The 120,618-nt window shown below is 41.8% G+C and overlaps 1 protein-coding gene across 4 annotated transcripts; it reads right to left on the reverse strand.

The window, feature by feature from the left end:
- Positions 1 to 13,813: 13,813 nt before the first annotated feature.
- On the reverse strand, positions 13,814 to 93,350 carry KLHL13 (kelch like family member 13). 4 transcript variants are annotated; one of them, XM_058032526.1, is made up of 9 exons: positions 93,281 to 93,331; positions 83,126 to 83,190; positions 75,797 to 75,855; positions 37,102 to 37,243; positions 36,105 to 36,237; positions 35,632 to 35,828; positions 28,944 to 29,739; positions 21,766 to 21,879; positions 13,814 to 20,176 (listed from the first exon to the last, which is right to left on the reverse strand). In XM_058032526.1, the coding sequence occupies exons 3-9, from the start codon at positions 75,814 to 75,816 to the stop codon at positions 19,689 to 19,691; spliced, it is 1,890 nt and encodes a 629-aa protein (XP_057888509.1). In that variant the 5' UTR covers positions 75,817 to 75,855; positions 83,126 to 83,190; positions 93,281 to 93,331; the 3' UTR covers positions 13,814 to 19,688. The 4 variants fall into 4 exon arrangements, with proteins under 4 accessions (XP_057888509.1, XP_057888510.1, XP_057888506.1 ...); XM_058032527.1 differs by lacking the exon at positions 83,126 to 83,190 and having other exon boundaries at positions 93,281 to 93,350; XM_058032523.1 differs by lacking the exons at positions 75,797 to 75,855; positions 83,126 to 83,190; positions 93,281 to 93,331 and adding exons at positions 50,471 to 50,583; positions 51,063 to 51,154.
- Positions 93,351 to 120,618: the final 27,268 nt, after the last annotated feature.

Below are 120,618 nucleotides of genomic sequence, written 5' to 3' on the forward strand. Positions count from 1 at the left end.
CCCAACCCCACAGCTCTTTCTCTCCTATTTGTGAAATGCTTTATATTTAAGAGTATTTATAGTGCTTCAAAACCACGTTCAGAAAAGACATATTGTGGTGAGTCTGTCTTAATCACTTTGTAATTAGATGTACATTTAGTAACTTCAAAGTAAGAGGAAATATTGGTCTATTTCTGTACTATTCTTACTCTATGTCATGCTTGTAAAAACTTCAAAGTGTCTGAAGAACCAGTCTGATTTCATGCATAATTAGGTGTGGAACTGATACTTCCAAACAGCAGCCTAAGACAATGGCAGCCCACATTCCAGCCCTTGGCAAGAAACAAATTGAGACAGAGGCAACAGCAAGAAGGGCTGATACCTGAAATCACCTCCCTGCTTTCTGGAGTGAGAAAAGCTTGGGATCAGACAAGCCATGTGGTCTGTGGATCATCAAACTTCTCACTTGTGCCAGGAAGTTATCTAGGAAATCTTACAGAGTGAAATGCATGAATTGGTCAGAGAGGAGTGGCTAGATCCAGAAACATGCTTGAAACAGGGAGCTGCAGAAAAGTAACAGGCACTAAGGGAAGGTGCCCAAAGATTCCTGACACAGGATCACATGAAGCAGCCAGTCACAAGGCAAAATGGCAATTTTGTGAAATTCCTGTGAAATTCCCCTATGCTCAGGTACAGCTGTTAGCTTTATCCTGGGGGAAGTTTAATCCAGACTTCTTGTAATCCTTTTCCTGTTGCTGACCAACACCCCCTCCCCAAACAGCCCAAACCACTCCTCATGGGCAGCAGTGCCTGCACAGCACAGCCTGCCATCCCCCCAGCAGCTCTCTGGTGCAGGAATCAATGCAAACTCCTATCAAGGCATAACTTTTTCTGTTGTTCCTCTGCCACGGTGCAGAGAACCAAAAAATACCCTTGCAGAGATGCACATATGAGATGAGATGACTTACAGCCAACATGAACAGCAGATGTATGTGGGTATTGACTACCTTTCTTGCTGCAAGTAATTACTGCAGGCTGCAGTGATGAAGCTGCAATCTCCCAAACACCTTCAGTCACATCTCATTGGTCTCCAGCCAGATCATCCCACAAGAATCTTTTCAATCACACAATCCTATAAAAACCAATTTGGTTTCATGACGGTGATGAATCTGTCCCCTGACTAACCTTATTATTTGCTTGCTTGCTTTGTGAAGAGCCAGATCAGACAGCTTCAGATAGATCCATACATTTTCAGTGTTTTGTTAATCATCCTATTGCTTTATTGATGTTCCCATATTGGACAATCCCCTTCATTTGAAGAACACTTGCTAATTGTCAATACTGGGGAGGCTGGACATTTGTGATAAGTCTGGTTAGCAGAACAGCATTTCTACTGTTCTGTCAGAATGTAATGATCAGCTGTAAAACAATAGGATAAAAACAAGTGGGAAACAAAATAAAATGCTATTTGTTTTCAACCATGGGAAATCATGCCTGACCAATAGCACATAATTCCTTATAAGAGAGCTTCATTGTTGGAGTGGGGAAACACACTTGTGCTCACCTGTCCAGAGAGTGGCACTTACTGAAATCCCCTTAAGTGAGTTATTGCTTGAAGATGGAGCAGCTGGGAATTAAGAGCAGGAACCAGCTCCATTGGGATTACCAGCAGGCTGTGCTGAAATGAGGCATCTCAGAGCAAGGGCATTATCAGTGCTGACAATCCAGCCCATGGTTGCCATCAGGGATCCTGGCCCATGAAGCAGCTCAAGGAACATGCCAGGCTCATGTTCGAGGCAGGAGCTGCCTTACAGAGGGAGACAGAACATCACACTCTGTAAAACTGCCCTGTATTACCAGGCTTTTCTTTTCCTAAAACCTTGAAATGGTCAGAGGCTGAGAGTCAGAGAAAAGGTGACATCAGAGGGACTGGTACAGATGAAACAGAGAATGCCTTGCAAAGAGGCACAGCTTGACTCGGCTCTGCTCTACACCGAGCAGGTGATCACTGACACAGGCCCATGGGAAGGAAGAATAAAAAAATGTACTTCAGTTCCTGAAGGCTCAAGATCTGGGGAAAAAGAAAAGCAATCAACAGCGCAATTTGTTTCTAATTCCCAAACATTTGAAGTCTGCTGCAGCGAAATAGTTCATAATGAAGCAATTTCTGCCACCACGCTGAAGAGGAGAGATGGATGGGCCAGGAACAAATCAAAAGCCACTCTACCAGAACCATCACTCTTGAAGAGCCATCAGAATTGCTGCTGAAGTGTCTCAGTGCATGTGGCAGCATTCAGTCCCTGCCCAGTCTGATGTGGGTCTGTAACCAGCTCTGTACAGGTCAGTGTTGCTGCTGTTGGGGCCCAGGTGACTTTTGAGCTTCCCTGTGCAGGACAAGGAGTATGAGATACTCTCATTTGCCTCCCAGAAGCACTTCACCTCTAAATTATCAAGCAGTGGAGGAAAAGGGGGTTTTATAATGCCAGATGCTGCAGCTTGTGTCTTCAAGGCTGTCTCTCACAGGGTGCACCAAAAAGGCTCAGATGGTACAAAGGGTTTGATCCACACAGGGTTGACAAGCCAGGATGTCCTGCAGGGACCTGCCTGTGGTCACCAAACCCTTGGAAGTTTGCAGGATCTCCTCAGCTCAGCTGGGACAGGGTGAGCAGGAGCAGCAGCGCAGCCAGGACAGGCAGCTGGGACTGAGGCAGCTCCTGCCCCAGGGCCAGGGGAGCTCAGCCAGGGCAGCTTCTGGATCAGAGCACCACAGCCAGACAAGCTCAGCACTCACCCCAATGAGCTACAGGAACAAACCCTGTTAATTTTAATGCTGTCCCGTTTATGCTGGAGTCACTGTGCTCCCACACCCCCTTCCCCTGGCAGTGCCCACTGGGACAAGGAGCAGCTCATTCCTGAAGCAGCAGCACCTCTGTACCCTGAGCCTGGGCTGGGGACCAAAGCTCAGACATGAGCTCCCAGATGCAGTGTGGGGCATGCAGACACCCTGCTCACTGCCACTGCAGGACTGCCCCAGAGCAGGATTAGTGCCTGGCTGAGGGGAGGTGATGGTTTTGCCTCCAAAACCATCTCAATCCCTCTGCAACTCCGAGGTGAGCTGGGGGACTTCAGCAGGATCCCAAACTGCAGCAATCCGGGACACAGAGACTCCTGAGCTCAAAAAAATTACAAGACAGGGCATAAACAGAAATTAATGTAAGTATTTCCACAGGAATTTTTAAGCATGAAAACCTTTTTATAAGTATCTATGGAAAGATTACTGCTATTTTGGATCAGCTGTGGAGTCAGCATCGAGCGACAGATTTTGCTGAGCATCCGCTCCTCTGGAAACATTTCCCAGGATAGAAACCAAAACACCCAGAACTTCTCAGCACACTCAATTTGCTAATTTTGTCCAAGGAAATCTACCCTCCAAACTGATCCCTTCATTAGACAGAGCAGTCCCAAGGAAGAGCAGCAGCACTGCAGACACTTTGGTCACCATCAGCCCTTTGTACAACACACTGCACACACAACCCAGAGCCTTTCCCTTGCCAAATACACATTTTTATCCATTTTAATGCTGATCCTCCCTGCAGTAATGAGTGGCTGAAACCCAGGCAGGGAGGCAGCAACAAAGCCACTCTTAAGGTGTTGGGGAGGAACCTCCCTGAGGCACTGGTGGGACTGAAATCCTCCCTGGAACAAGAGTGGAGAAAAATTCAGGGAACTTTTCCCTCTGCCCAGGTGTGCTCAGCATAGCAGGCAGCTGTGCTGAACCGGGGATAGCCTGAAAGAAAATCCATCAGACAGCATGGAGAACAAGACCCTGGAGAGAGGGTGGAAGAAAATATATAGCCATGGATGCTGACTAATTAACACAGATTAATTATCTTACTAATGTCCAACAGTGTTAAAGCACAGAGTGATACTCTGGTATCACCTAAAAACTCAATTGATTAAGGCTTATACAAGCATCTTTTTATTTTTTGTATTTTTGCCAAAATTAACTCTATAAACTGTCAATGCTACACCAAAGCTCTGTAAATCAGGGTATTTGTAAGGCTGTTTTAAAGATTTTAAAAACTGGGAAAGTGAGTTTAAAAAGAGAGCTTCAGATGAAAATTTGAAAGCCAGTTTGCCAGCTAAATAGTACAAAGAGAAAAAGAAAAATTAAAAATAAAGTTATCAGTCTTCTAATACTACATTTACCAGACAAGCTAAATATAGCAGCGTTAGACTAAAGCATAGTCTTTTGCAGGCTTAAGTTTCAACAATTCCTTTGCTGATTAGCATCAACATGAATCACTCAGCACCTTGATTTTTGGGAAAAAAAAAAGACAAATAGTGAATTTTTACCTGTTTAAAGAAACCCAAACCACAGTGGGCTAAACATAGCAAAGGAGAGCGATAACGGAGAATGATGTAAAACCTAATTAAAGACCTCTGGCTGCCGCAGAATTGAAAACCAATTAAAAACCTCTTTTTGCCCAGGAAGGTCCCAGAAGAAATTCCTAAATCTTAATTTGCTGCTGTCCTTATCTGCTCTGTGTCAGGTCTCTGAGGGCTCCCAGGCAGACAAAGGACAGAGCAGAGGCACCGGGGCTCTGCCTCCCCCTCCCCAGCACAGCCATTGGGACTGAGATCTGTAATTACCGAGCACATCGGGGGCTCCTGTACAGAAAGGGCTTTTAAAGCCCCGTTTGGAACTTTACAGCCAGCCTCAACACCTCACAGCCCTGGAGGAGGGTGGAGGATGATGCTCAGCCCAGGCCATGCTGTGAGAACCCAGGAAATTCCTCTGGCTGCCCTGGAGGGCTGGTGATCCTGCCCAGGGGGCTCAGAGACCTTGGCACAGAGCCCAGGACCCCTGGGCCTTTGATTTGGCCCTTGGAATAAACAATTACCAACCTTGTATGAAGAATTACAAGCCACGAAAGTTTAAGTAGAATGACAAGGAATTTATCACAGGGTGAAAAATAGAGGTTTTGGGGGTTTTTAGCATGGGGGTTCAGGGGGCAAGATGAAGGAATCTGGGCACGTCCAGCCTTTCTCCTTCTTCTTCTTGGCCTCCATCTTCTGCTGTGATGTTGGCACTTTTAGACTGGTTTAGAGTAGAAGCTCACTGTCTGACATAGGTGATAGGTATTGGAAAGTAATTGTAAATATTGTACATGTAGGTTTTAGTATAAAAAGATAACACCGCCTCCGAGGCGGGCAGAGTGCTTCTGTCCAACCTGCTGAACAGACCTCAACAGGTCAGGAGAAAGAATTTTATAGATAAAATACAATAAACAACCTTGAGATTGGGAATTGAAGAGTTCTGACTCTTTCTCTGACCCCTGGGCTGGGAAAAGAGACTTTCTGATGTATCTCGGGGTCACTGTGACCAGCAGAGACCCCCAGACCATTCCTTGAGCCCTCCCACTCCTGCCAGCACTCCCAGTGCTCCCAGCTTGGGCTGTCTCCTGTCCTGCTGCATGGGGACAGTGCCTTGACACTTTGGCAGACACTTGATACCCTTTTGTTTAATTGCTGTAGGGAATTATCAATGACAGAAGCTGGGAACACTCAGAAAGACTTTTTACCGATTTATACTTAATTTAAAAATCTAATTTAAATCCCTAGTAGCCTTTCCTTTTTATAAAATTAACACTTAATTCCTTCCTTGCTACTTTAATGAATTCACATCTGTGGTCAGCCAGAGCAGATGAAATTGGCAATTACAATTCTGGGGTGTCATACTGCATATGAGTAATTAGAACCATGGGTTTTGACATTGATTTATTTTCTTTACTACCACTTTCTGTTGCCTATGTCAATATTCCTGTGACCTGGGGTTTGAGGTTCACACCCAAGGCAAGTGCAGAGACCAGAGGGAAGCAGAGGGAGCCAGAGGGAGCCAGAGGGAAGCAGAGGGATCAGCTCTGCTCCCAGTCCCAGCACTGGGAAGGTGCAGTCTGCCCACTGAGTGCCCACAGTGAATATCCTCCCTAGAGGAGAACACAACACAGATCAGCAATCCCAGACACTGAGGCTCAGCAAAGCATGATTTGGGAGCTGGTCCATGCCAGAGGGCATGCTGCCTGGTGCGTCCATCACCTGAGACATTCTTGGAAAGATATCAAAGAACCTTTTCTCCTGCACATCTTTCCCTTTTGTTGGATGCTCCCTTTATCCTGTTACTGCTCTACTTTTCCCTTCACTTTTTTAGATTTCTAACATATTTTTTCCTTCCCCCCAAGGCAGACTCAGTCTTGCCTCCCCCTGCAGGGCTGGGAGTGACCCTGCTCACACCATCCCTCTCACAAGCTCTGCTCTTCTCACCTGAAGAAGGAGAATTAGAATTATCATAGCAAAACCCTGCACAGTGATGGATGACTGATCGTGGCTTTTTCCCCCCAGAGCTCCCACAGGCATTGCTTGAGCTGGCAGCTTGCTGGGGTTTTCGTGATTTAATGTTTACCCATGAGCTACCTGAAGAGCAGCTTGGGCAGTGCAGGCCCTTTCATCATTTTTCCTGCTGAACTCCCAGGCTCCATCCAAGCCATCATCTGCAGAGGAGCAGCCTATGCCTGTGCAGACACAAAAAATATCATAGTACTGATATTTACCAATTAATTAGCAAGGACAAGTGCATCCACCTTAAACAAAAGGACCACTGAGCCCCAGAGCAATTACATAAAGCAAACTCTCACCTTGAGAACATGTTGACATTATTTGAAACTCATGCTCCCAGTGAGTTTGCTCCCTTTGTGTCCCTCTTGATGGCAGCAGTGGTGGATTGCTGCCTTGAGGCTGCCATGCCTGTGATCCTCACATTCCACTGTCTGCCAGGGCTGGGGCTTGCTCTCCATGGACAGGATGGGTGCTTTAATTGCAGCCTCTGCCCCCAGGACTGCTGGGATCCTGAGGCCTCACCCTCTGGAATGCCAGGCCATGGAGCCCCAGGGCTCTGTGGTGCTGCTGCTGCAGGCTGATGCTCCCACCACTGCTGAGCACTTGCAGCCAGCCCCCAAGGATCATTCCCATGACCAAGGGCCATTGATCACCAGATCAGCTTGCTCACCACACCAGCCAGTTCTGCTGCTGCATTCCCTACATAAAAAAAGGCAGCTTCAATTTGGGGGAGGCAGCTTTAATCCTGCTGGAGGAGAAAAGCCAAGGGAAGTTCATTGGGGGCAGTTTGGTGGGAGCTCTGTGTGTTTCCTCTCACGCCATCAGACATTGAGTGAAAAGCAACTCCAATTGGGAATTAACCCATTTTGCAGTCACTGCTAAACCTCTGGGTTTAATTATTTTTAAGAAAGTATTTTAATCCCCATTCCTAGGGTTTTTCCCCAGAGATCTCTATACCTTAAAGCAGGTTCATTTGTACAATGGCAGCTTCAGAACCTTGTCTGAGACAGGCTGGATCCTGGCTCAGGGGGCTCCAGGCCATCAGACACATCCAGGTATTCCAAAACCATCAGCTCAAGGGCTCTTCTACACACAAAAATAGCCTTTAAATCTGCCCCTCCCTCCTGCACTGGTACAGCTAAATTTTATTTTCCTTTATCCTGCACAACAGACTGCCCAGAGGAGGATCAAGAGGAGCTGTCCAGAGGTTTGTGCATTGTAAGGTCACAGCAGGCCCTTCCTGACGTCAGCCACTAATAGCATGGCTAGACACATTAAATGGCATAAGAGTCAAGAGTGGACAATTAAATATAATTTCAAAGTGATAGTTATCCTACTTGGGAAGGCCACTGGATTTACAATGTCTAATCCTTTGCAAAATGTCTGTATATTAAATGGAAATAGTTAATTCAACCATGTATCCTCTCTGTGACCTCATTAGTCTATCCTCTTGCTAAAAATACTCTTGGTTTGTCCCTGGGAATACAGTGATTCTCATTAGCAAATCATGGTTTCTCTTACTCAGTACAACAGCACAGACTGCTATACATGAAAAATACATCAAAGAAACTAAACAATGTCTTTCTGCCTTTCTGAGGGGTAAAACCAGTCAGAACAATCAGTTATTTTCTTGTGAGAATACAAAAGAACCACCAGACCACTGCATGCAGAACCCAGCAATAACCTTGTGCAGGTATAAATCAGCCCCTACCCCTCCCTGTGCTCAGGCCATGCATTGTACCCACAGCTCCACTCTTTTATTCCCTTTGTGGCACATCCTGGAGTCCTTGGCAGGAGCTGCCCTGGCCTGTCAGGGCTGTGCCACCTGCACACCTGCCACCTGTGCCAGCTCAGCTCTTGTGTAAGTCACAGCTTCCCAAAAGATGCTGGCCCTGAGTTACAGGCAGTGCCTTGTTGAATTTTTCCATGCTGTCACATCACTCCTGCCTGTGAGATGCAGCACGAGCCCTGCATTGCCCTTGCAGACAAAAGTTAAATTTGCTAAAAAAATGTTTACAGAAGTGTTAAAGCAAACAACTGGAAATTCTTAAGACTGTACAAGCATTTCCTGTGAGCATGCTGGTCTCAGGGCTGGTCAGGATCTCCCTTTCTCCCTCTGTGTCCATCACCCAACCCAAAAGCAGAGCCCGGTGAGGTAACACCAGAGGCAACCCCAAACTGGTGAATCCAGCCCTGCCACAGCTGGAAGCAGAGCCTGCAGGTGAAGATGCTCCCCTGCCTGGGGAGCTGTGCCTAGAGGGAGATGCAGCTCTCAGGTACCAGAGCTTTGCCAAAGGGCATTTAAAGACCTGAGAGCTTTCCTGGCCTTCACCATCCTTAAGCAGCAAAACCCTAAGATACTTCCAAACAGTATTTTTCCTAATACTTCTTCAAAAATCACTGTGGCTTTCATAGAACTCATTTTACCTGTAATTTTATCAAATTGTTTTGGTGAAAATTGTTCACTCCCTACTTGGTGATGGCCACAACCAAAACTTGTTCATATGCCTATAGTAATACTGGGAACATGCTCCAGATTTGCTTTCTAAGCCTAAAATTATTCGAAATAACTTTACATCAAGACCTATAAATCAGATCTGTGACCCATACACAAAACGTTTCACTCAGTTCCATATCATTCACTGGACCTTAACTGAACATAAACCATAGCATCAGAGTATTTACCACCGCATCTTCAAAACAGCTCCTCTGTTACATCCTTCCCGTTCATCACTTTTTTCAGCTGAGAACACACAATGATTGGTGATATAAATTCTAAGAAGTAAATAAAATTAGGTCTAATTAGTAACCAAAGTACTTTTACTGAATAAACAAACTGTAAATATTTCCTCTATGCCTACAGGACATATTCTCTCTTAAATTATCTGAGATCATATTACCAGAGTCCTGCTACTGGGCAAACCTGGTGAATGAAGCACAGAAGTATCAGACATTCTGCAAGGTGTGAGCAGGGCAAATGCTGATGGTGGTGATTGGTGGGGTTGTACTGTTTGCAAGAAAAAGTTGCTGCAAAACTGCTGCAGCCATTTCCAGTGTCTTAATGGTGGAAAAATGGTAAAGCACCTGCTACAGGCCATGAGAGGGAGAAGGGATGAAACTGCTTTAGATTTGCCACTGTGGTGCAAATCTTTACAACCAAATATTCATGTATAAACCATCATCCATTAGCTATGATAAAACATGCACTAAAAATGATTTTAAAAGGAACATTCAGCAGCTATTTACCCATTATTTTTTTGCTATTCAAGATGGTTTGAGTTTTTTGTCCCTTTTTGAAAACAATTCATCCCACTCCACCTTGACATCTTGTTTACAATTTGTTTCTAGGCACAGAGAGCTGACAGATGTGATGTGATTAGCAAGACAAGACAGCCTAAATACAGAGCAGACAGCAGAGCAGACAACACGCGAGGGGCCTGCAGCTCCTCTGCAGCTCCATCATCCCCACCAGCCCTGGGAGCTTCCATCTCACACTGGGGTGGGCATTAACCCCTGCAGGCCCACACAAGGCTGCACTTAGGAGCAAACATAGTTTCTGTTGAATTATAGAGAAAAAAGTGTCTTTCTGCAGCCCAGCCCTTTCAGACAGGAACATTTCCAGCTCAGTTCCACTGTCACTAGCAGAGTTACTAAAATTATTTCTGAAGATCAGCTTGTGTGCTGTGACCTTGTCCTTGGAGCCACCTCAGCAGTGCTGAGGGAGCAGGAGCAGAGCCCCACAGCTGCTCTGGGCTGCAGGAGCAGAGCTGCCTGTGGGGAACCCCCCCTCAGTATTCAGTGCTGTCACACATGGAGTCATCTGGGTGTTTTCCAAAAGGGTCAGGGCAAAGAGAAACTGAGGAAGTGTCTAACAAACCCAAATGAGCATTTCTGGTGTTGGCAGATTCAGATACTTGGAGTCTTTCTTGCCAGGGTCTTTACATTACAATGCTTTGGCTTCTCAAACTCCACCCAGCTCAAGCAACAGGTAACACATCCAGACAAGAAGCTTTGATAGGGGCTTTCCAAAATATCACTGCCCTGTTTTGAAAGGCACCTGAGGCCATCCAATACCACCCCTCAGTACCACACATCTGGGAATGTGCTGCCCAGGATCTGCAGACCATGGGGTCACAAGCCTCAGCACATGGCTTTACTTACTGCTCTGCTGAAGTTTTCACTGCAGGCTGTCAAATCACATGGATAAGGTCCACAGTAAGAGAGTAGAAATGAGAAGCTGAACAAGGGGCATGGCATCCCACCTTCAGCAAGAACTTCACACATTGGTTCAGGGGCTGATGGTTCCCATCCCAGCAGCCATGCACAGCATTTTGCAGAGGCATTAACCAAGAGTTCTCTCTGTATTAGATACTTGATCAGCAGACTTTCAATCACTTACTCAGTTACTTGTGGCAATTTGAGAGCTGTTTTCATAAAGTAACCAGTGGTCATGAGGTTCTCCTGCGCCTTCTGTGGGTGGCCAATACAGATATGTGACAGCACAGCCTTTGCTGTTGGCATCAAAAATGTCACCTGACCCCCCCACACCCCATCCTCCTTCAGGTAGATCACACAATGTTACAGTTTTTGAGAAAAAACAAAAAGTAACACCAATAAATAGTTGGAGAAAACAAGTCTTTCAAAGCTTAGCTGATAACCAGCTTCAGAAGAGTGTAATAAATTATTTGTTCCTATTTTATGAGTAAGGGAATACTGGCTTCCCAGGTGGCTTAGAAAAGAACCAGGAAAGAGCAAGGTCTTCCTCCATCAAATGGAACTAGGAAAATAAGGGTGGATAACACCCTCTGACCAAGACCCAGCCCCAGGGCAGGCCAGGCCAAGGGTTTCCCTCTCAGATCCAGGCCCTGCTCTCCCCTCATCCCCATCCACAGCCTGGACAAATGGCAGTGCTGGGAAGTTACTGGAAGTTCCTGGGAAGCAGAGGAGCCACCCTGCTGGACATGAGCTCTCCCTGGAGGTTCATGGCACTCCTCTCCCAGGGCTCTGGTTTTGCCCAGCACCTGCAACCTCCAGGCCTTCCTCAGCAGGGCCCACCCTCCACTCCAGCACTGAGCCCATCAGATTTGGCAACACAGAGGTTTCACTTGCCTCTTAGCCTTCACATTTGCATCACACACACTGAGATTCTTCTGCTTAATCCTGCCCCATTTCCAGTGGCCAAGCAGTGGCAATGAGCACAGGGTGCAATGGTTTGATGCTGCACAGTCAGCTCCATATGGGGTGTAGGGAGAGGGCTCAGAGCAGAGGCTTCTGTAAAAAGAAACTCCAGTAATTTTTAGTTTGTTTGCTAATTGACAAGCTGATTTTAGACTGCATGAAAGACTAATTGCTATTCCTTTCAGCCAGTGAACTGTTAATGAAGCTGGAATTTGTCCTAAAGACCATATGGCACATGTCATCTCTATCAAGTTATCTAAATTTCAGAAAGTCCACATTTATAAGTGTATAAATATGGAAGAGGAAAATTAAATGTGATTCTGTAAGAAGCATAGTTTCTGCTGTAACCCTGAGTTCCAAGCTGCAGCTGTTTACTGAATGGCATTGGTCCCTCATGCCACATGATGTCAAGATAAAAAAATTAATCTTAATTTCTAAAATACAGCAAAAATGAAGAGTGAGATGAAGAATGTGAGGCATTTTTTAAAATCCCCAATCTGATGTTTGGTCTGATGAAAATGCTGGTTTACAATGGGGATGGGCTCTCTTTGGGGAGGAAGTAAGGACAGGGAGAGCAAACAAGGTCACAGCTTTTTTCCTATCAGCATCCCTAAGTACAGGACACATGCTTGGTGACATGAAGAGGTTTCAGTCATGTCCCTAATACTTAAACCTCTGCATGGCCCAGCCTGCCTGGAATTAGACCTGCAAAATGTCTGAGTAATATTTAGGGCTTTGGCAGAAAACTGGGCATGGGAGAAATCCCCACTCTATTTCCAAAATCAGTGGCTGATGAGTGTAAAAACCAGATGAGATCATTCAGACATGCTCTTAGTGACCTCCATGTGCAATGACTGCAGCTCAGATTTGTCCTGTGCTTTGGAGAGCCAAGATTCAAAGCATTCTGATGAACAATCAAAGATAAAATCCTTCCTCCATGCATGGATGAAGGTATTTTCCTGGCTCTGCTGCCCACAGTGGAGCCCTGCTGGTCCCTGCTCAGAGGCCACAGCAGCCCTTGCCTTCCCAAAGCCTCTCTCCATCCCTTCAGCCTCCAGGGCCATGGCATGGAGCCCAGCTGGGGCAGGGGCTGCCACTGATGTCCCCTGGCTCTGGCACAGCAGGGACTGTGTGATCCCAGCCCTGACAGGAGCAGGGATGGGATCTGGGGCTGCAGTGCCTCGGTGCAGGTGAGTTCCCATTGTTACTCCATGGGGTAAGACACAAGGCACAGAGCAGGGAATAATGCAAAGATGTTTGGTTTTTCATTTCCCAGCACTGCAGGCCAAATGGAAACCTCCTGGGTTATTACACAAGATAAATTTGACAGAACTGTAAATCATAAAATTGTCCCAAATGGCAGAGCTGCTGACAGCAGACACTCTCATTCAGTTGCACCTTATGTTTCCTTTTCTTTGTTTCTTCTTGCCATTCCCTCCTTAAAACTATAAAGTGAAAAGGAGAAGCAGAATCTCCAAAAAGACCTGAATTAACCAAAACCTGACATTTCATGTTTCCTGGGTTTGAATAAATGCAGTAATGCTGAAATAATGAGATACATTAAATCTCTTTTTAAAAGGCTTAGGAAATAAAACCAGAAAAGTGTATCCTCTAATATTCTATGTAATTTTAAAACATTATTCAGAATTGACTAGATAGAAAACACTGACTAATGGGAACTAGGGCATCACTTATGTGATATGAGCACTTGAGACATCCCATATACACACAAAGTCAAATATTAATAGTGTGGTATATCAACAGAAGCAATCTCTCTGTTTTGGGGACAGATGTAGGGATTTATTTTATTGTCTTCATTTACAGCAAAAATCCTTTCATTGCTAATATCCTCAACTCCTGACAACACATGCCTAAGGGACAGCAGCTCTCTCTCCCCTTTGTGGAAACTTGGGCTGTGCTTTAACTGCAATTAGGAAACATTCTATAGACAGTGCCCTGTAAGCACCCGATGCAATTACTCATCTGAAAGAGACAAATATTCAAAACTAAAGTTAACAAGCACAGGCCGAAACAATCTGCATTTAAACAGGGCAGGCCTGTTCTTCAAAGCAATTTTTTCCCCAGAAATGATTAAGAAAAGAGATGACCCCTCTTTATCCCAATTAACAATGCAGCACCCATCAACAGGAATTTTATGGCTCTGTGATGGTATTTACTGACAGCTGTCACACATTTGGGTAAAAATGTGGAAAGATAAACTGGCAGGCACTGAGTAAGAAACATGGGGAGGGGACTCAGGTGATCAGTGGTGTGTTTATTTTGGTGCATAAAACATGTAAGGAAAATTATTTTCACATTTCTAAGAAAAGGTTACAAGCAATGAAAAACAAATGGAAAAGAAACCAAGCAATTTTTTACAGTAACGTTGAACAAGGGAGGTAAAGGCAAAGTTGTTAAATCAACAGAAGCCAAGTATTTTGGAACAATCCTGGTTATGAGGAACACAGGTTAAAACAGACTAATTTTTCCTTTATTAATGAATACTGTTCTGTGAAACAATGTTTAAAATCTGAAATGTTCCTACAGTTCTTTTTCCTGCAGTGTTGTGCAGACAGAGGAGAATAAACAAACTTGCTCTCTCCTGAGAGCTGGAAGTGTGACCAACCCTGACCTGCCCTCCCATCCCATCATCTCCACCTGAGCACACAAGAAAGAGCAGAATCCAAGGCCAATAAAAAGTTTGGTTACCCAAGGAGCTCCTGTGCCTGCCCCTCCCAGAGCCCTCAGCAGCTCAAGTGCAAACTCTCCTTGCTGAGGGGACAAGGACACTCTGGTGCTCTTTAGGCACCCAGGTTACTGAAATTTTCAGCCTGAGATATTTGCCTTGTGCACACAGATTTTAGCTGGGTTTGAGACCTTGCAAAGCAGTGAGGGGCTGGTGGGGAATTCAATGTCAAAGCCATGGTCCTCAATCCACAGCTCCACATGGTCTTTAGCTCCACAGGTGCTTTGGATGTAAGAACCCAAGCTCAGATTGATTTTGGAACTCAATCAAAGGCAGCAGGGAGGACAGGAGGTGCTCCTACACAGGGAAACAGATGCCAGACAGCACAGAATGCTGAGGGAGAATACAGCAACAGGGCAGCCAGGAGTGCAAACAGGTACAAATAACTGAGTTTGACTCACTTAAACCAACTATAAGTTATTTAAAAAAAAAAAAAAAAAAAAGAAAAAAAAAATATATCTATATCACTCCCCATTCAGTCTGTGAGAGCTGAAAGTCCAAACTAACCTCTAAACCATGACAAAAAAAATCTAAAATAATCTGCATTTATGTTCCAGTCCCAAACATGTTTTCATCTGAGATCTTTTCACATTGCAAAATGATTTCTCCTAAACACTTAGGAAGCAGAGCTCCAAATAGGAAAGGTTTAATAACCATGTGGACAGCCTGACAGCATGCAGCTCTGAAAGAGCCACCTGAACCTTTTGCTCCCGCTGCAGACTCACAGAGGCATTACTCACTTCATGAATAAAAAGTTAAAAACTCAAAGAGCAGCAATAAATACTCCCAAAGATGGGGAAAAAACCAGCACTCGAGCCAAAGTAATACTTATAGTAGGAGAGCATCCCCTCAGGAATGTCAGCCACTTGTGGCTCCTGCTGTAGCACCACTCCCAGGTTCCCTGGGCTGCATTTCTACACAAATTACCAGGTCATTAAAGAGCAAACACATCCAGGTCCAACAGAGCTGGACACCAAATTTGGAACCTTCTGACAGAGAAAAGAACTTCACTTAATGACCTGTGAAAGACTGGCAACGAGAACCAGGTGTGACCTGGTGAAAGGCAGGAAAGCCCTCGGGATTTCCCAGCTGCCTCTCAAACTGCAATCATCCTCTCACAGCTGAACGGGTCCAGCAATACTCATGAGACTAAAATCTTTATTAATTAAGGAAAGTATAACTCTGCCCTTTAAGACTTTTTTTCTGACCACACTTGCACACAAAGAATCATTATTCACATTTAAAATATAAAAGAAATAATACCTGATAAGCTACATATGGTGTGCAAGGAAAGAACACTTTCACAGAGCATGGAGAGCATAAAGTGCCACATGAGAGCTTGAGTCCTTCCAGATCTCTGGGTCACCACTCCACACCACAAAGGGTGCAAGCCAGGAGGAAAGGGGCACATGTTACTCCTGCACCATGCACATACCTTTCACTAGCTTAAACCTGCTTTTATATTTCCAAGATGCACAAGCTGAATTACAAATTCATTTATCAACAGTGGGCTATTTTCTCTCTTGATGTAAGTGCCACTAAAAAAGCTTCTGCTTGATCTGTTCTGATCAGCAGCAGAGGAAGTAAACAGAGATGTCAGCTACAAAACCAAGGATTATAAAAACAGTGACCAGCAGCGTCAGACACCAGTGTAAAGGTGAGGCAATCACCAGCTGGAGGGCAAATTAACAAGGAACAACAATTCTGGTAGGCAGAATGAACTTTGCAAAGAAAAGTGCTGTGATCTTTTCTGATCAGATCATCCTCAACTTCATCCTCAACTCTTTGGTTAGAAACTTCTCCAGATATTTGTACTGCACTTGCTGCTGTGGTATGAAATTATTTTTTGATGTCCAACCAGCCCATCAGATTAAGAGTGTAAGCCTTTAGGTAGAACTTTATTTATCTGCATGCAAACTGCTCTAAATCCATGTTTGCCATTATTCCACTAAAGGACCAGACTACTGGTTTGAGCTTCTGTCACTAAAATGCTGCTCCTTAGAGATCCCACAGAAACAGAATGGGCAATTTAAAAATAGCATTGTTTATAAGAAAGCAGCTCACTTTTGTCCTGAGAGCAGGTAAAGTGATTCTTCCACCCAAGGGGCCTGTAGAGCCACAGCCAGGCTGTCAGCCACGCTCATCCCTTCAGCACAACTCCTTTATCCCAAGAAGCCACAAGACTGGCTGGATCCTTGCAGGAATTGCTTTCCCTGGACGAGGTTCTTGGACTTTACAACTTTCTAAGGGGAGGGGAATCACAGAAAAATGGGTATCTGCAGATGATGAACTCTCTGATGTTAACAAGGCAAAGAAATTTTATATAACCTGGATTTTCCCAGGTCATCTTCCCCATTGTTCTTGTCCTATCTCAACACAGAACAAGGGAAATGTTATCTCAGATGTCTGGAGTCAGAGTGCTGGGGTCTGCAGGGACATCAGATGGGCCTTTGGGCAGACTCTGTATGGAAGTGAGCCCTTTTGGCATTTGCTGCTAATTGGGCACCACAAAGCAAAGTCTGAATGAATTTTGCAGAGTATGTCTGCAGCACTGGGAGAGGGCAGACAGCTCCTGTGGCTCTCCCAGCTGGCAAACCATGCCACCTTAATTTCATTCAAATCAAATAGCTATAATTGCTTTTTATCCAGATGCTTTTCTGATTCAGGTACTACAACTGCAACATGAGAGAAGCCAAGATTGATGAAGAGGCAGCCTGACTGGAAATGGAAATTTAGTGTATCCATGTGTGTTCCTACAGCTGTGGGTTCAGAGATGGAAAGGGGCTCTTATGCTATGGTTAAGAAAGACTCAATGAGCATCAAATCATTCTATACTACATTACAGAAGAAAAGAGTTTGCAGTTTTGGGCAAGTCTTTGATGTTTGCTTTTCAATCCTAGTGAGTAAATGTTAACTAATGTAATTATAAACACTTTAATCCAGAGGGAGATTTTAAAAAGGCAAACAAACAAAAAACCCCAAAGATTAATTTGATTGAAGCACTACATTTAATCCACTGATGACAAAACGTTCAAAAAATAATTCTTCCATTTTACGAATAACAAATAATGAATCAAAAAAAATCAAAACAAAAAATAAAACAAACACAAAACAAAATAAACCCCACAAACAAAAAAATCTCAACATTGTGGCCATATACCAGCTCCTGGCTATACAAGGCTCAGACACAAAACTGACATCCTGGCTTTAAACCACCTCAGAATGATCAGAACCCATGTTAAGCTTCTTCCAACAGAGAACACCAGTGAAGATACCCACTTTTAAACACTGTGTCCCTCATCCCCAGCATACAAAGAGCAGGACATATTTACATTATCCTAAAGGAATTGCCACTCCTTCAAGTACTTTTCAGTTTAATTAATAAAAGAGCCACTGAATATGGATTTCAGGGGATTTAAACTCAAGCAGGATCTAAAATCTGGTCTTTGAGCTGGAAAAAAAAATTAGTAGCATGTGACACTTAAATGATTGAAAAATCCTTAAACAACAGAGCAACATCTTTCTATCCAGTGCTTTGCACAGCATAAGAAGAGTATTCTTAGGGTGATGAATCAATTTTTCTTCACTGGCCAGTTTCCAGGAGTATCCACTGGTGCCACTATTCCACCTGCAACAACCTTACACAGACACATGGAATTGAGACTTCAGTGTTTTTAAAGAGGAAGAATTGATTTTGACCAAAACAATGATGAAACCTAAAGCTTACATGTAGATTTTGGTAGTGACCATTACTAGTAAACTGCACAAAGAATAAATATCAGTACTTCCAAATCTGACACCACAGTAATCCTGCTGCTTGATTGCATCAAGCAGGGACAAAACACAAATAGCAAAATCCCAACAAAAGTCGATTAAGCTTTACTTGGTTATTATTAATAGGTAACACAATAAGTTGGTTTAAACAGTTTTCCCCAGAGGATGCCCCTGTGACTGTGTTCATTAGCAAAATGACTTGTAACATGATGGGAAGTTCAGAAGAATCACAATGGCATAATCAGAGCTGCAGTTTGTCAGCAGGGCACTGCATTTTGGAGCAGGTAAAGATGCCTGTGAATTTGCAGGGCTACACACATAAGCAGCTCTCCAAGGAAAAAACATTAAGACTGGTTTTTCATCAGTCCCTAACAATAAAATGAACACATCAGACCAAAATAGTTTCTTAAAAGTAGGTCAAAAAATACCCATTCATGATCACTTGTGCATTGGTTTCCTGCAGGTTCACCTACCCACGTGGATATACGTCACACGTATCCTGGAGACAGTGAGGCAGAGGAAAAAACCAAATACATTAATGAGGTAGCTTAGACTGGGTAACTGCAGTTAAAAGTTTTATTGAACAAAAGAAGGTAAAATGTGGTAGTCCAGGTTCACTGAGCAAAAGCAGCTCTCTCACTGAAGCTGCACTTTGTGCTAAATAACCTTATTAACTGAGACTATACAGAGGACACATTATGCAAGTTATCTCAACAGCAAAGGAGAAAAGGTAGATTAAATTTGATCTGATGGAACCATTTGGTCAAATTCAGTGGCTTAAGTTACTGATTCTAGCCCTTAACTACCCATTTTCAGTACAGCCATAGCAAAGGATACACAACTGCACTGAATTCCCATTTGTTAATAGTGTGTGCTCCCATGCAAGAGGAAGCCAATTCCTGAAAAAAAACAAATTAAAAAACACAAATATATTTAGGATATTTTGTTTGAAGCATCATTCAACTGACTCAGGAAAAACACTCGATATATGTTATAAAAAACTCCCGGCCTCTACAAGGTCCACTCCTGTACAGTGCTAATATTTTAAAATTATTTTATTTCTTCCCTCTGCCTAAGAAACTTCATATGCTCTGAAAGCACCCACAAAGTCAGGTGGGTAAACAGATATGTCAAAAATACTCTGTGTAAAGAGGGAGGTAGCTCAGGCCCCTTGGCAACCTTCAGAGAGTTCACATTGATGTGGTCTACCTACCCTTGTGATCTGCAGTCAAAAATGAAAGGAAAAAGGATTTCAACATGAAATTCAGTGACATGTTCAATACAAATTTGACTCACTGGGCTCCCAAATGCAAGCTACAAGGTACCTCACACCCAACATACAACATTAATAACGTACCTAGTTCATACATTTTATAGACAATACCCTCTCATTTGTTAAACATTTGGCTCGGGCGAGTACAACTTTTTTCGTCAACCACTTCAGAGACATTCTAGGCCAAACAAACAGCACAAATAATGTCAAAGTCCTTATTTTTTTATTCCAGTAATTGTATGAAATGCTGTAGGCTAAGCCTAACAGAAACTACTGAAGGAAAATGACAGACCCATGATGCAGTGCAAAGGTGTTACTACAACGGCGAGCCAAGGGATGGGTCTAAGGTGCTGACAGAGGAGACTCCCTGGACGGTGACCCTGTGTTGTCCTCTGGAGGGAAAACTGTCAGAGTGCAGGCTCGAATGCCACCAAGGGATTCTGGAAGGTCAAACACTTTATGCCACTCATCTTTTTCTGGATCATACTTCTGAACTATTTCCACCATGCACCGGTTATTCCAAGAATATCCTCCAACAACATAGATTTTATTTTCAAAGACAGCAACCCCGACATCGCTTTGCCCACGTAACATGGCGGCAATTGGAGTCCACTGGTCTAGAGTTGGTGAGTAATATTCACAGCTTAGAACATCATCATAATCACTTGTTCCTCTAAAGTGATTGCCACCAATAACATACAGCTTGTCTCCTACAGTACACATGCAATGCAGACCTCTGACCGTCGTCATGGGAGCTTTCTGAGTCCATTTGTCTGTGTCAGGGTCAAAGCACATGAGTTCCTTTTGGAAAGTATCGTGGGTGATTCCCCCTAAAGAAACAAGACACGTGTTAGAGGAGTGCTCACCCTAATAAGCATTGAATAACAAAAAATACATTTAACTGAAAGAATTCCATCTTCCTTAAAAGTTCTTCACTCTAGCTTAGATTACTATCACAGAAGTACTCAATTTCAAATGAAATTTGTTCCTTTAAATGGGAATATGGACAGAAGCCATGTCTCACACTGCGCCTCATTACACAATTGATACTAGCAGATTAAAAGAACAAAAAATTGTTACCTATGCTTCTACTCTGCAAATTTATTTCTTTGCTTGTGTTCATTCAGTTTGCTGGTCATGTTTATCACCATCAAGAATCCATTTCCCTTTCAAATTTTGATACTATGCCACTGTGTTTTAAGTATCACATAGTAGAATTTTCATCAAAACACTTTTTTCATCAACTTCAAGTGAATAGAGAGAGGACACACATTTCAAATATTCTTCAGTTAATAGTTACCTAGGGTTCCTCTACATTTACCTCTATATTTACCTTCTCCATAGCTCCCTGTAAAAGCATTTGGAGAGGCTCCAGGACAAAAGGAAAAGAAAAATCTGTGGGATCTACATGAAAAAACCACAGCAGACAGCATATGTATGTGCCACCTGCATCAAAACAAGCAAAATGGGCAAAACACAACTGACAGGAGCACAGCAATTAGGAGCTCAATGGACTTGCTCACATCAAAATAAGCACCTGTACCTCACAGTAAATTCTAAAGCAAATTCCTCCTAGCCTACTGGCACAAGAGCCCCTAAATGAAGCTGCTCCAGCACATCCCCCACCAGTTCTTGTCAGATAAGCAACATTGTCCCACCTCCTGCCCTGAATTTCAGCTTAGTTCTCAAGAGGACATCTTTTAAAATTTCAGCATGAGGATACAGGGCTGTGATCCCTGTAATGACCACTGACAGACAGATTGAATCTTCTTAAAAAATTAAGCTAATAGCAGATTTTCAGACAACCCATTTGGAAAAAAAAAGTAATGAAACTACAACCTCAGTGACACACAGAACAAGCATATTTCAAATAAAAACCAGTGAAAGTACAGACATCACTTATATGCTTTGATTAACATGAGGACTTAGCCCTTTCCATTACCTCAATGAAGGCAAACGTTGTTCAAAGTTATAAAATTTCCAATGCAGTCCAAAGTTTATAGGGAGGTTGTGTTTAATTGCTATATTATATCATAATACATGTTATAATTATTTAATACTGTTATACACAATTATAATTATATATTATAACAATATTTTGTTTAATTATATTGCTATATAATATATATAAATTATATATTATAATTTTTATATGTGGCTACAGAAAACTTTATTCTGATTAGACTGCTTTGGAATTCAGAGCTATTCAATTACTGAGCACAATATTATCTACAATAATTTTGTCAGAGCCAGAAGTGCATGTGCTGTTTGACTGGCTTCAAAGGAAACTGCATCATTACTGATACTATGGCAATCCTACTGCAACCACAGCCTAATCTGTACTGTCTGCTGGTGAAACAGAGAAAGTTAGAGAAGGAATTGTTTCACAGAGATGATGTCACAGGCATGATTTATTTACCTGAAATGTACATTAACCCCCCATAGACGGTTCCAGCGTGACCATAGTGGGGCTCGTTCATTTTCGCCACGTAGCTCCACTCGTTCATTCTGGGGTTGTAACATTCCACAGTGGCTGTGGGAGACAAAGAGAGCACAGAAGTGGTGAAAGCAGCAGGGCAGTTTGGTGCTGCTGAAACACCCACAGAGGAAGTGCCAACAAGTAACACTGTTCAGCTGAGGGAGTCTCAAGGGAATTATTGAAATTATTATCACAGAAACACAGAGCAGATGGGATTGGAAAGGGCCTCTGGAAATCATCTACTCCACCTCATCCAACTCTTCTGCTAAAGCAGGGTCACCAAGAACAGGCTGCATAGGATTGTGTCCAGGTGGGTTGTACCATCAGCAAACTTGCTCAGAGAACATTCTGTGTTCTTATTTTCTGTGTGCTAATTTTCTATTGTATTGCAGTGTTTTATCAAGGATTTGCACAGCAACATAGAGCACAGCATATGCAAGTTGCTACATCAATTTACAGAAGCCAAGCTTAAAAGAAAAAAGATGAAACATCCCTGAATTTGACAAGGAGATAAGCAGTGCCTGTGTTGATGCACAACTCCATTTGTGCAGGTTTCTCTGAGTTGGAATGTTGGAATGATCAAGGGTTTTATCAATCAGAAATCACAGAGGACAGCACCCAGCAGCACCCAGGAGTGCAGAATGGATTCCTGAGAGGATCCTGGATCCTCTCTCCAGTGTAAGATGGGAGAGAGGCAGGCTGCAGGAAAAGGGCTGCAACAAGCACAGGGAATACAAATAGAAGGCAAATTCAATAATGGAGCAAGTTCTAGGTCTGGCACCTTGATACTACAGGAGATCAGAGGGGCACAAGGACTCAAAACCCCCATGTGACTTTATGATGCACAGAGAAATTGTCAATAATTAAGTTATCTTAAAGACAAATTAAATCTCATTTTGAGTAATTCAAGGCTGCTTAATCTTTGTTGGATGTTTACGAACTACACAAAGAAAAATTGAATCTGTCTTTAAAAGTGACATTTTACTTGCTCTAGAACAAGGTTTTTATTGAATCAAGAGTAGAAAATCTGAGTCAGCTCTATGGAATCAGTGATGGTGACTTAACAGTGCAGGGTTACACAGCAACCAAGAGAGAAAATACCCTTAGAATCTGAGAAACTTGTTATTATAAGGCATAATTCAGTTTTAGTTTAAGCCTAATTACAGAATTACAAAGCAGGCCAGTAAAGAACATCAGACAGTAACACATAGTGAATATAAAGCACCTCATCCCAACTCCAAAGCTGTTTTAAAAAAATCCTCGGGGTCATTATAAAAGAGTTTAGCTATGGTCTCAGACTACAAAAAAAAAACCCTAGTCATGAAAAAATTAGTATAGAGCACATTAGAGTGACCTTCTGAATTCTCTTTTAGTTGCTGCCTAACCTCTTTATTGTTGCAAAACGGGATGATCATACATAATTCCATGCAATTAGTGTCTCAACTACATGCACTGAAAATAGAAGCCTCTAGTTCCAATGTCAGAAATACTGTTTGACAGCCAGTTCAGCATCATCTAAGGCTAGAAGTGTAAAAATAAAAAAATCTATATTGCACATAAGAATTGTTAAATTGTTACAGCACACTGGATTTGCTTCAGCTTTTCCCCACCCAGGAGTTGAACTTTAAATTTATGAAATGCAGAAAAGTGCCAGTCCAGAACATCAAGTTCATGATACAAGGCAAACACACTAAATTTCTGCTTTTTTTCTAAACAAATTATATATGTTGATTTGCATATATAAAATTATTAATTTCATATTCTTGAAACTGTTTCAAAATAGTAATGAAATCTTGAAATGCATCTGGTTCTGTGCGAGTGGCTTGCACAAGGACTCCCAGTTCTGCCAGCTCAGGGATGTGTAAGATGGATAAAAAAATAACAAACCAATACAAAGGAGCTGAAGTCAGGTGTGCCTGCAGTACTGCTGATGTACCAAATTTTTTATTTAAAAAATCTGCCCAATATATGGGCAGGTTCCCAAATTTCATCTAAGAGATCTGCCTTGGTTGTTTGGGTTTTCTTAATAAAGACAGAGATTTCCTTTTAAAAAAAAATTGTATTATTTTCCACTTGATATGCTGCAGGCCTTCTGTATCCCATCACGGACTTAGCCACAAATCCAAGGAATGCTGGAGACACTCTCTTGCCCAAAGAAAGGTACAGGCACAAAGAACTGATTCCACAAATGACACCTAAAATTAAATCTGTGAGTTGTGTTTCTCTGCAGTGCCACCTTAACATGACCTGCAGTTTTTGCCCAATCCCCAAATAAACCCAACGCTCTTGTAAACATCTTCATCCATTCAATTATTCTTTTTTTAAAAGGAAAGCTCCTTTCCACTCTGCTTTATTTAGCAATCAGAAGCAAAGATGTGCAGAAATTTCAAAACCAGAGGGAAACAGATTTGATGTGCAAGTAATTACAGCTGCCCCAGTTCCACCCCCAGGGCAGCCCCTTCCAACCCTTATTTGTGCTCCTCTGTGCTGAAACATCGCCCTGCTGCTTCCACACTAACTGCATCCCTCCCCAGAGTGCTCCCACTCTGCACCAAGGTGAGGAACTCGTGTTTCTAACACACTCCAAGGACAGGGAGAGCAGAGGATGTGCAAAGCAAGAGCAGAGGATGTGCAAAGGAGGAGCAGAGGATGTGCAAAGGAAGAGCAGAGGAGCAGCACACAGATGAATGTGACAGTTCTATCTCACTCTGCACTACAAACTGCATTTAAGAGAGAAGCTATAGCCAAAATATCCCTTTAGCTAGAGAAGACAAAACACGCAGAATTGGTACCCATTACCACAATCACTATCACCATGTTGTAAAGACATTATTTATCTGAGAAAGGATGCTGCTGAGTCCAAGGCCCATCACTTTCTGATGTGGCTTCAAAATTGTCTCTACCATTCCTAGCACAGCCAAAATACTGTCTGCCACTATTTCAGACAAACTATTCCTACCCAAATCTCACATCCACTGTGCTCTAAAACAAAGCTGATCACTTTCCAGCTGAAAACCCTACTCTTCTGTTTGATCTGTGTAATTGTATCCCTGTTACCTTGCAAGGTCATTCAACTTCTCTCTTTTAGCAAGATATTCCTCTGCACTGAAAAGAAAAAAATATTCAAAATTCCAGCTATCAAAGATGCCCATAATTTAAGAGAGACAAATTCTTCTTTAGAAAATCTCCAGACAGAGCAGAGTTCACAAAACACTCTAAAACTGCTACTTTAATGCACCTAAGTGAGAGTGATGGATTCATTCTTCCAACACCATGAATGATTCAGACCAGGCTCTATTTATGTTTAACAGTAGAACTTCTGATGTGCTCATTACCATAATCCAGGGAAGACAGGCCTCATTTTAAGAGAATTAAGCAATCCCAAAAAGACAAAGTTTTGGCAGTCCCAAGGGATGTTCAGCCTGCATTCATTTTATAGTCCCATCTGTGATGCTATTTGAGGAGGATACAGATATTTAACACTTCTCTGTCAGTAGCTTCTAAAGTGTCTTGAGGTCTGTTACAGCAGCACTTAGCAACTCTGTCATGTCCCAAAACCCAGGCTCTTAATTTTGTTATACTATTTCTGTAATACAGCTTATTAATGTACAATTCTAAACTGACTTGGTTAAATAGTCCTGACTAATTTTGTCCTAGCATAGCAAGGAGCCACTCCAAAATAAGCCTCTATATGAGAGGTCCTCTAGTTCACACTCTGGTCTGATATTCACAATACTACTCTGACAGTGAAGAGCCCAGCTGGGTACTAGTGCATATCAATCAATAACATTTAAAATATATTAGCTGTATCTTGACATACATATATATGTACACACAAACACACACAGGGGAAGTTTTTACATAAACAAGGAGGGTTCAACATCATAGAGGGCATCTGGAAAATAAATATCTTCCAACTTGATGGGCAGAGGGTCAAAAGAACTGGCCTGGCAGTTTTCTCTTTCTGTCTTTATTGCAGCATGATGAATGAATCTGTGGTTTAGTCACAACCCAACTTCCCACAAAGTGTGAGGAAAAGCCCATATATAAAAACTCAAAACTCTACTCAAGGCTTTCAACAGCAGAGCCTGAAGTATCTGGGCAATACCTAATGCACAAGTTTTCTAGAACTTACACACACAGCTTCTGCCATCATCCAGCACAACTGAACTCTTACAATGAGCTACAAAAATCTTCTTGTCAGAAGAGAAAACAGTCTCCAGTGTTCAGCTGGAATCTGCCAGTGTACTGTTCTTCACAAGTATCTTTGTGGGCCACACCTGCTTTTCCCTTTGTCTCTTTTTATGAAAACTCTTTTTTTGCCCACCTGCCCTCTCCAGGCTGGGCTCCTCCATGCCCAAGGGCTGCTCTCCTGCCTTCTGGGAATACTTCTGGCAGGTGCCTGCCTTGACATTTAAAGGGAACTAACCAGAATTATCTACAATCCTTCCAGGTGTGGTGCTTAATTCTGTACAGCCCTAAGCTGTCACAGGGTTGAAAAAAATCTCAATTTTAATGTCATAATTCAGGACATTTAAAGGATACATTCACCGCATTCCAACACGTGTACCATATACATGGAAATTCACTCATTCTGTCCAGTGAACATAACTTTTTCAGTAGCATGCACTGGTAAAACAGCAGCTGATTATTCCACTAAAGCAAGTATTACAAATGTAGAAAGTGGCATTTACAAAGTTCTCAGAAGAAGAAACATCTGAAAACAGTTTTCAGAATGTTTGATAGAAAGCCTAAAAAAGTATAATTTTTATTCCCATGAATGTCAGGGGAAAAAAAAATTAGTAACTTTAATCCTTTGGCCCTTTTCCATAAGAGCCCATTTTCCAGAAAGCTCAATTCAGGTTTTGGGAATTTTTCCTCTGTAACAACAGACTGAAATTAGTTTGAACCCAAGGGCAACTTCTTTAATATCTGTCCAACACAGATTTGACCTTCTCTCTTTGAAAAGCCTTAGAGCTTTTCTCTTCTGAACAGAATGGGAAGTTTAAGCTGGATTGCATCTTCCAGTTGTCAAGGTTTATGAAAGAAATATGAAAAGTGACTCACCTCACAATTAACAAGGAAAGAACCTGAAGCCCCAAATCAAAGCATCAGACAGCTACAGTATTTAGCATTTAGAGTGCTCTTCCCACAGAATGATCTGGTGGCATTTTTCAGGTCTATGTGGAAATTGCTACAGCATTTTAATGATATCTTTACAAAAGAATTTTAGATAGGTGATAAATTTTGTATTTTAATTAAAGAAAGCAGAAGAGTTGAGGTCAGCAGAATGATACCGCTGGTTTAATTTAAGGTAACTCCTTCACACACAGGTTGCACTGGCTTAGTGGCAATATTATTTCACATTGATTTTGTCAGACTTGCAACTTTTTCACTGACATTTTTATAACCCTCCTCTATTCAGATTGTACAGTGCACAAGGTCAGCAATCTGATTATCTGCTATTAATTCATACTGTTAAAAATAGCTCACTGAAGCTATATATCAGTTTTCTGATGCTTAAAGATCAATACATGTTCTTTTGTACATTTAGTCTTCCAGAGGATATTGAGATTGTTTAGGATGTATTTTCAGGTAAATAGTGACAATAGTAAAAAATTCTGAAATCCTCAGGATCTGCATCAGAAAATGGCTGTCTAGGGAAAACAGGTTATTGCTAAGCAGTTTCCCATCTTTTTGGAACAGGAGGCATTTTTGCACGTCCCATTTCATCAAACATTGGAATGGAATTAAAATTTCTAGCAAAGCCAGGCCACTTTTTTTTCTGGTGGAAGTAGTGTACTGTATGTTTCCTATGAAAATTTGCAACATGACAATGAATTAAACCTGTGTATGTGAATAACCAAGATGCAATAATTTTAAGAAGCCACAGATCCTGCAGTAGAAATCAAGTTTTGCATGGTTCCAATTAAATATGTTTCTCACTGCACTTACAGATATCTGCGCATTTCTGAAAAGTAAATCTTGGTACCAAGAGGTAGAAGCCACAAAGGGACATGGGACAGTTGAGTATTGGGCTGAAAGCAGAAAACTAAATAATGAGCTGTTAGATCTGGTTTAGATATAATATTATGCTAAACTTCCAAGCTGAATCTCTCTAACATTTCAATTTTAAAGCACAGACAAATTTACAGTTGTCTCCTATCCCAGACTTGACTAAATGTTAACCACTATGGCTTTGCACAATGCACTGGATTAATAGGGGTCATCCTCTGCATATTTTTGTTAAATTTAAACTTACCATGTATTTATTATTTGTTTCTATCTTGTTCTCTGGAAACTGATATGGGCTTTTTCCTTCTGTTTTTGTTTGTTTCCTTCTTTTTTGGAGTTTTTATTTTTGTTTTGTGCATTTGGGTTGGGGTTGTTTGTGGGTTTTTTTGGTCAAGCCAAATTAAATATCATTTGCAAGGGGGAAAAGAAGAGAGACCAGGATCAAGTCATTCAGTCATTTGTACAGATAAGATCATAGGTGAAATATAACATTTTTAACAATTAAAAAGTCCAGAACATCAGAATACCTGAATCTCACTAATCTGTGAGTGAAACAAATCAGTCGTAAGTCTAAAACAAAAAAAACACCAAACAGACAAAAAAACCCACCAAAAAAAAAAAAAGAAACAAAAAATCAAAAAAACCCTTGGCATTTCAAATACTATTCCAGAAAAGTTTTTGTCTTTTAAAACATAATGTTCATTCAAGAGTGAGTTTCAGCTAGAGCCATGGATCCTTTAGGAATGGATTTTGTTTCTCAGCTGAAGAAATGATGATTTTTTTTCTTTTTAAGACTGCATTTATATTCCCTACACTCACACAGGCAGACACAGATGCTCACTTCATGTTTCCTGGTAAAGGCCAAGACACTGGATAATACACATCAGTACACATGACATTGGAATGGTTTTCTATTGTTTGGTATTGTTTTGTGGGATTCCTTCTAAAATTAACTTCTAAGAGTATCCAGAAAAAATTCTGCATTTGCAGTACTCCCAGAAAGCAGCAGCTCTCCAACGACCTCAGCTTGTTTCTCTCCACCCACTCCCTGGGCAGAGGGCATTTCCATGCCCAGCACAAGGCAAGGCCCCAGTAGGACTCACCTAGCTCGCCTGCCGCGTTCCGACCTCCGACTGCATACAAATGTCCTTTGAGGGCACTTAGGTGGAAGAAGGTCCGTTTCTCGTTTAGAGATGCCACTTGCATCCACTTGTTGTAGCGCGGATCAAACCTGAAGACCGTGTCCACCGCCGTCTTGCCCTTGGTGTCGTAGTTGCTCTGGCCGCCCACCACGTAGAGGAAGTTGCCGATGACGGCGATGCCGTGCTGGTAGCGCGGCGCGTCCATGGGCGCCAGGGACTTCCACTCGTGGGCCTTCTCGTCGTACATGCGCAGCTCCTTGCTGACCACCAGCTGCTGCCTCAGCACCCCGCCCAGCGTCACCAGGTGCGTGCTGTCCGAGCGGATCGCCGTCCGCTCCGACTGCATCACCGGCTGCATGTACGGCATCATCTGGTAGTTGCTGGCCTCCAGCAGCAAGTTGACGCAGGTGTTGTCAGTCCTCATGAAGTCCACTGTCTGAACGTAGTTGATAAGATCCTGGGGTGTCATCAGGGGAAACCTGATGTTCTTCATGAGCTTGGCGGCGTACTCCATGCGAGGCTCCTCGTAGCGCAGCCAGCGACACGCCGCCTTGAAGAGCTCCAGTTCAGTGCAGTGCTTAAGGCTATTACTTGAAAGCACGAAGGCAAGACGTTCAAAGGGGAGTTTCACAAATTCACCAGTACTTAATAACGCAGGGAAGTTCTTCAGGATGAAATTATTAACATATTTATCCACTTCTGTGAGGTTGTATGTGTTGGCAATTCGCCCAACCTCAACACAGTTTTCCAATGAAACCTATTAAGTAAACAGAAAAAGGGATCAAAATGCTTTCTTAATTTGGTGTGTAAATGATAACATAAAATTTATGAATAATGTAGAATCAGCAATATTTCAGCATTTTGCAGCGCTCAAGGTGATTTACACATGAGCAAATATTCAATGCAGTGTATATATTCCTGACTGCAAAGGGAGACCCAATTTATTCCTTCTTTTGAAGAAAGAACTGAGACAAGTAACAGCAGATGGCATATATTATGTCAAACACCTTATACAATGATGAGGCATAGCAGTTATATAGCACTTCATCTTTGAAAAGCTCTGAAAACATCTTTGTAAGAAAGACACGGGAAAAATAAAGTGAAGGGACAGGTGATCAGCCCAAGGTTATAGAGAGCAAAACAAGTCTCACCATTAGACATTTTCTGACACTATTAAAATTGTATTGGCATAATAAAACCACAGAGAACGGCACAGCTAACCCCTGCATGCCACATATTTTGGACAACTAATATTTACAGTGTTCAATCTCATGAATACATTCTTTCAAAACAAAAATGGATCTTTAATAAATCAAGGCAGTGTTATTACAGACTCTGTTCAAAACTAAATATATGTGTCTTAAAAATAAGACAAAGGTGGTGATTTTAGATCAAACATACATTTTTAAAAAGAATGAACCTAGAAGGATTTCCCATAAAAATACCCAGCTCATTAAATGCTTTAGCAGTATGGATCACACCCTAATTTAACTCAGTACTTGAGCAACTTGGTAATCATCTGTTTTACATTGTAGCTGCATCTATCTTTTTATATCTTTGGCTCCTGAATTTCTAAGGTCACTTGGGATCCAAGGCACAGGAAGGAAGAAACATGCCAGGAACGGGGCAAACTTGTAGTGGGTTTTCAGTGAACCCAGCCAGTTCCTTTTCAGGAAGCTCTCTGGTACATGTGCCCAGCAAGTCAATCAAATGCTTCTTGCTAAGAATTGCAGCTTTTTTGCATTCAAACCTTATTCCAGACCAAGCTTCATTTACACATGTTCTAGTCTCTGTGCATGTCAGTCCTACTCAGTGTCAACCATTTCCACAAGTTTGTGATTCTCATTACATTCCTAATGCCAGAAGAATTTAAGCTTACAAATCTCACAGTTATTTTAAAAAAAGATTGTAAAGATTGAGGACTGGACCTGACTGGAGCCTAAGAATTCAAAAACCTTCAAATGACTTCTGGTCATGACAGAGATTAGAAGATTTTAATGCTGTATAACTCAATCTGATCATTGTCCTTTAATACCAGACAATTCAAATGTCTAAGAGTACAGGAATAGGAGATTTTCTTAATTCACTAGAAACTGATCTAACTTGCCCTAGAGTTAAGATCTACAGTCATCCAAAGTCTTCATTCACGCATCTTGAAACATCTACTAATCCTCTAATCAGGTCCTATCTCTAAAATGAATGTGCAGGAGACTGTCAGGAGTTCTAGTACGAAAATATTTGTATTTATATACATGGAAATAATTTTTGTATTACATGACAGACCACATAGATTATATGAAAATATAATCACACCAACTAGCAACAGCCTGTAAAATATTCTCTGACTGGTTTTGAGGATCAGCATTGATTGCCCAGAGAAGCTGTGGCTGCTCCATTGCTGAAGTGTCCAAGGCCAGGCTGGATGGAGTTCTGAGCGGCCTGGTCTGGTGGAATTTCTCCCAAAATTTCTTCCAAGTTGTATTACAAAATAAAGCAATGAAAAAAAATCACCCCTTAACAAACAGCTGACTTGCAGCATGCCACAAAATCTTAACTCTTGCTATACAGTTACTCTATTTTAAAATCGCTTTGGAATACATTGTCTGGCACCAAACTAGAGAGATGCAGCACTTCCTTCACATCAAAGTAGGCAGGCAGAAATTATTGCATACAGGAAAGGCACACTTGAATTTAAAAGATCAAAGCAAAACCTGCACAGGTTCTGTACCACTGGCACATGCCCAGGATGCAATGAAGAATTTGGAGCTATTGCTGGCTGCCACTTATCCAGTGCCCAGAGTGCACTGAGTTCTGTATTACCATAATTATGTTACACTCCAGGTAGCTGAGCATATTCCTGGACTTCTTACATTTGGAAAATTTATTGACACATTACACACTGTTAATGACTGATGAACATGACATCAGCAGCTTCCAGTCAAGCCCTGATTCTCGGAAAATTTACTTTATACTGCCTTTATTAATCCACTGGGACTGTACTGAACTCAGGGTTGTTTTTTTCATATATGATTGTAAGTACTTCCCATTATGCTTTTGAAATTGTGCAGTATGTTTGACTCACCAAAATTACTGTTACCCTCTTTTCTGTACTCTGACAATCAATGTACCAGCCTAAATTATATTGTAAAGACTTAAAAGTTATAAAAATATATATTCTAGGTTCTTAAATCCTGAGCCAAAAAATAATCCTTAAACAGAAAGAAATGCTATAGCTACTTCTACTTGAATATTCAAAACAGGATGGAGTTCAGCACAATAATGTTATTTAAATAAATATTTCAGTTACATAAACATTGGGGGTTTCTGTTTTTTTAGAAGTTTGACTTATGCTATGGTTCTGTGTGGAAATCAGTCAACCAGGAACTCTTCAATGAAGAGAAGGAATGCCTACTCTGGAAATCCCACTGAAGTGAACAGGAGGAATGGAAATATCAGGTAAAAATACATACACTGTACAGTCTATCCAATAACAAGTAAAAATACTCACAAGGAAAGAGTTAAAAGCCATAGACATTCAAACAGCTAAGCAGCTGCACAAGGAGTTGAGAATTTCAGTTAAATAAATCCTATTTTATATGGACTTTGACTACTGAGCAGAGCTGCTCACTCACATTACTCATTGTAATTGCTCATTACAAAACAGAAGTTGTAGAAAATACTAAAAAGCTTTTCAAAAAAGAAAGGTCAAGCACAGCACCATGTTACAAAAGCCAAAGTACTTTCTTGAGAAAGCAGTTCACTTAATTCTTTGAAATTTTGGTAGCAACCACTTCCCAAGCTCTCATAAAAACTTAACTGACTATAAAATACTACAAAACTGGACACAGCCAAATGATTGCAAGTATGAGAGCCTTGGAGAACAGCTCAGGAAAAGCAGCATGCACAAAAAAATCCAGCCCTCAAACCCAGCAGCACAAAACAATCAGGTGCCTGACTTTGTTTTGTGTCAGTGGCTGTCAGACACTGAAGCACTTAATGCAGTGCTTCAAAGGGTCAAAGTTTAAAAGAGCAAACAAACCCCTGAAACCCTCAATTTTCCTATGAGCTCCCATTGACAGAAGCCCAGAAAAAACAGCACAGAAATTTGACCAGCTCAGAAAACAGAATCCATTTTACCCCTACAGTACAAAGTCAAATTTCTGGTGGCTGTCAGAGCTGGTCCCAGGGTTAAATCCCACACTCCCAACAAAACAGATTAACTTGCTCCATCCTCAGATAACGAATTTTTTTTGACAAGACACAACTTCCAAGTATTAAGCCTTCAATATTTGATTTTTTCCTAGTAGTTACAAAAGTGTAAAGCACCAAATTATAGATAGAATAAAATTTTTTTGCAGGTACATCCAAGACATTAATTTTCAATGTTTGGGAATGTTTTCTTTAATTACAGTGTAACAACCCTTTCCCCATTACCCTGTAATTTTCCTAAGTGCTGTAATTCACTTGGGCAAGTTTCTCATCTTCCTCCATTTTGTACATTGCTGCTACTTTTGCAAAATCAGTGTTGTGTCTAGAACTCACTATCCTGAAAACATTTCCACAGCATTTTAATGAATTTTATTTACATTACAGCTCAGTTAGATGTGAATGTGAGAGTAGTTGTCTATTGCACAGCTATAATTATTGAAAACCAATAGTAACAGTAAAACTGAAAACATCCTGGGAAGTATTCCACTGTTTTCTCTGAGAGTTTGTCTGGTTGCAGAGCAAAGATAATCAGCGCAATGGGATACTTGACAGGAGGGGTGTAAATGCAGAGCAAATAAAAAAAAAAACCACATTCAAGTCAGCTACAACAGATATTGTTCTTTGAAGGTCTCATTATTTTTGTTACATAAATTAAGCTCTTACCTTAGGCTTTGGTTTTTCTTTGTAAATATTTCCAATACCCTCTTAGAAAGTACACAATTACATTATGCCTTACATAAACTGACTTCTATAATCTCTTTAATAATGGACTCCCCTGATAATTGAAAGACAATTAAGCATTTGTCTGGGAATGGTTACCTCAGCTCTCAAGCCAGCTAACTTCAGTAGAAATAAGCTCAATACTTGCTCAGAATATTCATTTAAATTACAGAAATGCTCCTTCAAAAAGAAGCTCATTTGCTCAACAACTCTTGTTTCAACAATTTTAGAAGTAAGGTCATTCAAAAATTCTTTACATAAAGATGCTAAGAACATAACTAGGCTAACAGAACAACCTCAGTTTTGTACTTCCTCTACAGCTATACCATGAATGAGATTATGTTCCCTCAGACATCAGTCTAAATGAAAGTATTCCCAAAAAAATCCCAATAAAATTAAGAGAATTAACAAAGTCTTCCTCATTCTTTGGAAATGAAATGCAGTATCAAACAAGATATTTCTTATTTGAACAAAAACAGTGACTGAGTCAACATCACAAGTGAACATACTTTCAGAGAATGAGCATTTTAAACAATAACATGATTCAATATAAAAAAAAGCTCTTTCCTTCACACAGCAAAATAAACAAGGAGCTGCTCTACCCAGAAAGGGGAAAGGCCACCACAGGGTCCCCAGGGCTCAGCTCCCATCAGAAGGAGCCCTTTTCAAATACCTGATTCAAAACACCACCAAGACCTTTTCCCAAGCTGGTATTTATAGTAATGTCAAAACTGGAGAGGCATCATTTTGGAGGGAAAAAAACCACTGAGCAAGATATAATAGATGGGGTAGGATTGAAGAGTATTAAGCTTAATGGAATATTATCACAACATTATCAGACAGGTCACTTATAAAATGTCTCCAAATTAAAAGCAAGATGGCATTATCAAGCCTGAATATCTCTAACACATCATAGGAAACAAATTGCTGTTATTACCAGCTTAGAATCCTCTGGTTTGCATAAATCCTGGTACATATTTTCAGTTAGGGAGGCCACATTTCTGAGCCTGTACTCTGCAGAGCAACAGGAATACCTGATTCTTTATTTCTCATTACAGAATCGAAAAGCTGATTTCCAAATAATTCTGTAATTTGTGCAGAACACACCTGTTAAAGTCAGAGTTCTAGTGAGATATATAAGCATTTAACATCAACACTAGAAAACCTCCAGTGAGCATTAAAAATAACAGCAGAATGTCTCTCCAGGCAGAACTGCTCTTGCAGCACTGCTGTTCTACAGCCCCACAGAGCAGGAGCTCCTCACTGCTGGCAGGGCAGGGGAGGTACTGAGGGATCCTCTCTGGATATTGCTTTCATCCTTGTTAGAGTCAGAAAACAGCTAACTGCACCCCATGGAGATGGAGGGGCTGTAAATACAGGAATAAAGTGACAGTAACTGAAGCACACCTAATGAATGCAGCAAGCAGATAATACCAGAGTGACTGCACTCATGCAGGGAGACCCTGAAACATCTCAAATCAGACATGTAAGGGAAGAATTTCAATGTGGTAAAATATTTGTATCAAACTCATGCTGAATGTAATACTCAGAAGAAAACCAAGTTTTTCAAGGAAACTATAAAGCAAATTTCTTCTCTGTGAATAATGGCAAGTTTTAGACATAACTTTGATTTTTACATAAGTCAGTGGCGTTATAGAAGAAAAAACAAAACTACATATCAAGGTCTTAAACATTGTAAATGGGAAGCAAATAGTCTTACCCCAGAGATAAGAAATACTTTACAGAAGTCCAAAACAGGTAAAATCTGCAAAAAACTGGCAGCTTCCAGTGTGTCCTGAAGGTTGTCCATATTAAGGGAAAGTTTTGCAGTATAGATGAAATCAATGATCTTCTTTAGGCCTATTTTGTTCACACCATGAAGCTTAATGCACATTAAATCTTGTTCCTTCATTCCTCCTGAAACAGACATGCAGGTAAATGTTAATGACCATTTTGATGGGGTTGAAACTATTTCATAAATTTAGAGATAACTAAAATATAATTTTAAAATTTAATTTAAAACCCCATATGCAATAGTAGAGAGAGATGTTTAGTCCACAGTGTTGTTTGCAGTCCTGGACTGATTCACAAAAAAATCGGTGAACTCAACACTGAACTTGTGTCTGAGTGTCTGAATTAGAGCAATTTGGAGCAGCAAATTGGAGACAGACATGGCTTTAATAAAAACACCACCTGTGAACATGGCCTTGAAGTAATCACTTGCAGAAGCCATCATTGCTCTGTGCACAGGGAACACCTCATCACCATCTCCAGGAACGAGCGTCACGTCACAGAGCAAACCTTCCACCCGCAGCTGGTCAAAGCCCTGCAGGAAAAGCACAATGCAAAGCATCCCTTGGATTTGGGAGGACAGCAGGAATCTCTTATTTCCCTTATGTAAATATTTATTTAATTTCATGTACATGTGAGGTATAGGTCCAAAAAAGTGACAAAGAAATAATTTGTCATCTTAAAACCATTATCTGTAATATGTTCAATGATTTGTATTCATTGAAGACAAGCAGAATCATCATTATTTTCCAGATACAGCTGATGAATGCCAAGTACACCAGGCCCTGGAAAGTAGGTTTATTCAAATAATTAAGTTATTTTCAGGAAGGAGTTTATTTTGTAAGCTTTCAGCATACAGTTGTTTCAGGGAGGGACTGCTACCTGTTTTGGACCTACCCCTTCTGGTCACATATGCATTCTAGATATAATTCTGTTCCACAGCAATTTAAGGGGTTTATTGTCTCTTTGGATGTTCTACCACACAGTAGTGCCATAGTCAGACCCAGCACAGGGCATTACACCAAACCTGGCAGGGTTCTGCCTCTTAGCGACATGCTTAATGTAATTAAATAATGATATTTAAGTGAGCTTCTTTCATACAGCTGTCACATCAGAGTTTAAATGTTGTTACCTTTACGAACTTGAGAGTGGACTGGGATGTGACCCCAGGAGAAGGCCAGGTTTGTTTTGCAAGCTGCTGCTGAAAGTTGAGCCTCAATCTCACAGGACAGCAAGTCCCAAGCCATGTTTGCTTGTGGGCATTGACAGCCCAAGAACATGAGAGTTTTTGAGGCTCTACAGGAATTACTAGACTAATGAAATCTATTGAGGGGACACATTGTTTAGAGCAGCCAAAAATCTCAGTACAGCTCAATACAGGATGAGAATATTTCCTTACCTGTAACACCACAGAACTGTGAGTATTGCTGGTGAAAAACCTGGTGGTTCCTGTCTTCGAAGACTGCAGGTGGGCAGAGACGCCCATATCGCTGCTGCCAAGAGACACTTTCATATGAGGATCCTCCTCTTCCACCAGGGATCTAGGGGAATTGGAACAGAGAAACCTCAACACCAAAGCCAGTTTCATTCAGTGATCTTTTGTTTTAAACCCACAGTCTTCTGGAATGAAATGTAACAGCACGGGGGCTACAGGAAAAAAAATCAGCAGGCAACAGAAGCAGTCCTTAGTGGTTCCCTTCAGCTAATTCAAGAAAGTGAAGGGTTAACAATCTCTAACAGTCCCTAAAAAGGCATAACTGCTTTTTTGATTGTAAGTTTTTCCTTTTCCTTCCATCCCCAGCTCCCTGATTTAGACACTTGAACACTGTTATTTCTACAATCCAGTGTTGTAGAATGTTTATAGAGGTTTCATCTGGTTTCCAAAATTAAGCATCTTAGCTTTTCCTTGCCAAACTGGTGAAACATTGAAACTCTTAAGTATAATATTAAAAAAAAAGTATTTTCATTCTTGCAGCTTGCATTACCTCATCCATGCATGGCTATTCATAATAGAAAATATACATCATGGAGTTTCAAGCTGCAGTTGGAGTTTTTGACCTGCTTTTAGAAACACACAATTAGAACTCCTTCAGGATATGATATCCAGTATTCTGCTACTGTCCAGGCAAACACGTCATAATTTTAATTTAAGATGTGATTCCAAGCAATTACTGTCCAAATCTAGACAGGACAAGCTAATTTTAGGTAGAATTGTTAAAGAATTACTGCAGTGTTATTAGCCTACTATTTTAGTCTTCAGATATAAATTAGGTTACATCTGAGAGCCTAACTAGGCTAACCTGTAATTATTATACAATGTTAATAAAATTCTTCTACAGAAATATTAACAACTAGTTTCTGTAATTTCTGTGATTTAATGTTCTACCTATGAGCCTGTATAGAGGTCTAATGAATATGTACACAATTTTAATTAGCAAACAAAAGCTATAAATCTACAGAAGAGGGCATCTCCATTTTTAATCAAGTATTTCCATATCTCAAAAAAGATTTATAGCTCTTTGACATAATTACTGCAAATTTCAGATACAGAAAGTTTTCCAAAATTTAAACATGCAGGTTAAAACATTGGCCTTCAAACCAGTTTCAGAAATTACTTAAAGTAACAAGAATATGCTTAAATCCCCCTCCTTGTCCCCAGTTTGGTTATGATCACATAGTCAAAAGGAAAAATCTGGAATTTGTGGAAGAAAAATATTTTTCATAATTTCCTTTTTTTAAAAAAACATTTACCCCCATATTCTTTGGGTGCAAAGACCACGTAGAGCACTTTCTGAAACTCACATATTACCCTCATAGCATTGAAGTGCCTTGTTCAAAGCCATGAGTACAAAAGGTCAGCTACAAAAACATATTCAAAACAAATTCCCCATTCAACAGAGTACATGGGTTTGAAACAGCGAGATTTTATGCACACAGACATAACATTGTAGGAACAAGGGTACATCTGAGCAGCCGTGACTTCTAATGTACTCAGCTGAATAAACTAATGTGGATGAACTGCAGCATGCAAGATTTGTGCTATTTTTGAAACACAATTATCTCTATTTTATAAAACAAATCCAGAGTCATTTAATAAAGTTTACAGGGTATACCTTCAAAAGAGCTCTCCAAACTATCTCTGCATCCAACAAACACAACTATGCAACAGAGCAGCAAGCAGTTGCTGGCTCACAACCCAAAATATTTTTGTTCACTCAGTTCTAGGGTGTTTTGGGTTTGGTGATTTCTGTTTATTTCAGTTTTCATACAATCGCATGGAGGCAAGAGTCTCACATAATTTCAAAGGACATCCACTCTCTAAATTTGTACTTGTCTTCCTGAGAAGAAATACAAAATAATGTGGGGAGACTTGCAAGCATGGGCGTGAAGAACAACAGATTCAACAAGCATGAATCTGACTCTTTGCTCTTGAAGCATCTTCCCAAAATGTCAGATCAGATAAAAGTTACATGAAGGATTATTTAAAATACTTTCTCTGAACTCAGAAGAAAATAGAAAGTGAACACATCGTTTAAAATCATTATGAAAAGAAACAGACAAGTAAACCAACCTCCTTGGCTGTTTGGAGTGGGCTTTTTACCATGTTTGCCACATCACTGCTTGACTTCCTGACAGACAGCATAATTCATAAGTTTTACAAATGAAGGCAAAGACCTTGAGCATGATTCATTTATTCCAAGGACAGCTGGAATAATGGAAGCATTTTTCTGAACATGACACACAACTTCCCATAGCTCAGTTCTCTACAGGTTAAAACTGCACAGTCAACACAGAGGATATAATAAATATTAAAATACTTGCAATACCTAAAAGTAGACATTTGACATGCCTTGTGTGGCCATAAGCAGTTCTCTACCTGATTTTCAATATATAATGAGCAGTTCTCTATCACACACAAGCTCAGCAGTTCACCACCTGAAGCTCTTCTGCAGAAAAGATTTTCACTAGTTCTCTTCTACATTTGCTGTTATGTATGGACAGAAACTTGCACACGTGAATGAAGCATTAAAAACTGCAAATTCCACCCTGTAAAAATTCACCAGAGTATAACCTTTATAATTCCAGTCCTAAAAATTAACTTGGCTGATTCCGTATGAATAAAGACAAGTAGATTATATTAATCCTAATAGAGTTTGGCTTGTATCTAAACATCTATGACCAAAAAAAAAATTGTGAGGTGGGGTTTTTGCTTTCTTGTGGGATCTTGAGGATTTTTGTTTGATTTGCTGTTGTTAAATACACCACTACAGCTTAACAGTTCTGGAGGGCTGAGCACCCTCTCCTTTCTGCAGAAAAGTGACATTCAGGAGCTGGGTTTGGCAGAAGTTCCAAAGCAAGTCAGCAATAACACCTGGCAATAAGGCACTGATCCCCTGAATTCCAGCCCTGTGACATTCACCAAGAGGGAAAGATCACTCCCAGAGCAACCACAAATTCTGCCTTTGTCACTGGCTTGGTAGCAGCTCAGCATTTATCTCCACGCACCACCAAGAACCTGGCTTTGTTAGACAAGGTGAAACTACAACAGTGCTTTAGCTCTGTGTAAACTGCAATACACAAAAAGCAAAACCCAAGCATTGCATCACATACCCTGCAACAAAATCTTGAAGTATTCAGAATGTAGCTTCTGTTGCAGGGGCTGTAACATTAAGATTCAGAAATAACTCTGCCATTCACACCCAGAACAGATGGGAAGTGAGCTGAATGTCCAACTGACTTCCCAACAAAACCACAGTAAGTACATCTGTCTTGTTTGGACACTCACCAAAGGCATTATTTACATTTATCAACATAGGTCTACTAAGCACTATCATTAACTCAATAGTAATGAAGATAAACATATTGATTTTTTTTTACTTTAAGTACAGTATATCACAATTAAGCATACTACCAAAGGAGAAAGTTAATTCACTTTCTAATTAATTCTATTGTTTTGATCAATAGAAATCATTAAACAAGAAGTACAGCAGTACTGTTTTTAACCAGAGTTTTAAAGAGTTAGGAAACAAAAGCTAAAAGTAGTTAAAACTACAGTCGCATGTAGTGAGAATTCACCACAAGCTGCTCTAAATGTAGATGTTAAAATCACCTTCAACACACTTGGTCTGGAGAGGGTTGAACATTACAATAGTTAGCCAAGAGAATGTTGGAGTTGAATGTGAAATGAATATTAACACTGCCAGAGGAAGGCACAGGAGCTGCCTGACTCTCTGCAACCTCTGGGAAGCAGTGGCTTGCAGCTCAGAGAGAGGTGCCAGAGGTTAATTAGTTGCTATCACAAGCTAGGTTGAATCAGAATTTTCTTTCTAACCACATGTTGATACTTTCAAGTACAGCACAGTTTTTTCCTAGAGGCTACAACCAAATGTGCTTTTCTCATGACTCCAAGTTAATCCTCCAAGTACTTCCAACAGATATTTTTGGAGTGATGAAATACAGAGTGTTCATTATATGGATATTAACATGCTTTAACTTTCCAGCAAATACTGACAGATTTCACTGGCTGGAGTTACAATATGATTCACAGAGGCAAATTGCTTTCTAAACCACTTAGCAAGTATTAACCTGTTAAAATAGTTCAGAGGCATCCAGGTGATGATAAGCAAAGATCCTTGAAAATTGCAATAGATTTTATTCTCAAATAGAATATTCAAATCATGCAGTTCCATTTTGTAGAGCTTAGTGGGACAAATGAAATAAACCAATATTCTGACATTTTCTTCAGAAGTAGTTGAGTTTATTCTGATGCAGCAGGAACAAGGCAACTAAGAATATTATTGGGATTTTTTCATTTCCATCAGTAATCCATTCATCTATTTCTCAGACTATTGTAGAAACTCTTTGAAAACAAAGTAAGGAGATCAGCCTACAGCTACAGATATTTTAGAGTGCATGTTCTCCAATTTATTTAAAACCCAGTCTTTACATAACTCAGTAAAAGCTTTGCCAAAGCCAGATCAGCCAGAGAGCGAGCTCTTAATTTGGTGAAGCTTAATAGCTCATTTTTGAAAGGACTATAACCTTATTTTCTCTGTCAAATTACTGTTCAATGAACCATGACCACAAGTGTTCTGGTCACTGGTAAAATGGCTTCTGCTGCAATCACCCCTGGCATGTGCCAGGACTCTGGTATTTATCAGGAAACAAGGACAGATTTCAATTTCATATTAGGTTATTCTTATTGCAGGCCAAATCTTTATGATTTTATGACCTATCAAAACAAAAAAAAACCAAAAAATAAAACCCTGGTACATCCCAGGGCTATCCTACACATGCACATATGCATGTAATTCATTAATGAGCCTATTAATTCAAAGGCCAGAAAAATACAAGTAATTTTTTACTTTGTATGCATAATCTGCTAAAGAGTATTTAAGTAAGCTTAGTCTCCAAAAAACCCAAAAATTATTGTCTATATTGCTGTCTTCTCATTATGAACAGGTGTTCCAACTTCCTGAGTAATGAATTTAGGAATTCCTTAACAATGTACCTGGCCACTTTGGAGCTCAGTAAGCAGAACTGACAGGGAAGCATTGTATTAAAGAAAATCTCATCATATTTTTTAAGAAATTCAAATGTTAGCATAATGTAGATGAAAAAATTATGCAATCATGGTATTTCACATTTCCATTCCATATCTTCTACTCATACAATTTCAAAAAACCCTTTATTCAGGCAAAGAAGTTACTTTTATCCTTGTCCTCACCTAAAATAACATCATTTCCTTTTATTACTACTTTTTAATCAAGAATTTCTAATTTAATTCTTTTATGGTATCAGGAACCCAGTAAAACTAACCAGCTTTTATCAACTGCTAATGGTTTCTTATTACAAAAAAGTTTCTATAGGAAATGCAAGTTCACATTTTAAAACAGATACACGACTCCAGCTGGGAGAGAAAAGGAAGAGAAAAAGGTCATTTTTGTGCCAGTGGGTTGACATAGCAAGTTAACTCCTGTCCACAGACCAAGGAGCAGGTTCAGACTCCAGCTCTGGCTTTGGGGCACACAGGAGCTGCCACTGCTGCTGCTCAAGAGCCAAATGGAGCATGAACACAAGAACAACACTGGAAGGCAGGACCTAAATTGCTCTGCATGGATCACCTCTGTGACACACACACTGCATTAGGAGTGGGAATCATGCCTTTCTTTCCTTTATCACTTTCACCAGTTGTCCTACACTACCAGATTCAGATGTCACTGTTTTTACTGGACAGTTTAAAGACCAAATTTTTATTAGATGAACTTGAGGCTGCTGCTGAAACTAAAAACACCCTGTATTTGTCAGGCTACTACTTTCTTTGAAATGCTATTTAATTAGGTTCACTTGAAAGGAGCCACCACAATCAGAAGTTTACAGATCTTTTGCCTCAAGTGAATTATCATTGCACTGTAACTGCTGCGAATGCAATCTCCTAAAACAGTTAATTGCAGCTAGTGCCAAATACTGTTCACTTTGGACAATGCTCTGATGTTTATATTTTAATATTTCACTTTTTACACCTCATCTTTTTCATACATTACATGGGCAGCAGTAACAGCTGAACATTTAAAAATATTTGCTTAGTAACTTCATACTGAGCTCTTTTAAATCTCCACTCCAGGAGAAAGCCACCAAGTAAAACATACTATTTCTTAAATTAAAAAGCAAATAGATGTCCCATTTTCCACCTTTCCTCTAAAGTGAGGGTGCTCTGTAAAAGAGAACATAAAAACAGGCTCTATACAATAGACCAAAGCAGTGAGAAGTGGGGTTTTTACTTTGACAAGGCTCTGGCCAAGGGAAGCAGGAGATGAGGACACAGCTCTTGCAAACTCCCCAAATCCAGCAGAAAGGAAGAAGGTCATTTGTGGGCACACAGTGATGGGCAGAGGCAGGCAGGGCTCCAGCCTCACCTGCTGCTCTGACACTCTCACAGCACAGGATGCTCACTGCAGCGACCAGCTGAAGAAGGTGAAGGCAAAGTCAGCACAGGAGCAGCAGAGCCTGAGCAGCTCTGCCAGCACCATCAGCAGAGGCAGCAAGGCTGCACAGGGAACAACAGCCACAACCTCACCTGAGGGACAGGGACAATGACATGTAAATGTCAAGTCTTAACCTTTCCTTCCTTTTTTTTTTTTTTTTTTAGTACAGTCAAGCCTCTTAGGACTTCAACATAAAATCACCGTATTGTGTCCAAGCCCACAAGCCCACATCAACAGAAATTATGAGAGCTACCACAAACACTCAGGTGATTGAAGACAGGCTCATTGTTTCCAGCACCAGTGGATCTCAATGGCAAGTAGGAGAACACAGAAACAAAGAAACTCCCAACATCACTTAAACCTTTTTGCATCATTTTCCAGTAAGGCCACACTGTGACCACGGCCAGCAGAAAATCAGCTGCCACAAAGCCAGCAGAAGAGGACTGAGCAACATCAACTGTTTAGGTATGATTTCCCAAGAATTTGCACACAGAAAATATTCTCTTCAAAACTCCTTCTTAAACAACCAAACAATCACAGGTCTCAAGCTGTTTGCAGCATAATTACAGCCCGCTGGTTAATTCAAATTTGTTTTCCACAGAAACAAAGCAATATTTGGCTCAGTCACTGCTATAAAGCTTTTGTTCCTAACAGCATTTAATCACTCTGGGAGCCTTAGCATCACATCCACATTTATCTGTTTGACAAAGGGTTTGCATTCATTGAGCCATTCGTAGCTTAAATCTGCAGACTTGCATTGTTTAATGATGCTAAATTAGAAACAGTTCACTAATGACTTTTTGCCAAAGTTGGAGTTTGTCTGTTGATTCCTGCTATTAGAAACAGAAAAAGCAAGGAAATACACATTTTGTGGCTTTTCTACATAAGGAGAACTATTTTATTCCCTTATGTTAAAAAAGGTAAAATAGAAGAGTCAGAGGTTTCCCAGTTCAGGCTGGACTAACACTGCATGTATTATCTGCTCTTTATGTTTGGTCTTAAGTACACAACAGTTAAATAAGAAGTTTGACCAGGCAGCTTAATACATCCTGTGTATTACAAAACACAAAACCCATTCTGCATGCACCAGCAGATTACAGTTGTACCTCGTGTGTCCTTATTTTCCACACACAGAAATTAGTAAATTAACACAACGGCTCCTTAGAGACAAATTTAAGGCTAAGGAGGCACCTGCACATTCAATATTTGGTCAAAGACCACATATGCCACTGTATTCCTGTAACCAAATTAGGAACTACTCCTCTCAAGAGTGTTAGAGGTTTTTTCCCTATATACTGGTCAGAATAATTCTGAAACCTTAAAAGTCAGTAAGATTCTGATTTAGGGTTTGGGTCCTTATCTACCATTCCTCTTGCTCTGTCACTTCTCACAGATGTTTCAGCATTCCTTTATTGCAGTCTGTCTGTAGAGGGGCATTAATTACTTTCAATTGTAAAATATTTTTCCCCTATGTGATAAAGCATTTAGATCTATGCATGCCAGATAAGAGGGGCATGTGACTTGTTCATCCCATGAAAAACCACAATTGCAATTTAGACATTGATACAATCTTTGTCACCACTGGACAACAGCAATATAGATGCACACTTCCACTTTAGTGTGATAGCTACACATTATTACACTACAATTCCCATTATTACCATTTAGAACAAGCAACTACTATTTTAAAACCCAAATATTCACCAATCATTTTTTTTAAATCCACAGGTAGCCCCATCCAAATGTCAACAGAAAATACCACTTAACACTAGAAAACTCAATGAGTAGAATGTGACTGGACAACAAGATTTTTTGCCTTGACAAAGAAATAATGGCAAAAATAACAAAACTGGAAGAACTGACATGCTGGCAGAACAGGCTAAGTAACATATTCTAGGTAATTCAATAAAGATGCTTTACCATGTCACAACACAATGTCAATATTGCAACATCCTGCTGTATAAGGAGAAGTGTGTAATTTTGGGGACCTGTAGGCCACATCATCCCCTATAAAGTCTCCCCAGAAAAAAACAGTAGCCCCGGGAGACTTCATGATAAATAAGTTGGAGATTTTTTCTCATTTTTCTCAGTTTATTACAGCAATGAAATTTCACATTTCAAACTTAGAATAATCTATTGAAATACCTATTATATAAAGAGCAGAAGAAATACCCACAGGCACAAAGGAGAACTCCACATACAAAATTTGTGGGATTAAAAGCAGTCTCCTACTAGCATGATGCAAGACCCTTCTACTCCCCACTCATCCAATTCATCTTTTTGCATGTATTGTCAGATCAGTTTAAAACATATTTGAGGTGAGCTGCGTATTGACTTCCAACATGTTGAAATTTGAAATGTCTAGGAAGCAATGTCATAAAATGGAAATGTTGCCAAAGACAGGAGCATGTGAATATTGTGTAGCCTGTCAAATGCTCAGGAGCCCAACAAAAGGGTTCATTTCCTAAAAATGACCACTGAAGGCAGAAGACATATATAAGGTGGTCCCACCAAAGAGAACTAATACAAGTGGTCAGATGAATTACACACACACACCTTTTCCCATTTAAGTATATATCACTGTATAGGATAAATTCAAAGAGCTCATTGTAGAGCAAAGCAGATTGGTGCAAGAAGACACAAAGGCATTAACCTGTATAACCAATATAAGCAGCTAACACTAATGCTGCATACTCCAGAGTATTAAGAATTTATTCTACCTTTCTGCAAAGCAACTGATTTCCATTAGAGCAAAGCATTTCCCATTAGACAAATTTCATAACCACACGACTCAGGATTGACTGTGTAGCAAACCCTTTGATAACAATACATTTGGAATACCACATCTGTTTATTTCTAATATTAGTCAGTAATTTATGAAAACACATGCAAAGGATAGTCTCCATTTAATACTATTCCATGTGAAAGGATAGAAGGCACTAAGATTAAAGTGGATTATTCTGAAATAAGAATGCTTTTACTTTACTTATCTTTAAAACTGGCATGCAGGTGACTAAAATCACTTAATTGAACATTTAAATTTCAAAAAGCCAGCTAAGAATATTCTTGCATGACATAACCTTAGCAGAACAATCCTCTGTAAAGTATTTTTGCATTATTGAATTCTTTATAGATGTTCATCATAGCACTTTAATCTCTTGAGTTTCCAAAAACATCTCTTCCATTTGTATTAATGGAAGATGTGCACAATTAAAAAAAAAAAAAAATACATTACCGGCGTGAATAAGAAAGAATTCTCTTAGTTCTTAATGCATGAGATACCGGGCACCATGAACAAGAAGTGGGACCCAAGTTCCTTCATGCCTCAAAGCTGTTAAATATAATTCAGGACTACTCCTCACCTCACTGTAGTAGTGCTTTAATTCTTAACCTCTGCTTATGTCAGTCACTGTTGCTTTTTGTTTTTAAACATTTGGCAGTCGTGTTAAATAACAGCCATGATGCCATGGGACATCACTTTTTCAAGTGTTATTCACTCTCTGTGCTATTCACTTTCTCCTTTCCTCTTATTCCCTTGCTGAAACTGTCCACCTAATATATGAAGTCACGTAGGTCTCTCTCCACACAGTCAACACAACCACAAATATGAATATGATTTGACTAGTGGTGCATAAACTTGCTGTAACAGCTTTCACAATGTTTGACAAACAGCATCTATATTCTAAACCCCAGCAAAATAAGTGCCACAAAAGAAAATGCAGCCTGACAAAGGCGTGTGCACGTACCCACAGCTGCATTCCTAACTCATGCACTCAGCCAGCTGCACTACACCTACAGATATTGGCACATGCCAGTCTTCCAAGTCTAATAGTGCTTGATTTTCCCTAAGCAATGTCACTGGATCTCTCCAGCTTGGGGAAAGTTCAAGCTACTCTGAATCAGTTTCAGCAGCAGTAAGGGAAGGTATGCCTTCCTTATCCCTTCACCCTCTGTATAATGTGGAGAGTTACCTCTTTGCAGTCAGGATGTCCTGAAAATATCCCTAATAAATAACTGGTGGTATAGAAATCCCCCAGCCAAGAGGCAGCAAGCCCCTGCTGCTCCTCCCCATTGCCAGGAAAGGGGCACCAGCTCCTGCAAACCAAGCAGAATTCCCAGTGACAGAAGCACATCCTCATCTACAAACTGATCCCACCTCAGCTTCTGCAGGTCCTTCATGTCAGCTTCTGCCCAGCCACAAGTTCCCCAAAGCACAGAACTCTGTGAGACAATCTCTTCACACTCATCTTCCCCCATCAGCAGCTACCACCAACTTCCCAAGCAGACACTGATTAGCACAGCTGCAGGACAGCTAACACTTTGCAGTGGCACTTTGTACACTGGTGCTTCAGCCAAGAAGCCAAACCTGCTCACAACCACCAGTCTCAGCATTTTGAGACAGGGAAACTGAGGCAGACTTCAGCTATTGGGCACACAGACCAAAAAAACTCTAATAAAATCCATACATCCTGATCATCAGTTTAATCTCTAGATATGTCGCCTGTAAATCATAAGCAGGATGAAGTTTTTAAAGCTAAGGTCAACTTCATTAGAAGAACCTGAAAAACTGGAATTTCATTTTAAATACAAGGGAAAAAAAGCCAAACAAAACGCTTTTAAGACCTTCCTACTTTGCATTCCAAACTACACTAAACCCCTTATTTTGTAAGATTTAGATGTCAAGTATCAAAGGGATTAAAAGCTCAATCATACCTTTGTATACCCTAGATCCAAAATATGAACAAAGTGTTCATCTGTGAATTATAGAGCTTTATGGCCATTTATTTTACATCAATACATGTTCCATTTCACACACCACTTATTCCTCAACCCTTTACTCAAAACATAAGCTCTTTGCCAGTGTGCAGAGTACTATTTACAACAGAAGTTATAAATATGAATATGAAAAGCATCAGATTATATAAAACTGTATCAAATTTACAGTTATCACTACAATGAAAGTAATTAATCTGATCACCTACTTTACTGGCCAACCCAAGATTTTTTAATTAGTTGATTATATTGCCTAATAAAGTCGGTGCCATTTTGTAATGTTTCTCATTCTTTATAATAAAATATATGAATAATTTTAGTGTTAGATACACAAATCCTCCTAATACCAGGTCTGTGTGCCAATAAAGAAATGTCTCCATAAACATTGAGATACATTGACTCATTATTAAGAGATGATTAAGGCTGCTGATCACATATTTCTCATGCTCCACATAAGCTCAGCATCATATAGTTTAAACATGATCACTAAACCTGCTCGTACTTTCAACACACTGAGATAATCAGCCACACGATCCCCATCACAAAGGCTGGAGCATTCTCAGGGCTAAGATTAGCACTTTAAAGGCAACGCACAAAAGAAATGCTCCCTCTCAGCAGCAGAGACATCAGACTGGGCTAGTTCTGATTTTTCTTGCATTTAAGACCACTACAGTTTAAAAACAACAGCATAAGATAAAACACTGATGACACTGTATCCCTGAAATAGGTTCAAATGTCTCACAACTCTTATCATCTTGATACTTTCCTTATATTTAAATCATATTTTTTAACAACTCAGAATAGGTAGCAATTTATAGGAAACAGCTTCCCTTTTGGTGGCCTTAAGGATATTTGATGCTTCCCATAAAAACCCTGAAGCACAGCCACACCTTGCCATAGATAAATTAATCTCAAAAGCAGAGGTTTTGTACAGGCAGGTTTGTTCCCTACCTTTCTGTTCCTGCACATGGCGCTGCATCCTTTCAGCCCCACCATAACAATGCCACGCTCAGCAACAATTAAAAATACATTTAGAGGACCTGTGCACCTCTCTCTTACAGCTTGTACCTACTGTAGCTGTAGCAAAAGCCTATCTGTAAGCAGACAATACAAGCTTAAAAGTACTAATATCATAGGTATTAGGCTGGAATTCTATTGGAAAGTAGTAGCCTTTACAGCAATTTCCAGATAGAAGTCACCTACACTGCTACCTGGGCATTTTAAAGCAACTCTTCCTCCTTTTGGAAGAGCTGCTTCCTTAAATAAAGGCAGAAGGAATTCAGTACCCTGAGCTTAGTTTCATTTCAGAGAAAGAAAAAAAAAGCCACCTGTATATGCTAACACAGAACTCACAGCAACAAAAGGTGAACAAAAGCTGCATCAGGATTTGGCAAGACAAAGGCACATTGTGAAGCTACTTTATACTGACAACCTGTATAACTACATAAGCATTCAGATATGAATGATTCAAATTTATTTTATAAGCTTTTATTGTAACTTTTTATGAAGACATTCAATTTGTATTAAGGCTAAGACTTTAAAGAATAAAACAAGACCAAAGCAGGATGATTTCACCTCTACAAGAACTCACACGAACAAAAGTGCAATACAATACAGCAGGTGATTTCAAGCTCAATTTCCAAATGAAATAGTCAGGAGAAGAAAATGTTCACATATACACTATATAGAAAGCCTGCCAGCCTCAAAGCTTGTAATTTCAAGATCAGCTCTACAAATTAACACCACCACAAACTTTTCAAATGAACATACACAGTATCATTATGAATAGAGCTTAATCTGCACAATTTCTCTACGTTTCAACAAAAAGGGAAAGACTTGACACGACATCCATCATGAAACATCCAGGATAAAATCGGGAGGGGGGGTCTACATAGCAAACAAGATAAAATTCTGAGTGCCAATGTCATTTAATATGTATCAGGGTATTTTGCCACAGGGTAGTCTCACAAAAAGAATTCCCACCTTATTATCCTCATTTCTCTCACTTACATGTATGCTGGAGAAAGTGGCGATGACCTGGATGTTTTAAGCACAGGAACTGGGAATTTCCAGATAGCAGGAGAGCTCGTTTTCCATTTCAATGGCATGTTGTCACCACGGTACTACAATAACAGTAAACAGCGTTTCCATAACAGACTACCAACTAGGACTTCCATTCCACACACTACTGACACAGCAGTAGCTGCTGCTAAGAACAAGGAAATGATTCTGCCAATGCCCTTAAACCGATGCTTCCAATCTGTAAAACAGGGCTGTAAGGCATCTCCTTTTAAATCCTGCTGTCCCCTAAAGCAATATGATGATTCTATCCTTCTAACTCAACAATAGTGCCACCTCGTTAGGGAAGCACTGACTGCAGTATATGTTAAGAAAAAAAAGAAAAGACTGCACTCTGCACACCAGCATAATGCAGCTTTATTTAATAAAAGCAGCTAATTTTTAAAGTACTGTTTCTGATGCTATTGTTCTACCTTAACAGGGACACTGCAGCACTGTACTATATTCTCTTCCTATTAACCTCATTTCTGACCAATGGAAGCAGAAAAAAAAATGGGTTTCATATGAAAATGAAACAACATACCTACTCAGAATACACTTGTCATCCTCTGAACATTCTTCTTTTGAGCTGCAACAATACAAATGGGATATAAATCTCAGCATAGCCTTAGGCCACGGCTAATAGAGATCAGTGACTAAATTCAGCAGCCTGTTTTCCTCCTGTGCAATCTCTGACCAAACAATACAAGAATGCCATTATGGAAAAAGCCCATTGCAAAAATCAGTCCTTCTAATCCATAGCTAGGAAGACAAAATAAAGCAGAAATCGCTGCAGGTTTCTGCATGCTCTTCTAATAGCTTCTGCTTCAGGATGCTCTCATTTTCCTATTCTCATTTCCAAGGAGGAAGAGCAAAATCTCATGCATTTTACAACATGATATGGGAACACAAATATCGCTCTGTCTTCTGCAGTAGAGAAGCAGAGACTAGCAGGCTGTTAATAGCAGTCTTTGTAGGAACGCTATCAACAATCTAATTCTCAACGCCCCCCAGCAGCTCCCAAATTGCCTCCAGAGCTGACGAAGCAGATGGGGCCACGCCGGTCCCCAGCAGGGACAGCTCCGCAGCCCAGGGCTCTGCCTGGTGACCTCCCGGGGCTGACGACAGCGGGCAGCAGGGAAGGAAAGCTATTAAAAAGGGACTGGGGAATCTAACAGCATCTTATGCAGAAGCAGAGCATGTTTCTAGGGAAGAGAAGGCAGAGATTCTGCTATACTGATTACCTTACAGGGAAAAAATACATCACCTCGAATGTAATCGCCTGAGCAGACCAAATCAACACTAAGATATTTAGTCTGCAGATTTCAGAATAGTCTCTGTGCAGCATGACAATTTTTCTATTCATCAGGACAGCTTAATCCTCTCATTAAAAAGCCAACACCCTGTCACGCTACTTAGCAATAAAGAATTGAACCAGGAGCTATTTCTATAAATGTCTATAAATTTATTCATTCTAGTGACATTTAACAACACTCTGATAGGGTTCTGTAATGGTGAAACATTTTAAGTTTCACTGTTACAAAGTGTTTTTCACAATGTAAATTCAATTTGGGGATGAAATCACCAGGGAATAATTGCTGCTCCTGATCATCATTATTGAAAATAGTTTTGGGCAAGCTGTTACCAAATCCAAAGGCAAGGAATTAAAACAACACAGGACAACCTCACTTAAAACCAGATGCACCCTTTGGACAAACAATTGAGGGCCTCTTACCCACTTCTCTGAAGTTCTAAATTACAAATGAGCAGCATTAACCCAGGCAACAAATTTCACAGGAACTGGGATCCTGAAGAGACACCACTGGCTATGACAATAGTGTTTATATGGTGTGACTATTAAGAAAGAAAGTCCTGCAAAAACATCAATGCAGTTTTATCACAGTCATTTTTTAGCAAAAGAATTCAAGTATTTACATGCCAACAGGCAGGCCTGGCTACACACTTGGTCAATACTGTGTCCAGTCTCACAAACACACACAACACCAGACAACTACATCATGCCAGCTCTGCACTCAAAGTCTAGAAATCAGGTTGAAAGATATTAGATAGCAGCTTTTATAATCACAAAGTAAAATAAAAATCGTTAATTTGCATTCACACACTCAGCTTTGCTTTTGCATTCACCATTATACAGAAAGTGTTTTAAAATACAGAAAGCAAACACAGTTACTCCCTTCCTCCCACTGAGTGCAGCCAACTGGTAACTGCTTGTAAAGCCTCTGCCTCCACTGCTCCACCACCCTCAAGGAGATCTTCACATGTTTTATTTATTAAGAGCAGCATGACTAATTTAAAAAAAAGAATGAGGTTAAAGACAATCAATGGACCCCTTTTTCAGAAGTAACTCCTGAAATACTCTTTTGATCAGTAAAATAAAATCCAACTCAAGCCATAAAGTCATTCCCAAGCATTGACTGACATTGAAGTCAATCCAGACAGGCACAGAAATCAGAGTTACTTGTCACTTTTGACCCCAACAAGATCATTCACCCTAGAGGGCAACATGAGTCCTCAAATAACTGCTCTCCTTTGTGTCCCACTTACTTTTCCACTTACTCTACAAACAACATAAATAAAATCTTAGCAGAATAAACAAATAAACAATTTTTTTAAAGTACAGGAAATCCAAGCACTACCAACCAAATCCCCTCCCAAAGTCCAGCATAAACTACACCATCTAAGAGCCCATGTACAAAATCCAGAATTTAAGAAAGCAGCAGTTGCAGGTACTCTAAAAATAGGGAAATACTTGTCACTTGCTTAAGAACAACCATGTGAGAAATGAATCACCTATCCACACATAAGGGGGAAAAAAATAAATCAAATCCCATTTTATTCCTGACAGTCACAGATCGGTTGCATATTCACAAGGAAAATACTATTATTATGTATTTTATGCTTTGCATCAACTATTCCTAAGTCAACAGAACATCTCAGTATATAATTCTGATATTTTAATTAAGACTTCAAAATAACATTTTAGCTGCACATTTAAATATATGGGAAAAGTAATCTGATCTCCTGGAGTGTGTTATACCACTGAATACACATTTTTCTGTTCTCATATTACATAAATTTGCCACTCATCCTCAAATGAAGGATTCTGAGGGCCAAAAGCAGCATTACACCTCTGTGCAGAATACTCCTTGCTGAGAAAATATTTCCCAGTGAAGTGCTCTGAAAACATATCAACTTGGCACACAAATTGAAGATGTGCTTTAAATTTAAAACTCCTAAGAGCTGAAAATCCCATGATAACTGCACAGATTAAATGTAATTTTGGGACCATTCGAAGTGCCTTTCTGTAATTTTCCACAAGCATGTTCACATTCAAAATTAAAAGCATCTACTATTTATAACTTGCTTGAAGTTATATTCTACTTATTATCCAAGTCTGCCACACATCCTTAATTCTGTGTACAAAAGATGAGAAAGTGTTTGGGGTTTAAGCAACTATTTCCATTTTCATTTTTCCAAAGCTGCACTGAGCACAGACAAGTAACTGAGAGAGTATCACGAATTTCTGCACAAAACTCAGCCATAAAGGAAAGGAACAGGTGGCATAAGAAGAATAAAAGTAAATAATGGCACCAAAGGCAAGATCCCAAGGTGCCACTTTACAGAGCTGAGACATTAGGAGAGGCCAGAAGCTCCTGGCTGGGGCTGAACAGCAGTGCAGCTCTGATCCCACGGGGAGAAGACTGAAAAGTGCTTGTGATTAGAGAGGAAAGCATTTCCTCACCCTCTCCCTCCATCCCTGCACCTTCATCCTGCTTCACTATTGACCAACAAGCAAAATTGGGCCCCAAATGAGAAGAGCAGGCACAGAGCATCACTCAGCAAGCACATGACCAAATCACACACAGAGTTCCCCTGCCAGGGCACTGATCACAGCATCTTTTCTTCTGAAAGCTCTCCCTGGTTTTCAGAGCAGGAACACAGCTAAAACCACATCCCTTGTGACTCTCCTCCTTTTCTGGGGATATCCTCTTCCTTCCTTTTAATGCTAAGCTGCTGCCTCATTGTGTCACACACAGCAACTGTCAACACATTGTCCTCTTACAGCCCACTGTGTTCACAGTTTTGGGGCATCTGTGCATCCAACAAAACTTTTAAACCATCTCTGCATTTCCCATAAGACTTCCCTTCACAGTTGTTCAAAAAGAAGAAAAAAGCACAGGCAGAAATCTGTAGCAGAGCCCAGGCAATAGAAAACTGTCCTAGTCTGAAAGTATTTATTCCGAGCCTTTGAATGTCACCTGAATTTTTGTATGAAAACCAAGCAGAATAAAAGTCAAATTCTAGAGATGTTGCTGGATTTTCATAAGTTTGCACAAATAATGAGTTTAGCCTTTTTTCCTCAGTTCTCTAACTGTTAAAAACAAAACTGAAAAAAATACTTGCTCAGTCAAGTGATTTGCTGTGGTTAAAAAATTGCTGTTCCACTTTAACAGGCTATTTACCTGTCTCCTTTTATTCATCTCTTAGGTGTCAGAGGAGCTGAAAGCACTAGGTGAAAAGTAGGGTTATGCTACATCACAACTTTCTCAAGTCTTCCAAACCCTTCCTAGCATGACCTGAAAAGTCTTCTCACTTCCAGAACCTCAGGCTTCTTAAGCTTTCCAGAAAGAAAACCAGCCAAAGCTACAGTGACAGTGTGATGTACATCTCCCATTTTCAGCTAGAAATGTAGACAACAGAAAAGTCTTAATATTTGTGTCATAAACTATTTCCTACTGATAGAGTGTTTATGTAAGAGAAGATGCCACACTCAGCAACAAGAAAAATACTTTAAAATGGTACTGGTTAGACCAGTAAACATATTCCAACTTCTGAGATTCTTTTCCCCCATACCTGTGTTCTAAAAATTCATCAATACAAAAGCATGTTTCCATTTTGAAATGCATATTTGTTATGTGATAAAATCCCTGGTTTATAATATTAGCAGCAGCAGAGCTCACTCCAAACTGAAGGCAGAAAATCAGTTTCACATAGCGAAAAGTTGTTCTCATTTTTTCTATATCTTCAGACCACCAGCCTGCTGAGCTGATGCATCCTACACCACACAAGAGTATTTTGATGCAGAAAAAAACAAAGCAGAACCCCCAAAATCCAGCAAAATATTCCCAAAGGCATGGAGCTCAAATGCAGTAATCATTTCAATATCCAAATCATTTCAGCAATATAAATATGGCTGCAAAGGCACGATCTAGAAACTGAAGAGGAACAAATAAGGATGTGTAACATTTCTCTACAGGTTCCCAAAAATCTGTGTGATAATTTAATGGGCTTCCTTACTCAGCTCTTTCCACTTCACATGGGTGCTTCTCATGCCTCTGCCTCTGGCTTTTCAGTCTATTAAACTGCAGCTGTTCCAATTACTGGAAGAGAATAATTAAAAGATGGTGTTGACAGTACTGCCCTATACATGAGTCAGTTAATTAATACAATTTCTTTCACCAGATATCTCAAAACATTCATACCAAAATTGATAGGAAGGGAAAACAAATCTTTGCCTAAGGAGGAATCCAAAGGAAACCACTGCAGTCACATCTGCAGTCCTCTCACAGCAGCACTGAAACATCTCCCAAATATTGAAGTACAGAAGATTGGCAATATGCACCTGGCAATGCGTTTACTGAAATGGCAACATTTCTAGAAACATCAAAAGTCTTACAAAGAAATCTTACTAAACCTTACAAAGAAACAGTCTTTGAATTTATTTTTAATTTCATTTAAAAATTAGCTTTAAAACTGCTAAAGAAAGTTCTGACAATAACACCTGTACTTTGACTTGCTACCTGCTATACTGTCTCAATTTTTTTTCCACAATTGGGATAAAAAGGCCCTCAGACATCAGATATAAATTACAGCAGCTTTTAGAAGCAGTTGTACTGTAGACATCAAGGTGCATGTGATGGATAATAAATGGATCCATCCATAATCTCATCTCATAAATGGATCAGAGATGCTTACAAAGTAGTTACTACCAAATAAATTTAATTCTTTTAAACTGGGATGACTGCTCATGGAACAAGGAGCAATCATAAAGAAGTGAGATAAACTGGGTTTGCAGCCAACCCCTCCTGCTGTCAAAATGCTGTAAGTAGTGCAGGTTCCTGTCTCTATGGCAATATGTGGGGCCCTTTCTCAAATAGAAAAAAAAAAATCCCCAAATCTTTAAATATTAAGTTAAGCAGTCAGGGCATCTCCTATGTCTTTAACAAGAAGTCCTACAGTTTTCTATCCCCTCACTCAGCATTTTTTCCTGTATAAATGAAGAAATTGCTGCAGTAATATTTTAGGATGCATCAATTCAGTGAAAATTATACATAAATATACATATGCATACTATATATATGGGATTGTTCATATAGCATGTGTGTGCATATATATATATATATACATGCAGACACAGACATGATATATAGACATATATTATTTATATACATATTTGACAAATACACATTACCCTGCATCTGACACAGCCACTTCCCCTTCCCTTCCACACTCCTCAGATAGGAGAGATTCAAATTCTCATTTTATTTTCAGACTATCAAAGTTCTTCAGCAAGCCCAAGATGCTGAGAAGGAATCATGTGGAGAAATTAGTTTCTCCATTTCACACATTCTTCAAATGCCCATAACCCCAGTCTTTGCATCATTCATAAATGAAAAAAAAAAATCTTATAGTCCAAGTTCGAAATGTCTGAAATTATTCAGCAACAGCAAACATTCAAAAAAACTCATGCCATTTCCTATAAGGTCACAATCCACTATTTTTAAAACTATTTAAGTAAAATAATTTTGCTCAAATCTTAAGTCAGGTGCCCAAAAACTTGCAGGAAAAGGAAGACAAGAAATGCAGAAATTCAGTCCCTGTAGTATTCACATTTTAAGTATTTGGAAGCATTCAGTTATTAAAATATTAAAGCCTATCTCAGGTATATTTGGTAACTATACAAAGTTTCAGAAATATTTCTAATATTCTGAAATGTGTTTCTTACAATGAAAGTGGGTTTTATTTTATGCCACTTATAGATGTCTTGCATTTTCTTGTGTGTATTCTTGAAGAGAGATTTTTCTAAAATTGAGGTAAGATTTGTCAAGATGCACTGTTAACTTAATTACAAGACACAGGTTATAATATTAAAAAAAAAAACATCTTTACTTGGGTAAATTACTGTTATGTAAAATTTATTAGGTAAAATAAGGTCTTGAAAACACTTAGTAGGAGGCAAAACCAAAGTGAGCTAATGAAGGTTTCCAATTTTTGATCTAAGTCCTTGTACTCTACTGACAGCACACCACTAAGAAGAAATGCTTTTGAATTAGCACCAATTTATTCAGAGAAGTTGCCTCATCTTCCCCAGGTGATTATATTTGATAAACCAACACAGAAAACTGAATGCACAGTCACAGCACCAGACTGACCCTGCTGAAGATAATTGTCTGAAGCAACAGTTATTTTTATTGGGTCAAACTGTGAACTACAAAGAATTTATTTCTAAACAACTTCTCCACAGCTGTTATAGTCTGCTGGCTGCTCAATTTATTTCAGTAAAGTATGCCTAAACACATTTACACATCAGACTCAAATGCTGCAAATATATTAAACAATTTAGTAATCAAACAGAAGCCAGGACTGAGCACCAGCCATGAACAACTTCAGTATTTCCTGCACCAGACAGCGAACTGCAAACTGCAGGTGGCATGTGTTGGGTAATGTTTTTTGGAAATATTCTTAGAGTGGAAGTTTGTGGGTTTTTTCTTTCATTCTTGCATTATTTATGTGGAATCTGTTAGTCTTCTTGCATTCTCTAAATCCTACCATCTTTATCCACTGGAGTGTGTTTTTGTGGTCCTGCACATCCACAGAAAGTATCCCTGAGGAAAAGAGAAGAACAGGTGTGGGTAGGCAAGAACAGAGTCTTGATCACTGCTCTTTGTGTGCTTCTGTAAGGACTCAGTTTCATTAAAAGCCAAAAATTCAAACTTTTCCTGAACAGAGGAATTCCCACTGCACTGTCACCTCTGATGTCCCCACTGTGGACGCTCTATCCCAAGGACAGAATCGCTCAGGAAGACTGACAGAGAATTGAAGAGGTTTCAAGAAAGATGCTGATGCTTCAAGAGCAGGTTGTCAGAAATCATTGTGTGCAGCCTGGGAGCCATAAAAACTGCAGCATGCATCTTGCAGGATGCCATGGCCACTGCACTGCAGCTGGCTGGATCCCTTCAAGGAGCCACAAAAGGTGCAATCAGGTCAATTACCTGCCTTCAGATACTCTGAAGAACATTAGATACAAATTTTTACTGAATAGCAGTTTGGTCTTGAAGTTCAGCTTGCCTTCACACAGGAACATGTGAAAGCCTTAGCAGCAAAAAGTTCAATTTCAAATTTGTCACCAATGTTAATTGTTTATGGCTGGTGTTAATTTCTCACATTCAGTGAGAGAAAATATAGTGTAACTTCTCTACACTAGAAAAGGAGTTTCAGAACCACAGATAATTTCAAATAAATGCCATGTGAACAGGTGAAATTAGTACCAAATCCAGAACAGCTCACAGGCAGTGTGGGAAAAAGAGAGTTTTGTACTAAATTTTCATTGTACAATCAATGAGTGTATTTATGACACAGCATTAGCCCCATCCTAGGGGTCATCAACATTTAAAAAACACTTGCAACTTTCAAAATGCATACCTTGCTTACATTTAGATTTTTCCAGAAGACAAAAAAACATACAAAAACAATTCTTCATATGAACTTGTTCCATTTCTCTGAAATGCACCACTATGTTCTACTTCTAAATCACTAAATGTCAAAACTCCTGTGTAATAATTAAATTATAGACAGAAAATTACAAACTGCTTTCATCTTTAGCAGCTCTGAGAACATACATTTCAGGAAAATTCCATCTTTCCTAGGCAAAGTTTTGAAAAATGCCAGTTACTTGTTTCAAATATATTATGGTGGGCAAACATACAAGCTATTAATTCATTTCCAAAAACAGATTTAAAGTTTTAAAATATTCATTTAGCAGACTGGAAGAACTCTGCAATTGCAATACCCCTATTTAGTGGCAATCTGGATAATTTAGGATCAAATGAGGACACACTGCTTTGCATAAAATAATTGTACATAGCAAGAAAAGTACAAGCTGATTTTAGAAAGGCCCGTGGAAGAATGGCAATCTTACTTGTATTTTTAAAAGCTATGAACTATTTAAATTAAATACTTCAAAGTCTTATGATTATAAACCTTTTTTTTCATAAAACTTCAGACATCTGACTCCTATTCAAAAGTGCAGTGCAGTGCTTTCACCAATGTCCATGTAGCAGTTTCCACAGGTCATTTTACCAGCACTTCACACATTCCTGACAGTTTCCTACATCTTTATTGAGAAATGTGGCCGCATCCCTGTACTTAGCAAAGCCTCCTTCAGAAACACAGAACAGAAAATAAATCAGTGAAGCTCAGAGGAGGAGAAGACTGCAGAGAGGTGGGTGGGAGGCTCAGCCCAGTGAAAGCCACCACCAGCACAGCTGCACCACTTCATCCCACCCACATCATATGGTCAGGAAAAAAAGGGTCTAAATTCTGCAAATAACTCCAGGCTCCTATGCAAAACAGTCACATCCTTCTCATCTGTGCTGCTCTAGTGAATCACAGCAGGCTCAGGAGAGATCACATTGGAGAAAAAAAAAAAAATCAATAATAGAAGTGCATGGTGTAGAGGTCCTTGGGGTGAAATAGCATTGCACAGCTGTGATGCATGAAGACACAGTGCAAGAGTCAGCTAAACCAAGAAATGTCTGTATTTCAGCACCTTCTGCAGCTGCAGTAGTGTACTTTTCTACAGCTGAAGATATCTTTTTGAAGCATACATAGAGAACACCAAGCAACCACGATAACTTTGAGCTGGGACAAGCCCTTCACTGAAATAGTTTTAAGTAAGGCAGTTGTAATTCGGGCCTTTGTCTGCCAGAGGGAGCTGCAGGAAAGTGAAAATCCCGTGCATCTCATTCCTTCAAAAGTTTCAGGGTTGTCCTAGATTAAGGGTTGTCCTACAATTAAGGATTCTGACAAAAAGGGGGCTTATTGTAAAATCCACCCCAGCTGTGTCTGCACAGGGCACCCCTGCACTGACCCCACTACCGAAACCCTGCCCAGTGCCCTCACTCTGGGAGTGAGTCTCTCTACAACTCTGAATGGAAACAATATCTCCATTTAAAGTTTACTTAATTACTTTTTAATTAACACTATAGTGGAGATGACTGCTCCAGAGACAGACAAACAAGGAAAGCATCAAATGAGATGGAATCTAACACCATCTTACACCAGCTTGTCAATAAATGCAGGGCAGCACTGCACAAAGACCAAGCTTCCAGTTAGAACAAGACACATTATCTTAAAATAGATTATCATTAAAAGGCTCATTGTTTTGGGTTTTTTTTGCACTCTTCACATACTGCTTCTAACACCTAATGGTGGTACACCTAAAAATCTGCCTGTGGTTAGAGGTGTTACCACACAAAACTATAATTTATATGTTACCATACCAATAACTTTTTTTTATAGCACTTGCTTAAAAGCTTAAAAGAAACAGGAATTGGTCTCATTTCACAAATTGATAAAGCAAGCTATTCAAACAATGTGCTCATGGAAACTGGGATTCTGTAAAACAGTTCAGGGAAGAATTTCACTACACACATACTGGATAGCACCTTTCTTCCCCCCTGCATTTTCAGGTAAACTACTTCCACCTTCAAAAACTTGACCAATAAAAACCTGCACACAAGGGTTTCCCAATTTGAAAAATAAAATAAAAAAAAAAGCAGATGGGTATACCTTTAAATAAATCTTTTAAATGCTAAGGTCTAAGCTAATGCAGCTATCCTTAGACCAAAATTTCATCAACTTTAAAATCAGTGCAATAGCACTGTATGCTTTTCTTGCAATCAGAATGCTTTTAGGAAAACCAGTCGTGCCACCTTCTGGAATTCATAAGAACTACACACCAAATATTTTAATACATTCCCATTTTAAATGGGAAAAAAAACCCCAGTACAAACAGAAAACTCACTTTATCTATGAAAACAATGAAAAATACTACTTTTTTATGTTTTGGTTGAGCTGTGCAACATCATAGCTAGGACTAGCTAGATTGGACTAGTTTGTACCCAGCCTTGAAGTCCTAAGGCTGTACTACCCAGGAGATGGATTTGATGGTCCTTAGGGGTCACTTCCAAATGAGGACATTCTGTGACACCTGATGACAAACACAGCACCCTTCCCACATTTCACCTGGTCTGAGACATCAGCTATTCTGCTCTTTGTCCCATCTTACCAGCTGCAGCAAAGAACTGGGAAAGGCAGAGAGTAAAAAGGATGAGAAAACCTGTGGAATGCCTTCTGTACAAGCAAGCAGAGAGGAAAGAAGAAATACATTCAGAGTATATAGTGTCACAAAAAGCATGGGAAATGTGGGGTCCTGATTCACCTGCTCTCCAACACAATAAAGAAAAAGCTTTACATGAAACTAGCAGATGTTTGCTATGGAAAAAAAAATGTAACAGAGGAAATGTCTTCAAGAAACATGCTGCAGCTATCCCACCAGCAGCAGCTCTTCAATAACTGTTTATTACAACACAGATTCACTGAGGCAAAGTGAGAAAAACAGTTCAAAACAGAAGTGGTTGTACCTAGTGCCCCATAGGTGACTCCAGCATTCACATACAAGGCCAGCAATCAAACTTCTCCACCTTACCTCCCACTACAAAAGCATCCCTAATTCTGCAGGGGAACACACACATGGTTATGTAAAAAAACAACTGTAAATCCCCTTCCTCCTATATTACACCTGGATCTATGCAATTAACTCTGTAGTGGTAAAAAACACAAGGGAAGATGAGTTTAAGCTATGACTTCAAGACATTTTTGATCATTTCCAATCTATGCCTTCAATGCAAAACTGTTTCTAGATGTCAAATTCCCTCCAACAGGTTCTGGAGCAGAAAAGGCTTCAGTGAAGGAAGAATGAAGGCACAGAATTAGGTATGAAATAACATTAACAAATTAAGTGAACAACTGACTCCAAAGTGTGTCAACTGCTACCTCACAACCCCTCCAAGACAAACATTTAGTGATTCTCCCATCTTAGACAATCTCTGACACAGCAAGTAGGTACTTCTGACTGCAATTTTCTGCTGTAACTGGGAACTACAAAATTTAACTATATGAATTTAAAATAGAATTTGGAAGTTTAGTGTAGGAACCAAACCCAAGACCATGCTAAGTCACTGTACCAACAGCAGAAACAAGGTAAGACAGCTGAAACACAAGGACATCTATTTGCATGCTGACAAACTTCTGTAAACCTCTGCATATTCTTTCAGCCATGTTTACTCAGCTCTCTGCAGTATGTGTCCCATGGTATAATCATTTTCTGGATCTCTAAACAAAGCAAAACTTATATTAATCAAAGCTTTGCTTTGACATGTTCTTCCTAGTGCAGGATATTTTACTCCTTCTGAAGTTTGGCATTTTCATTTTCTGGAGATGCTGAAATTACAATTTTGCCCACACAAGACAGAATGATAATACACAGGAGGGTATACAATACCATGAGAAATACAAAACATTATTTTCATCATAAGCAACACCATAAATCATGCTGCAAATAATATCTTACTTGCCTGAAAGATTTTACAAGAACCTCTGAGATAACTAATATAAGAGCAGAGTTGCCCAATAATACTTCAGGAGAATCATGAGAGACACTCAGACCAGGCAGGATGTGACTGCAACCCCCTGAACAAAGTCTTGCTGCATATTGCACAAAGTGTTGCCAGGAAAATGCAATGCCATAATCCCACATAACTAACTGTTAAAATACTTTTTTTAAAAAAACATGCACTAACCTCAGCCATGTATGAGTTTCTCCTGTCTCTCTGTGTATCTACAGATATTTAGAACTGGAACTGAGTAGATTCCTGCAATTTACTAAAGTACTTCTTCACTCACTTGGAACAATGATTCTAAATTTCAAACCCTGAATATACTGAATATTGAAAGCAGCATTGGTGTCTAGAGATCCAAAGGCAATCTCAGAGGAGCTCAGTACTTTCATAACAGTAAAATCCTTGAGAGCTGAAGCTTTGAAGGCCTTTGAACAGCCTATACTGAAAACATGAAAAGAAGGGAAGATTAATTCTGGGGACACGTGGGAAATCTCTGCTGAGACAAACATACATTACTGCAAAAGCACAGGATACAGTGGTCAGATTAGGAAGGGAGGAAGGCAGGAAGGGAGGGTAGTAAACCAGATATTTATTCAGTAGGGTCAGTACTGAATTCAAAGCAAAATGCAGTTGGTAGCTTAAGATAAGATGAACATTTGCCACAAGAGTTTCTGTAAACACTGAAATCAAAACTGTTCAGTGAATAATAAACCTCTGCAGGGAAACCAAGAGTTACAGCAACTATGAACCCAGGAGTTTTACATAAACACTGCTACAGAAGACAGTTCTTTCTTTAGTGCTTCTCATCAGATTTCTGTGAACTTGTGTTCTGGCTCATATCCTGAATCAAGCAACAACATGCACAAACATACCTTCTTCTGTTTGAGTCTTTCACTAAAGTAGAAACATAAGCAAACTACTGACACCTTGCTGTCCAAAAAGCAGCTGCTGGGGAGAAGTTTCTAAAACATGACAAAGTTTTGCTGGATCTTGAAATAAATGTCCATTCAAGGACATTTTTTTTTTGCTGTGGGAAAGGGGATGTGCAGATGGCACTAATCGAAGACCGATTTATTTAAAGGAAAAGGCCTATTTGAAAACTACCAAGTATTTTAAATAATTACATTCAATAAATAGTTAAGAAGATTTTCAGTCATTCTATCAGGCACCTGTGTGTAAATAACTAAATACAAGATTTGTAGATAAGCAGCCTATTTATAATTGTCTTTTATCAACACCCTAGAACAACTCACAAGGCCCAGTGTGACTAAGCTTTTACTTCAGGGCTCTAATCTGATGAAAGTCTACAAAATCCAAAGGGCAAAACTAAAATTAACTAAAATTATTGAGCCTTAGCCTTCTGCTGTTGAATGTACAAATTCTTTTTCACAGCAAATTCCAGCAATGTGATTCAGTTCATTTACCCTGCTCCTGAGTTCTGCATCAGTGTGTAACCCAGTTCACTGGCTGGAGAACAAGGCCATTGCTGTTCTCCAGAGCTGCTCGTTACTCCTGCAGCAGGAGCAGCAGAGGGATGGCTGCTCCCACTGCACAGCCAGCCAGCAGCATCACATAATTACTCCTCATAGCCCAAGCCTCTGCCACGCCCCAGTGCAGAGCAGCAATGAAAAGGATTTCCTGCTGCCAATGACAGACCAGGGATGTCCTGGCCAGGGCCCTGAGCAAAGCCCAACACAGACAACTTGTACTTTGCTGGATGGGCCAAGCTCTAATTATCTGAAAACAGAACTGAGCAGAGTCACATTGGTGCTCTAATTACCGGGAGACAGAACAAGAGAGGAGAAAACCTGGCTGTGGGAGCACAGAGGAACCCAGACAAAGGCAAAGATGCTGCTCCAGCCAGGAGAGAGCAGCTTGACAAAGCCTGCAAACTCCTCTGCTGCAGCTCTGGTGTTCTGCTGCACTCCCACATTGCTCTGACTCACTCCAGGCACAACAATTTCAGCAACAGCAAAAGGGCTTTGCTCCTTGTCCAGCTGGGCTTCCAGGGACTTGCTGACTTGTTGATACATGACCTCTGTGCTCTTTGGGACAACAGAAGCAAAATGAGATTTAACACATTCTCCTTAAATTAAGTTCCCTCCTGGATCCTTTGTTGATCCACCTCCACCTACCTGGCTGTCAGCTTAGATTCAGCCATGCTGTAACAGGTGAGCTGGAGCAGAAAAATGAAAGCAGAATTCAGGAATTTGGAACAGGGTGGCTGCATGCTGGAAATGTTTGGAATCCAGCATGATGGAGCTGGATGTGAAAACATAGCTTGGGAAAATGGAAGGAGATTAGCAAGATGCTCAAGTTTCAGCAATGCCATAGGAAGGTCAGGCATAAATACACACAGAATATTGTGACAAGGCAGAAGAGCAGTAGTTATAGCTGGAGGTTTTCTGAGACAGACATGGACATTGAAACAGTGCACTGTTATGTTCCATTGTTAAATTTGCCATTATCTGCAGGAATCATACTGATGTCTGGATTTCAGAGTGTTTATTTATGGGATGGAAGTCACCAGGCTGTAGAACATACCGTTTTAAAAACTGAGCTGTTTCCCTGAACAGCCTTCACTGGTCCTGCAGGATACCTGTATAATACCTCTGAAGATCATAAAAAAACTTAGTAGTTGCTTCAACTTTCATTCTCCAGGACTGAACATTAATACAAATATAACCCAACACTTCTCATTATTACAAGATGTCCTTAACAACATTAGCAAGCTTAAGGTGCAGCTCATTAAAACAGATCAGTTTCAGATGCAAAACTGATCTCCCCATACAACGAGCACAAGCAAGACTGTTTTTCCAGCAGAGTCTCCACCACTGTGTGATTATTTTCCAAGATATGACTGATTTTGCATCCAAGTGACCTGCAACCTGAATCAGAGACATCCCAGATGTCCAATGACAATGGAATAATGGGAAATGTATTACCAAGCTGCACACAGGAATATACACAGGCAGAACATCTCTAGCATAAAAAAAGAGTGGAAAGACTAATTTTTGAAACAACAGGAGTAATTTTTGAATGTTTTGTACATTATCAATTTCAGAACTATGCCAGTCTGTACCCAAAAGTGATACACACAGTTTAAATATAAGGTCACAATCAATAAATTACATGCAAACAAACAAATACCATAGTCTCTCTCAAAGGGACAATGCCATACACACTATGGGAGTAGATTATTTTAGATTTAGGACTTTAAATCACCTTATCATAAGCACAAAGTTGCTTTGGTTAAAGCCCTTCTTTTTAACTTGATGCATTCAAATAAACAGCAAACAGAGCAGGGAAACAATTACTCATAACTTACAACCACCACTCATCAGGAGAACAACTAAAACCAGCAGACACCCACCCACCCAAGAGACAGAAGACAGAGAGAGGAAACAAAAGGGAAAGTGACATTCAGCATGAGATTACACCACACTGCTAACAGGTGCCATCAGATGGAGAACTTTCCAAAGTCAGCTTTCCAGAAAAAACCTGCTTACAGTATGCTGAACATCCTACAAGCCAGCCAGACCTTCCAAGCAGTCAGGGCAGCTTGCAAGCTCACCTGTCCCAGGAAAAGCAGCAGCTGACCTCCTTTGAATGAAATATGAACTATTTTAGATCCACACCTCTCTGCCTCCCACATGAAGTTCAAGTTGCAAACAGTTCCTGTGCAAAAGGCACTGGCTCGCAAACCACACACTAAAGCTGCCCTTGGACAGATGGCAGGACCCACAGAATGTCTGGAGGAAACTGAACTGCATTTAACTCAGAAACATACCCAAACCAAAACCCAGCTTCTAAATATGAAAGAGAAGGTTTCTGCTTTGAACCACTGTTCTTTCTTCATGAAAAAAAGAAAAAAACAGGAATACACTTATGTCATGTTTCAATAAATTCATTAAGCCTGGATGTTAATTTCTAGTCACAGAAGAGGAACTTGGGCGTATTTATCAAATATTCCATCACAAAGAAAACATTACTTTTACCTAGCCAATCTTGAAAACAATTACAGATACTTTCTTTTAATGCAAGTTAACACTAAAGCTGCAAGTATTCACCCTACCAATTCCTAGGTCATTTTAGTGGTTGGTTGAAAATAAAGATTATTTGGAGAGCTAAAAGCATTTACAGGAGAAAAACTTTTTACTGAAGGGGTTGATTCTTCCACTGAGATTAAGAAACCTTTACCCTTTAACAAGCATAAGCACTGTCATACACACCATAGTGAGACCAGATGTAACAAATCCAGTGTTACCAATAAATATGGTAAGAAGTTTGTCATTGCCTTAAAAAAATATCCGCTGAATTTTTTTCTAGTTCTTTATCTTCTAATTTTAATTCTTACACAAATATATTAAAAAAGGCTTCACATCACAATGCCAACATTCACATTTTGAATGGCAGTGGACTTCTAAAGTATTCAAGTGCATATGCCTGAGAACAAAGGACAAAATCATGAACCTAGTGAGGACTGAAAGCACTTAAAACATCACTGCTATGAACACAGAGGTGTGTTCATCTGCTAAATAAAATGAAGTACAAAAGAGTAACTTGAAGGAAATAGGACTGAGTAGGTACTGGCTGGGATTACTAGACTGGAAGTTTGCAGAGATGGAGAGAACACATACATAAGAACTCTGGTCTAAGGAAAGCTTTTATAACTTTTTTCCTTTGGAGTTTCACAGAATTATTCATTAAAGAGCCATTTTCCACACTAAGCAGAAACGTGACTGACCAAAACACTGCTAAGGGGTTGTGTGCACTCAGAGTGCAAGTCTGAAAAGTGAAACTTGAGACTGAATATGCTCAAATCACCATAAATGCATCCAGCAGACAAAAGGCACTTGTGTGCCTCTTTTGGGGGAGAAAAAAAAAGCCAGAAAATATATTGGTTCTAATCCAAGATCAAACCTATAAGGAAAATCCCCCCGGAAGCAGCGAGCAGCATACCAATGAGTTTGGTCATTCTTCAAGGCTGATTCAGCTGCTGCCAAAACATAACTTTAGTAATTTCAACTCTTGTCCTATGAATTATCTATTTAGACTGAGACAAAAGTACACTAAATCAGTCAATGAAACTACAGAAGCTATTAAGATTTCTTCACTCCAAACTTGCTAAAAGAAGGTTGCCTAATGTCAATACATGCCTTGGAACAGAAATAATTGAGCATTTATTCTTAAGATGAATGCTCAAAACAGTTTTATTAATCTAGTTAAATGAAAGGTTTAAAATGCCATTAGCAATCCAAAGGAAAAAAAGTGGAAGTCTTAAATGGCATTAACGGAAAATCCCAGTCATGAATGATGCCTCTTGCTGCAGCAATAGTTTCAATCACCTTTAAAGGAAAATAAATCCCACCAACATACTGAAACACTCAAAGCCAGGCTGTTACATTTCATACAGTGGTGAGGAAAGGCACATGAAGGATCCCTGTCACTTTCTCAGATAAACACTAAATCAAAAGTATCATTCCTGACAGGATGTCAGGATGTAAAGATCCTTTACAAAGTTGTGTCAGAAACTGTTGTGCCAGCAGCACATTTCGTCATAAACTTATGACCCCTAATCTTACCTTTTCCATGTAAGTATGATGTTCCTATTCAATTGCAAAATGCATGAAAACTAATAAAGTTGTTTATATTTGAGCACGCAGCTCAAAAATTGCATACAAAAACATACTTCACTACAAAAATATTTGTCTTGTTTCTTTGAAAGATTGAACCCAGTTATCCCAGCATAAATTAACCACATCAGTCAAACTACCATTATGGGTGTGCAAAGTACAGCACAAGAGAATAGAAACAATGCTATAGCTTCTATGTTCATATTATAAAGGAACAATTATGTTTTAAGTGAAGATTTCATTTCTAGAAAGAACTCTGAAATAAGGTTGCTGGAATTTCTGTTGGGTTAAGGCAATCAATTCTGCATTAAATGACTGCTGAAGATCTGTGGAGTTCAGCTCCTGTTTACAATAAGAAATTAGGACTTGTGGTTTCAAAAAAGCATCAAAGAAAGCCACAAAACAGAGGAGACATTCTAAAACATAGAATCACAGCAAATCACAACTTTCCAATATCTAAAATGTAAAGATGGGAACTGTTCCCTTCACAAGGATACACTTGTCTAATTTTTCCATCAAAAATCTCTCTTGAAAACATGTTAAGAACCAAATTATTATCCAATTAAAATCAATATTAATTCATTTTTGTCACCACAAAGCATTCCAGACATTGAAAATATTCTGTATTACAAAAAAGGGGAAAAAACCTACTGAACCTTACTCATTTTTCTCTTTGCCAACAAAGCATCAACAATTGAAATTCAAAAGCTGAACCAGGTTGTCAGACATTTTAATATTATAAAGCCTTGGGTGAAAGTGACAGTGTTTATATCAAAATAATCTTCTCATTTCTTCTCTTCTGCCCACATGCTACCTCGAGTTTTGGGCAGACCTTTATTTATGCCTTTTATCTTGCCTGCAGCAGTACATCACTGGGGACGTGCAGTTTTGCCTGACTGGTAATTTGTGTGCTGGGAGCACTAAAGAAAGAGGGTTTTGTTTGCAGGATCCTGTCCCTTGGCATGAAAGTGAAGACATAGGAAATATGAAGGGTGCTGTTTCTCATTCAGAACAGCAAGGGCCTTAAATAAATGCAGTTATATTGCAAAATTATTTTTACCAATTTATGTCATCAATTAGGAGAAGACATCTTCTAGAAGTGTATGCTGCAGGTATAAAGAGTTACTGGCAAATAGAGAACCATTTTTCAAAACTTCTTCTACAATATCTTCAAGATGCAGCCTTTTCTGCCTTGTTATCTAGTCAGGTAAAATCCATCTTTCACAAAATTAAATTGTTCTGGCTTCTGACAAGCCCCACATTTCCTAATCCTTGAAACTACTCAAGTGTCTTCCTGCCTTGTCTCTTCAGCCACATTAATTTCCTACAGCACATCCATCCACAACTTCTGCTTCTCTCACTACATCCAGCATGAAAAGCTGCTTTCTGATGCCCTACAGGGCTCAGCTTTGCTGGTTTTGCAGCAATTTTTCCTCTCAATTAGATCAACCTTTGGCAATGCAGCCAACAAACACTTCTGTGCTCTCTTCCATGGGACCCCTAACACACAAAAGCACCAGAAAAAAAAAAAGCAACAATAATTTCTCCTTCAAAACACCAAGCTGGCAATGGCACTCAGCAGTCAGAGTGATGATATATGGCAGCTATCACTTCTTAGATGTAGATTTTGCACAGATCCCAGACAATCCACAAGCTCTTACAGCAAGAATTGGGAGCTCCAGTTTGGCACAGCACAGGCACAGCTTTACAAGTGCAATTAAGCAGCAATTGTTAAGGTAACATTTTGCATCTTACAATCCCAAAAACTTGGTAATTTCTGATCAAAAGCCACCAAAACTAACCATGAAGAGGGGTGCAAGCTGACTGCAGAGCACTCTGCTAGCACAGCAACAGCAGAGATTCAGCCTTCCCATCAGAGGATATTCTGATGCAGCTGCAAACACCCACATGCAACATCTGTTGAGTCAGAGCTGCTTTAGGAGCAAGGGTTAAAGAGGGCATCAGACAACATTTCAAGATATTCCCCATGGATTTTTCTCTTTAACTGAAAATACTATGACACTGTTCTTTATTAGAAGAAGAAAAAAAAATATCAACAACTATTCAGATTGGCTCCTTGAAGCAAAAGCAATTTTTAGTAAGTTGTGCAAAACTGTCCAAAGACTAAATTTTAAGGAAGCTTTGTTAATAAAAAAACCCAACACACTTCATATTGCACTGAAGAGTTCATCAAAATTCAGCTGTAGGCAAAGTCAGCATGTGTTGGATCAGTTCAGACTTCCTGAAATGCCATTTACAAGCAGTGAATTTCAGGTAAGCCACATACACTAAAAAGGAAGTGAGACTAATGGAACAGGATTCACTACAATGAACTCCATAATACAAAACCATATTTAAAATCACTGCAAGTAATTCTTGTTTTATGTAAACCATTCTACTGCAAAATTAGCTTGTACAGCACACAGAACACTGCTAAAGCAGCATAAACACCTGGCTTGTGAAAAATACACCCTGGCAAGCAGGAGGCAACTCAGCAAAGGACACATCACCAATGTGCAGAGAGTAAAGCTCCAAAAGATCTATTGCTTTGCCTTCACCATCCTAAAACACTTCCCAAAACAGCTCAGGACTCCTGTACCAAATCAGAATACAAAATGCTTTACTGCACAGCCAGTGCAACCTTTAATAAGACATTGTACAGCAGCAAAATAAACCTCTTGTGCTGTTACTCTGAGAAAGGAAAACCCTTCTACAGCCTTAATGAAATCTAATCTATAATCTCAAAACCATTGAGCAATTTCAATCCCTGCATAACATTTGCAGGAACACAACTGTGCTTCTGTGCTCCCAAGCTGCACAGGATTATTTCACTGCCTAAGTACACTGGCATCTTGGCTCTCAAGTCAATCCCTGTCTTGGCAGATAGGAGCTAATTCCTACATTGAGCTCCAAGAGGGACAAATCTGACAATACCAGAGTCATTGTAAAATTTCAGCACAAACAGGGTTGCATTTTACAGAAAGATTTAGGACAAAGCATAGCTGGAACACATTTTACAGAAATTTTGATCCACTATCTCATGTCTGCCACAAGTCATCTGAGACCCCTCCTCTCTTTGTACATCACTTCTAAAGATTATCTGCTCCAAATGAGCTTTTCTGTCCATTTCCATGGCCTAGATGATGACACTGCTTCCATCCTCTGCCCTGTATCTAAAGGAACGGCTCAGCCTGCTGCAGCCTCAGACAGAGCAGGGTCAGAATCTCTTCCCACCAACACCTACCCTCAAATAGGGCAGGCACAGAAACCCCCATTCCTACAGGCAGCACATGAGCTCAGTCAGGGCTCCCTGCAAGGACAGCCCTAAACCACTGCACTGAACAGAAAGCAGCAGAAAACAGAATTTTTACAATGCTGAGGTATGTGTATTAAAATAGTGTTTTAAATGAAAAATTCTTCTGAATTTAAAGTCTGATGATCAAGTTTTTCATGCCTGGATTTGCAAAATGAACCAAATTTAAACTCACATATCTATGTCGTAATTAATCAAATTATTATTAGTTGGCCCAAAAGCATCTAATTAATTTATAAGTGCTCTTAAAATGTGAACTTGGAGATTTCCCATCTCTTCAGTATTCTGTAAAGGACTTTCATCTGCACTTTCCAACCCTCATAAAGCATTTCCCTGATATAAGTCACCTGTGGCTACAACTTATTAAAGCTCATTCATCATCACCTACACTTAATAAACCCACAGTGATGAAATAAACTCTGCTGACAAAAGGTTGATTAGATAAGCATTGCATGTAAGAAAAAAACTGTACAGAAGAAATCCAGCAAAGTGGATTTGGTTGTGAATTGTCTCTACAAAGACAACAGGACCATGACATTTGGATCCCACTTTTCCTCACTACCAAGTGAAAAAAATCCTACTATGAAACCAGCTGCTGACTGTCAATTATTTTAAGAACATAAAGCTTTATGTGGTTACAGAGAGGAAAGGCCAACAGAACACATTAGTCAACCCATTCATGAGGAAACTGAATAGCTTGGATACAGCATGTCCCTTCAGTGCCCAGCTTGTCACATACAGTCCCTGCTCTACTCACTACCAAGGGCACAGCTCAGGCACCTTCTACTATTGCCCAAACGAGACTCACTCAGACATGGGCAGGAGTCGAGCAGAACAAGGCACCCTCATTCAGCCTGTCCAGAAGTAATCAGCATTGGGAATGCTGTGCATCTCTGCATTTTGGTTGAACTCCATGTTAAATATGATCCACTTAAGAATGCCCACTCAAAAATTGATATTTCTGAAGTTTATTAATTTACAAATCAATATTACATAAAAAATGAAAAAGCTTTTATTGGACATTTGTTCTTCATTAGCTAAGTTACATTTTAACTTAATGGACTAAGTTGCAGCGTATATTTCAAGTCCTTTAAAACCTTTGAGCATTCACAAGGTGAAATGTTCTTCAATTTTTCACCAGAAATTCCTTATATCAAGTACACAGTAATAACCACAAAAAGAACAATGGCAACAGGAAAAAACCAATTTCCTCTATATAGTCCACAATACTTCTCAAGATATTACAGCATAAAGGTTAAAGCTAAGGTTATGATCATGCAGAACTGGCAAAGGAACCAGTTCCTTCAGCTCCCTCCTGCACCAAAAATTAAATTAAATTCTCAACTTATCCCATTATATTTTACACAGATTCACCCTTGCAATAATGCCATAAGACCTAATGGAACTGTCCACAAAGATATTACCTGTTACTGCAGCTACTAATGCTGACACAGAGGAATATTAATGCAGGGAAATCCCAAAACACTCTTCATGGTGGTGCCATTGGCTGTGAGCCTCATCCACTCAAGCATCAGAGCACAGCCTGACCCAGCCCAGTGCTGAAGACCATGAAAAGCTGACTGCTGTGGAACTGAAAGGTCCTTAAAAGCAACCACCTGCACAAATTAAATGCTAGCCCCACAAAATAACTGCTGCCTATTTCACAGAAACCCTTTTCTGAAAATATAGTCAACATCTGTAAATAAGCCCCAGGAAAAATTTATGTATTATCAAATTACTGTGGCATCACCATAAGAATACTTCAAGGTATAAAGACTGATACTTGGAACAGTTCCAATTTTATTAAACAGATAATATTAAAGAGATCATTATTTTTAAAAATAATGAAGTAATGAAGAATATTGCATATTATCATTGCTACTCAGCCAACTGCAGCTAAAACTTCACAGACTTTGTCCACAAGAGATCTCAACAGAGTAAATCAAATCAACACTATCTCCTGGGTAAGTCAGCTGGATCAGGACAAGGATTTCTCCTGCTGCTTCATAAAGAATCCAGCATCTGGCCAGGAGATTGTTACAAAAAAAAACCTCACACAGCCTTCCTGAACCAGCAAGCAGAGCCTGGAAGAAGCCAAGGGAAAGATGAGTACAAGCCAACTTTATCTTTAAGCTGATTTTCTCTTGAGTGAAAGCAAGACAGGCTTTGAAATCAGGCACTATTTGCAGATGCCAAACCAGAATGAGGACATTAAGCAATAGTGACTTTTTTTAATTAGTTACTTAACAAATCACAAAACCATATCTAAGAAAATATCCAAAAGACTCCGGGAAGAGGGAAGTCTAAAAACCATTTAACCTTTTTCTTAGATCCAGGTAACAAGAAAGGCAAGTCATGTGTAGGAACCCAAACTGGTTCCTACCTAGGAGTTCAAGCAATTACAAGTCTGTTGTAATAAAAGGATTTTTCTTCAAGAAAAGAACAAAGAAAAAAATTCACTGTGTAGCTTTAATGATATAAACATAGGAAAACTTAGAAATCAAGGAGCCTGAGGTAAGAGCAGTTCTTCTAACTTGAGCTCTTCCTTGCCAAGAAAAGCATTGAAGTTGTCCACAAAGGCACTATTATCCTAGATAATTATCATTATAACGAAGCAGCAGCTCCAGACTATCAAAGTTTATGGTTTAAAAGAAAGCACTCAAGAACACATTACTCATATTATACTTACACACAAAAAAAAAGAAGCACAAAGACTATCACGGAAAATCCTAAAATAACATGCTGCTTTAATTCACAACTGTTACTGGAAATCTGGCAAAAAAAAAGGAAACACTGGGACTAATTACTCCAAAGGAATGCTGGCTGAGGAGCCTATAGCACTAAAAGCACAGCATTTTTATGGAATCCATCTGAAAAATAAGACATTGCATCACCTAATTGTGCTCTCTAAAAACGACCTTGTCTCCACAAAAGCAAATCCTTTAAGTACTTATTTAGGTACAGTTATACTCCATCACGGAGGTTCTTTCTTTCCTGTAATACTTTAGCAGTGTGGTTTAGCTGCTTGATCCCAGAATATTGTTGTTTATTCCAGCAGAAAAGAACTGAAAACTTTCAGGAAAGCTTCTAGTGACTGCTATTATTCCCATCATCTTTACAGCAGATATAGCAGACATACAACCCAAAACTGGACAAGAACAATAAAATGTCAAGAACCTGACATGCAGAATAAATTTCAATAAGAAACAAGGTAAACCTGCTATAGGTTCCCCATGCCCACCATGTCAGGGGTTTTACTGCAGCCTAGAACACTTTCAGCAGCCAACAGTAAAAGCCTTTGATAGACTGATCACTGCAGACAAGTGAAGCATTGTGGTTAATCCCTTATGAAACCATACATGGCTCTGTTCTCCAGCTCCTTCCTTCAACAATGAGCTTTGTCTGTGGCTCCCTTGAAGGGCTCTACACTCACAGCTTCCCAGACCCAAAGGAAACTTTTAGACAAATGGCACAGTTATTTTAAGTTAGAGAATTAAAAAAAAAATAAAAATAATTCCCACATTAGCATTTTGGGCTTTTTAGAAAACACACATCAGTTACTCACAAAGAGTCTCTCCACATCATCTCTGACAAGCGGAAATATCTCCTCTGCTCTTCATGCACCTGTAGTCAAACAGAAAAGAACTGAAGCAGAGTCACACACAGACATCCCCAAATAGCACCTGGCTCTCTGATCCCGTGGATTTTCACAAAATTAACCGAGATTTGTTCCAAACATTCATGCACAATCTGTTTCCCCATTTCACTTACTTTCTCTGGTAAAATTACAGAGATGAAGGAGCACAAAAGCAAGAAAAGTGCTTCCTGTTTGCATGCATTAGGCTGCTCTTTGCTGTGGAAACAAGGATGAATTATGAAAACTAATCAAGTGAACAGAGAGCACATGCCCTAGATTTTTCAAATAATCTCTTGGTTTAACCCAGTTGTTCCTGAGCCTGCCTATCCCATGAACAATTTACTAAAATGGAAGCTGTGACTCATTAAAGCCACCTTTTAAGGGAGAGAGAAACAGCTCAAATTATTTATAAGCAAGACGTAATCACATTAATTTGTACAGAAGAGGCCAAAATCTTAATGACTTCCATTTCTAAGATCTAATACAGCTGATAAACAAACTCCTAGTTCTTTTTTTTTTTTAATGTCTCAGGAGTATGGTATCTTACAGCCTTTAACCAAAATGAAAGACTACAGAATATATTGTAGCTTGTGAAATCATACCTCCACTTGAAGGGACAGTGAAAAAGTTGTGACATTTCTATTTGTTGACATTTATTTATTAGCAAACATTGCAAAATATAAACTAGGCATACCCCCTGAAAAGAGCCACACTTCAGATTTTCAGTCTTTTATGTATTTTACATTTATAAACATAAGTGAATGATAAAAACTTAGTAGCTGTATGCACTGGGTATTTCTTTAAAGCAATTTGCTATTAATTCATAGCCCAAAGAATAAATTTCTTTTTTGTAGTCAATACTTTAAAAATACAGAAGCAGATTTTTAGATAAGGTCACAGTGGCAGCTAATATACAACAGAAAATAAAAGCTTCTGCAAATCATCCTCTCCCCTTCAAGTGCTCTGCACCATGACAAATAAAATTTTGACTTCAGAGAGCAGACACAAGCTCTCCTAATTTAAGAGCCTGTCTAAAATCTTATTTTGCTAAAGCAGACTGAGACATTTAGTGGAAGGAAATAGTACACAGTATTTGTAAGCATGAATTATAAATTCAGTGTATGCTTTGCAATACTTTAAACATGCTACAACTGAGACAGCATCAAACAGAATTGTTTAATAGCAGCTAACTTGCCCACTCCCTCCCACTGACACTACAGCAGCTGGCAGAATAAAGTGGTTCTTAACTCTTGATGTTGTTACACCTCAGGACATCCTCTTGTTTCAAACAAACTTTAGCTTCTCCTCTTTTAAAGAAGTCTGCTGAGTGAAGGGGATGGATTTTATCCACCCTCCATCACAAAACTAGCACTCAGAAAGTGCCACATCACCTGAGCTGCTCTGCTACCATCATGACTCCATTATTTGTGAAGTCCTGTGTGATGTGTAGTGTGGTTGCTGCAATTGGGATAGGTGCTTAATTCTCAGTCCTTGTTTTACCAACCTGTGGACACTACACAGTCTTCTCTAATGAGACCAATACATTACACAACAGTCTGAAGGGATCAAAAAAATTCCATTTTGAAAGAGAATTTTTCATACTCAGAAAAATTTCAGTTAACTTTCATCTTTAGCAATAGATCTTCTATCATCCTCAGTGTTGATTCTACATTCCCAGCATATAAATATCAGAAATTCACACCTCTGCTTATACCTCTGTCACAGAAAGGACAAATCTGATCACCAGCCCAAACTTGCATGCCCCTGCCAGGAGCTGAATTTCTCACTAGTGTGCAAGGTCCTGAGGTCTCTGATTCCTAGGGTTTGCACTTGTAGCTGCTGTTATATTTTGCCATCATTCTTTCAGAAACGCCAAAAGAAGAACTGAATAAGGATTAATTTCCTATATAAACCATTACATTTGTTCTAACCATTTTCAGCCTAAATACAGGAATACAAGAATACAATTTAAATGAGGTGTGGTTGAGACCCATGTAAAATTGTTGAGCATTCCTGAGAAGTTAAACTACTTCTACTTCCAACTCCATAAAACAAACACACTACATGCATTGTCATATGCCACTGAATGCAACTCAGGTGGTGGGTACCCTGTGAAACTTATTTTTTTGTCTGTAATTCATCTGTCAGGAAGCTCTAGATTATTAATGGTTGATAGTGCACACTGCTTATGTAGGTTACTTGTATCAGTTACAGCCAGCTCTCCAGAAACAATAGATGAGTGACACAAGGCATGCCAAGGAGTGACAAAGTGTGCAGGGCACAGCCTAGGAAGCCACTGAATGAACAAGCCCACACATCCTCAGGGGCAAATGTGAGCATCCAGGGAATGTGAGAAACACCTGTCAGGTCAGAGGCCAGACCTCAGCAAACATCACTCCTACAGCAGACAAGTTGGCTTTAAATGAGTCTCAGAAATCACACAGCAGATGCTGGGACTGAGCCTGACCCACAGTGGTAACACAGCAGACAACCTGAATCAAAGCTAACAAAACACAGAATCAAAGCTAACAAAACACTCTGAAAAGCAGAGTGCTGGTGAAATGCACGGGAGCAAGAGGCTGAATTCTCCCTTGGGAGCTCCACTGAGGGCCACAGCCCCATGCTGCTTGGTTTCACCCAACCAGCCCTTGCCTACCTTGTGACCCAGCTGCACAAGCCCCCAGCAAACAGCTGTGAGGGACAAGCAGAGCCAGCCCAGCCAGTGCTGTCCCAGCAGAGGGACAGGGAGATGCTGCTCTCCAGGGCAGCCACAAATCCCCAGCACCCACTGGGCAAAGAGAGAAGGAAGCAGCACTGTCCCTTCCAGCAGCAACTGACTAAATCTGACACTGAACTGTGCTCCTTAAATAATGGCTTTAATCTCTATATAAGTAATAATAAGATAATCTCTCTCTAAATACAGAGAATATATGCCTAAAAAAGCATTATCATCTTAGAAGTCAGATGCAGACTATCCTGATATAGGCAGTTTCCAGCATGGACTTCGTACACGTTTCTGGAGAACAGCACAGCCTCCCAGTTTTTATAACAGGCATCAGAGGAGCATTACTCAAGAGCAGCATTACCCTATATCAACTATCACCTGATAATCATTACCAAGTAGAATAATTTACTGACTTCCACCCATAAACCAGAAGTATATAAGTACTTAAACATTTTCTATAAAAATCCAGTCCAGACACAAAAGTAACCCCATACTATAGACTATAGAAAATATAACTGAAGCTACCAATTAGCTTCAGTCAGACAAAATGCTGCATTTTGAAAAACCCTGTGTCATAAAGGAAGCCAACAGTCAAAATACAACTGTAGGTAGCAGAACAGATCTTATCCTAACGGAAATTCTGCAATTTTGAAGAAGTCTTACCGACCAAAAGCACTGCTACCATGCTTGTCAACTGCAGTTACAGAATGGCCTTCATTAATGTACTTTAAAAATATGCTTGATAAAAAACTTATTCAAAATATTCTAGAAACACAAAATAAAACAAGTTTCAGCATGCTCACACAAGCTTAGAAGTCTTCAGTAGTTCTTAAAGTATTAAAAACCCCAAGCTTCTTGGTATAGTATTTCACTCACACAGAAAGAGAAAACAGTTCCCTGCAGCAGATCCAGTCATTAATACACCACATATAAATCACACCTAAGTGAAACACCTGCAGTTTAAAATGGCACCAAAGGCAAGAAGAAAACGCTGGGTTGTATTGAATAGCTGTGCTAAGCCTGACAGACCTAGGTTGGATGCCCTTATATTATACTCTCAACACTGGGAGCTTCAGCAATTACAGCACAGCCTAATCCAGTCCCAGGGAATGAATGGACTTCTCTCCATTCCCTTGAGCCCTAAGCAGATCATCTTCCCACACAGCAATCCCAGCCTGGGAGAGGGGGACAAGGAACAGGCTGCAGATGACACACTGCAGTGACAGTAAGTCTAAGACAAGGATGCAGCAGGGACCCCAAAACACAAGAAAGCAAGAGTGAGACAAGCCAGCTCCTGCAAGAGCCACAATGACCTGACAGGTTAGTGACTCACCCGGGCTCAGCTCTGCTCCTGGACAGCAGCACTGCTCTGTCTCTTCTGCACCCTCTTGTCATCCCCAGCTGCAGGTCCAAGCATTGTTCAGAGCTGTGCACAGCACCCAGATGGTCTGTCAGTGGCAGCTGCCCAAAATGCTGATGTCCTCCCACTGCTGCTCCTACAGCCACAACACAGAGCAGATCCCTACCAGTGGCAATGCCCACAGCTCCTGCTGTTTGTCCAGACAACAAAGCAGCTTCCATGCCAGCCCTCTCCTAAAGGTAATGTGAGCTTCTGCCTCCATGCTTATGACTGGAGGTAGGTTTTCAACCATTATCTCCCAAAAGTGCTGACAGTACAAAGTTAGGAGTCTTACCCTCCATGGATTGCTTCCATTCTCCAGGAGCTCCATTCTGGACAGTCTGTGTCACAGATTTAGAGGCACCAACTACTCTGGAAGCATTAATGAAAAGGCCAGTTCACGTCAGACTGGAAACAAGTGATAAAAGCAGGAAGTAAAAGCCTGTGAAGCTTCCTGGTAAAACAATGCACACACACTTCAGCAGACTGAAATCTTCCAGCCTTCACAATTGACTCCCAGATAGCCAGTATACATTACCTGGCAATAAAAGCAAAAAAAGCTCAGAATATTAAAGCCCATTTTCCCATTTTCTGCTGTAAACTTTTTGACACCTTCTCCTTCATCACATACCAGAGTGTCAGAACCACCTGCATCACTGAGAAATTGAATCCTTGCTATTTCTTTATTGCTACCATTCCAGTATCCTTATGGCAAGGCACCTTGGAATCACTTCCCACTGAACTCCAAGCCTTCCCTCCTCTGTTACTTCCATCAACAATGTCCTTTACCTGGAGCCTTCTCCTAATCTACATATGTAAATAAAGGCCTCAGAAAAACACTCCTAGATGAAGTTAGTCAGTATGATTTCCAACAGCAATACTGTCAGCAAGCTTCCTAATTGTGCAGTGCTGTTATGGGCAAAGGTGGAAGCTGATAACTGAGAGGCATCAGTGCTCCTTTATTGTCTTTGTAAAACTGTTTTGAGCAGAGCTTGAAATGGCACAAACACTGAACTGACTCATGCACATCTGCTCACACTCTTGCACACTACTCACACTCGCTCACACCTTTGCACACCTGCTCACACTCCTGCACACTCACTGCCTTATCCCAAGCCTCACAAATGACGTGAGAGCTGAGTAGGCTGCACTTCACATGTTGGTCATTCAGCTTCAGTTAGTGGCACATGGATGTTTTCTAACACAATAGCTTTAAAAGCAAAATGAGATTTGGATTTCTGATGATACTTGTGCCAGAAATGGACATTAAGAACTTCCCAAACACAAGGATCTTAAACACCAGTACAACAACAGTCCAGCTTTTTTGGCTCAAATAACCACCTTGAAGGAAAGACCAGAAGAGAAGCCACACAACCTTTAGATAACTGATTAGCAGGTAACAAAAAACCCCAGGATCATTCTAGATATCCCAACCTCTCAAACAGTAAATTTGCTAAATATGACAGTTCAAAATGAAGCCATGCTTTACCTCTGTGCAGCACAGCTTAAATTGTTTGCTCAGTCAATCTACAATCAGAAAAAGTAAACTGAAGCTTTAGCTGCATTCTGGAAAAATTTCAAAGCTATTTAATATTCTATAAATATATACATTTATCCTTTTCAGGTAAGCTGAACAAACTTCTCAGAAAGCCAAAAGTAATCAGTCTTAGCAGAATCTGCTTGGAGTGACATACCCTACTTTGTATAAAGCAATAAGCTTCCTGTGTCTTTATCAGCTCTACTAATAAAGAACATAAAGGCTCTGTGATTTGATCTACAAGAATTTAACAATTATAGTTTGTTTATCAAATGAGTCCTGATATTTTCAAGACATTCACAGTGCCTAACATCTCAAGGATATAACCCAGCTTTTGAAAACCCTTGGAAAAAACTGCTCCCATGGAAGAATTAAACATGACATGGTCAGAGTCCTACAAAAGAAAATAAAATACTTTTTCATTTTAACATTTGCATGCTAAGTATTTACAGTGCTGTGAAGAGTTTAGATTACAGGAGTTTTCAAGAGAGGTACATTTTAATGGACTAGATCCAAATTATTATATGTAACAATACAATAGCCTTCTAATTTCTGTCCCAGTGAAGGCTGACAAATAGTGTAGGTTTTCTGCAGACACTGTTGATACTTTACAAATATATTACTCACCCACACAGTCTCTCAAGTAATCTATTTTGTACCAAGAAAATTAATTAGAATAATTTTCAATTAGTTAATTTAAGGATGTCTACTGCAACATCTGGAAAAGGCTATGTAAAGAATACAGAGCATGTACATACATGAATATTTACACATCCTTCAAGCTAGGAAGTCTCAGGATACCAACAACACAAAAATATCTGAATATTTTGATCAACACTCAAGAATATCTTCAAAGCTATCTTGCTTTCTTGGCTACATGAACTGTTTAATCAACCTCTGTTACACACTAAGTTTCATATAAGAAAAGCACCACACAAAAGTGGGACAGGAAAGCTCAGACTGGAGACCTAATCAGCCAGGCTACCTGTCCACCAGCAGTCTGAAAGTTCAGGAGCAGTGGCAGTGAAAGGACACTTCTCTCTGTCAGGGTTTTAGGGACTTCCTCCCACAAACTGCATCTGGAATTCAGCCTTGAGCACTTCAAAACTCACTTTTTTCCCTTCCACTAATTTATCTAATCACATTTCAATCTAATTTGCACTCAAGGTATCCCATTACAATGGAGTCTTGATATAATTATACACTGGGTAACAATGGAGTCTCACAATGTAATTACACATTAATGGAAAGCATCCTTCATCTAACTCCTCAATAATTTCTTAATGCACCACCCCTAGCAGCTTCCCACCTCCAATGCCATACTGACTGCAGAGATTTCCCCACTTGATGATACTTTTTTAGGCATATATTCTCTGTATTTAGAGTAAAAATGCACAGCTTCCCAAAGAATGCTCCCCTGCTGGTCCACCCCTCTGACACTCTCTGCTGCCTCTTTACTGCCTGGAAAGCTGGGAGCACTCCACACCAGCTGCAGAGTGTGTGCCTGGTTGTGTTAACTGAACAGGAATGGTTTCACTGGGGTTTAGTCACTAAAAGAAAATTATTTGCATACACAAAGTATCTCAGCTTTCTTACTGTTCATGGCAGGATCCGAGGGCTATGTTTCACCATTCCCAAGCAGTCCAGGTTAATTTTGACATCTAGAACAAGGTTTGGGAAGAGAAAAAAATTGTCACACACGTTTGCACACTATTATCTACTGTAGATGTTATTTTAAAGAACTGCAGGGTAGAGCATCTCCAACAGAGTTAACTATTGGCTTCTGCAGCCCTTTGAGCTCTGTCTCTAGTGTGAGTGGAAAATTGGATAACCCTGCTTCTTGCCTGAAGGGAAAGTTCACATAACTCACAAAAAATCTGTGGCATCCTGCTCTTTTCCATGTGTATGGAATATTTCATACAGAATCCCACAAGATCACAGCTCCACATAAAAATCTATTTCAACAGTAGCACAGAAGAAAAAAAAGTCAGATCTAATTTTTGCTTTGAAGCTCCTCAGACAGACACTGTTTCAGAATCACAGCCACCACTTCATGTCAATCACAAAGTGCACACAAGCCACAGGAGGTACAGAAATCCTAACAGAAGTAATACCTTGCACCATGATCCCAAGCCAAGCCCCTTCTCACAAATTCCCCCCAGCAGCTGCTACCACAGCAGGAAGCTGTGCTGGGCTTGCACAGAGAGCACCAGTCACAGCAGAGCTGAAATAGCACAAAGTTACAGTGAAAAGTCATCTTACAGACATGAACAATGGGATACAGGGATTTAGGAGGAGACACTGCACTTCTTTTAATGCTGAAAATACAGCCCAACCAACTTGAAAAGAAAACAGTAGGCAGTTACCCCAAAACACAAGGAGCAATCAGCAGTGCTGTTACTTGCACTGGCATTAATTTATTTTTTTAATTAATTCTAACGAAAAGGAGAGTGAAGAATTGTTGGCAATAATGCTGCTGGGTTTCATCTCCTCTCAGAAAAGAAAAAAACAAAAACATTGCACTTGGCAACCCATATTCTCACACCCTTAGCACCAGGAAGTGAGGGTCACTTCTATAACTCAATGAATGAACAGTATTTTTTTTTCAATTACAAGCCCTTGCCAATCAAATTATTTACCCAGTTAAAACAATAAAGCAATGCTAACAACAACATCACAAGGAAAGTGCAAGTAAACCAACAATAATGGATCAGAAGCACTATGGGACATTTAAACCTCTTAACAAAAACAAAGGGTTTACCTGAAGATAAGGGGCTGCGGCAATCTTATTTTATGAAGCTCTTGATACTCCTCCTAAAAATGTGTCAAATTATATTGCTTTGATATATGCACAGCTATGGATGGCAGCAATCAGAATGACTCAAGTTCCAGAACTAAAATACCATTGTGTCAGAAATGGCACACACAATTCACCAGGAAGCCTCTCACACTGTTTTGGTGAAGAAGGCCAGAAAGACACGAAGTTACAAAGTAGTTTTTGGTGGTTTCTTACTCCCTTTAAAACCAGGAGTAGGATGCAGCTCCTCCCATGCCCTATGAGCACATTTTGCCCAACCTGCAGGGTGGCAGAGCCGTGTCAGGCTGCCCCAGTGACACACACAGGCATTACACTGCAGGGCCTTGTGAAAGGCTCTTAGTAATGAAAATCTCAGACAATGTCAGACTTGTTCGACACATCTGGGATGGCACTGAAACAATAAAGTCAATACAAAGACAGCATTTTCTCCTCTGTCCCATTCATTTTTTCCTCCTCCCATTTGTTTTTCTGCCATTATTTATTCCTGACTCCTTGTTTAGGACCGTGAACTGTTGTCATGCAACTTCCTACCTTGCACATTCATGTTTTCCTGCCCAAGTCCCTCCTACCATTAATTTTACTCATGAATAAACAATCTGGACTTGTAGTGGGAGCTGCTTACAACCAAAACATGGACCTTCTGTACACAGGTGGGGAAGGCAAGGCCCTGCTGCACAGCAGCCCCACACCACATGCCCTGGCACCAGGCAGCACCACCACAAGGGTGCCAGCACTGCCATGCCCTGCTCCCACATGAAATACGCCTAAATTTAATCACTTTTTTCACTCCACACCAGCAGATCATTACAGCCTAACCAGAAAACACAGACATTCCCCATGAGGATGATGAAGTGGAATTTTCTTATTTCAGCTGTAATCACAGGGTTATTTGCAGGGACAAACCACATTTCTGCCTCCAAGCTTGAACCTCTGCCCTAGGCTTGGATCTCCCCCTCTAGGAACAGCTGTGCCAAGGAAGAGCTCAGCACCCTTGGCTGCCTGTCCCTGCTCTCTGCCATAAGGCTCCAGCTGAGCTGCTCTTAAGTACTTTCTAACCTATTTACTCAGGATCAACCAATACAAAGAGTGATTATTTAGGCTGTTAAAACCACTCCAGCTTATTTTGGTTGACATTCTGCAGAAGAGCTCACATAAATGTCTAAGCTGGCAGAGTTAAGGTTTACAACCCCCTTACTGAAATATTTTCTGCTCCTACAAACCAGGAATGATGTCCAACAGCAAGAGAAAGCCAGCAGCAGACAAGAAATCCCTCTGTCATTCCAAAAGAAGCCAGGGCATTTGGCACACTCATCATTACTGAAGAAATCAATTTTAAGAGAAGGACAAGTCCAGTGTACATCTGCTCAGCCCTTTCTCTCAGAAAAGACATAACTTGGAGCTGCATGAGCCAGGAGAGCCATGCAGGCACCTACAGTAACAATCAACACAAACCCCTGCCCTTAGAAGAAGGCAAAAGTGCTGGTAAAAGTCCAACACATCACCTTAAGGCTACAAGAAAGAGAAAACTGTTACCACCACAGGCTGGACTACTTGCTTACTAAGATGTTACCAACAGTTGTAACAGTTCCTTTATACAGTCATACCCAACCCCACCCAGTGCCACCAAAGACCAGAAGAATAATCAGTGGAAGAAAGACTACATCAGCATAGCAAGATTTGGGAAGGAACAGAAACTGCCTTTTTGTTCTGCACATGGGAGGTGCTATCATAACAAGGTCTTGATGCATCACTTATTTATTATCAGGCTCTTAATTATCATCAGGTGGGGACACCAGCTAGAACACCATGAAAAAAAAATAAGGAATTGCAGTAGGAACAAAATCTCAGAGTCCCTACCTTCTTGCTAAAGGGAAGTGCTAAGGGAGTTGTACCATGGTTCATTTAGAGCCTCACAGCAAACTCCTCCACATATCAAATTCTACATTAAGACAAGGTACTAAACCATTCCTGAAAAAGATTTGCAAAAGTACAGGCCAGGCTATCTTGTAGCAAGTGATATCACCAACATCACTGAGATAAAAGATGAGTTAACAACACTTCTACCAACCCCAAGACAGGTGGTAACATGATCATCTCATTACTCTTATCCTTTAAATAACAGAACTCTGTTTGAACATTAAGGACAAAATTCTCAGACTCGGGTAAAATATGGTACCAAGCCTCACTTGGATCACAAAACTCCCCAAAACAGTCCTTTTATCATTAAAGAAGTCAGTGTTTAGTACTAATAAGGAACAGAGACAGTGAATGTTGGCACATTTACTTCCCCATGACAAAGGTGAGCAACCACAAGAGACTGGTCAGATTTGCAGAGCCACCAAGGGAGCAGTGTAAGGCAGCTCAAGCACCCTGGTAAATTCAACATGGCTGACTTATCTAGATTTATCCTCCAATTCCTTTGTAGTTCAAGTGTTTAATTCCTAATTTCCAGCTTCAATGTGTAAGCTTGCAATCTTTTGTTTGTATGTCTCATAGGACATACACCCTGGTGGAAATACCTCAATTCCACTGTATAAAAACAAGCTTTCCTTAGAACAGCAAACACAAGAGCCCAGAATAAATTTCTGACCATAAAATCATTGCTATATTATAAGTTTAACATTGAAGAGAGCAAAACTCATGACACTGTTCCTGTTAAAATCTTCCAACATAAAAAAGCAATAAAATATGATAATTAATAAGTGTCAGCAATACAACCTCATGTGTATTTTGTAACTTGTAGTTGCTACTATTTAAAAAGTTACTAACAGTGAGATGAAAGATGTTGGGGGGTGGTAGGCATAAAATATTAACATAAGTCTTCTACAATTCTGGCACCATGGTGGATAATCAGCTTCTAAAAAAAATAAATATATATATATACAGAACACATGCCCACGTCTGTAGGATTCCAGTGCTGCTTGCAGCTTTCTTTAAATAACAGATGTGCTACTCACTTCCTCAATTCTATTCAAAAACTGTGGGCAGCCATAAACTTGCCCAGAACCACGTGTTTTGTAACACTGAAACTGATTGAGTGTCAGGCACTGAGAAGCCAAAAGTTGACAAGGCAGAAGAGCAACCCATTTCTTCCTCTTGGCTCCCTTCACGAGCCAGGTATCTGTTAGCAGAATGCAGGCCAGTGCTTGAAACCTCCAGAACTAAGAAAAAATTTCCCCCTTCCTTAATGTAGTGTAATGTAGTGTAGAATTCCTGCTTTGATATAAATATTTACCTGAAACCATGAATTTAAGTGTTACACGGATCATTCAGCTTCCTCACAGATGGAAAGCTAATTGGAGAACAGCAATCCCAGGAAGGGTTCTTTAATGGCATCTGGAAACATGACAAGTCTGAAGTGGGAGCAGTGCCCTGGTCCTGCTGGGCTGAGTTTGATGCTCCATCCCCAGCAGCTGCTGGGAGAAGCTGTGCTGCCTTCCCTCCACTCACCTCCTGACACGATTCCTGCCTCCACCTGCAAGGGGTAGCCACAGGGTGAGTTTGCAAACTGATAAAACATTACTGAGTGGGGAAGTTTCCCATGAGCTAAGCAGCATGAAAGAAATCATCCTGCAACCACTGAAGCATGAGCTCTGCCAATGGAGCTGCCCCAGGAGATCAGGGCACAAGGCAGGACCACCCAGAGGCACATTTGATGAATTACCTGCAGCACCAAACTGTCTCCAGCATCAGATTTTGCTGTCTGAGTATCAATCTTCTCCTTAATTTTCAATCCTAACAAGTCTATGAAGAAGTTTGAAATCTGAAATATTTTGCATTGTTTTCTTACAGAATTATTTTAAAATGTAAAAAACATACTGTAATCATCTAAGACAGAAGCAGAGCTTCAACTTCAGAAATCCAATGCAGTAAAAATGTGCTAGGTATTTCAGATCATCATCTTAACATTCTGCTGGATACCTCCATTAGCATTATCTGATAAAGTCAGTTATTCAAAGGAATCAAAGTTCTCACAATATTGAATTAAATGCATGTGGAACACCTTCTTCAACTTAAACTAGAACACACCACTCACATGGAGATTCCAAGAAACATCCAGGAAAAAGGAACTGGGTTGAAATTCACATTTATCCTTGCTTTTTTCAGCCTATAAGATTCTCTCTAATATTTAATCATAATCACTCACAGTCATTCTGCTGAATTTTTTCATCACATGATACCTCATCTTCCTCATAACAATTTGCACTTGACCAGATGGTTATGGTGTGAATTAAGCTCATTTCCTATGCACCATGGTTTTCACTTGTCATGATGGTCTGTGATTTCTGAATAACAGACTGATAAAATGAGCTTATTTTCACCACCAAGAAAAAAGGAACAAAGTTCTTCCCCTGCTGTCCTGCAAAGATGGAAATTAACATTCATAACAGGACTCACATGATGAGTAGCTGAGCACTGCAGTATTTGTTAGAACTCATACTTTTAAGTCCTCTGAGCAAGGACAGGCATTCAAACCACCCCATCCCTAGTTTTAACCATGAGATCCATGCACCCCATTCCCATAAGCTTTGTGCCAACTGCTTCTCTTCTTGCAAGGTGGAACAGCTTAGACAGGACCTCTGTCCTAAAGCAGCTTACACCTCCCACTTCAGGCAAATAAAGAGACTTCTGAGAGGCAGGACAAACTAGTCCATGTGCCAGGAGGCAGGAGCCAAAGCAAGTGTCTGACATCACAGGTAAATAGCCTGGCTGCTTTGCCTACTGACAAGCAGCTCTGCTCTGGTGCCATCCACACCAGCACAGAGAGCAGCAGCAGTTTTGCTCTTCGGTTGCCTTCCATGGGCATCACTGTCTGGGCACCCTCCAGAGAAGGAGGTCTTGAAAAGGGAAAGCAAAATGTGCAATGTGACAATTCAAGCAGGCATGGGGCACCTGGTAAGATAGATGCCCTTTAACAGGGAAATACAGAAAGGTCTGAAGATTTCCCCAAAATTTAAGCAGCTATAAGTCAGGGCAAAAGCTCTAAGAACTTATTTAAAAGCAAAACTTCTGTTCACTAACCATTTTCATTTGTACTTTCTCCTGTACGTAAGTTTGTTCATATTTGAAATATTTCACATTAAAGAAACCAAGCAGAATAGCTGGCATTGCCAAACAAACCTCACAACTACAGAACACACCACCAAACAGCTGCATCAGTCACAAAGAGGTAAAACAAAAGCCCCAAGGAATCATATGACCATTGTCATTAGTATTAACAAAGCACTGTATCCATAAAAAGAAATTGAATTACGTATTTCCTACAGCAAGTTTAAAGCAAAAACCTCAATAATACAAATCAGTAGCTGGGGCATTCTTCAAAAAGTAGTACAGCCAACTCACTTGAAACCAGCTTCTCAGAAAGGACATCGAAGACCTCAAATTCATTACAGGACACTGAACATGGAAAATCACCCAAATTTTCTTAATCTTCTGAAATACACAAGTCAATTAAAGGAGTCAGATTTAATTTTGTCGCAGGTTGCAAGCTCCTCCTGGGTTCAAACAGGTTCCTTTCTACCTCAAAATCCAAGAGATATCTTCAGGAAATCCACTTCTGACACGCTTCTGTCAGCAGTACCAAGTCACACACTCCAGCTCCCTGTATCTCCACCCCAAAGCACTCACAGCATGGTCAGAACCTCCTGCACAGGATATTGGGATATTGGCTGCCTGCACTGCATGGCACAGGCACACCTTCACCCCAAAACACCTCCTACTCTGTCAAGTCCTGGAAGACAAAGCTTTATGAAAATAATTCATAATATTTCATAATCATGAATAATTTCATAATCATAATTCAGATAAAGCTGGAAAATTTTTCATTTCTGCTGAGTGCCCACGGACAGCGTGCCTGTGCATCACAGGCTACAATTTAACATTGGTTAATTACTTTGTAGCTTTTCAAAGACACTTAGCTTAAGGAGAGCCAATACGCTGACAAAAGTTTCTTCCACAGCAGTGTTTCTAATTTATCCACAAAGCTCTAATCTCAGAATTTTAATAAACCTGTTGCATCACAAATAGTTAAAAAGAAAACCATAAAAATGCTTCCAGTCAGTACTCTGACAATGCAATACAGCTGTGAGAATGAAAAAGACCTGAAAGCAGAGAACCTTGAAAGGAAAGCAGAACATATGTTGCCCCATCTATTTAAGCCTTTACCTCCCACTCACACTGACACCCATAGACACTATGCCAGATCTGTGATAAAAGCACCCATCCCTGAGAACCCAGCCCCAGGCTGTCAAAATCAACTCTGATAAGCTATTAAGAGTCATTAGAAAAGTTTTCCACTATTGGTACAGTGAAACAGCCAAACACTGAAATGTTCTGAGGCTGCTTTGCTTAAAACACTCCATAATTGTTCAATTTGTGCCATAGTGCTGTTTTACAGAAAGTTTTGCCAGCACAGATATATCATCTAAAACAGCAAAGGGAAAAAAAAAAGAAAAGCCATATACTAGGAATCACAACTATTTCAGCAACCTAACAACCATGAAAAACATGAGCATTTCTGACAGCTTTGCTCGTGGTGTTTGTGGAGGTGATGGAGTAGTGCTAGCAGAAACACTCCCAGCAGAACACACTGCAGATTCCTTTGGAATTGCTACCAACACTTTCTTTGTAGTGTTGATTAATGATCCCTTTCCAACAGCTAGACCCACCAAGAACAGAGAGTCCTGGAGGTAACTTCAATGATGCCTTTAGATCCAGACAACCTGGGCTCGATCACCATTGTCAAAGAAACCACAGAAGTACTGAATTACACTGAGATATATTCAACATGAGACAGCTTGTTGATTTTTTTTGTTCAAGTACTCCAGCATTTTTCTCAGCCTGCTGGAAAACAAAACAAAGGGGGAAATCACACTTGTGACTAGAATTCATAGAACAATTTGGGTTGGTAGAGACCTCAAGGATCACCTTGAGGGGCTGGTAGTTCGAACACCCCTGCCATGGGCAGGGACAACTCCCACTGCACCAGGTTTCTCAATGCCCCATCCAACCCGGCCTGGAATTCAGGGGGAAAAGGCAAGGCCTTCCTTTGTATGCCCAACCCCACTGTGCCTCTGGACAGGTCATGTGCCAGCAGAACCCTTCCTGCAGAGCTACATCTCACTTCCCCTCTGAGCCTCCCTTACTTGTGAAAGTGCTTCCTTCCCTGCTTGTCCCCCCAGCTGCCTGAGACATCCCAGTGCTCAGCACTGCTCCATGGAAATGCCCTGCTGGAATCTGGGGGTCTCCACTGCAAACCAGACCAGGCAGTCTGGGCCCTTCTCTTCTGGCTGGGTACATTTGCTGATCTGCTTCACACATCACCAGAAGCTGTGCCAATGATACCACGAATTGCAGAAATCTCCAAGCCACAATTACTGCTACAGATCAGGTATGGCTAAACTACAGCCTCAGATGGCATTCAGCTCTGTGAATCTTTTACAGAAGAGCAGAAGAAATTATTTAAAGGAATAATAATAAAAAAAGCTGGCTGGGGCAAAGTCACTTTAATTCATTTTTGACACCTAGAGTCACTGGCTCACTAGAAGCAGTCTTGCTTCTTTGAAGCAGAGCAGCATGCTAATTTGTGCTGGCACTATACTACAATTTTTTGAACTTTAGAAGTGAAGGAAAATGTTTAGAAGCACAATTTTGAAAATCACAGAATCAAAGAGATCACAAGCAGTGCATTCAGGATAGCATTTAATCCAAGTTACTACACCGATTTTTTTTTTACTATCAACACTCTGCCTCATCTTCTAGTATTAAACAGGACTGCAGAACAAGCTCTACCGTGAAATCAGAGAAGTGGGAAGAGTGCCCTGAAGGTTATTCATTAGCATTATCTCTATGTGTAGCTCACTGGGGAAAGAATAAGGAAAACTCCTCTGTGGCATTCTATTCAAATGTATGAGGCATATTTAAATGAGCGAGGGAAGTATTTCTGATGCAGATTTCACAGCAGGTCTAAGACAGCATCAGTTTCATTAACACTCAGAACATCCAAGCCGAAGCGCCCTTTGCCATACAAATCTGACAAAGATGTGCACCTTGCGTCTCCTGAATCACATAAAGGAGCCGAGCCAAGACTCCTAGAGTTCTTAAGTTAACATCGCACTTTTCATACGGAGGCGAAAAGTCCTGAACAGAACCTACTAAAAACAGAGCTTGGCCTAAATTTTATGAGAACAGGGAAAAGAGGAAACTGACAAGTTAATTACAACCTACAGCTACGTCCCCTTTTTAATGGCTGCATCCCAGAACTAATCCCCAAAACTCCTTCCTGCACCCAGACCTGCTCCAGCCCATTTAAGGACCAGGGAACAATAAACACTGACGAGCAGAACGGGCCGGGGGAGGGAAGAGAGCGATTACAATGGCTGCACAACAAAGCCCGCAAAAGGAGAGTTAAAGACACTTTCTGCGAGCGGCACCCGCTCCGCAGCCCGCTCCGCACACGCCGCCAGCCGCGACCCCGGCCGGGACGCTGCCGCTGTGTCCCCAGCAGTGACCCCCGTCCCTGCCCCGCCGGGCACGGCGCGCCCCGCTGTGCCTGGCACCGAGCAGCCCTCGCTGGGTCCCGCTGGAACGGGGGGGACCCGGGGGTACCGCACTGCCCCCGGCACGGGGCTGACCGCCCGCCGCCCCCCAGAGCGCAGCCGGGACAGCCCGGTGCCGTCCCGCCCGCAGGGAGCCCCCGCCGCCAGCAGCGCTGCCCCGCGGCCTCCGAGCGGCCCCGGCGAGCGGAGAGCCCCGGGCAGCCCCTCCGGAGCGGGACAGCCCCTCCGGAGCGGGACAGCCCCCCCGCGCCGCTCACCGAGCGCGGCCCCGCTCCCCCCGCGGCCGCAGAGGCCCCGCAGGACGCGGCGGCCCCCGGGCCCGCCGGGCCCCCGAGCGGGGCAGGACCGAGCCGGGTGCCCGCGCCTCGCCCTCACCTGCGGCTGCGGCCGCCCGGCCCGGCCGCGGTCCCGCTCCGGAGCGGCCCCGAAGTGCCGAGCGCGGCCCCGCTCCCCGCGCGCGCCCGGCCCGCCCCGCCCGGCCTCGCGTCACCGCCGGGCCGCGCGCACTGCGCCTGCGCGGGGCGGGGCAACAGGGGAGGGGGCGGGGACATGGGGAGGGGGCGGGGCCTCCGTGAGGGGAGGGACGGACGGACGGACAGCGAGACAGACAGAGGGAAGGATTGAAAGAAAGAGAGAGGGAGGGATGGAGAGAAGGAGGGAGGAAAAGAGGGTAGAGGCCACGGTGCACAGCGGTCGCAGGTCTGCCAGCACGGCTTGTCTCCAACAGCTTGGTGCATCCGGAGAGCTGCGGGAACAGCAGGGAGGACAGCAAGAGGCAGCAACACTCATAAAGTCACAGAATGGTTTGGGTTGGAAGGGACCTCAAAGACCATCCTGTTCTAACCCCCTTGCCGTGGACAGGGACACCTTCCACTACACCAGGTTGCTCCAAGCCCCATCCAGCCTGGCCTTGGAAATTTCTGGGAATGGGGCATCCACAGCTTCTCTGTGGCAGTGCCTCAAACAAACCTCAAAGTAGATAATTTCTTTCGAATATCTAATGTAAACCTACTCTCTTGCAATTTGAAGCCATTTCTCCCTGTCCTGTCACTACACTTCCCTATGAAGTGCCCCTCTCCATTTTCCTTGTAGTCTCCTCTCAGGCACTCACCAAGTCCTTGGTGGCCCAGGGAATGCGAGTGACAGATACACAAAAACATCTCCTTGTGTTCTCCAGGGGATCCATTGGGGGTCAGCAACATTACCAGGTGAAAGGCAAGCCACAAGCTGCTCTCCCAACCAGAGTGTTGGCTCCTGGAAAGCTCAGAATTGCTTCACCTGCTCCCATAACGCTGGAGGATGCTAACCCTGAATTTTCCTCACAGTCCCCTCCTCTTTTTCATGTGGCCACATCTTTGATTTGGGAGCTGCTGTTCTTCTGCTGTTCTGCCTGTATTGTTTCCTGTAAACACACCTTTAATTACTGAACCCCCAACATTCAGCAAATTTTTGACTGCAGGTAATATTAGGGCAAATAATGCCTTCGTTAAACCCAGCCAACCCTAATGAAGTTATAGGAATTTTAGCAATGCAATTGAGGGCAGAACTTGAAGCAAAACTAATTATGAAGCCATAGGTAACCTTCCAGCCAAGACTACAACCAACTCCTCATTCTTTTAACCCTGGAGGAAAAGCTGAACAGCCTATGAGACCACAACACACCATTTCAGAGTTGTGTATGTCTGACAGCACTTGCTTTTGAAGCTGTTTTTTATCCAAACATTTTTTGCATTGGCTAATCAAAGCCAGCGCAGCATCAATCTCAGAGTAAAAGCTATCCTGGTTGAGTAACTCTCTAACAGATTTTGCTGTGGGCAGTTTTGGGTTCCCTTCTGTTCTCCTCACATCAGTGAGAGCAACTGAAGCAAATTCAGGCACAAGGAACCGATTCACCTCTGCTCTGAAACTGACAAGAAAATCAGTATCTCAGTTGCAGAAAAAAGCATTTTTTGTGTATGTATTTTGTGTATATTTTTCTAACTCCTGTCCTTGAAAATGACCTCTTGCATGAGCCAGCACTCTCTTTGTAAAGATAAGTCTCGACTTATCTTTACAAACCTTTAGGAAGAATTCACCTCTGCTGAGAAGAGGCATGGACAGAGTGACACACTGGATATCACACAAATGTTCCCAAATAGAATAACTCTGGTATAGGAATGTGCTCAGTCATGGTATTTTACAAAAGGAGGTTGCAACAGTGAGTTCTTCACCTTTTTGCTTCATTCTTTCCATTAGAGAAGAAAGGGAAATTTGCCATTCAGATGGACACTAGCTATAAAACACATCCCACTCCAGATATTGCTTTTTTCCCCTACTGCTCTTTTTTATCCCAAGGTAAGATAATGTCTCCAATGCACATGAAACACAGGCTCTTGCCCAAGTTCAAGCCCACACTTCCAACAGCACAGAAACTTTCTGATTTTCTGATCCTCTTTGCTCATTTACCTGGCAAAAGGTGGTTTTTTACACCCCAGGTTCCAACTCATTTCACAATTGAATATTCCTTTTTTTTTTTCTTTTTTTTCTTTTTTTTTTTTTTAACTAAGGACTTGGCAAATGAACCGAGTGCTCATACTGCTCCAGTGCTCTTCCAACAGTTCCACCTTGAAAACCAAGTGAGTTTTCCTGGTCTTTACCTGGGACCTCTCAGCACCAAATTCCAGCATGCCTCTGGAAGCCCCCAGGAGCCCAGCTGTGCAGGGGAGGGCTGCAAAGCTCTGTTCAGCAGACCTAGGCTTTGTCACTAAGGAGTTCTTCTTGAAAATACATGTACTAGGGTTGCTTAGATATTATATTGTCATTAAAAATCTTGTTCTAAGTGTCCTTTTCTACAAAGTTTTGGTGCCTGTAATGTATTTCTCTGCAAGAAATCCGCCTGAAATTTGCTGTAGACTCTCTGTCAGGTATCTCAAAGTATAAACACAAGACAAATACACAAAATTACTAATACAAAGCAATTTACATAATAAGTTTTATATGTGATTATAATATATATTACATATTATATTACAGCAAAACTGTATTCACAAACATTTCCCGTGTTAAGTCTGCTTTACAGAATAGTTCTTTTCAATACAGCATTCTCAGTATTTATGCTGACAAATCTGATACAATTTGATAATTATACTGATCATAATTTGGTGTGATAATACATGCTTTCAGCATCTAAGAACAGTATAAAAATGAACAGCTACCAGTTCAGGCAGAGCAGGTTATATCTACCTCACAATCACTTTGCATTGATATTACAGATTAGACAGAGCAATATCCATTAAGCAAGAGCATTTCCTGTTCAGAAATTATACAACTCGATTTTATCTCAAAAGAAACACGTACCCAGCACCACCTGAGCTCGAAACAATTCTGAGCTTTTGCCATAAATTGTAACAGAGTCTGTTACAAAGCAGAACACGGAACTTGGGGAGAGGAGAAATATGCTCTATTAAGTTTCAATTGCTTGTGGCAACATTGATTCACTGTTTGCAGTTCTGCAGGTAGTTACTGTCAGACTGGATCTGGGCATGTGAGGAGCTGCAGCTCATATGTAGTGAGTACCCACACGTGTTTAAGGCAGCATTTCTGCAGGTCTTTCAGGCAGCATTGCCTGCCAAAGTCAACTGTAGCACCCCTGACCCCTTCTCCAAGGGCAGGGCTGCAGTGGAGACGCATCTATGTGCTTCCAGCTGTGAAGTGAGCTCCTGTGCTGCAGGAATGCTTTTTAGTTCCTCTTACTTTCTTTATTCTGCTATTTAGAAAAGTTACTTTCAGGATTTATACCTTTCCTATAATGAAAATGTTCTGTGTAGGACAGATCTGCATATTCATGCCACAATAACAGCCTCGCAAAATTAAAATAATTCTAAAACGAGAGGCGAGGTGCATATTTGTCAAGCAGTAAACACTGGAAATGTTTTGTGGTAAAAAATCATTCATTTTAAGTGTTTTTAAAGCTGGCTTTCCCCCCAAGACAGCTTGATTCCAGCCACGCACGCTGCATTTCCAAAGTTCACTGACAGCTCTGGCTCCTGCTAATGCACAAGAAATCCTGCAGAGCTGGAGCAGAAAGGAACATCTGCTGAGTGCAGACAGTGCTGAGATTCCAGCTGTTCCTGCAGGCTGCCATCCCATCCCATCCCATCCCATCCCATCCCATCCCATCCCATCCCAAAGGGATGCACAGACCAATGGAAAGGGTCCTGTGAGCACAGCCTCCATCAGAGAGAGAGATCTCAGCAGCAATCCCCCACCTTTGCTGAGGCTGGTGAAACCTCATAAAAAGTCTTCATTCAGACTGGAGTGTAGCTACACCCTGTCCTTGGTGTTTCCCCACAGTGTGAGCTGGGAATTTCTCCCAGAAGGTTATAAAAATGAAATCCCTGGAGGGCAGAGCAGTGCTCTACAACTTTGTCCTACTCCATCTCCACTTCCAACAGCACCCAGGAGACACCAGCCACTTTCCAGGAACATCAGCAAGGAAAGCCTCCTTTCTTTTCTAACTATTTCTCAGATATTTCCTGCAAGAAAGACAGCCTGGCAGCCTCTCTCCCTGTCCTGAGATGCAAACATGAGATACTTTTGGTGCCCAGCATGAGAAATGGAAATTTCACCTTCCAGCCTCATGCTTTAGGGCACAGAAATGGGTATCAGCTTCCTCACCACCCAAGCACTGGTCAGATCAGAGACAGCTGAGGTGCACAGAGACACAGCCATGCCTCCCCAGACAGCTGCAGGCAGCCCTCAAAAGCTAATAACATTAAAATATATATTAAAGCTTTATCAAAAAGATATTTGAAATGTCTCTCCTTGCACAGTCAGTGCCTTTACATTACAAAAGTACCAGATATTAGAGTAGTTCCCACTGCTTGGAAGAGGAAATAGCTGCCTGGTATGTGCTGGCACACAAAAGCATTCTAAATTAAATTATAATACCGATAAATCCTGCATACTCAAGCCTGATTTTCAAGCTTTTTTTACCATCCACAGCAATTTTCACAAATCTAAAAATGGGGGCTAAACAACAACCTAAAGATTAATTTTTCTTGGTATCACTTTGAATGCCTCATCTCTCTTTGCCCTCACTGTTTTGTCTATCTTTGCCCTCCACACAGTCAGCCACCACTGAAATGGCAATTACTGGGGCAGCAGAGAATCACAGGCAGCTTGGACAGCCTGCCCTTCTCTGCCAGGCAACAGGGAAGAAATCAGCATAAACAGTATTGCTACTCTCAGAGAAACATTTCCAATGTAAATGGAGCATCTCACTGGAGAGGCATATTTAAAATATTAAAATATGTAGGAAGGGGGAGTTACTTTGGCCACCGAGCATCAAAATTCATCATGTGGAAGAAAAAGAAGACAGAAAACATTTAGGTTAAAATTGATCCAAATCTGAGGAGTTTGGGAAGGCAAAGGAAATGTGGAGGGAGTGGAAGGCAGGATGGGGAAATCAGAGAAGATGACTGCAGGGAGAACAGTCTGTGACTGGCATTCAGGCAGAAAGGAGGCCATCCCGGGCAGGCAGGGATTTCAATGCCTCAAGGATTCAGAGCAGCTCTAAAATTTAACCCAACAACTACAAAGAGAGAATCTGACCTAAATACACCACTGACATCCTTACATTGTCCACTGCAGCAATAACCTCTGTAGTTTGAGGCCATGAAGGACTGATATAAAAGCAATACTGACATTTTAATGCTATTTTTAAAGCATGCTAAGATTGCTGATTGACTTATTCTTTTCAAGACATACCAGTAGATTTTACATTCCATATCACACCAGCTTTGCATAAAAGGGTGAAGTGGGCATCAGACAGTCAGAGATCCATTGCCCAGGGTATGGCTTCTTGTGGCAGACACACAAAATGTTTTACCCACTTTGTCGTGCAGGGTGTGATTGCAACATTTCCATTTGTAGCAAGGACTGCCTCATCTTCAGTTGACTAAATTGTTTTGGAAGCCTTCCTTGGGAACATAAGCACTGACAAATAACAACCTTTACCAGCTGCAGTCTGCCAGTCCCAGCCCCAAGTCTTCCCTTACCTCCAAGGATTTCACTCCAAAAATAAAGAGCAGTGGAAGTTGTCATGTCATTTTTCTCCAGAGTAATTTTGGAGTTTATCATGTTTTTCCTCCAGCAAAAATCAGCAAAGCAGAATTTCAGATTTAGAGGAATAGCTATTTTTGAAATAGATTTCTTCATGCTATAATATATTATAGTAAAATATCACTATCAAAAGATCAGGGAGTGCTTTTCCTTAGCTGAGGTAGAGAGCCATTTGGGAGCCAGGGCAGGCTGCAGGTTGTGCCTGAACTTGGTGCAGAACTCAGTCAAGACATTTCTTTGGTAATTCAGGTATTCCTCCACAACAGCTTTCATTTTTAATACAGGAATTTTCCTGTAAAATCTTTCCTTGCTTGCTGTCTTTGAGATTCAAATTTATAAAGAAGAGTGAAGCAACTCAATATTTTAGTTGTATTATTTCTCTATATTGCTTTTATCTTGATTTACTGTACACATTTTGAGGCAGCCCAGAGAGGGGTAGAAATCTGAAGTTTGAGTTATAGATTATCAGAAAGTCCAAAGTCTCAATTGTCTGGGTTTTTGTAATGTCAGATTTGTGTCTTCGTTGTGTCTTTTCTAAAGTTTAGCTTGTTTTATAGCTTTTAAAGTCATGGGGAAAAAATAGCCAGATGTAATTCTTTCTCACTGTAAGGCAAAAAGTGAAGTAGTGCAAGTCAGGAAGTGCTTCCAACAAATGTCTGAGGAAAAAAAGCAAAATACAATACCTTCTTTCAACCCTATACATTTCCAAAATGCACTACAATAAGGTGTTTGTTATCATTCCCATCAATCTCTCTCTTTTTTTTTTTTTTTAATGTCTGTGCAGCAGCATTGAGCTTTGAAGTGCCAGCATGGGGATATTTTATGATTCATGAAATAATTATGTTTGCATTCAGCTTCTACAAGTTCCAACAGCCAACAGAAGTGCTGGGTTAATCAATGTCTTCTGCAAATTCTCACTGCTCTTCTGGCTTAGGCAGCAACTGGAACAACACTTTTTGCACAGAATTACAAATCACCACAGACAGCTACTTCCAGCCCTGCAGACTGTGTATTCTCCAGGCTAAACAATTTGTCATTGCACGCTTATGCTTTTGTTCCCTGCTGGCAAATGTTTCTAACTCCTTTCATATGACTGCAGGGCAGCTTTCAGAACATGACAGGAATTTTAAAACACTAATAATAATTCTCAATTTGAGTAAAATCAGCTTACTTTTAACTCATAAAACTGGTGTTACAGGTCTTTCTTATCACCAAGAGGAAATGGGAGTTCAACACTGCCAGGAATGCAGATAAATAACATCACTTTCATCTTCCTTTCCTTTCCCACAGGTGGGGATGAACAGGAACAAGTGCCAGCAGAGGAAACTGCTTCAGCCAACACAGTTCAGCCAGGATGCAGGAGAAGTGGCCTGTGCCAGATGGAGGGATCATATTTATAATTTCCCCTGGAGCAACAGGGAGAGCAGTGGCTCCTGATGAAGCAGTGGAGCCTTGCAGGGCAGCACTGCACTCCTCTGCTCTCTGCACATGCCATAATCCATGCACTGGTTGTTTGATACCTGGGAATTTCTTCCCATGTGAAGAAAGCAATGCACCTTATTTTCTTTATAATTAGCAGTAAGGATAGAAAATGTGGAATTCTAGAAACCCCTGTATAAGTTATCATTTATCACTGCAATATCAAAACAAGATATGAACTTCTGTTGTGTGTTATTTTTCCTGTCACAAAAAGAAAGGTAATAAAGGCTGTATTTTGCTTGCCTCTTGCAAACACTCGTGCTGATCTCTAGAGCCTTGCTCATTTGAAAGTTGTAGGATCTGATCAAAGTTGGGTGTGACACAACCTGACCATGTGCTTGCAGAAGAGCTGCCTCTGATCACCCCTTAACATCACAAAAGCAATGAAAACAAGTGTGTGCTCTCATTCTCCACAAAGTGAGCTGCTAAATGGGCTTTCTGCAGCAGTCAATAGTTCTTATATCAAAGCAATCTGTCTTTAGGGTTTGCTCCCAATTAGAGATCATAATGAATATAAATTAAATTATTGATTGCTGTCAGGAAATACATTAACAAATCCATCTCCAAGCAAGAGCAGCTCAATGGTTCTAAGTGGAGCAAATTTAGTGACTGGCAGTGGTGTGGAATGACTCCATTCATCAGCTGACACCAAAGCATCTCAGTAAACATTCTGAGCCATGCCAAAATATGGACAGGAGAACAACAAACAAAACAGGACTACCCAGTGACCATTTCCCAAAACAATGCTTAAAAAAAAGTTTCACATTGCCACAGGATAAAACATAGTGCCTCATCATGATACTCCCAAAGGCAAGGGAACCTGCCCTGAGGCAGATTCAGGCACCTCTAGGAAGGCTGATCAGCACTGCAGCAACAGCAGTGAAGGGTTTATTTCTACAGAGATAAACAAATTGTGCTTGCACCACTGAGATGCTGCAGCGTGCACAGCATCAGCAGAACCCAGTGACACCAGCTAGCTCATTACAGGGTATTTTATGCAGTAGCTGCATGGATATAAATCCTAAGTTTTGAGCCATGACTGCAGTGCAAGTCTGTGTCTTTATTTTTCTGTGCAGCACAAGGATAATCACTGCAGAGAGAAAACAAAGATGTTCAGTCCAATACTTTATCTACAGGGGAACATTTCAGCTACTGCATCCTGAATAGGAAACACCAAGATCTGTTACAGCAGGGAGGGCAGAGACAACTGATCCTGAATTCCTATGCCTAAAGGAAACTGGTCCTGAATTCCTATGCCTTTCCTTATGGCATAAGGAAAGTAAAATTCAGAAACAAAAATGCAACACAACATGTATTGGAAAAGAAACAGGCTGAGCTCCTTGACAGGTTCACAGCCTAGCTCCTGAACAGGCTGTGCAAGGTCTGCCCAGGAATGTCCGCACTGACCACAGAGATTTACTCTCTGCAGGAGCTTTCTAAGGTGAACTTCATTTAGAGAGGGATATTTAATCAGAAACAACAACAATCTGAGTGTAGGATCATGGCTTCAGTACTTCTAGTCCATACTCTTTACAGCATAATGCCAGGAAGAAGCTCATGAATGTGCCTGCATATGTGTGTTCTGTATCACTCGAAAGGTTACTCTAAATTTTGTGTATGAGAGAGGGCACAGCAAAGAGTATCAGTACTGACAGAAACCTGGATCACCATCAGCTCTCCTGGCTGTGCCTCAACACTAATAAAACTCTGCTGGTTGTTGTGGGGGCAGTAGGGACATACTATTTTAATATCAAACTTGACTCTCTGTGCTATGGCAGAAGTTCTCAGCCGTGTGTCTCCCTTCAGGGAGACCAAATGAATTAGCATAAAGTGGGGGCTGTAAATAACAGGTCAGCAGTATTGGCAGGGAAATTATAGGTGTTTGGCAGCAGGATAAACAGTGGAGGTGAGCCCAGCCAATTGCTTTTGGAACTCCTTATTTACTGCTGGTCCCAGCTGCAGGCTCTGGCGGCTGTAAACATTGCTCTTGAAGAATGGGATGGAGATCCCACAGAGCATCTGTCTATAGGGTGTAGTAGCAAACCCTTACACCAAACAATAACATATGGAAACACAATATCAAGACCAATACAATAAAGTGGGGTGTCTGTGCCAGTGAAGTTGTGCTTTATTTGGCTCAACACATCATTGAAAACTATTTCCATGAAACTATATAGAAAGTGTTTTCAAAATATCCTTGAAAGGCTCCTGGAAATAGTTGTGAATGTCTGACAAGCAAGCACAGTCAGTCCTCCTCTTTGTGCCAGTAAAACCAGAGGCACAGGAGCGAGTCCTGAGTGTTTTTCTCCGGGGTTTTGTTGTCTGGGCTCTGTGACAGTGGTTTTATGTGATGACTGGAGCTTGCACAGCTAGGAATTTGTGGAACTTTATGAGGCTGGTACTCCATTTTTTTCAAGTGCCCCAGATATTGGCTCTCTAGCAATCCCTTCAGTGCCAGGGAGACAAATCCTTAGGGAAGCTCTAATCCAGATGGTCGGGCAGAAAGGGGAAAGAAAACTGGTTCTTCATTCTTCATTTCCCTTCAGGAGCAGAGGTTGCAGTGCACACAATCCACAGGCTGTGCCTTGCAGGCTGTCCTGTCTAGTCCATGGTTAAGGATGCAGTTTATGGTCTTTTCCACAGTTCCACAGTTAAGCAGGATCACTTGATCCCTCAGGAAGGTCCTTCCTGAGGATGCTGGACACTGTTGTGTCTGGGTGTGTGGTATCACACCCATTTAACACGCTCTGCCTCCCTTCCATGCCTTGGCACATTTGCCACTGTCTGGCACAGGGGCTCTTGCTGTTTCTTTCCACTCACATGTCCTGGACACACCAGCTACAGTCAATTTTCCTCATGTGGGCAGATGTGAAGCTGGGGGAAACAGCCACTGCAGTGCAGCTTCCATCCTGCTGGGATGCTCAGAGCTGTCCTGGGCATGCAGGGATGCCCAATAAATTTGGGGGTTGGTTTGGTTTTGCTGGTTTCTTTTTTTTTAATTCAGGGAGGAATTTAGTGCATATCTCAAAATTATTTTTAGTATACATGTAATATTTTTAATATTCAACTTCATTTCCTGGCCAGTCCATGTGTCCCAGTGGGGGTTTGTGCCTTCTCTGTGACTCCTCCTGGCAGAGAGCCAGTTTATTAAAAAATGGAATGAGGATTCTCATTAAATGAGAAAAATCATATCCACCCTCAGAGCCTCTCTGTCTCAAAGCAGAGCTGCTTAACCCTTTCTTTAGTCTCCTTGCATGAACTCTTTGTGTGTGATATCCTAGAAGGAATTCCCAAATACCATGGGCTCTTCAGGAGAAAAAAGACATTGAGGTACTTCCCATGGCTATTTTTTTCATCAGCAGACTTAGCATTAAAAAAGCACATTTCGGAGAGCAGCAATTTGTACTGTTCCTACCACATTATTGCCCAGGATGTCTGAAATAAAAAATTACTGCTTCTGCCTCACCACATCTTTCCTAGCTGCTTGTGGTGCTGCTGATGCCTGGGAATGCAGCAGGTATGCTGGATGCTGCCTGCTTTTCACTATGCAGGTCCTGAGGGGTAGTGAGGAATTGCACTTCAATACAGTGCATCTGAATTTTAATGGAATTGTAGCCTACAGCAAAGTGGAAAGACATGAAAATGAAATTTCAGTGTTTCACTCTAAAGTTGATGTTCTACCATATCTCTGCAATAACTGATCAACTCTCTCCCTGTCTCTGTCCTCACCCGTGGCTCTGGAAGACCCTGCCAGGATCTGCTACAGCTTCCCAGGCACATCACACAGATGTGGACCTTGTCCCAGGACAGTGTTCAAAGCATTACCTGATGCTGGCAGAGCTGGCCATGTCCATTTCCTACATTTTTATGAGGATAACCTAAGGACAGGTTTTCCAGGTGAGCCCTGAGTCTAACAAAGGATTCTGGCAGTGTAACCCAAATCTACAACAAAGTCTGAGTTTGGCAATGCCACTCCATGCTGGTGCTGCCAAATACAACATAAATGTCAGAAACAAATGGGTAATTGATTCATCCATCCTTTTGCCTTTGGGGTTTTGGGGCATGCACACCCCAGAGAAAAGAGCAGCGAGGATGCCTTGTGGTGCCTCCTGACATCTTGCTGATAAGTGAGAGGTTCTGGTGACTGTGGGAGCCAGTGGAGGACCTGGTCCCCCCAAACAGCAATTTAGTGCAAACTTCTGCTATAGCAACTGCATCCACTGCTCCAGCAGTGGTTTAGCTCTCACCATGAGCACTGTTGTTCTCAGTTACTCTGTGTTACACAAACATGGAAAATGTGCAGAGGAGGGTTGTAAGAGTTGCTGTTTTAGCTGGAACAACATAAGAATGGAAGAAAACACAATCAGAAACATGAAGCAGCTATAAATAAATGGGCACATCCTTGCAAGAGTGGAGATTCAATAAATATTTGAATATACTGACCCCTGAAATAAAAATGTTAAAAATAGTCTCTTGCTTTTGTTTTTCACAAAGGAGAGTATCCCACTGCCAGAAGATTCCTGTGGTGTTTGAGAGGAGAGGTCACTGTCACACCTACCAGCTGATGTGAACCTGCTGCTCACCAGGGGCAACAGGGGATATTTGGGCTTTGCAGAAGCTGCTTCCACAAGGTGTGACTGCAGTCTCCACATCTGTCCCTGCTCCGTCCCTGTCCCCTCAACTTGCAGCAGGAGGAGAGGGTCCCTCTCCTGCACCCCCAGCCAAGTGTGACAGCAGGTGAGGAGGAGGAGGAGGAGGAGGAGGAGGAGGAGGAGGAGGAAGGGCTCTGGTAGCTGTGCCATGAGGAACAGTCACATTTCCCTGTGGAAAAAGTAAAGGGTTTTCCCAAAGCTCTGAGACCATCTGCAGAGCAAGGATGTGGCCCTCTGACCAGGCTTTGTTTGCATTCCTTGTCCATGTGAAATTGTGAGTGTGGGTGCAACACAGCTGCCCTGTCACATCCCCTGCCACACAGGGCTGCTGCTCTCTGGGGTCTGACCTCTCTTTTTCCAGACAGTTCCACTGCCCAGCACCATCAGCTGGCCCAGCACAGTTCTCCTCCATTTGCATTTGAAAACTATATCTGCTATTTTAGACTTGAAGTGTGGGTTATCTGTGCAAAGTGTGTTGGTTCTTCCAGCTCTATCAATGTCACAGAAGAAGCTGTGTCTTCCTGAAACTTGTCCCACTTTCATTCTCAAAACACCATAGGTCCAGCAGCGCCACTGCTAAACATTTTCTAGCCATTTTTCTGTTTTTCCTGGATTTTCCTGTTTTCCAATTTCCTGGTTTAAAGAAGATCAGAACAGTATGAAAATAAACTTTATAATAAAGAGCAAAACTTGCTCAGTATGTCTTGCTTCACTCTTGGAACAGGAACCATTTTTCCAGGTGCTGGCTAATCATCAAGAAAGTTCACAGACTATGCTGAGGCCTTCACCAGAGACATTGCTAATTCTTGCTACTGCTTCTTCAAAGCCTCGGCCTGTAATATGACATTTAAAAAATTGTTTCTACAAAACTTTTAGTTTCTATGCCACAGCTTCAGCTTTTGGGGCTATGCTCTCAAATAGGAATTCCTTGCAGTTTGTCAGAAACAGGATGTTGTGGGTCAGCCTTGAGATTCTGACATGGAATATGCTGTGATCTCTGCTCTCTCTGTCCTGTTAATGTCAGGCATGGCCAAGTCAATGGCCACAGGCACCAACATGCTCCTGCCCTGCAGCCATCCACCAGCACTGACCTCCATCCACACTGGAGGGTTGTAATAATTTGAAATGTTTCGAGTTGCTCTCATATTTCCACATCTCTGTTCCAAGCATTTGCCTCACTTTGAGGAGAATGGAGCATTCCAGGGGATGGGCTCTGCTGCTTTGGGCATCTGCACAGGGCTCACAGGGACTTCAGGGAAGAGTGGTCCCTTCTCATCCTCATCCTCATCAGCTTTAGACTGAGATTCATTTGAAAGTACAGGAACCATCACAGAATGTAATTGTGTTTACAGGCATGAACGAAACTCATCAGTTTTGATTATTATTTCAAGTGGTTTGGTTTTTGCTTACTTAATGCTCCATAACTATGGTCTCTGCCACTGAAGAGACAAAGGTGTTGCTCTGTTCTCAGCCACAGCTATTTATATCCTGTAATAACACTCCTCAGGATACAAGAAACCAACAGTGTAAAATTAGGACAAAGACACAACGTTTGGGGCCTTTCTGCTCAAAAGCTGTCACTAACATTATCACTTCACCTTTGTTTTCTCTGCTGGATTGCTCCCCTGCAATCTCTCAGCCAGATGGTCTTTAATTCTGTTTATTTGAGCTTAATTCAAAGCAAAAGGAGTCCAAGTCTTTGGGGACACCCGTCCCACTTTCAGCACTAGACGTGCTGATACCTCTGAGACCGCAGTGATAACAAAACCCTTTAAGAGCCTTTAAACGTGGGGGAAGCAGAGCCAGCAGTGGTCCGGTCTCACCCAGCTCTGCCTTTTTTGCAGCTCTCCCTGTGTGTGGCCACAGGGGGTTGGACATTTCCCAGCCTCCTGGTGGGTGTGAACCCCTTCCCTGCGGAGGGAGCCCCAAGGGAGCAAAGGGAGAGGAGGCTGGTGGAAATCCAGACACATCTGAGTGCTTGGCAGGTACTCACTGTGCCTTTTGAAATGTTCCCTCTAACTCTGAAATCGCAGCTTGTCTTTTCAGGAGTTTGCTGAGATACTGTTTTGCTGCCCCTTGCATGTTTTTCCCTTAACGATTCCCTAAGGAGAATTGGCTGACAAAAGTAAGTACTTAGTAATTCTTTGGAAATCAGATGTAGATGCAATTCCCTTAAATCTCCACTGCCGAAATACATGCATTTGTAACATATATAGAGCTTCTTGTACCCACTTGTATTCAGATGATTTTCTAATTGTTTTCTTTGCTATCAGTCTGTCTGCAAAGGATTAACAAACAACATTAAAGGTCCCACTCCTTCAAAACAAAGTCTGTCCTAAAAGTGACTCGTAACCAGATGTGCCACAGTATGTTACACACGTACTGTGCTATTTTTATCCCTCCCTGTTTCCATCAGTGACTAAAGTTTTTATGATGTAACCCAGCACTTTGAAAGGGCTTCTGCTGTTCCACACCGCAGCTCAGTGCTCCATCCCACGGTAATCTCTCCCTGATTGCAGGGAGATGCTGCTCCAGACACTTTGTTTTGAGACGTGTCTCCTCTGGATAGGAGTGAGCTGTCTGGGGTGGTCTTCAGGGTCTGTCTGGGCCCGAAGAAAGACAGTTCAGGCCAGGAGACACAGGGGGATGTTCCCAGCCTGCCCTTGCCAGTTGTGCCCCAACTTCACTTACTGGCCAAAGAGCTCTGCAGATGCTGGGAGAGTGAACCTCAAATCTGCCCCTTCCTCTTTTTCCTACCTTTCTCCCTTCAGAATATACGCAAATGTTGATTGAAATTGTACACGGTTTAAAAAAAAATAATTACATTACCTGATAAATTTATCAGAAAAACGTGAATTTAAACTCCCACAGTACTGTGTAGGATTTTTAGAAAAACACATTTAAAAGAACCCAAACCAGCTGTCCATATTTCAATCCCTAGTGCCTGCAACCAGGATCAGGAAGCTGAGCTGTGTCTGTGTGTCCTGGTGGGCACAAGCAGTGCCCTGGGGCTGGAGAGCTGCTCCTGGACACACCTGCACCTCTCCAGCCCTCCTGGACACACCTGCACCTCTCCAGCCCTCCTGGACACACCTGAATCCCCCTGGCCCTCCTGGACACACCTGAACCCCACTGGCCCTCCTGGACACACCTGAACCCCACTGGCTCTCCTGGACACACCTGCATCTCTCCAGCCCTCCTGGACACACCTGAACCCCCCACTGGCTCTCCTGGACACACCTGAACCCCCCCTGGCCCTCCTGGACACACCTGAACCCCCCTGGCTCTCCTGGACAAATCTGAGCCCCCCTGGCCCTCCTGGACACACCTGCACCTCCCCAGCCCTCCTGGACACACCTGAACCCCCCTGGCCCTCCTGGACACACCTGCACCTCCCTGGCTCTCCTGGACACACCTGAGCCCCCCTGGCCCTCCTGGACACACCTGCACCTCTCCAGTCCTCCTGGACACACCTGAACCCCCCTGGCCCTCCTGGACACTCCTGCATCTCCCTAACTCTCCTGGACACACCTGCACCTCCCTGGCTTCTCCTGGACACTCCTGCACCTCCCTGGCTCTCCTGGACACACTTGAGCCCCCCTGGCCCTCCTGGACACACCTGAACCCCCCTGGCCCTCCTGGACACACCTGAGCCCCCCTGGCCCTCCTGGACACACCTGAACCCCCCTGGCCCTCCTGGACACCCCTGAACCCCCCTGGCCCTCCTGGACACCCCTGAACCCCCCTGGCCCTCCTGGACACACCTGAGCCCCCCTGGCTTCTCCCTGGCCCGGAGCTGCTGCCTCAGCACCCGCAGCAGGAGGGAGCACACTGGTTCTAGATAATGAATACGCCTCGTTCAACAAACATTTGGCGAGAAATGCAGACAGAGTAATCAAGATACTCATCTGCTTCAGAAAAGGCTTCTGAGAGTTGTTACGCCCTTGCTACGTCATACATCCAATTATAATTCAGCTGCCTCCCCCTGGGAATTAGTATAGAAGCTCATCACTATGTAAACTGCAGAATGTGTGGGAAATTGTCTTTTATCAGCTCTGGTGCTACCTCTGGGAATGGGAGGGGTCAGGCAGCAGTGTGCTCCCTGCAGCAATTCTGTCTGCTGCTCCTGGATGCTGCTGGTGTTTGGGGTTTTTCCATGTCCCAAGCCCCATGGGTGGACACCAAAGTCCCCTGACATGGCTGTGGTCTAAGGCCAGCTCTGCTCCTCGCTGTGGGTGGGGAAAAAATGATGCCAGAGCTGGTGGTACCTTGCAGAGAGTGACACAGGGATGTACAAGGAGCCAAACTGGGAGGAAAGCTCCAGCCAGCAGGGCTGACCTGCTCCTGCAGGTGCACTTTGGGGCACACACACACACACACACGCACATGCACACACACATGTACACACACACACACCCCACCTCCCACCCAGAAGGGCAGATCAATTCCACCTGAGCATCACCCCGTGATCCACACCAACAGCCAGGGCAAGCTGTTGCTCTGCAAATAAAGACGAATCATTTCCCTCCAGAGCAGCAGCTTCCGAGCTACCAGACAGGTTTTATTTTGTTTTAGTATGTTGAGTTTTTTACTTGCTTTTAAAAGGTGCAATTGCAAGAGTACAAAACAAATCTACACGTATGTGAGAAGATGGTGCAACTTCGTTTTCAGCATGCCCTGGGAAGTCACTATTTCTGTCCCAGAGCAGTGCTGAAAATCTTTGCCATTTCCCAGTTTACTCTTTCTTTCTCTTTAATTTGACATTTAAATAAGGCACAACACATGCCCAATGACCTGTGCCCATCACTGCTGAGCAAAGAGCTGCCCAAGCTTCATGCCCTGAGAGAGCTCACCGCTCCCATGAGGCTGTTTAGGCTGAACCTACAAACTGAGGTTTGAGCTTTGCTGGTGGACAGTGAGGCCCAGAGTATGGTGGCATTGGGGATGGATGGGTGTCAGCACACCTGGATATTTGGAAGGACATTTGGAAGAGGGCATGGGTGCCTTTGCCACATTACAGAAAATGTAATGTCATATTCCATGATTCCTGTAGTCACCCTGCAGAGCTGCCCTTGTCTCTCTACAGCCGGGTATAATTTGTGGGTTCTTGTTGCTAGTATTGTCCCACAGCAAACAAGCACCAAAAGCCCCATTGGCATTTTCCCACAAGAGCCTCCTTGGAGCCAGGACTGTGGTGTTATCTGTATTGGGGCAGCAGATAACACCACAGTCCCTGAGCCAGAGCCCTGGTGCTCCCCTTGTCAGGGCCATGGTGCTGTACCATGGTTCTGCCCAGCACTGCTCTCCTGGGCTGAGCAGCCAGCACAGCTCCATCCAGAGCACCTCACATTAGGGCTCAAAGCAAACATTGCCATCGTTTCACATTCCTGACTGACTTTGTGTCAGAGCACATCAGCATAAAGAAGTGGATGAGCCCTCAGGTTGAAGCAAGGTGGTTGTTATTTAGATCTAATGAACTGCAATAGGCAGAAATACAGAAATCATTCCTGGCTGAGGAGTAAAGCAAATGGAAGTGGCTGAGATAACAGTGGAGCCTGAATTTCAATCTGCTGAGGGCCAGATGCATCCAACAAGAGTATGAATTCTGTGTTTCCTGCTTTTCCCAGCACCTGAAATAAATGCTTTAAAACACTGACTGACCTACCCTTTCTGTTGAGACCACAGCTCTGGTACAGCTACCCCCTGTGGAAATCTCAGACTTGGCCATCACCTATACAGAGATGAGCAATCATTTCGGTAATGTGGACAGTTTTCCATGCTGTGCAAGGTTTTGCATGGGCTTTCAGCCTCACTGAGCTTCCTTTATTCAGTTTTAACTAATGGGAAGTAATTTGAACATGGGTGTAACCCCTGGATTCAGCAGAACTGCTGACACAGACAGGGATGGATCTGGCCTGACCCTCATTAGCAGGAAAAAGGGACACATTGTCACAATTGCCATCAGAAGTCCCCACCTGGCCTTGCCCCTGCGCCCCAAAGGTTTCCATTAGAGATAAATGATAAATGCAAAAGCCAGCCTCACATCTTCCCCTTGAAGACTAGACAAAGCTGTGTTCAAACTAATTAAATCTTCTTGCTCTCTTTTGGTGATGAACTCGAGGCTGATGAAAGTGACCTATTTTTAGTGCTAGCTGGAGGCACAAGTGAATGGCTGGCAAAGCATGGAGTGCACTTCCCTGCCCTGGCAGTGCATCCAGCCAGGACTGCACCACCCAGGCACAAAGCATGCCAGGAGCCTTGATGCCATGCTCCACCTTGCCCCCTTAGATTCAGAGTGTGCTCTGCAATTCCTGTGTCACAAGGAGAGGCTCCTTCCAGCTCAGACCCCCCTGGGTAGGTGAGGGTGAGTGCCTGCCTTCCTCAGGCAGTGCCAGGGGATGCATTGCTGTGTCCAGCATGGGGGGCTGCCATGGTTCTGCTCCTGAGGGAACCCTGCTTCTCTGCCAGGAGCAGCTCAGTGGGAAATGCCCAGGTGCAGCTGTGAGAAAACACTGGGACAGCACTGCCACGGGCTGGAGAAGGGGGAGGAATCTTCTACCTTTGGTTCAGGGCTGCCAATAGCAGCACAAACATCTAAAGTGGCTTCTGCTGCATGTCCTGCACTTTGCACCATGGCAAGGAGGGGATGAGTTTCTATTTCCTCCAAGTGCTCTGAGGGCTGCTGCTGATTTCAGATTTGCTTACTGTAATGTGTCCTTTACTGTGGTAATTTGTCTTGTTCTTTTAAGGCTATGGTCTGACATTTGGTCTTTACTGGATTTCACATTGCAGGTGAGCATAAAGGTCCTGTCTGCTTAAATAAAGTTTTACCCAAGATGCTATTTACAAGTTTCTCAAAAATGACAATATTTACTTTCCTGCAAGCTAGCAAGGTGCATCACACTTCCTGCTGGACAGCAAACTGCAGGTGCTCAGTGTCCAGACAGTGTTTCTGAGCCTCAGAGAGTCTTTCTGGGGGCTGATGTCCTGGGCAGCTGCCCCCTGCACATCCAGCTGTGGCTCCTCCTGTAAGGATCTGGCTGCTTTTTTTTGAAGTTTATACTAGCAGTTAATCATTGGGCTTTTTATACACAGATGTCTCTTAAAATGTTTTCTTCTGTTCCTTGACATATTTGTTTGTGCTGCATGCATGGAGTTTTTCAGTCTGGGATGCATACTTGAAGCAGAACAGGCAAGTCTTCCTTTATGGCCTTGGTAGAGTCAGCCGCTCATTTGGCTGTTGTAAAAACAAATGAGGAGTTTAAATCTGCAAGACGGGAAGATCCTGTCTGTGTTTGCAAGCAGTGAGTGAGCAGGACCCTGCTGGAGGTGGTGTCCCAAATGGCCAGAGGGAGCTGTGAGTGTGACACAGGGTCCCTGCCTGCAGCAGCTGCAGATCCAGCACAGGCAGGTTTATCTGAACAGCTGAACACTGCTCCATGGGCTGCAGCAGTGCCCAGGCTCTGGTGCCAGCATTGCCCTGCAAGCACTGTGCCAGGGAGGGACAGGTCTCCATGGCTTTGCAAACTGCCTTCCAAACCAGGTATTCAGAGGAAGCTCCAGCAGCCTGTGTGCCAAATGCTCGGGGGCCTTGTGCTGCTTTGGCTGAGGAGGCAGCAGGACCGCAGGGCTTCAGCTGCAGCCATCCCCCTGCTGGCAGAGCGACCCCTGCATTCTCACATGCTTGGCCCCCTGCAGCAGTGCCATGCGCCGTGGAGACCCCCAAACTCCATCTGTGGAGACACCCAGAGATGAGCTGTGGGTGCCATCCTCAGCACAGCACCCAGCACCAGACATCTCCCGCCCTGCTGCCCAGGCTCTGCTCTGCCCCAGCCCCAAGGAAGGGGATCTGTTTCCATTGCACCTATTTCCCCACAGCATTATGCTCATCAAGTCATTCCCCCAGAAGCAAAAGTGCTTTTCTGTTCTACCAGACTGCCCTTCCACTGCTGCCTGAGCAAAGGGGCAGTGAAATGTTGTTTGCTTTGCTTCAAGGCACAGTGAGGGGAGATAAGCACCAGGCAGCAACCTAAGCAACACAGAAAGCTCTTTCCAAGAGACACTGGCCTGCACTGGATCTCTGCTTTGCGTGATGAATCAGTGTCCTTCCAGAGATATAAAACAAGATTTCCTTAATTCCATGGTATTCAGGATACAGAGCTAAACTTGCAGGACTTAATCTATTTAAATTGTCCTGTGATATATATTCAGGAAAACAGAGGTACACTCAGAAGAGTTAATCCATTTAAAATTGATTTCGCCTCTCAGCCTTTGTGAAATATCTGTACAGGAGAGCCTGGGGGCTTTCTGCATTTTTCAATTAGGAAAGAGACCAGCCAAGTCAACCAGGCACAGGGCAGATCTCAGCTTGCTTTACTGCAGACATGCTATATCCAGTCTTTCAACTAGTACCCAAAAACCAAACTGTTGGAAAGGAGCTGGGGAAAGCTGCCAGTCATTTATTGCAGAGATGATCAAAACAATCCCTGAGAACTGCTGCAAAGATAAGCAAGTGGAAAGGTCCCAAGGGAGTGAGCATGATTAAGCTCAGCTCCCATGCAGAGGCAAATAAATGGCTTTAAATTGATTCCTTTGCCAATCCCTGAGCAGAGACAAAATCACAGAATGCTTCGAGTTGGAAGGGACCTTAAGGACCATCGAGTTCCAGTCTGCCTGCCATGGGCACCTCCCACAAGACCAGCTTGCTCAAAAGTGGCCTAGAACACTTCCAGGGATGGGGTGTGATTCATTTTCCCCTACGGACGGCTATGGCTGTTGGATACAGCGGCAAGACACGGTGCCCTTGCCCTCGGAGTGTCGGACCCGTGCCCACGCAGGGGCAGCAGCGGCCCCAAAGCCTCCAGCGGGGTTTGGCACCGGGGCTTCACCGTGCGGCTCAGTCCAGGGGAGCCGGGCGCTGTGGAGCCCCCGCAGCCGCCGCGCTTCCCTGAAGGGCTCTGCGGGCACCCGGGGCAGCGCTCACACCGCTGAGCGCCCGGTGACACCGCCCGGAGCCATCGCTGCCCGGTGACACTGCCCCGGAGCCCATCCATGCCCCGTGGCACCGGAGCCTGTCGCTGCTCGGTGACACCGGTCCGGAGCCCATTGCTGTCCGGTGACACCGGAGCCTGTCGCTGCTCGGTGACACCGGCCCGGAGCCCATCGCTGCCCGGTGACACTGCCCCGGAGCCCATCTATGCCCCGTGGCACCGGAGCCGGTCGCTGCCCGGTGACACCGGTCCGGAGCCCATTGCTGTCCGGTGACACCGGAGCCTGTCGCTGCTCGGTGACACTGCCCCGGAGCCCATCCATGCCCCGTGGCACCGGAGCCTGTCGCTGCTCGGTGACACTGCCCCGGAGCCCATCCATGCCCCGTGGCACCGGAGCCGGTCGCTGCCGCTGCGCTCGGCGGGGCCCCAGCGCCACCCTCTGGGGACGCGGCCGCAGCCGCGCGGTCCCGGCGGCACTCCCAGCCCCGCTCCCCTCCCCTTCTCTCCCCTTCGCTCCCCTCCTCGCCCCTTCAGCGCTGTTTCGGGGTTCAGCCCGGGGGGAGCATCAGGAGCTGGGATGGGGCTCCGTGCGGGACGGGGCTGCGGCTTCCCGGCAGCGCTGGGGATTGAGCCACTGCGCCTTGGCGCTTCCTTTTCAGCTGTGGAAAGAGCATATTTATAGGTAATTTCAGAGCCAGCTGTTGCAAAAAGCTGAATTTAAAAGATTCTCAAATCTCCCTCTCTCGGTTAAGAATCTTAACCTTTGGTTTGTTCTTTTCACATAAAATGAGTTTGTTTGGAGGGTTTTTTTCTGTTCATTTCTTGATCAGCTCCTTCAGCTCAGGACAATCACCTCCAGTAGGAAGAACGGGAGGACACTGCTGCAGAGGAAACCTTAAAGTTCGAAAACTGAGACACTGTAGCACAGGCCTGTCCAAGTGCTGCTCACACCAACAGATATTCTAAAAACAAATTACTGTAAGATTAGTAACAGGTTGCGGATGTGAGTACTTCATATCTGCTTATAAAAGACTCCTCTTGTAATTTATTGTCCCTTTCAGGATTAGCTAAGGAAGGAAATGGGAAATTGTACTCACTGGCAGGTCATGGAGCTGGCTGAGAGGCTGAGGAGGAAATGAAGCAGAAGCCAGCTGAGAGCAGCACCTTGCTATTGAACACTGCAGGGTGGTTTTGGCCCATGTGAGGAGCAAGGCAGCTTTGACTCAGCATTCCTCAGGTGAAAGTTTAAAATCAAATCAGTACAGAAGTGAGCATTTTTGCTGCTTCCTCCCATAACCACCAACTCCTGCCCAGTCACAAGCTTGGATGGAGGATCCCACTGCAGAGCTGAAGATGGCAAAAGGCTCCCGGTTGCCCCCGACCAACAGTGACAAATGTGCCAAGTTCTCCCCAAAATTCAGCAGTGATGTGTTTCTCCCCACTCTCATGAAGGTCACTGGTGTTCTGCATGCTGGAACACACGGAAAGGAAGGTCAAACATGCTGCCTTCCTGCAGAAGAGGGCATTTCCCTCCTGTACTAAAAATGGAAGCAGATATAAGTAGCCCTCTTGTTTTTCCTGGGGTCATCTGAGGCACAGAAAATTCTGGAGGAGGCTGTTCTTTAGCCTCCACTCCTGACTGCTTCCCTGCCACTGTTGGCAGAGCCAGAGCTGGCAGAATGGGGAGGGCTGGCCTTGAACACCCACTGCTCCCACAGAACACCCCCCTGAGCGGGTGCCCAGCCTCCGGGCAGCCTCTGTGAGGAGCACTTGATGCAGTCACAAACAGGTTTTTGTGGGGGGTTTCTTTCCCCAACCAAATGAACATTTGCCAGAACTCTGGCCCTCCAGGGCAGTATAACCATTGTCAGGGCAATGATTGTTGTGGGTATGAGCTCCTAAATCTCAGCAAGAAAGAGAGAGGTGATTGCACAGCTTTTGCTGCTTTGCTGCAAGCCTTGGCCAGTCCCACCAAATCAAGCACTGCGGGATAGCTGGGATGAAAATATCAGATCCACACAGGGTCCAGGCATCATCCCTGGGATGCACCCCCAGCCCTGAGCCATCAGAGCCCAGGGATTTAGCAAGAGTTGCTTCCTTCCAGGAGAACACTGGATCTAAAATAAGTTACATTTCCTTCATTGTTTCTTGGCTTGAGCTTCTAAAATTCAAACTCTTTCTGTCTTCCTGGTGTTAGTCATGCACACAGATTGGGAGCTTAACCTGTAATTCTGGCTTTGCTGCTACTATAAAACATTCACACTGAGTTCTTCTAAACCAGGAGCAGAAACCTTTAATTTCATTCCACTAGAGGAGTTTAATCTAGGACTATGACATTTCAATTAGTTAGTAATACATATTTAACACCCCCAAAATTAACCAAGAGAAGGAAAAATGTTGTATATAAGCAACTACAAGGATTTTATTTACAGCCAGTAAAAGCTCTAAATTTAGAACAAAGATCTAAACAAAGACCTTGCAGTAACTCCTTCTGCCTGTTAAGCTGCATAATTTAGGAACTTAGGTTCAAAACATAATGTCTGAGTTTTTAATTTCTCCTTGGTTTGAATTTTCAGCTGATAAGGGGCAGAAAAGCCTAAAATATTGACAACTTCTCCTAGATGGGAAAACCATTTCTGGGGGATGTTGGTCCTACTCTGGAGCACACAGATGTTCCTCATCCACAGGGGTTCGGTGCAGCTCCCTCTTTATCTCCTGGTAGCTACAGGTCCTCTCTTCACCTTCACTGGGGCTGAGAACACTCTATGTGCCCCAGGCTGCTGCAGGTGCTGGTCCTGCATGGTGCTGGCCTAGAGCCTGGCAGTGCTTTCCTGCAGCATCTGAAGTGCTCCATGGCTGAGCTCTCTTGAAAAACTGTGTCACTAAGAAATACACCCAATTTTATATTCTTTAACATCACTGCTTTCTGTGCCTCCATAGATGGCTGTTTATTACCCACAGCCAGAGGTGGTTTTGCTCCTCAGACCAATAAATCAGGCTCTTTTTAGCACAGCCTGAAGAATTCCCTGAGTGGTTTCAGCTCCCCCAGAACCACAGTGTGACTCAACACACTGAACAGAAAACCAGACTTTCCCAGTAAACTCCTGTTTCTCCACAGAAGTTATTGCTGGATATGGGTTGGTTTCTTTTTCTTGGTGGTTGTACTGGGGCTCTTCAGCCTCTGGATTAACCTTGGAGCAGGGCATTGCAGGGGATTCAGGAGGCAGTCCTGCCTCACAGAATGGGTGCCACGTGGCTGAAGTGGTCAGTGAGCAGGAGAGAAGGGATGAACAGCCAAGGGATAAAGGAAGAAATCCTGCCAGGCTGCAGGGATTTGGGAGCAGCCTTGTGGAGCTGTTCAGGGGGGTGAGGAGCTTCCTGGCTTGGGCTTACACACACACAGACTGGCCACCATGTGCAGGATGCAGCTGGCTTTCTGCACTTCCTAAATAGTTCTGGGATTATTATTATTACTTTTTAATCAATGCAGGAAATAAATAGAGGTGAGAATGGAAGTGCAGGGGTCAGCAAAGGAGCTGCTTTGTTATTTCTAGCACAGCACAGCAGGGACCTGGAGCTGTTGACTAAACCACAACAATATCAACAATACCCTTGGAGCTTCTCTTTTTATAAATGACTACTGATGTCTTTATTAGCTTCCACAGCAGTTAGCAACACCTGTAGCAGGAAAGAGATTTATACCACTAATAATGAATTCTGTGTTAGCAACAGGGACTAACTCAAATATCATTAGCTGTGCCTAACAATAAATCATAGAGGTCACATAGTGCCCTTTGAAAGCTCTGATGTGACTGTTGTGCTAAACTCACCACACTGCTCTCCTGCCTGCCAGAGCACACAGCAATGTTAATGTGGTCCTTGGCAGTCTTCAGAGGAAAAGTAAATGCTGAACTTCATTAAATATAATAGCACATAATAAGCTGATATTCGTTTACTTAATGGTCATGCTATGAATAGCAGATATTGACCCAAATGTGAGAATAGCCTTATCCAGTGCTCTGTCACCTAACATTAATCTTTATCAGCTTTGTGGTCATGTTCAGGGATCTCCCCTGGGTATGTTTCCTGGCCACTGTTAAACAAATAAATTGCTTCTGCTGCCTATAATTAAATACATATACTCAGCAGCAAAGAGGCACAAATGGAAGTGTACAGCAGGAAATTGCTGCACCCTGAGTGATCCTTCACGTAAACCACAATGGCAGAATAGGACACACTCCCTGTTGGCAAGGAAAAAGCAGAAAAGAGAACGAGATTAAACTCTGACAAGCTGCAGTGCAGTCTCTGGGGTGCCCTAGGATTACCACATAAAATATTTTGATATATCAGCAAATACTCCTGATCTGGGAGAGATCATGCTCATTTGACTCCATCACCACTGTTATTCCAGCTTTTACTGCCACCCTGCCTTGACACCTCTCTGCTACCACCACCACCACACCTCCACCTCTCTCCCCATCTCTGTACTCTGTCAACACCACTGTCAGCACCAGGGAGTAAAGCTCATCCCCAGGAATGGGGCAGGTGGTTCAGTCAGTGGAGGTTTTTGGTAGATTCTTTCCATAAAAACTCAGAATCCCCATTTCAGAATTTTCTCCCCATCTGTCCACCCAGGTTCACAGATATTCACCATGTCTTCTTTCTGGGCACTGGAAAGAGCAACAAGGAACAATTTAGTTTCCTCTGGGACCCAGAGTCTATCAAGTGAAAAAGCAGAAGAATGAATGACTAAAAGTAAATAGTAATTATCATCAAAAGCACATAATCTAGATAGATAGATAGATAGATAGATAGATAGATAGATAGATAGATAGATGATAGATAGATAGATAGATAGATAGATAGATAGATAGATAGATAGATAGATGATAGATACAAACAAACTTGGGTTAAACTAATCCTAAGGTTTAGGCAGAAAACCATGAAAGCAGGAGAATTCAAAGCTGGGGCTGCCATGGTAACCCTGACTCATGCCATGGTGGTTGGGCACTGCAGCACCTCCCTGGCCCTCCCAGCAGTGCTGATGTGTGTTCTGCATTTTGTGGGCATTCTGTGGACAGGTAAAGGAGCTGGAGAAAGCAGCTGGTATGTTTGTGGAAGAGGATGCAAGTTTTGAGGGAGGAACTGGAAATGTAGATCTGGAGAGTACCAATACAGGCACAGGTCAATCTGGGCTCACAAGTGAGGTTGCACATGAACTCCTGAACTCACAGCCCCAGCAAGACATGGGACCATGAGAAGCTGGTCAGGAAGACAAAAGTTTAGTAGTGAAGCTTGGAATACTGAAATCCCACCTGTGAACATTAAATCAGTGCCAGCTCTAGCATGGATCCTGCCCACAGGGCTACAACTTCCAGGTCCTGCTCTGGCCAGCAGGTACCTCTGTGCAACAGAACAGCTTCATTTCCCTGCAAGGAAAACTTCTTACAGTCATGGAAATTCCTTCATGCAACTGCATCCCATTTGCAGTTATTCTGTGGAGGAATTGAGTCTAAACCAGAGACCAAGGGCTGATAAAATCTCAGTTAAAAACAGTTTGACCTGCTGGCTGTAGGCCAGGAGAGTCTGGGTGCTCCTGCCACGTCAGAGAGGCAGTGCCCAGGAGAGCAGCCACAGGTTATTAAACAGAGATGTGATGACCAGGAGCTGGAGAAGATGTTTTCTTAGCACCAACTGGCTTCATGTTAATTGTATATATAAAGTTGTAACTTCCAAACTCCTCAGTGTCTTTAGAAATTAGACTGATTCTTGTGAGCGTTTTTAGAATGCAGCCATTTCAGAATGAATTTTGTCCAATACAGAAAATGTATGCAACATCATTCCTCCACTGTAATGTTATTATCTTTTTTATTTCTCTTTCCCTTTCAATATTAGTGTTCTGTAAAATCTTGTCAGTAAAAGATACGTATTTGTTTCTCTTTCAATGCTTACATTAATTCTGGATAATCTTCACAAGTAACAAATTACCTTTTAAAATATGACAAAATTCACTTCAAAGCAAGCTGCTCTCATTGTTCCTTACAAAAACAGCCAATGCTCTCTTTTTCATTGTGCATGCCAGCATTCATTGCTTTGATCATGATTTTTGGTGAGCTGCAATGAAGAACAAAAGTAGATGTTCAGAGAAGAGCACAACTCCCAGCTCTGCTATACATTGATATGCCAAGCCTGATTCATAAAATAGCAGTGTGCTTTAGGCATCTAGAGACAGAATGTAGAGAAAACAAAAATGTAACAATTGTATATGTATCCACTGAGCATCTTCAGACAAAAATAAAACATGGAAATTTGGAGGACAGAGCATTTGCATTGGCAAAGCTGAGACACAACTCATCTGCACATGCAGGAACTGTCAGCGTGCCAGGACGAGCGATTAAACAGCACGTCTGTGTAGTTAAATTGGTTTGTTTGTGAGAGCAGATGATATAGTGCAAGCCAGAGCAGCAGGAAAATCCTTTGAATAGAAAGC

Source organism: Melospiza georgiana, chromosome 12 (assembly GCF_028018845.1).
Source record: "Melospiza georgiana isolate bMelGeo1 chromosome 12, bMelGeo1.pri, whole genome shotgun sequence".
Lineage (NCBI taxonomy): Eukaryota > Metazoa > Chordata > Aves > Passeriformes > Passerellidae > Melospiza > Melospiza georgiana.

Excerpts from the sequence above, each read along its gene's own strand:
- KLHL13 (XM_058032523.1), bottom strand. The coding sequence starts at position 50,568 with ATGCCATTGAAATGGAAAACGAGCTCTCCTGCTATCTGGAAATTCCCA. Across the intron at positions 37,244-50,470 it reads CCACTTTCTCCAGCATACAT|ATCCCTGGTGGAAGAGGAGG; the intron begins GTAAGTGAGAGA and ends CAATTCCCCTAG. Across the intron at positions 21,880-28,943 it reads GAACGCGGCAGGCGAGCTAG|CCACTGTGGAATGTTACAAC; the intron begins GTGAGTCCTACT and ends TGTCTCCCACAG.